The sequence below is a fragment of the Esox lucius genome, chromosome 7 (genome assembly GCF_011004845.1).
Source record: "Esox lucius isolate fEsoLuc1 chromosome 7, fEsoLuc1.pri, whole genome shotgun sequence".
NCBI classification, from domain to species: Eukaryota; Metazoa; Chordata; class Actinopteri; order Esociformes; family Esocidae; genus Esox; species Esox lucius.
The window spans coordinates 50,316,602-50,460,780 of NC_047575.1; the positions used below are offsets into that span (position 1 = coordinate 50,316,602).

A 144,179-nucleotide genomic window follows, 5' to 3' on the forward strand; every position below is an offset into this window, starting at 1 on the left:
GATATATTATTGTAGAACTACACAGAGAGGGATATTATAGTAGAACTACACAGAGAGGGATATTATAGTAGAACTACATAGAGAGATATATTATAGTAGAACTACACACAGGGATATTATAGTAGAGTTTCAGTGCATAAATCCCTTATTATAAAGATTTTCCCTTTCAATTTGTCACCCGTCTGTAAATACATTATAATGGAAAATGTAATGACACTAACAGCTTAACTGCATGATTGATTGGTTTTACTATTATTAGTGTCATACTGTCCCACCCACTGTCCCGCCCACATGCATTGCTGTATCTCCGTAGAAAAGCATCCAGACATTTATTCACACATACATCATTTTACTAGAGAAAGCAAAAATCCTTTATTCATACAACTAGTCTTAGAGATAAAATTGCTATGTGGGCAACAATCTCACAGACAGACAAACAGGCATAAACAAACACACACACAGTCAGACACTACCTGACAATCAGATGCATGCATGTTGAAAGCAAGCTTTGCAGCTGTGTGTGGAGTTTCAGTGCGTGTGTGTGTGAAAGTGCGTGTGTGTGTGAGCGGTAGGTGAGTCTATAACAGTAGCTGATTTTTCTCAGGTCAGTGTGTGTGTTGGGTATGTAGGTGTCTATCAGGGTCATGTCTTCCACAGTCTCTCCACTGGCCTTTCTGACCAAGGCATGAAACTCTGCCTCATGCCAGTCTGGCCCCGCCCAGAAACTGATGTCATACACAAAGCTTAGTGGAAACAGGGAGAAAGGACGGAATGGTTGCCCAGGAAACGGGCGGTGCAGGAATTGACTGAGGAAGCGGTGGTCAGGTGACCAGAGTAGGCGCCAGTCTGGGATAGAGTAAAGCAGTGATGCCAGGAGGTCAAGGTTAAGACACACAGTGATGTCATCCGTGACATCATCAGCCCACAGCCAGCCCAGTCGTCCCATTGGTTTAGCTGTCAGCCACACCAACCCCTGCTCATCGGCCTGGCAGACCCCGTAGGGGGCCAGTAGGCGCTTCAAGCTTTGCCCCAGGGCTGGGATTGGCTGAGAGGCCTTGGGACCTGGGCCACGGAGGAGGAGCTGATGGAAAGCAGGCAGGGCCCAGGGACCAATGGGAACTCTCTGAAGGACCAGGCCACTTGCACCAAGCAGAACCTCCTTCCTCTCCTCCCTCTGTTTTGCCTTTTCTCTCAGAATCTCCTCCATTTGAGGCAGAAGAGAAGGACGCAGCACGTATCCATCACCTTCACCATCTTCTTCACCTTCACCATCCTCTTCACCTTCACCATCCTCTTCACCTTCACCATCCTCTTCACCTTCACCACCAGTTGGACACCCAATGTGTGTGTCTGTCAACAAGTCATCCAGGGTGTGTGTGTGTTTGAGCGCTTCTGAGGGTGTGTGAGTGGGGTGTAACCAGTAGCAGTGTGCGCTTGTGTCTAGCATATCAGGGCAACAGGCTTTTAGTCTCTGGGGGGAGGAGCGTATGAGCAGGGGGAGGGGCTCTGCAACTATGGAGACAAGCCACTCCACTTCCAGGGCCTGAACCAGGAAGTCCTGAACCAACCTGACTGGATGGACAGAACTAGTGGAGAGAAACCCCCTGGAGAGAGAGAAGTAATTGGATTATAGTGTCTGCTATATTTACATACAATTTACATTCAATTTCATACAATTACATTTTCATAAGTTATTTGCCACACGCTAATCCAAATCAAATTCAATTACCACAATGTGAGTGTGTAAACAGCCTGCGGTGCACACTGGGAATTAGCATTAGCCTTGTTTTATGGCAGAGCTCATTTAAATAGTATTTAAATAGTATTTAAATACCTCCAATAAGTAACACTAACAGTAATACTAATACCTCCAAAAAGTAACACTAAAAGTAGTTTTAATACCACCAATAAGTAACAATAACAGTAATACTAATACTTCCAATACGTAACACTAACAGTAGTACTAATACCTCCAATAAGTAACACTAACAGTAATACTAATACCTCCAATAAGTAACACTAACAGTAGTACTAATACCTCCAATAAGTAACACTAAAAGTAGTTTTAATACCACCAATAAGTAACAATAACAGTAATACTAATACATCCAATAAGTAACACTAACAGTAGTACTAATACCTCCAATATGTAACACTAACAGTAGTACTAATAACTCTAATGAGTAATACTAATAATTCTACAACCATGTTGTAGAATGCAAAAATTTGATTATTTATCCATATATTTAACTGTAAATAGTACAAACACAACATATCAATCAATTAATCAATCAAATAAATTATAAAGCTCTTTTTACATCAGCAGTTTTTTTACAAACCCCCAGCTTGAAAACCGAAGGAGCAAACAACAACAGTGTTGATGCACAGTGGCTAGGAAAAACTCCCTAAAAGGAGCAGAAATCTTGGAAGAAACCTAGAGAGGAACCATGCTCGGAGGGGTGACCAGTACTCTCCTGGCTGTGCTGGGTGAACATTTTGTGTACAAGTTGTAATATTTAGTAAATGCATGTGGGCTGTGTCCAGAGTCTATAAAACCTATTCCAGGTCAGAAGCATGTCCAGATGGACAAGGACAGGGACAACTGTATAAATTGTTGGTTTTGTTTTTGGAAAAATACATGGCCATTTTGAATTTAATGCCAGAAACACCAGCAATAGTAGTTTACTGCCAGCAATAGTAGTTTACTGCTAATGAAATTGGCAATATTGCATACAGGACCACATGGGTCCTGACATGGCCAAGATGAGTAAAGTCAGAAAAACAAGTGATCCTAGTTTTCTTTTGCACCCAAGCATGTCAAAATATTTCATTAAAACGTAATAACCTTACGTTATTAACAAACTACATCCAATCCGCATATTTTTTTTTTTTAAAGTTTCAGGTGAAACAGATTCATTTAAAGAGAGATTGCAAGACATACGAAGATGACTGGTGAAAATACCATCAGATTAGGGTATGTACTTTCACCAAAAACATTAGACTTCATATGCAATATACAGTGTAAAAAATATATAATTAACATTTTTAAGTCATTAACAATAAAAATGTATGAACGTGAAGACGCTGTAGCACATCATAGTCAACTTTAATCAAATGAAACAAAAAATGGCTGGTGAGCAAAAAAGTTAATGTCAAGCGCTGGAAACAAGGCTGTAATAAGTAACAAGAGGGGCCACAAAACTGGGTATAGAAAAAGCCAAAACAGCAGTATACAGTAGTTATTGTATTATTTTGGAACTACTTATGTTGTACCTTAGTACACTAAATAGTATTCAAATACAATTTAAATATGATTGCGTATACTTCAGTATGTGTGTACCTGTCAATGTAGTTCGACAGTTCAGCTGGAATGTGGTATGTCAGCGCGAGTTCTCCCAGCGAATGTTGTGTCATCTCCTTCCTCTGGGGGGTGCTGCTAAGCACATTACGACTGAACACGTGAGTCAGACCCAGCTCCACGAGAAAACCCTTATCCTGGCTCCTGACACACAACACATCAGAAACATATCAGAAACATATCAGAAACACATCAGAAACACATCAGAAACAATTATCCTGGCTCCTGACACACAACACATCAGAAACACATCAAGAAAACACTTATCCTGGCTCCTGACACACAACACATCAGAAACACATCAAGAAAACACTTATCCTGGCTCATGACACACAACACATTAGAAACACATCAAGAAAACACTTATCCTGGCTCCTGACACACAACACATTAGAAACACATCAAGAAAACACTTATCCTGGCTCCTGACACACAACACATTAGAAACACATCAGAAACAATTCTCCTGGCCCCTGACACACAACACATTAGAAACACATCGGAAACAATTCTCCTGGCCCCTGACACACAACACATCAGAAACACATCATGAAAACACTTATCCTGGCTCCTGACACACAGCAGGCACATAAGAAAAACAAACTATAACATCTTATTGGTGATACATCAAATTCATAGTAAACTTAACACCATGACTGGGGTGTGTTCTGCTTTAATGTCAATCTATATGTTATCTGCTGTAGGCTCAGTCTGTATGTCATCTGCTGTAGAGTCAGTCTATATGTTATCTGCTTTAGGGTCAGTCTATATGTTATATGCTGTAGGGACAGTCTGTATGTCATATGGTGTAGGGTCAGTCTATATGTTATATGCTGTAGGGTCAGTCTATATGTTATCTGCTATAGTGTCAGTCTATATGTTATGTGCTGTAGGGACAGTCTGTATGTCATCTGGTGTAGGGTAAGTCTATATTTTATGTGCGGTAGGGACAGTCTGTATGTCATCTGGTGTAGGGTCAGTCTATATGTTATATGCTGTAGGGTCAGTCTATATGTTATCTGCTATAGTGTCAGTCAATATTTTATGTGCTATAGGGACAATCTGTATGTTATCTGGTGTAGGGTCAGTCTATATGTTATCTACTTTAGGGTCAGTCTATATGTCATCTGCTGTAGGGTCAGTATGTATGTTATCTGCTGTAGGGACAGTCTGTATGTTATCTGCTGTAGTGTCAGTCTATATGTCATCTGGTTTAGGGTCAGTCTATATGAGATCTGCTGTAGGGTCAGTCAATATTTTATGTGCTATAGGGACAGTCTGTATGTTATCTGCTGTATGGTCAGTCTATATGTTATGTGCTATAGTGTCAGTCTATATGTCATCTGGTTTAGGGTCAGTCTATATGTTATCTGCTGTAGAATCAGTCAATATTTTATGTGCTATAGGGACAATCTGTATGTTATCTGGTGTAGGATCAGTCTATATGTTATGTGCTGTAGGGACAGTCTGTATGTCATCTAGTGTAGGCTCAGTCTATATGTTATGTGCTGTAGTGTCAGTCTATATGTCATCTGGTGTAGGGTCAGTCTATATGTTATATGCTGTAGGGTCAGTCTATATGTTATCTGCTATAGTGTCAGTCTATATGTCATCTGGTTTAGGGTCAGTCTATATGTTATCTGCTGTAGAATCAGTCAATATTTTATGTGCTATAGGGACAATCTGTATGTTATCTGGTGTAGGATCAGTCTATATGTTATGTGCTGTAGGGACAGTCTGTATGTCATCTGGTTTAGGGTCAGTCTATATGTTATCTGCTGTAGGGTCAGTCTATATGTTATCTACTTTAGGGTCAGTCTATATGTCATCTGCTGTAGGGTCAGTCTGTATGTTATCTGCTGTAGGGTCAGTCTATATGTTATCTGCTGTAGTGTCAGTCTATATGTCATCTGGTTTAGGGTCAGTCTATATGTGATCTGCTGTAGGGTCAGTCAATATTTTATGTGCTATAGGGACAGTCTGTATGTTATCTGCTGTTGGGTCAGTCTATATGTTATGTGCTATAGTGTCAGTCTATATGTCATCTGGTTTAGGGTCAGTCTATATGTGATCTGCTGTAGGATCATTCAATATTTTATGTGCTATAGGGACAATCTGTATGTTATCTGGTGTAGGATCAGTCTATATGTTATGTGCTGTAGGGACAGTCTGTATGTCATCTGGTGTAGGGTCAGTCTATATGTTATGTGCTGTAGTGTCAGTCAATATGTCATCTGGTGTAGGGTCAGTCTATATGACATCTGGTGTAGGGTCAGTCTATATGTCATCTGGTGTAGGGTCAGTCTATATGTCATCTGGTATAGTGTCAGTCTATATGTCATCTGGTGTAGTGTCAGTCTATATGTCATCTGGTGTAGGGTCAGTCTCACCTGTAGCCAGTGGATTGGTAGCCTTCAAGTTTCACCCAGTCGAAGGGCCGGACCTCGTTTAGAATAAGCCCTGCCTCGGCTGCCATGGCGATCACCTGCCAGCTGTTGTGCCACTCTCTCATTGGCCGGTCTGCTGGAGTTCCACCCTGCCCGTTGCACAATGACACAAGCACTTCCCCCTCACCTTTCAGAACCTCCACACAGCTACACACACACACTGAATTAGTCAATGAGTCACTCAGTCAATGACTGTGTGTTTGTGTGTGTCCTTGTGTATTTCTATGTCTCACCTGAGAAAAAAGTGTTTGAGCAGTAGTCTGTTCTTTTTGACACCACTCTTCCGACCGCAGTGAGGGAAGTTGAAGATCACACAGTCAAACTGTCGACCAGGCAGACAATCCAAAAGACGTGTACAGTCCACCTCAAACAGCACCTCCCCACCTGGCACAGACAAGTTAGTTGAGACCAGCAGCCTTTCTTATTTAAGTGCTCTTTAATCTGAGGACTTACATTTGTTGAAAAAGTGATCAGAAACCAGAAATATTCTGCAGTAGTAGTGAGAAACTACTTGAATGACTATTCAGATTTTAAAAACTATTCCTGGTTAAAGACTGAGTTTCCATTTTGGAAAGTACAGCAACATAAGTAGTTTAACTGAAAGTTTTTGTTTGTTTTAACTGTTTTCATTTCAACAGATATGCAAATGTGCATCTATCAACAGTACATCTACAGTCTAATTACAGTATATTTACAGTATATCTACAGTCTAATTACAGTATATCTACCATCAGCGCTTGACATAACATTTTTGGCTCACCAGCCACTGTGGATAGTGGTTTTCCAAAGTTGCTAGCCACTCAGCATTTTCACTAGCCACCATTTTGTGGTTGGGAAATGTTGTTTCATTTGATTAAAGCTATGGTGTGCTATATCGTAGCCTGTCTTGTTCACGCCATCGGTCACTGGCGTGCAAGGCAATAGGCCTAACACAAATGGACCAGAATCAAACACTGTATGCAGATAGTGCTCATGGGAGTTGTAGGGTAACCCTAACCCTTTGTTTATGGGGAGAACAAGTATTTGATACACTGCAGATTTTCCCACTTACAAAGCATGTAGAAGTCTGTAATTTTTTATAATAGGTACACTTCAACTGTGAGTGACGGAATCTAAAACAAAAATCCAGAAAATCATATTGTGTGATTTTTAAGTAATTCATTTGCATTTTATTGCATGACATAAGTATTTGATACATCAGAAAAGCAGAACTTAATATTTGGTACAGAAACCTTTGTTTGCAATTACAGAGATCATACGTTTCCTGTAGTTCTTGAACAGGTTTGCACACACTGCAGCAGGGATTTTGGCCCACTCCTCCATACAGACCTTCTCCAGATCCTTCAGGTTTCTGAGATGTTGCTGGGCAATAAAGACATTCAGCTCCCTCCAAAGATTTTCTATTGGGTTCAGGTCTGGAGACTGGCTAGGCCACTCCAGGACCTTGAGATGCTTCTTACGGAGCCACTCCTTAGTTGCCCTGGCTGTGTGTTTCGAGTCGTTGTCATGCTGGAAGACCCAGCCACGATCCATCTTCAATGCTCTTACTGAGAAAAGGAGGTTGTCCCATCCATCCTTCCCTCAATACGGTGCAGTCGTTCTGTCCCCTTTGCAGAAAAGCATCCTCAAAGAATGACGTTTCCACCTCCATGCTTCAAGGTTGGGATGGTGTTCTTGGGGGTTGTACTCATCCATCTTCTTCCTCCAAACACGGCGAGTGGAGTTTAGACCAAAAAGCTCTATTTTTGTCTCATCAGACCACATGACCTTCTCCCATTCCTCCTCTGGATCATCCAGATGGTCATTGGCAAAGTTCAGACGGGCCTGGACATGCGCTGGCTTGAGCAGGGGGACCTTGCATGCCCTGCAGGATTTTAATCTATGATGGCATAGTGTGTTACTAATGGTTTTCTTTGAGACTGTGGTCCCAGCTCTCTTCAGGTCATTGACCAGGTCCTGCTGTGTAGTTCTGGGCTAATCTCTCACCTTCCTCATGATCATTGATGCCCCACGAGGTGAGATCTTGCATGGAGCCCCAGACCGAGGGAGATTGACCGTCATCTTGAACTTCTCCCATTTTCTAATAATTGCGCCAACAGTTGTTGCCTTCTCACCAAGCTGCTTGCCTATTCTCCTGTAGCCCATCCCAGCCTTGTGCAGGTCTACAATTTTATCCCTGATGTCCTTACACAGCTCTCTGGTATTGGCCATTGTGGAGAGGTTGGAGTCTTTGGGCAATGTTCTGCTGGGAAACCTTGGGTCCTGCCATTCATGTGGATGTTACATTGACAGGAACCACCTACCTGAGCATTGTTGCAGACCATGTGCACCCTTTCATGGCAACGGAATTTGGCATTGGCTTCTTTCAGCAAGATATTGCACCCTGCCTCAAAGCAAAATGTTTCAGGAATGGATGAGGAACACAACAATGAGTTCCAGGCGTTGACTTGGCCTCCAAATTCCCCAGATCTCATTCCAATCGAACCGTGACGGCATATCATTAATCTCCCTCTCTCGACTTCCTTCAGTTGTACTAGGCTGATCCAGCGTCTTCAAGTTCATATCTTTTTATTGTTATTGACTTAAATATGTTAATTGTTTATTTTTTTTCCCCTGTATATTGCATATATAGTCTAATGTTTTTGGTGATAGTACATACCCTAATCTGATGTTCTTTTCACCAGTCATTTTCATTTGTCTCAATCTCTCTTTAAATAAATCTGTAATTTTAGACTACTAGAAGTCACCTGAAACATTAAAAATGTTATGCGGATTGGATGTAGTTTGAAGTTAGGTTTTATTGAATTTGACATGCTTGGGGCAAAACAAAAACTACGAACCCCTTGTTTTTCCGACGTTACTCATATTGGCAATGTCATGACCTGTGTAGTCCTGTATGCAAGGTTGCCAGATTACATTGTCAGTAAACAGAGATTCTCCCGCAGACTCCAGAGAAAATCGACTTGCCCAAGCCCATTAAAAATAGCCAATTGTGTTTAGAAAAACCACACCTGAAACACTGCCAATATGAAAAAAGATTCCTGCTACTGTCATATAAGCTGCAATGTTTCACTGGTATTTTCTTTATGAGCACAAATTGATGTTTTACCATGATTTTGGGAAGGCTGACGTCTTTATATACAACAGCAAAAACCCTGTGTATAGATATATACAACAGCAAAAAGCCTGTGTACAGATACATACAACAGCAAAAACCCTGTGTATAGATATACACAACAGCAAAAAACCTGTGTATAGATATATACAACAGAAAAAACCCTGTGTATTGATATATACAACAGCAAAAAACCTGTGTATAGATATATACAACAGCAAAAACCCTGTGTACAGATATATACAACAGCAAAAAGCCTGTGTATAGATATATACAACAGCAAAAACCCTGTGTACAGATATATACAACAGCAAAAAGCCTGTGTATAGATATATACAACAGCAAAAAGCCTGTGTATAGACATATACAACAGCAAAAAGCCTGTGTATAGACATATACAACAGCAAAAAGCCTGTATATAGATTTATACAACAGCAAAAGCCCTGTGTAGAGATTTATAGAATTCCACCCACCAAAGTGGCTAGTAAGAATGACTGCCACAGCCAAATTCTACCCGGGTGCTAATGTCAAGCCCTGTTTACCATATATATTTCATGCAACTTAAGGAAATTCCTCTGTAATGAAAAGCACTTTACAAATGAGATATAATAATAATAATTTATCTACCATATAATAACAATACAACTACAGTATAACTAGCTAAAATATGTGTACCTAGTTTGAGTATTTGATTGGATACTGAAAATACAATGTCTTATACAGTAAGTGAATGTCTCTCATCTCATCTTCATCCGCTTATCTGGTATCGGGTCGCGGTGAATGTGGGTATCATAATAAAATAAATGTTTAATCATAACACCCACACACACACACACAGACGCGCACACACACCCCAGACCTTTTCTGACCTGTGTGTATAATGGTGTGTATGTTGCGGGCGCAGCCATTGTGCCGTAGTGCTTCCTCTCTGGTCTGTAGACACGTGGCTGTGATCCTTGAATACGTCCTCCTGGTGATGTCAACATTCCCCTTGGTAATGTCATCATTCCCCTTGGTAATGTCATCAGACACCCTGATGATGTCATCAGTTCCCAAGGCGATGACACAGCTCATAGCAGCAGAATAGGAGAAGTTTCCCTCTCCTACCAGAAGCACCACCTTCCCACCTGCTGATGTTGTCATCTCTGTACCTCTGTAGGGACAGGAAGCAGTCACAAGAATGCAAGTTCAAATCCCATCAATACAGATTCAATACTCTGTTGAAACGTCAGGACAGGTGGACATGGCAGGTAAAGGGAGGAGTGGTAAATCTGCTTTCCACTTTCAGTAGGCTCCCTCTAATTTATCTGATGAGCTCTTGATTCCTAGTATTTGGCTGTATGTGTAATGTTTATTATGTACGGAATCTACAAGAATCTATTCACAATAGTATTGTAGATAAGTGAATATGCGATAATTAGTAAAGAAACAATCCCGGTCAAAGCCAACCATGTGTCTGTCAACAGAACACTGACCTAGTTACAGTAGATCGCAGTGACTTTATGTTGTAATATAGAAGTGGTAATCATTTAATCAAATAGCCTTCGTTAACGTTCCCAAAGTAACTCACGTTTCCTCCCGGTAGATTAGAGCGGTGACTAGTCCACACGTGTCTGCGCCTCACCACGGCTCATCAAAACGCATTTGTTTATAATTAGTAATAATCATAAAGGGAGACATTGAGGTGGTTTAATAATGTTGATAATTAAAACTATGTTATTTTATCACCCACAGTTAAGTAAAGATTAGCATCGCCAAAAACGGTAAACACAAACAGATCCGTGTCACCAGGACAGTGGTCCGGGCGGAAACAAAACCACGCTTACATACGATGTTGAGATATCTAGAAGCCAATAATTTATTTTAGAGAATTTCTTAATGCAAGACCAATGTTACCTAATAACAGTGTAACAGTGTAGAGATATATTAACTTAGAGACCAATGTTACCTAATAACAGTGTAGAGATATATTAACTTAGTGAGCTGTGTCAGAATAACTGAAAGTTCCAGAATGGGGAAGAGAAAGGCAGCCGTAGAGGAAAACCAAAACGAACTAATTGGAATAGGTCCATGTAATTCCCGGATTTAATGTAGAAAAATCGGTTATGTGATAAGCGAAATTATTTTATATATATATATATATATATGCTCCCCAACATATATAAATATAAAGGTTTATTTATAAAAAATGTTCATAAAAAATAATGTCTTTCCAAAGTCTCTGTTGTAACACGCAAGTATATTTGTAATGGAAACATAAGAAAATGTAAGTTAATTGCTATTATGCTACAGACAGGATGTAGACTACCTTATATTCACCAATGCAGGTTCATTCAAAATGGAACAGTTTTGTCCAATAAGTTGTTCATATTAAAAACAGATGCAAAAAGGATCACTAGTAGTTCTCTAAAGTTTTTGCCTCTGGATTCAAATTGAACCCAGGTGTCTGAGTCACAATCTAATATTCACGTTAACATGTTATGTGCTATGTGTTAGGTTATACTGGTAACTGATGCATCTATTCGACAACACTCATGCCCATTCCATTGTCGGTAATTCCCTATTGTTCATATTCTAGATGAAAACGTTAAATAGCTCTGCCATGGCTACATGGTGTTTGGATGTCAGAACCCAGGGAGGACGGCTGACCTTTAATTACATGTTTGTCTATTCTAATTCCTGATTCTATGTATAAAACACACTTAACAGATATCAGACAGGTTTATTACATGACACAGTAGCAACATGTCACAACCGGTCTCTCTCAGTCCTGACTAAACAGAAGACAGACTGTTTTAAAGCCACATAGTTGACTAATGGGATTGAACAGAATTGAACCTACAAACACCAACATAATGTACTACTTTAAGATATTGAAGTGTGGCAAAAAAGGTGTGGCAAAAGTACAGACGATGGTGGTTAAATCAGATTTGCAAGTGCCTGACTGGTGCCGGCTTTTGCTCCAGCCAAGCAGTTTGGTACAGCCAGAGGGCAGTGATTAATAAGCAATACACTCACTCCACAGATACTGATAAAGACTTCATGCTGCTGCCTACAGATCCCCCCCTTCCCCCATTGAGAGTCTCACATGATGCCAAACACACATGACCATCATACAGAAGGTATATTCACACCATTTAGCATCTTATGGAGCCACTAACAGTGTATAGTGTGTGTGTGTGTGTGTGTGTGTCTATGGCCTCAGCTCCCCTGTTGTTCTCTGTGTGTGATCAGTCCTTTGGAGATCAGGTCAGGAATCTCAACAGCCAACCAGGGACCCAGCTAAGACAGGAAGACGTGCAGGAAGGGCAGAACAGGTTTTAACTAGTTATTATATTACATCAGAAAGAACTGTTTTAATCAATTCTGCCAAAGGGGCAGCTTTTTATTGGTTACAAAAATAGACAACCCACCCCCAGGGCCATGAGGTGAGCCAGACCAAACTTGGGGACGTTCCGCGCCCAAAGGGGTTTGAAGTGGTCCGTCAGACAAATCTTTCCTCCCCTGCAACAATACAAGAATTACTAGCGTAACATTTCACCCTGAATCAGTCACAACATTGGCCCTCATTCATGAAATGTGCGTACGATCACATTTAATCTTAAAATGATCATATAATCTTTTCATCAACAGAGCTGGTATTCATCAATATTATAATTGTCGTTTACTTACGACCAAACAACTGTAAACCAGCGTAAAAAAATTTGATTGTGATATTGCGAATCAAGCATTATCATTAGCACAAAAAACAACAATCATGACAGGCTCAGTAATTACAACCACAATTATAGTAATAATAATATCACATAAAATAAGGAATATAGCACATACGTTATTTAACATTTTGGTATGTTTGTATCTCTAGCTTATTGTATGATTTATTCCTTTCACTTTATGCTGCATTTTCTCTCTTATTCTTTTGTTCATGCGTTTGTAAGGTTTGAAATTCCTTTGTTTATGTAATGCGCTAGAAAAACTGGGGATCATAAATGGTTGTTATAATTTCGGTGGCTGGCATCTTGATTAGATAACAGGTCCTGAGTTGACTAGTGAGGATGAATAAACAAGTGGTTCTGGGTCGAGCAGTTACCCTAATGATGGCAGAACTTGTTCTTCTAAAGGACATGGGCTCTGGGCTGAAACGCGAGAGTATTCCGTGACCACGCTGATATTGTCATGGAGAATGTCTAATTGTTATTAGCTGTTTAAGGCTATAATTTATGCTGAAAGCTGTCAATTCATAGGTTGATGATCGCCAAACCCACATAATTTAGGAGTGTGTCATATGTAATAAAGGACAGGTCCAGCACATTCGTGTCCACGGCATTATCAGATTCATTAATCTGCAATGACATCTACGCTCATTTCCAAGAGGTGTGACAGTTTTGTAACTCACACTTGGAGATGATTGTCTCTCCCCACGCCTGAATCTGAGATGTTTTCTGAGGTTTAATGAATGAGGGCCACTGTCTCTGTGTGTTTCTCACCTGTACATTTTGGCAGTTTTTCCATCTAATTCAGGAATTGCAACCTCGGGGGCAGTGGTCGGGTATGTGACAGGAATCTGACCAATCAGGAGAAAGCAGTGATTGACAGGGTTATAGGAAATGTGTACTTGTGAGAGTGTGTCCAAGTGTGTGTGACAGAGAAAGAGTTCAGTGTGTCTGTGTGCTCACATCAAACTCGATGTCGAACTCATACTTCAGGAGATCATGAATATACCAGCACTTCCCAAACCACCTGGCAACAAGAGCACACAGAATTGGTCAGTTGACAACAACAGCACACAGGATTGGTCAGCTGAAAACAACAGCACAGTTTGACTAGAGTTCAACTGAACGTTTGCTATGTTGCATAACATTAGGAACCAAATTACTTGTCTCTCCAAAACGTTCTTGAACAGGCTTGTATTGTGACTCAAAGGAATGACTGGTGTATTTAAAGATCAGCAGTGGTCGTTCTGGACAGGGACAGGGTTTCTGTGTAAGAGCAGTTTGAAAATAATGCCTGGTATTTTACCCTCTTCAGGTGGTAGTTACCTGTTAACTGTTCTAATGTTCTTAGCCAGCTTAAAACTGAGCGGTTGACAGAACCCAAATCAGCATGGCACATAGTGCAAAATATATACTCTATAACAGCCACCACTCTTTCTGGGAAGGCTGTCCACAAGATTTGAGTGTCTCTGTGGGAATTTGTGCTCAATCTGTCAAAAGAGCATTTGTGAGGTCAGGCACTGATGTTGGATGAGAAGGCCTGGCTCCCAATCACCGTTCCAATTCATCCCACAGGTGTTCAGTGGGGTTGAGGTCAGGCACTGATGTTGGATGTGAAGGCCTGGCTCCCAATCACTGTTCCAATTCATCCCACAGGTGTTCAGTGGGGTTGAGGTCAGGCACTGATGTTGGATGTGAAGGCCTGGCTCCCAATCACCGTTCCAATTCATCCCAAAGGTGTTCAGTGGGGTTGAGGTCAGGGCTCTGTGGAGGCCACTGGAGTTCCTCCACACCAACCTCGTCTAACCATGTCTTTATGGACCCCGCTTTGTGCACAGGGGCATAGTCACACTGGAACAGGAAAGGGCCTTCCCCAAACTGTTGCCACAAAGTCGGAAGGACTCAATTATCTAAAATGTCTTTGTATCCTGTAGAATTAAGATGACCCTGAAGCCCCAGACCATTACCCCTCCACCAAACTTTACAGTACTATGCACTCCAGGAGGTAGTGTTCTCCTGGCATCCAACACACCCAGAATCATCCATCTGACTGACAATTAGTGAAGCATGATTCTTCAGTCAGGGGAACGTTTCCACTGCTCCGGGGTCCAGTGGCGGCATGCTTTACAACATTACAGCCAACGTTTGCATTTCGCATGTTGATGTGAGGCTTGTGTACAGCTGCTCGGCCATGGAAACCCACTTTGTGAAGCTCCCGAAACACAGTTCTAGTGCTTACGTTGCTTCCAGAGGCAGTTTGGAACTCTGTGGGGAGTGAGGCAACAGATGATAGGCGATTTGTATGCGCCACGCACTCGGCGGCCTTGCCCTGTGAGTCTGCGTGGTCTACCACTTCGCAGTTGGGCTGTTGTTGCTCCTAGACACTTCCACTTCACAATTATAACACTTACAGCTAACCTGGGGGCAGATGTAGTAGGACAGACATTTCCTATGGCAGTACCACGTTTAAAGTCACTGAGCTCTTCAGTACGATCCATTGTACTGCCAGTGTTGGTCTATGGAGAGTTCATGGCCATGTGCTGGACTTTATGCACGTGTGTCCTCACTGAAAACTCTGAATGTCCTTTACTACTGTGTGTATGTGGTCTGACCTGGTTCCCTCTTTGTTGGACTCCAGACGGAACCAGTCATTATCTGCTGCCTTGTTGTTCTCCACATACTGTCAACAAAAAATAACATAATTCATATAGTGTTAAACATAATCCTTAACAGTAGCCAAATTAACAAACTGTTGGCCACTCCGTCTGTAAAACAGTTATCTAACAGTAAGCTACCTACCTGCTACTCAGCCCACCCTGGTCAACATTTCTTCCAAAAACTACCTGGTGGCAATATCTATCTTTTTCAGTCTGTCACAGTTACTGTAAGAGACGTTTCGACGAGTCTGTATCTCTGTAGATATCTAGGTAACATGGTTCATCCAGCTGGTGTCATGACCTGTCTGTTTGTGACACGTCGTTAACGTTTGAAGGCTAGCTATTGTAGATAGTTAGCTCTACTGTCCAGCTCAATTCTGTTTAAAGGCTCCTGTTGGTCTTCTGTCCCGGTCTCACCTTGATGAGGGCCAGGTACTCCTCTCGGAGCCGCTGCACCCAGAGTTCCTTATCCCGGGGACCTGAGTTGGTCTTTAGCAACGGGATCTCCGACACAGCCTTTCGAGTCGCGTCGTCCGCCATCACTCTAGTAATGAAAGTACCGTTGACGTCACGAATAGAAACAAATAAAATGCAATTACAACAAACCCTTGCTATTAAATAAATAATATAAAATAACTAAAATGACACAATAACTTAATCATCACTGTTCAACACCTCAAACTGTTCGTTTTGAGACAATATTAGTAACGAAAAAACATGTGGGTAACAAATGTCTTGTTCCGTGTTTTAGTGGGAAGAATTTGTCTGCGGACATTCGGAGGAATTAATTTGCGGTTGCACGTCTGTCGGAGGTGGTCCTTGGTTCTCAGCATCTCCATCCTCCAAAAAAAACCTTCACCTGTTTCGGCATCTCTACTCTGCCTTCCGCCAGCCGCTAACTGTTCCAGTAGGACGTAAGTATAGAGATATATAAAGTGAAAATAGATGTGATTTTTTTGTCTGAAGAAGTAGCCTCGCTATGACAGCCTAGCTAATAGATACAGTAGGTCAAATTTAGCCTACTTCTCTACAGATGAAGCCGTCTGAGGAGATCAGAGGAGAGAGAGGTTTAAAGCTACTCTTAAGCTACCCTAGGAGGTCCAGACTACTGCTGTTTTTTTCGTTAATGATAATGAATCATCCCCATCTGGTGTCCCTGGTCTAAATTGATCCCCTACCAGAGTGGACGAAGGAGGGGAAAAGCAGTGTAACTGGCTTCTAGGTTCAGTGTTTACTTTTTACTCTAATACGTGTTTACATTGCTATTAGGTCATTTAGCAGACATTCGTTTCAAGAGTGACTGATAGTAGGGAGTGCATTCCCCAATGGGAATTAAACCCACGACCTTGGGTTTGCAGAAACTATGCTCTACTGGACCAACATAGGTTGAATGGTATTTGTCTGGGTCATTAGCTGTTGATGTATCTATGTCCTGTTGCTGTTATTTACCTGGTTCTTCCTTTCTGCACTGACTCGTAGCAGCTTCTCTGAGTAGCTATCAGCCACTGCTTTCCCACGTGATTGTGCCACCTACATAACGTGGGATTAATTAAACTTAACAGTTAGTTGCTCTGCAAGCAGGCACGTTTATTTATATAGCACAATTCATACATAGAAGCAATTCAATGTGCTTTGCAAAGAAAAAATATAAAAGTACAATAGCATAAAAACAAATACTCAGATGAAAACATCAAAACAACATCATAATAATAAAACATAAGAAAATAGAAATAAAACAAAAACAGGATAAAACATAAGAAGATATAAAAGCTGTAAGGCTAAACAGTGTGGTTAATTTCAAGCGCTCAGTCATAGACGCGTGAAAAGAGAAGTGTTTTTAACCTGGTTTTAAAAATGGATATGTTCGGGGCAGGTCTAAGATCTTCTGGTAGTTTATTTCAGTTGTGTGCAACATAACTGCTAAACACAGCTTGACTATGTTTAGTTTGGTCTCTGGGCTCTACTAGCTGACCTGAGTTCATGGATCTAAGAGCCCTGCTCGGTTTTCGTTCTCTGCAGGGGGAAAAGGGAGGTTAGTTGTCATTATTGACTGTTTTTGTATTTGTAGGCATCCAGCTCTCAAAGGCAGTGTTATGGTTAGGTTTGGACCTTGAGATCTGATATTATCATAGACAGTGTTCTGGTTAGGTTTGGACCTTGAGATCTGATATTATCATAGACAGTGTTCTGGTTAGGTTTGGACCTTGAGATCTGATATTATCATAGACAGTGTTCTGGTTAGGTTTGGACCTTGAGATCTGATATTATCATAGACAGTGTTCTGGTTAGGTTTGGACCTTGAGATCTGATATTATCATAGACAGTGTTCTGGTTAGGTTTGGACCTTGAGATCTGATATTATCATAGACAGTGTTCTGGTTAGGTTTGGACCTTGAGATCTGATATTATCATAGACAGTGTTCTGGTTAGGTTTGGACCTGGAGATCTGATATTATCATAGACAGTGTTCTGGTTAGGTTTGGACCTTGAGATCTGATATTATCATAGACAGTGTTCTGGTTAGGTTTGGACCTGGAGATCTGATATTATCATAGACAGTGTTCTGGTTAGGTTTGGACCTGGAGGTACAAAACTATCATGGCCAGTGTTTTGAGAAGCCCCTGATTGCAGTGTGCAGTTCGGGGCCGGGCTCAATGTGGGCAAAGTCAAACACGTTTAATACGAACCGTCTCCTTCATGGTTCACATGGAAAGTTTCATCGTCGATAAAATCAAAACTTAATCAAACCTAACCTAGACAGATAAAAATATAAACCATGCTAGTACCTTCGGGCATAAAACAAAAATACCCTATGAAATTATAAGTAGACAAATGAAAATAAAATTAACTAAACATTTTTATCCTTTGCTACTATGTAGCTACCCACTTCATTCCTATCTGACAGCATGTGCACGTACAGTGGGGAGAACAAGTATTTGATACACTGCCGATTTTGCAGGTGATCCTACTTACAAAGCATGTAGAGGTCTGTAATTTTTATCACAGATACGCTTCAACTGTGAGTGACGGAATCTAAAACAGAAATCCAGAAAATCACATTGTATGATTTTTAAATAATTAATTTGCATTTTATTGCATGACATAAGTATTTGATCACCTACCAACCAGTAAGAATTCCGTCTCTCACAGACTTGTTCGTTTTTCTTTAAGAAGCCCTCCTGTTCTCCACTCATTACCTGTATTAACTGCACCTGTTTGAACTCGTTACCTGTATAAAAGACACCTGTCCACACACTCAATCAAACAGACTCCAACCTCTCCACAATGGCCAAGACCAGAGAGCTGTGTAAGGACATCAGGGATAAAATTGTAGACCTGCACAAGGCTGGGATGGGCTACAGGACAATAGGCTAGCAGCTTGGTGAGAAGGCAACAACTGTTGGCGCAATTATTAGAAAATGGAAGAAGTTCAAGATGACAGTCAATATCCCTCGATCTGGGGCTCCATGCAAGATCTCACCTCGTGGGGCATCAATGATCATTAGGAAGGTGAGGGATCAGCCCAGAACTCCAAATTTTGAGTTTTTTTTTTCTTCCTGTGAGCTAAGATTGGTTTTGAGCGATGGGAAAAACGTGGAGCAGAGCATAACCTTTGCTCGGTAAGCGATGATTGGGATTTCCATCATCTCTACTCCACTCACATACTCTGGCTGGTACCACTTTATATAATATTTTTTACTCTTCAAAAATTAAATATGTTTGTATTCAACGGGTGGCTTGCACAAATCTGTTTTTGTGTTCTATGTGTGACAAACCCAGAGTTGGGCAACAAACTATTAATCCATTAATTAACAAAGTTACAATTTTTGTGAACAATTTAATGTTTAAGTTAAAGCTGAAGGACGTAACTTTCAAAACAAATTTCCCCTGAAATCTCAGCTGTTGCTGGTGTGACGTCAGTTCACTCTTAAAACACCACACAGTATCTGTGCACACAGCTGTGTGTTCGGCTGATCCCAAAAAAATCTTCATCGACCAGGTGAATTGACATACGATTTATTTAAATATATCCTAAAATGTATGAAACAAAATTTATCTGATGTAACATACATGGGAAACGTGAAAATTGCCAGCTACTAGTCTAAACTCGTGTTGGTAATGTTTTCCGATTACATTAGTACTAGCTGGGCTAGTAAACAAAGCAAACAGCATGTACAGATGGCAGCTTGCCTGTACTTTATCCACAGAAAGTTAGCTAGTTAACCAAATTGGCCAGTCGTTTTTGCCTGGTACTTAGTTACAGCCAATTACTAACAACAGTATGAGGTTATTCTAGGCAACTAACATTGTGCTTGCTGGCAAGCTGATGTTATTAGAAGCTGGTAGTAGCAGCAAAACTTGCATACAATGTCTTCTGGATAGATGTACAGCCAGTAAATATAGCCATGTCTGGTCTGTCTGTATAGCTGGCCACATTGACACCAATAGGGCAATTACTAACAACAGTGTGAGGTTAGCTAGCGTTTTAGCTAACTTCACTTATTAAACAGAATCAAAACCATGTTTTCTCAGGTACTGTTACATTCTGAAATTCTTCAATTCATTTAAAATAAAATTGTCTAGCTTCTCTTGCTGCTTCATACACAAAATAAGAGTAGCCACTTCCTTATTTAGTTCAGCCTCAGCTCTTTGTTGGATACGTCAAATGCATCTCTTCCTGTGCGCAGGACAACATTTCCCGCCACTGCGAGAGCCAACTACTTTTTTCCTTAAGAGCAGTACATGGTATACAGAGCGGGCCTGGGACCATCTGATATGGTAGGAATTCATTCACAATGTAGATTAATAGAATAGCAATGTGTTACTGAATTTTTTTTTATGATTTTAAATGTTAAAATCATTATTGGACTGATTAACATCGGTTACATTTAACTTCTGTTAACTGAAGTCTGATAACCCAAAAACTTCATTAAATATAGGCTACTTTTAAAACCTTTGACAGTTTAAGCCAATTTGTGCTACAGTCCGGAGTGGGGAATGTGCACAAATGAAATGCTTGCTGTGCAGAATATCTAGATGCTAAGTCAAAAACACCCGGTAAACTATGACTCATGGTCTGTGTTTTTCACCATTGTCAGTCTCTCAACAGCCCAATTAGGTTGAGTACCATCTGCTTGGGGTTTTTGAAAACCCCTTAATGAAGAAGAAAATTGTGTGTCCTGTGACGTCGCCCGGCATGGCGCAGCCGGGGCCCCACCCTGGAGCCAGGCCCGGGGTTGGGGCTCGTTCGCGAGCGCCTGGTGGCCGGGCCTTTCCCCATGGGGCCCGGCCGGGCCAAGCCCGAACGAGCGACATGGGGCCGCCCTCCCGTGGGCTCACCACCCACAGGAGGGACCATAAGGGGCCGGTGCAGAGAGGATCGGGCGGCAGTCGAAGGCGGGGGCCTAGACAACCCGATCCCCGGACACGGAAACTAGCTCTAGGGACGTGGAATGTCACCTCGCTGGCGGGGAAGGAGCCTGAGATGGTGCGTGAGGTTGAGAGGTTCCGACTAGAGGTAGTCGGGATCACCTCTACGCACGGCTTGGGCTCTGGAACCACACTCCTTGAGAGAGGATGGACTCTTCACCACTCTGGAGTTGCCCATGGTGAGAGGCGGCGGGCTGGTGTGGGTTTGCTTATAGCTCCCCAGCTCTGCCGCCATGTGTTGGAGTTTACCCCGGTGAACGAGAGGGTCGTTTCCCTGCGCCTACGGGTCGGGGATAGGTCTCTCACTGTTGTTTGTGCCTACGGGCCGAACGGCAGTGCAGAGTACCCGACCTTCTTGGAGTCTCTGGGAGGGGTGCTGGAAAGTGCTCCGACTGGGGACTCTATCGTTCTACTGGGGGACTTCAACACCCACGTGGGCAACGACAGTGATACCTGGAGGGGCGTGATTGGGAGGAACGGCCCCCCTGATCTGAACCCGAGCGGTGTTCAGTTATTGGACTTCTGTGCTAGTCACAGTTTGTCCATAACGAACACCATGTTCAAGCATAAGGGTGTCCATCAGTGCACGTGGCACCAGGACACCCTAGGCCGCAGGTCGATGATCGACTTTGTTGTCGTTTCATCTGACCTGCGGCCATATGTCTTGGACACTCGGGTGAAGAGAGGGGCGGAGCTGTCAACTGATCACCACCTGGTTGTGAGTTGGATCCGATGGCGGGGGAGGAAGCTGGACAGACTCGGCAGGCCCAAGCGTACTGTAAGGGTCTGCTGGGAACGTCTGGCCGAGTCTCCTGTCAGAGAGATCTTTAACTCCCACCTCCGGCAGAGCTTTGACTGGATCCCGAGGGAGGCTGGAGATATTGAGTCCGAGTGGACCATGTTCTCCACCGCCATTGTCGAAGCGGCCACTCGGAGCTGTGGCCGTAAGGTCTCCGGTGCCTGTCGAGGCGGCAATCCCCGAACCCGGTGGTGGACACCGGAAGTAAGGGATGCTGTCAAGCTGAAGAAGGAGTCCTATCAGGCCTGGTTGGCTTGTGGGACTTCAGAGGCAGCTGACGGGTACCGACAGGCCACGCGGACTGCAGCCCGGGTGGTTGTGGAGGCAAAAACTCGGGCCTGGGAGGAGTTCGGTGAGGCCATGGAGAAGGACTATCGGCTGGCCTCGAAGAGATTCTGGCAAACCATCCGGCGCCTCAGGAGAGGGAAACAGTGCCCTACCAACGCTGTTTACAGTAGAGGTGGGCAGCTGTTGACCTCAACTGGGGATGTCGTCGGGCGGTGGAAGGAGTACTTCGAGGATCTCCTCAATCCCGCCGTCACGTCTTCCATTGAGGAAGCAGAGGATGAAGGCTCAGAGGTGGACTCGTCCATCACCCGGGCTGAAGTCACCGAGGTGGTTAAGAAACTCCTCGGTGGCAAGGCACCGGGGGTGGATGAGATCCGCCCTGAGTACCTCAAGTCTCTGGATGTTGTGGGGCTGTCTTGGCTGACACGCCTGTGCAACATCGCGTGGCAGTCGGGGACAGTGCCTCTGGGATGGCAGACCGGGGTGGTGGTCCCTCTTTATAAGAAGGGGGACCGGAGGGTGTGTTCCAACTATAGGGGGATCACACTTCTCAGCCTCCCCGGGAAAGTCTATGCCAGGGTTCTGGAGAGGAGAATACGGCCGATAGTAGAACCTCGGATTCAGGAGGAACAGTGTGGTTTTCGTCCAGGCCGTGGAACACTGGACCAGCTCTATACCCTCTACAGGGTGATGGAGGGTTCATGGGAGTTTGCCCAACCAGTCCACATGTGTTTTGTGGATTTGGAGAAGGCATTCGACTGTGTCCCTCGCGGCATCCTGTGGAGAGTGCTTCGGGAATATGGGGTCCTGGGTCCTTTGCTAAGGGCTGTCAGGTCCCTGTACGACCGAAGCAGGAGCTTGGTCCGCATTGCCGGCAGTAAGTCAGACTTGTTCCCTGTGCATGTTGGACTCCGGCAGGGCTGCCCTTTGTCACCGGTTCTGTTCGTAATTTTTATGGACAGAATTTCTAGACGCAGCCAGGGGCCGGAGGGTGTCAGGTTTGGGGACCACACGATTTCGTCTCTGCTCTTTGCGGATGATGTTGTCGTGTTGGCCCCTTCAAGCCAGGACCTTCAGCATGCACTTGGACGGTTTGCAGCCGAGTGTGAAGCGGTGGGGATGAAAATCAGTACCTCCAAATCCGAGGCCATGGTCCTCAGTCGGAAAAGGGTGGCTTGCCCACTTCAGGTTGGTGGAGAGTGCCTGCCTCAAGTGGAGGAGTTTAAGTATCTAGGGGTCCTGTTCACGAGTGAGGGAAGGATGGAACGGGAGATTGACAGACGGATCGGTGCAGCTTCTGCAGTAATGCGGTCGATGTATCGGTCTGTCGTGGTGAAGAAAGAGCTGAGCCGCAAGGCGAAGCTCTCGATTTACCGGTCAATCTACGTTCCTACTCTCACCTATGGTCATGAGCTTTGGGTCATGACCGAAAGGACAAGATCCCGGATACAGGCGGCCGAAATGAGCTTTCTCCGCAGGGTGGCTGGGCGATCCCTTAGAGATAGGGTGAGAAGCTAGGTCACCCGGGAGGAGCTCAGAGTAGAGCCGCTGCTCCTCCACATCGAGAGGGGTCAGCTGAGGTGGCTTGGGCATCTGTTTCGGATGCCTCCGGAACGCCTTCCTGGGAAGGTGTTCCGGTCCCGTCCCACCGGGAAGAGACCCCGGGGAAGACCTAGGACACGCTGGAGGGACTATGTCTCCCGGCTGGCCTGGGAACGACTCGGTGTCCCCCCGGAAGAGCTGGAGGAAGTGTCTGGGGAGAGGGAAGTCTGGGCATCCCTGCTTAGACTGCTGCCCCCGCGACCCGGCCCCGGATAAGCGGAAGATGATGCAATGCAAAAAAAAAAAAAAAAAAAAAAACCATCTGCTTGGTGAGCAAATGAGGTACTTCTTTTCAGGTGAAGAGGAGGGGGCCTTGTAGATCACGGACATTAGCCAAAATGCTTCTGTTATCAAAAGATGAACTTCGTAGAAAAAAACTGTAAGTCTTTTAGTTATACCATTCGGGTAATATTATGCTTGCTCATATTGCCTAATGAATGGCCAGGTCAGAGGCGTCCGCCCTGCCAGAGAAGTTGCTGGAACGCGGCGGAACAAGGAAATCCCCTACGCCGATTACCTCCCCCAGGTGATGCCAGCCCAATATGCGCTGCCCTATCAGACCCCCCGCCCACAATCGGCATTGGCATGACCAGGGCTCAAACCCATTTTGCGATGCTGTAATGTACTGAAATTTTATATTGCAATTTTCAGATTTTTTATTAGACCATGCCTAAACATTTCAATTAAACTTACACAAGACAATAACTGTGCCGCGCATCAAAAATGGGCATAGCGTAGGCCAGTCAACAACATGAAAATACTCAGCGTAAGATGGGTTTTTTACTTCTGTGCCCCTGAGAGTACAGTCCCACATTGTATTTAGAATGTTCAGTGACGTCGCTTAACATCCAGATTCAAACTGTGCTTTCGTACGTGGGCTGGCCAGAGTCGGACACATTCAGCACTGTCATATATCACAACTATGCAGTGTTTTCAACCTCATAATGTTTATTTTAGGTTTCAGACATTTCAATACGCATAAGCACAAGTAAAATAATACATTTGGAGTTTGTCAAATACACACTGATGGCTGTGGAAGCAGCAATAACAATCTATTCAAATATAATTTGCCGAAGTGTTATTCATATCAGACAAACATAGGTGGAAGTAACTATTATGTTTACTCTGTTCTTCTCACAGTTCACCGGCCACTTTCTTGTATGTTTTTGGACAATGTACATTGTTTCTTTCTGTATCTAAACTGCATTGCATGTTTTATTTTGTGCAAATAAACCTTTAACATTTATCGGTTCGCTTGATTTTTCAGAACATTTTAACCAAATGCTTTCAAAAAGTGGTGGGGACAAAATCAGCCATTTTAAAAAGTCGTGGGGACATTTCCCCAGCGTAAATGACACCTATGGTTGACAGTAAATAATATTTTGCCCAAATCATTGGATGCTTTAATATAATCATGTCAGTCATTTGTTTAAAACTTTTATAATAATACGTTTTATTTTTAGGCGCCTTTCTAAGCACTCAAGTTCACCATACAAGACACAAATCTCAATAAAGATAAAAACAAACAGAACAATGCTAAAAGCAGATAAATCGTGATGATGTACGTTGCTATAAGCAAATGAAAAGTGATCATGTTGAATATGCCAGTGTGAAAAGAGGAGTTTTCATACTGGTTTTGAAAATGGAAAGCGAGTTGATGTTACGAATGTCTGCTGGAACAGAATTCCAGGGGCGAGGGGCAGAGCAGCTGAAGGCTCTAAACCCCATAGTGGTCAAACAGGCAGGAGGTACAGTGAGGTGAATAGAAGAAGACCTGAGAGTACGGGTGGATATGTTGATATGAAGGAGGTCAGTGAGGTACAGAGGAGTGAGGTTGTGAATGGTCTTAAAGGTGAGGAGTAGAATCTTAAAATCAATGAGGTACTTTACAGGGATCCCATGTAGCTGCTGAAGAACAGGAGTGATGTGATTAATAGATGTTCTGGTGATGATACGAGCAGCAGAGTTCTGAACCAGTTGAAGTTTTTATATAAGTTTGAGAGAAAGACCAAAGAGAAGGGAGTTACAGTAATCGATACGGGAAGTAACCAGGGTGTGAGCGAGAATGGCTGTACTAGTGGTTGTGAGAGACGGACGGGGAGGCTTGATGTTATGTAAATGGAAGTATGCAGACCGAGTCACATTATTAATGTGAGCTTGAAATTAAAGTGTGCTGTTGAGGATGACACCCAGACTCTTAACCTGAGGGGAGGGAGAAACTGAGGAGTTATCAATGGAAAGCAAGAAACTATCATGTTTTGTCAGAGTGGATTTGGTGCCAATGAGGAGAACCTCAGTTTAAGGAAGTTGCAGGAAAACCAGGATTTGATTTCCGTTAAGCAGAGGGGGAGGTAGGTGGGAGGGTAGAGTTAGGTTTAGTTGACATGTATAGCTGGGTGTCATTCAAATGGATATTGAATTTACAAAATATATGACCAAGAGGAAGTAGATAGATGATAAACAGTAAGGGACAGAGCCCTGGGGAACACCGGTAATGACAGGAGAAGGATGCGATTTGAATGTTCTGAGTTGGATGAATTGAGTGCAACCAAAGAGAGGATTTAAACCAGTCCAAAGGTGTGTCAGTTATACCAATAGAGACTAGTCTGTCAGGGAGGATGTTATGAGAGATGGTATCAAAGGCCGCACTCAGATCAAGGAGGATGAGAATGGTTAATAGTCCAGAGTCAGCTGCCATGAGAAGATCATTAGTGACTTTTACTAGTGCTGTTTCAGTGCAATGGCAGGGGCTGAAGCCAGATTGGAATTCTTCATATAGGTTATTGTCAGACGTGTGCATGAACCTGAGATGCAACAGTTTTTTCTAGGATTTTAGATAGAAAAGGTTAGAAATAGGACGGAGGTTATAAATGGCATTTATTCGGGAGGAGAGGGTAAGCAGGCTTTTATCAGGGTGGTAGGTAGAGGGTCTAGCTGACAGGTAGTTGGCTTTGACTTTTCAATAAGGTCAGATATTTCAGCAGCAGAAAAAAGGAACCGTGAAACTCGAAAATGCATGAGAAAGAGGGGCTGAGAGACCTGAGAGAGACAGACTGTGAGAGGTAGTAGTTGTCAGTTGCTGGTGGATCTTATGAACCTTGGCGTTAAAACATGACATTAGAGAGTTGCAATAGGCATTTGAGTACAGATGAGGTGCAAGAAGTCCGGTGTGCGTAAAATGTTGTTGACCATGGAGAACAGGGCTCTGGTGTGTCCTTCACCTGAACTAATTAAACCTGCATAATAAGTGGATTTGGCTGGAGAAAGAGCGTCCTTGTAATTTAGAATGTGGTCCTTATACATTTCTTGGTGCACAATTAGTCCCATTTTCTTGTTCTAAGCGACAACCTTTTACTTTGATCTGGCGTAGTTCAGATGTAAACTATGGGGCAGAATGGGTAAAGAAAACAGTCCGGGTTTTTAAAGGGTCCAGAGAATAAAAAATATTATGTAGTCTATCATTGTAATGAGAAACCAGTTCATCAGGGGTGGATAAACAGTTTATACTGGGGAGGCAGTCGTTATGACGAGAGAGGACGTTTAAGTTAATGTCCTTAATGTTACGGAATGAGATGACATGTAGCAGTTTTATTTTGTCCAGTGTTAAGTTAATATTAAAAGATATTAACATGTGATCAGAGATGGGAAGATCATCTGCAGTATAACCAGTTGGAGTAACACCAGAGCAGCATATCAAGTCCAAAACATGACTGTTGCAGTGTTGTAGAAATTGACAGACGCATTAATGTGATAATGGTTTCTATAACCCAACTCAAAGCACATCAAAAAACTGACAGGGCAAGCCCAAAGTAAAGTGAAAAGCCTCCAAAACAGAACACGCAGACAAAGCTGGAACGATACAATACACATACGCATAGAATAGTCATACTCACAGCACAGTGACATGGAAATAATAACCAACACAGCACTGAGGAAACGGCCATATATACAGGCATGAAAATCAGTGAGAATGGGAAACAGGTGGGCGACAATATGGGGACAGTCCGGGGTGAAGGTGATTAGCTGGATCAGTGGTGCCTAGCAGGCTGGTGACGTAGACCTCTGGAACAGTGGTGCCTAGCAGGCTGGTGACGTAGACCTCTGGAACAGTGGTGCCTAGCAGGCTGGTGACGTAGACCTCTGGAACAGTGGTGCCTAGCAGGCTGGTGACGTAGACCTCCGGATCAGTGGTGCCTAGCAGGCTGGTGACGTAGACCTCTGGAACAGTGGTGCCTAGCAGGCTGGTGACGTAGACCTCCAGAACAGTGGTGCCTAGCAGGCTGTTGTTTGCTCCTTGGGGTTTAAGGCCGGGTGTCTCTGTAAAGCACTTTGTGACAACTGCTGCTGTAAAAAGGGCTTTATAAATAAATTTGATTGATTGATGTAGACCTCCGGAACAGTGGTGCCTAGAAGGCTGGTGACGTAGACCTCCGTGGTGCCTAGAAGGCTGGTGACGTAGACCTCCGGATCAGTGGTGCATAGAAGGCTGGTGACGTAGACCTCCGTGGTGCCTAGAAGGCTGGTGACGTAGACCTCCGGATCAGTGGTGCCTAGAAGGCTGGTGACGTAGACCTCCGGATCAGTGGTGCCTAGAAGGCTGGTGACGTAGACCTCCGGATCAGTGGTGCCTAGAAGGCTGGTGACGTAGACCTCCGGATCAGTGCTGCCTAGAAGGCTGGTGACGTAGACCTCCGTGGTGCCTAGAAGGCTGGTGACGTAGACCTCCGGATCAGTGGTGCCTAGAAGGCTGGAGACGTAGACCTCCGGATCAGTGGTGCCTAGAAGGCTGGTGACGTAGACCTCCAGATCAGTGGTGCCTAGAAGGCTGGTGACGTAGACCTCCGGATCAGTGGTGCCTAGAAGGCTTGTGACGTAGACCTCCGGATCAGTGGTGCCTAGAAGGCTGGTGACGTAGACCTCCGGATCAGTGGTGTCTAGAAGGCTGGTGATGTAGACCTCCGGATCAGTGGTGTCTAGAAGGCTGGTGACGTAGACCTCCGTGGTGCCTAGAAGGCTGGTGACGTAGACCTCCGGAGTTGGTGCAGTGGAGGAGCACCTGGGCCGGAGGGATTCGTGACAATGACCTTTGGAGTGAGTGGGAAAGTTAATATGTTGCTCCAATCCAAAACTGTCCAGGTAAAATCCCTTGTATAAGATTTAATGACATTATCCATATGTATATTAAAATCCCCCAACAATATTATGTTAGGGGAAAGTGAGCAGATATGGGTAAGAAAAGCGCTGAATTCGTTTATAAAATCCTTATTGGGTTTGGGTGGACGATAGACAGTGGCTACGATTGTAGGAGTAGGCCCATTCAGCTGTAGGGCGATGGATTCAAATGAAGCATGAACAGGCACAGAGACAGGAGTAACTTTCCAGTTATCACAATATAACATGGCGAGACCTCCCCCTCAGTCTGAGTCACGGGGTTGACAGATGTAAACAAACCCAGGAGTACATTCATCTGTAGGAAGTCGTTAGGTTGTTGCCATGTTAAAGTCAAGACGGCCAGTAGGCTGTGGCCGAGTGGCCTGGCTCTCACAGGGTTTGCTGGTTGACCCATTATGTGCTGTGAAAACATGGCATGTTGTGCTATTCTAATAGCAATGTGTATCATTTGCTTAGGCATCACGTAATGGTTTCGTCCGATCAACCCAACAGATCCCTGATAAAATAAAACAACAGTCCAGGGAAGCAAATACTCACAACTGAAAGAATTGAAGTTGGTACGATGCCATTGACTTACTATAAATACGGGGCGGTAAGACTCCGTATTGTAAACAAACTGAGCATGGCATTATTGTTATTTTTAACAATACCAGAATAATGTTGCCTTTTATTTTTCATAACTGGAAACACATCTTGTTGATAGTTTACTCCTCCCTCCGCACCTGAGCCCCTCCTTAAGTCCTTGGTTCCAAATGTATAGTTGAAACAGGAAAGTCCAGAGCCAACATTACTAGAAATCGCCTGTGTAGCCCTGGTACCGGGGTAAATCACCAGCAGAAATGCGTCATTTGTGTGTTTGTTTCTAGGCGTGAGCCCTAATGGGCAGTGTTCTGGCCTTGTCTGGTGCTGGCCGTCAGAACTGGCCTTTCTCCTCGGAAACACCCCCTCCCCAGTGGGACACACCCCCTGCTTACTGGGACACACCCCCTCGCTGGGAGAGACGGGACGGACGCCTTCCCAACCCAGGGAGCTTCCACGCTCTGCATCGCAGCTGCAAGGGTAATACTACCACTGATGAACTACTGGATCTACCCATGTGTTTTTTCAGGGCCGATACCGATTATTAGTGATCAAGGAGTCCAGTGACCGATGTTTGGGGCCGATATACAGTGGGGAGGACAAGTATTTGAAACACTGCCGATTTTACAGGTTTTCCTACTTACAAGGCATGTAGTGGTCTGTAATTTTTATCATAGGTACACTTCAACTGTGAGAGACAGAATCTAAAAAAAAAAAATCCAGAAAATCACATTGTATTATTTTTAAATAATGAATTTGCATTTTATTGCACCCCCTGCTCAGCACATTGCAGCACAAAAGCATTGGAAAGCCTTGTTGTGTAAGTTGGTTCCAATTCTATGAACATAATTGCGTTATGCTTAGTATATGACCAGTCTTGGTATAGGTGACGAGCAAGAATTAACGTTATGTCAAGTTTTTTGCTAGTCCGCTGACTAAATTAATGTTAAAAAACAAACTTTTTAAAGTTACAGTAGCTATTGCATTCAAACAACGTTAGCTAATTAATTCAAGACTCAGCATAAGCTACTGGTGTAAAACTCACAATCATGTACAGATGTGCTCATAAGTTTGCATACCCTGGCAGAAATTGTGAAATTCTGGCATTGATTTTGAAAATGAGATCATCCAAAAAAAAACGGTATTTTTTTTAAGGACAGTGATGATATGAAGCCATTTATTATCACATAGTTGTTTGGCTCCTTTTTAAATCATAATAACAGAAATCACCCAAATGGTCCTGATCAAAAGTTTACAAACCCTTGAATGTTTGGCCTTGTTACAGACACACAAGGTGACACACACAGGTGAAATGGCAATTAAAGGTGCATTTCCCACACTTGTGGCTTTTCAAATTGCAATTTGTGTCTGTGTATAAATAGTCAATAAGTTTATCTCTTACATGGATGCACTGAGCAGGCTAGATACTGAGCCATGGGGAGCAGAGAAGAACTGTCAAAAGACCTGCATATCAAGGTAATAGAACTTGATAAAGATGGAAAAGTATCTAAAAAGATATCCAAAACCTTGCAAATACCAGTCAGTACTGTTCAATCACTTACAAAGAAGTGGAACATTTTGGGATCTCTTGATACCAAGCCAAGGTCAGCTAGAAAGATTTCTGCCACAACTGCCAGAAGAATTGTTAGGGAAAAGAAAAAAAAACACAGGTAACCTCAGGAGAAATTCAGCCTGCTCTGGAAAAAGATGGTGTGGTTGTTTCAAGGAGCACAATACGACGATACTTGAACAAAAATGAGCTGCATGCTTGAGTTGCCAGAAAGAATCCTTTTCTGTGTCAATGCAACAGAAAAGCCTGGTTACAATATGCCCGACAACACCTTGACACACCTCATAGCTTCTGACACACTGTAATTTGGAGTGACGAGACCAAAATAGAGCTTTATGGTCACAACCATAAGCACTATGTTTGGAGAGGGGTCAACAAGGCCTATAGAGAACAAAATACCATCCCCACTGTGAAGCAAGGTGGTGGCTCATTGATGTTTTAGGGGTGTGTGAGCTCTAAAGGCACAGGAAATTTTGTGAAAGTTGATGGCAAAATGAATGCAGCATGTTATCCGAAAATACTGGCAGACAATTTGCATTCTTCTGCACAAAAGATGCACATGAGACGCTCTTGGACTTTCCAGTACGACAATGATCCTAAGCACAAGGCCAAGTTGACCCTCCAGTGGTTTCAGCAGAAAATGGTAAAGGTTCTGTCTACACGTACAGTTTAGGTTAATTGATTAAAAGAAACAGGGGGAAAAAAACGCAGAGTGCAGACAAAAACACAGACAACAGACAAAACAAGACACTCACAGATCAAACAAGACAAAGTACATTTCCTTAAACATCAACATACATTTCCTGGTTGATGTTGGGCTTGGTGAGGTTTGTGCTGTCCCCTAGGTGTAAAGCAAACCTAGGGGACAGCACAGGTGTACTGCTAATATGCTATTAATGCTGCTACTACCACCAATAGATGACGACTACTACTACAGTACTACTACAGTACTACTGCTACTACTATTGTTATGCTACTATTCCAACCCAGGGAGCTGCAGGGGTAATAATACCACTACAGTACTACTACCATTAATATACTACTGCTATACTACTAATATACTACAGCTATACTACTAATTTACTATTAATGCTGCTACTACAACCACTACAAGACTACAGTACTATTACTGCTACAACTACTATGAGACGACTAATCCCCGTTCCGGGAGCTTCCACACCCTGCATCACCGCTGAAGAGTAATATTACTACTACTAAACTACTTCTACTAAACTGCTACTACTATACTACTACTTTTGACTGGAACACAGCATGGGATTGAACCTGGGATGTTGCTGACACTGGATTGACTGTCAACATTAAAAACTCAAGGGTTTCAAAAGAGAGAGACATTTCTAACCTCAGTAGAGACAGTTATCCTCCTGATAAGCGGATATGGATGAATTCCACCTCATTTTGTTCTCTGTTTCCTAGATGTGTTTCCACAGCAGATTGAGGGAGTCAAGATGACTGTCAACAAAACGCTCAGCAGCTTCTTCAAGGTTAATAAGAGTTTATATCGTACTTGGGTTTTAATGGTGCTCACACATCCACGAACACAGGCATCCACATATGCAAACACATCCAGAAAGATATAAACTGCTTATGATGATGCCTTTCTGTTTAATGAAATCTGTATTGTGTGTCCATTCAGGCCAGTCATACCCTTCACCTCAGTGCAGTGAGTCCATCCCAGTATCGCTTCCACGTGGAGCATCGGCATGTAGACAGCCACGGCAAAGACTCGGTCAGTCCTCCACCCAGCCGTTTTATGTGTGAACTAGTGGTTGCCTGGAAAGACTCGGTCAGTCCTCCACCCAGCCGTTTTATGTGTGAACTAGTGGTTGCCTGGAAAGACTCGGTCAGTCCTCCACCCAGCCGTTTTATATGTGAACCAGTGGTTGCATGGAAAGACCCGGTCAGTCCTCCACCCAGCCGTTTTATGTGTGAACTAGTGGTTGCCTGGAAAGACTCGGTCAGTCCTCCACCCAGCCGTTTTATATGTGAACCAGTGGTTGCATGGAAAGACCCGGTCAGTCCTCCACCCAGCCGTTTTATATGTGAACCAGTGGTTGCCTGGAAAGACTTGGTCAGTCCTCCACCCAGCCGTTTTATATGTGAACCAGTGGTTGCCTGGAAAGACTCGGTCAGTCCTCCACCCAGCCGTTTTATATGTGAACCAGTGGTTGCATGGAAAGACTCGGTCAGTCCTCCACCCAGCCGTTTTATATGTGAACCAGTGGTTGCATGGAAAGTTTCGGTCAGTCCTCCACCCAGCCGTTTTATATGTGAACCAGTGGTTGCATGGAAAGACTCGGTCAGTCCTCCACCCAGCTGTTTTATATGTGAACCAGTGGTTGCATGGAAAGACTCGGTCAGTCCTCCACCCAGCCGTTTTATATGTGAACCAGTGGTTGCCTGGAAAGACTTGGTCAGTCCTCCACCCAGCCGTTTTATATGTGAACCAGTGGTTGCATGGAAAGACTCGGTCAGTCCTCCACCCAGCCGTTTTATATGTGAACCAGTGGTTGCATGGAAAGGCTCGGTCAGTCCTCCACCCAGCCGTTTTATATGTGAACCAGTGGTTGCATGGAAAGACCCGGTCAGTCCTCCACCCAGCCGTTTTATTTGTGAACTAGTGGTTGCATGGAAAGACCCGGTCAGTCCTCCACCCAGCCGTTTTACGTGTGAACTAGTGGTTGCATGGAAAGACTCGGTCAGTCCTCCACCCAGCCGTTTTACGTGTGAACTAGTGGTTGCATGGAAAGACTCGGTCAGTCCTCCACCCAGCCGTTTTACGTGTGAACTAGTGGTTGCATGGAAAGACTCGGTCAGTCCTCCACCCAGCCGTTTTACGTGTGTGTGTGGACACACAGATCAGCCACAACATTATGACCACCTAAAACCTTCCTTTCCAAAAAAGTCGAAAAGGAAGGTTTTGAGTGAGGAACACAAGGGTTAAAATTAAGAGACCACTTTTTTCTTTCCTTTCCAAAAAAGTTGAAAAGGAAAGTTTTGCTTTAGGAACAGAAGCGTTCAATATGCAGTGGTTTCTTAATGTCTCTTAATGTCCACACACACACATACACACACACACGCATGTTAAACTGCTTTTCGACTTTTTAATTTTGAAGTGGTCTCTTAATTTGGGTTAGGATTAGCTGTATATAAAATTAAGAGACCACTGCAAAATTATCAGTTTCTCTGGTTTTGCTATTCATGTATATGTATTTGAGTACAATTCACAGTTTTGTTTTATTCTATAAACTACTGACAACATTACTCCCAAATTCCAAATAAAATATTGCAATTTAGAGTATTTATTTGTAAATAAAATAACAATTGGTCAAAATAACCAAAAAAATATGAATTGTTTTCAGACCTCAAATATTGCAAAGAAAACAAATTCTTATTGATTTTTCAAAAACAAAGTACTAATGTTTTAACTTATCAATATTTGGTGGAATAACCCTGATTGTTAATCACAGCTTTCATGCGTCTTGGCATGCTCTCCACCAGTCTGTCACATTGCTGTTGAGTGACTTTATGCCACTCCTGGCACAAAAATTCAAGTAGCTCGGCTTTGTTTGATGGCTTGTGATGGCTTGAAAAATTCCAGAGGTTTCCAATGGGTTCAGGTATAGAGATTGGGCTGGCCATTACAGGGTCTTGATCTGGTGGTCCTCCATCCACACCTTGATTGACCTGGTTTTGTGGTATGGAGCATTGTCTTTCTGGAAAAAAATATTCTCAGAGGGAACATGTGTCAGAGCAAATGGAAGCAGGTGTTTTTCCAGGATAACATTGTACTTGGCTTGATTCATGAGTCCTTCACAAAGACAAATCTGCCCGATTCCAGCCTTGCTGAAGCATCCCCAGATCATTACTGATCATCCACCAGTGGGTGCGAGACACTGGATTGTAACCATTAGACGCCAAGGTGTTGGGAACATTTTACTTGTCAGAGAAAATGACCTTACTCCATTCCTCTACGGTCCAATTCTTATGGTCTTTCAACCTGGCTCTTCTTTTTGCTTCTCATTGATGAAGGTCTTTTTTCTAGTTTTGCAAGACTTCAGCCCTGGCCCTAGGAGCCTGTTTCGAACCGTCCTTGCCGTGCACTTCACCCCAGCTGCTGTTTGACATTCTTTTTGTAGGTCACTGGATGTCATCCTACGGTTGTTGAGTGACATTTGAATGAATTAACGGTCATCTCGGTCAGAGGACAGTCGTTTTCACCCTCTGCCAGTCTGTAGCTTTGTTGTCCCCAATATCTGTTGCTTGACCTTGTTCTTATGAAGCGCCGTCTTTGACATTTTCAGGATGGAAGCAACCTGAAGCTCACTGTCTTACTCTGACAGTAAAGCCAGAATTGAACCCTTCTTTTACTCACCTTTCTTTTCAAATCTTTTTGCCATGCTGAATAGTTTTTTTTTTTAACTCAAATTACCTTTGAGGTACTACTTGCACTGTTTTTGCCATCCAGCTGGTCCTATTGCAAGAGGGTAGTGATGACCACAGCAGTGGTTTTATACTTTTCAGGTGATCACCTAATCAGTACCTCATTAAGCAAAATGAGGTGTGCCTGTGTTGGAATTTAACAGACACTGGAATGGAATAGCTACCATACATGTAGAGATGCTGATTTAAGAACAATTAGGAGTGGTCTCTTAATATTTTCCAGAGCTGTATATATATATATATATGCATTATAGGTTGGTAGTACATGTAAAGGCAGGTCTGTATATATGGGTTATAGGTTGGTAGTACTTGTAAAGGCAGGTCTGTATATATGGGTTATAGGTTGGTAGTACTTGTAAAGCCTCTCAAAAATCTTAGAAAAATGTGTTTCCCAACAACTGAATGCCTTCCTAAAGACAAAAACATTTATGAAATATTCCAGTCCGGTTTTAGATCCCATCATAGTACTGAGACTGCACTCGTGAAGGTAACAAATGACCTTCTAATGGCCTCAGACAAAGGTTCCGCATCCGTCCTGTTGCTTCTTGATCTTAGTGCTGCTTTTGACACTATTGATCACTCCCTTCTCTTAGAGAGACTGGAAACCAATATTGGGCTACGTGGACATGTTCTAGCCTGGTTTAAATCTTATTTATCTGAAAGATATCAGTTCGTTAGTGTGGATGGCATATCCTCTGACAAGTCAAAGGTATGCTTTGGAGTTCCTCAAGGCTCGGTTCTGGGCCCATTATTGTTCTCACTATACATGCTCCCTCTGGGCGATGTAATCCGAAATCACAATATTAACTTCCACTGTTATGCTGATGACACACAGTTGTATATTTCAATGAAGCATGGAGAAGCCCCTAAATTAGCTATTTTGGAAGCATGCGTTTCAGATATTAGGAAGTGGATGACAGAGAATTTCTTGCTCTTAAACTCAAATAACAAAGAGGACCCAAAAAACAAAGAGCGTTGCTAGCAGATCTCACTGTGAACCTCGACGGCTGCATGGTCGTATCCCAAAAAACTGTAAAAAACCTTGGCGTTACCCTTGACCTTGACCTCTCCTTTGAGGAACATATAAAATATGTCTCAAGAGTTGCTTATTTTCACCTTCGAAACATTGCAAAAATTAGAAACTTTCTATCAAAAACTGATGCAGAAAAATTAATTCATGCTTTCGTTACTTCTAGATTAGATTACTGCAATGCTCTTCTCTCTGGTTATCCAGACAAATTAATAAATAAACTTCAATTAGTGCTGCACACGGCTGCTAGAATCCTAACTAGAACAAAAAAATGTGAACACATTACTCCTGTCCTGGCGTCCTTACATTGGCTGCCTGTTAGGGTTAGGGCTGATTTTAAGGTTTTACTCTTAACCTATAAATCAATACATGGACTTGCTCCTACTTACCTGGCTGAAATGATCCAGCCATACATACCTACACGTAACCTTAGATCGCAAGATGCAGGCCTTTTAATTGTACCTAGAATTTCTAAACAAACAGTTGGCGGCAGGGCCTTTTCTCATAGAGCTCCACTCCTGTGGAATGATCTGCCAATTAAGGTTAGAAATGCAAACTCAGTGCAAACTTTCAAGTGTCTACTAAAAACTCATCTCTACAGCACGGTTTATAATTAGGTCTAGCCTGGCCCGGGGGCGTGAAGGTGACCAGTAGGCTTGATACTGTCCACCCTTGCTGTCTTGCCAGGTGGGCTCTCGTCGCCACTGGGATGCCCTCCCTCCAATGCCTTTCGGGGGAAGAGTCACTGGCTTGTTGTTGACTCTCTGTTGCGCACTTGTGCAATTGGGCTGTACGCCGCTAGCAATACTCGGCCCTCATTCAGGGGGGTTGCGGTTGGTGGGTGTCCCTTTGGTTGATGCCTGGCAATGTGGTTGGATTGATTTCCTGCCTGTTGGGCCCTGTCCGGGGCCTCCCCCGGGTAGGGCCACAGTGTCACCGGACCCCCCCGTCTCAGTTCCAAGGTGTTACGCTGCTATATTATTGTGCTGGGGGATATGAGGGATGTACTACTAACTTTTCTCAGTTTCCTCCAGTTTTAAATTTTAGAAGGAGATGAGGTCCTGGTCCACACCTGCGGATTACCTGGTTCGGGGGGCCCGTTGCTGTCCCTGTCCTTGTCCACCTGGTCATACTTCTGACCTAGTCTAAATTCAAATAGACTCTGGATTTAGCCCAGAGAAATGTATTTATTATTCCAATTGGACTCTTAATATCTCACCCGGCACAGCCAGAAGAGGACTGGTCACCCCTCTGAGCCTGGGTCCTCTCTAGGTTTCTTCCTAAAATTCGACCTTAGGGAGTTTTTCCTAGCCACTGAAATTCAACACTACTTTTGTTTGATCCTTGGGGTTTAAGGCCGGGTGTCTCTGTAAAGCACTTTGTGACAACTGCTGTTGTAAAAAGGGCTTTATAAATAAATTTGATTGATTGATTGGTCTGTATATATGGCTTATAGGTTGGTAGTACTTGTAAAGGCAGGTCTTGTAGTTGACATACCCATATACTGCGTAAATAACATCAAAATCAAAACATCAAATCTGAAATACATTGTAGACATTGTTAATGTTGTAAATGACTGTTGTAACTGAAAACAGCAGATTTCTATGGAGTATCTACATAGGCTTACAAAGACCCATTATCAGCAATCATCAGTCCTGTGTTCCAATGGCACGTTGTGTTTGCTAATCCAAGTTTATCATTTTAAAAGGCTGATTGATCATTAGAAAACACTTTTGCCATCATGTTAGCACCTCTGAAAGCAATAAAACTTTTCTCCATTAGACTAGTTCAGTATTTTCAGCATCAACAATTGTGGGTTTTATTACAGGCTCAAAATGGCCAGAAACAAAGAACTTCCCTCTGAAAGTCATCAGTCTATTCCTGTTCTGAGAAATTAATGCTATTCCATGTGAGTAATTGGCATGAATCTGAAGGTCTCGTACAACAATGTGTAGTTCTCTCTTCACAGAAGAGCGCAAACTGGTTCTAACCAGAATAGAAAGAGGAGTGGGAGGTGCCAGTGCACGACTGAGCAAGGGGACAAATATGTTAGTGTCTAGTTTGGAAACAGGCACCTCACAGGTCCTCAACTTGCATCTTTGTTAAATAGTGCCTGTAAAACACCAGTCTCAACATCAACAGTGAAGAGGCAACTCTGGGATGCTGGCCTTCTAGGCAGAGTTGCAAAAAAAAGGCATATCTCTGACAGGCTAATAAAAAGAGAAGATTAAGATGGGCAAAGGAACACAGACACTCGACAGAGGAAAAACTCTGCCTAGAAGGCCCCTAATATAGGCACCCTTGGTAAATATGAAACAACAGGCTGTAAAAAAAAACAATAAATTATATTTATTGTTTACCCTCTTAATCTTTAATTCACAATATAAGAAATCTAAACTTTAATTGTTTAAAACTATTTAATTTGTATATTCTCTGGCCTTTAGCATGTTGATTTGATGACTGTGGGAATGTAGCCTGTCACCACATATTTCTACCCCAGTGAAATTACTGAAATTAACTTAGTATTCGAGTACCTGTGTGTGTATTCATTTATGCCCCTCAAACATTATTATCTAGGTTTTTGTTTACAATCGTCAATCAGCGTTGTCTACTGTTGGCAAGTTGATGAATGTGAACTAAATAAAGGGCAGATGTAATATATTTTCGGAATTATTTGGTACCTATAAAAATTCTTTGGCTACAAAATGTCAAGTTAAGCGGTATAATTTAAAGGTGAAAATGGTGAGTTATAGCTGGCTAGCTTAATTGCTTATAGCTGGCTAGCTAACCTAACTAGCTAGTTTTCTCCATTCAATATACTCAAGTTCAAGTTCAAAAGTTTTATTTGTCATTTGCAATAAAAGGTTACGGCAATGAAATGCTTGTTTTTCCTACTCCCGACAGTGCAGTTAAAAGTTAAAAAGTAACAGTAATTATAATTTACTGCTTTTCCTCCTACACCTCTCTGTGTAGAGATCTTGCAGGGATGGCAGGTCAGACCTTGTGATGCTCTCTGCTGTTTTAATCATCCTCTGAGGTGCTTTACGGTCGAGGGCAGTGCAGCTTCCATACCAGGCTGTGACACAGCCGGTCAGGATACTCTCAATAGTGCATCTGTAGAAGTTGGAGAGTATTCTGGAATCCATGCCATGACTCAGTCAGTCCTCCACCCAGCCATTTAACATGTGAACCGGTGGTTGCATGGAAATACTTTATCAGACCATGATGTTAGAGTGATGAGACCAGGTCAAGTCATCACTGATGTTGACACCAAGGAACCAGATGTTGTGAACTCTCTCTTCTGCAGACCCATTGATGTGTATGGGGGCGTGGTCTCCCCGCCGCTGTTTCCTGTTACTAACAATCATCTCCTTCGTTTTGCTGATATTGAGCTGGAGGTTGTTTTCCTGACACCACGAAGTCAGTGACCTTACTTCGTCTCTATAGGCTGACTCATCGTTGTCAGAGATCAGGCCTATGATGGTGGTGTCGTCTGCAAACTTAACGATTGTGTTGGAGACGTGAGTTGCCAGGCAGTCGTGGGTAAAGAGAGAGTACAGGAGCGGGCTCAGCACACATCCCTGGGGGGAACCAGTACTGAGAATCAGTGAGGGTCTGCCCGTCAGCAAGTTCAGGATCCATCTGCACATAGTGGGGTCAAGACCCAGATCCTCGAGGTTAACCGCCGGCTTGTGGTGCACAGTGCTGTTGGAGGCTGAGCTATAGTCAATGAACAGCATTCTCACATATGTGTTCCTGTTGTCCAGATGAGATGGTCAGAGCGATGGTGTCCTCTGTGGATCTGTTTTGTCTGTAGGCAAACTGTAGTGGGTCAAGTGTTGCATGCATGGAGTCTGTGCAGTGCACTCCATGGTATGTGTTGATAAATATTGTGTTCAGTAGTTCAGTAGCCGAGCTTTGCAACTGTACAATACTTCCTCTGTACGCTCTTTCTTCACACAAACAGCCATTGAGCCGACATTAGATTAGAACAGGGGAGGGCAACGTTTTGGCTCGGGGGCCACATCAGGATTTAGAAATTAAATGGAGGGCCACATTTATTTTGTAATTGGAACAATTCCAGCCAAACGGGATTGTTCCAGTCCGGGTTTTGTTTTGTAATATCCTTATTTGGTCCTCCCTTCCTGTCTTCCCTCAGCTCGTTAGCCACATCAGTCCCACTTGGGTTGCGGGCTCCTGTGTCTTGTCCCATCGTTAACATGTGTATTTAGGTTGCTGTTTGTCATCCTGAGGGGATCGGTTATTATTTGTCCATAGAACACTGTATGTTTGTGTGCTGTTCCCTTTTGTTTTTGACTGTTAGCTCAATAAATCTGCCTTTTGGCCTTTTGAACGACAACCCTGCCTGTGCTTACTTCTGCCACCTACCAAACCATGACAGTAATCTATTAATCAAATGATTTGCAGGTCAGAAAAGGGCAGTAATTTCTCCATAACTCAATTCAGGACATTAAACTGTGGCTTTCTCAGAATTTCCTTCACTTGAATGAAGGTAAGACTGAATACATTCTGTTTAGCCCGGATTCACCCTGCAGTTCTCCAAGTTTTGGCCCTCTCACACCCCAGTTTGCACCCACTGTGCGTAACCTGGGTGTTATTTTTGACAAAAGTATGCAATTTGATAAACAGATTAGTGCGGTTGTTAAGGCGAGCTTTTACCAGCTAAGGCTTCTTAGTAAGGTCAAAACATTCTTGTCCCAAGCTGACCTTGAAAAAGCCATTCATGCCTTCATCAGCTCGAGGATTGACTACTGCAATGCCCTCTACACTGGATTTAATAAATCACTCCTCAATCGGCTTCAACTGGTACAAAATGCAGCAGCACGTCTCCTCTCTAACACCTCCAAACGCTCACACATCACCCCAGTCCTCTGCTCGCTCCATTGGCTTCCGGTGCGGTTTAGGGTGGAGTACAAGGTCCTGCTGTTTGCATTCAAGGCCATCAATGGTCTGGCCCCGGCCTACCTCGCCGAATTAGTAACGGTCTACCAACCTGCTAGAGCTCTCCGCTCCTCTGAACACACCTCTCTGGTCGTTCCCAAATTCAAATACAAAAAGTTTGGAGGCCGATCATTTGCAGTTCAGGGCCCAACTCTGTGGAACGCTTTACCACCATCCCTGCGTAACATTACCGTGTTCAGTGTTTTTAAAGCGCAGTTGAAAACACATCTGTTCAGACAGGCTTTTAACACGTAATCTCTGACTCGACTGCTCATTTTATATATTTTATGTGTATGTGTGTGTATGTGTGTGTATGTGTGTCTATATGCGTATGCGGGTGTATGTGTATATATATGTACATATACATTTTTCTTTATTTATCTTATATTTTTATATGTTTTAATATTTTTTTTATATTCTGTTGTCTACTGAAGCTTTTAATGGAAAGCGCTTTGTGCACCTTTTGGCTGCTGTAAGGCGCTTTACAAATAAAATTTGATTGATTGAAACCATGACAGTAATCTATTAATCAAATGATTTGCAGGTCAGAAAAGGGCAGTAATTAAAACATTTACATTGAATTTACAGATTCAATTGTATGAGAATGGGCTGGTGAGTTATGTGTTACTTCCCCTGAAAGCTATTTTATAACCTACCACTGGCTGGATGGAATTGCCTTCGTTTGCCCCCTCTGGAACACCCCTAGGTGAAACAGGATGTCATAGATAACCACATAAAGGGATAGTTCATCTAAAAATTATGTTCATGCAAAAATTCACTTACCTTAAGTTAATCCGGAATGGACAGAGTCATTTTTTCCAACCTTCCATTATTCAGCTCTGTCCCCGGCTGTAATTAGCATTCTTAGCATCGTCCAAATTCATGCATGGAAACTGTTTGTCCCACCACAGGAAAGCTGGGAGATAAATATGATTTTTATACAAACTATTTTCCCAAACTTTCTGAACTGATAAAATAAAAATTATTATTATTATCATCAATTACAATTACATTTTGTTCATAAGATTTTGTAGGAGTGCCAATAATAATGGCATACATGTTTTTGAATATATATATATTTGTTTGACCAATTGTTGCCCAATGAAAGTAAAATCAAGTTGAAAAAAGATTTTTTTGTTCATATTTACCTAGTTTGCCAATAAAGGGCAGTGTGTATACAATATAACACAATCAACAAGACACCTCACTGTCTAAATATATACTATATAAACCTCTTTCCAGTAAGGCCTAACTACTTTGTGGAAGCTGTTGTTTTCTTTCTAGTAAACTTCACTGGCCCAGAACCCACGTTTTAGAACTGATAAAGGTTGTTTATGAAGGGATGTTTATAAAGGTTGTTTATGACGGATGTTTATGAAGCATGTTTATTGTGTGTGTATGAAAGATGCTCATGAAGGATGTGAGTGATGTTTTGTATGAAGGATATTTATGAAGAATGTGTGTATGAATGATGTATATGAAGGATTTCTTTATGATGGATGTGTGTATGAATAATGTTTATGTTAAGTATTTTTGTGAGGGATGTGTGTACTTTTCTATTTTCAGGACTCCCCTGTGCTGATCGGTGAGATGGACTCATCTGGTAGTCTAAATGCTCATTCACTGCTGCATCTGAGTGAACGAGTTAGGGCCAAGGCTGTGTTTCAGGTAGGCAGAGCCTGAGAGACAGGATGTGTTCATACTGGTTGCCAAGGTAGTCTGCCCCCGGGCTCCAGCCAGAAACACTAAACCTCCGCAAAGTCTACACTGTAGTCTATAACATCTAAAACATTGCCAACACTAGAGTCTACAACCCCATTCGTAAAAAAGTTGGGATGCTGTGTAAAATGGAAATTAAAATAGAATGCAATGATGTGCAAATAATTTTAACCCTATATTCAATTGAAAATAGTACAAAGAGAACATATCAAATGTTGAAACTGAGAATTGTTATTGTTTCTTGAAAAATATATGCCCACTTTGAATTTCATGCCAGCAACATGTTTAAAAAAAGCTGGGACGGGCAACAAAAGACTGGAAAAGTTGTGTAATGCAAAAAAGAAGAACTGGTGGAAAATCTCTCAGCTAATTAGGTCAATTGGCAACAAGTCAGTAACATGATTGGGTATGAAAAGAGCATCCCAGAGAGGATGAGTCCGTCAGAAGTAAAGATGGGGAGGGGTTCACCACTCTGTGAAAGACTGCACGGGCAAATAGTGCAACAATTTAAGAATCACATTTCTCAACATAAAATTGCAAAGAGTTTGGAGATATCATCTACGGTACATAATATAATTAAAAGATTCAGAGATTCCGGAGAAATCTCTGTACGCAAGGGACAAGGCCGAAAACCAATATCAGATGGCCTTGGTCTTGGGGCCCTCAGGTGGCACTGCATTTAAAAACAGACATGATTCTTTAGTTGAAATTGCTGCATGGGCTCAGGAACACTTCTAAAAACCATTGTCTATGAACTCAGTATGTCGCTGTATCCACAAATGCAAGTTAAAACTCCACCATGCAAAGATGAAACCAGATATAAACAACATCCATAAACACCGCCGCCTTCTCTGGGCCCAAGCTCATTTAAGATGGACTAAGGCGAAGTGGAAAACTGTCCTGTTGTCCGGTGAATCAAAATATGCAATTATTTTTGGGAATCATCATCAATCATGGACGCCACATCCTCCAGGCTATAGAACAGAGGGACCATTTGGCTTGTTATCAGCGCACAGTTCAAAAGCCAGTATCCATGATTGTATGGGGGTGCATTAGTGCAAAGTTTTAAACTTTAGGAGGACATGAGGTCCTGGTCCACACCTGCGGAGTACCTGGTTTGGGGGGCCCATTGCTGTCCCTGTCCTTGTCCATTTGGTCATACTTCTGACCTAGTCTAAATTTAAATAGACTCTGGATTTAGCCCAGATAAATGTATTAATTATTCCAATTGGACTCTTAATATCTCACCCAGCACAGCCAGAAGAGCCTGGGTCCTCTCTAGGTTTCTTCCTAAAATTCGGCCTTCATAGGGAGTTTTTCCTAGCCACTGAAATCCAACACTACTGTTGTTTGCTCAATGGGGTTTAAGGCCGGGTGTCTCTGTAAAGGCACTTTGTGACAACTGCTGTTGTAAAAAGGGCTTTATAAATACATTTGATTGATTGATTAATTGAAACTGTTGAGCAGTTGAAATCCCATATCAAACTAGAATGGGAAAGCATTTAACTTTCAAAACCATAGCAACTGGTCTCCTCAGCACTCCTCAGTGTGTTGATAAAAGAAAAGGTAATGCAACACAGTGGTTAACATGCCCCTATCTCATCATCATTTCATCATCTTCTTCCGCTTATCCGGGGCCGGGTCGCGGGGGCAGCAGTCTAAGCAGAGATGCCCAGACTTCCCTCTCCCCAGACACTTCCTCTAGCTCTTCCGGGGGGACACCGAGGCGTTCCCAGGCCAGCCGGGAGACATAGTCCCTCCAGCATGCCCCTATCTCAACTTTTTTTAAATGTGTTGCTGGCATCAAATTCAAAATGGGCATGTATTTTTTACATTTAAAAAATACAATTTCTGTTGTCTTTATACTTTTTTCAATTAAATATAGGAATACATTATTTGCACATAATAGCATGCTGTGGTATTTGCTTATTACGGAGCGCCACAACTTATTATGGAAATGGGGTTGTACATCCTTCAAATCTACATAATTTAAATCAGAGTCACACTGTTGAATCTACATAATTTAAATCAGAGTCACACTGTAGAATCTACATCATTTAAATCAGAGTCACACTGTAGAATCTACATCATTTAAATCTGTCTGCACTGTAGAATCTACACCATTTAAATCAGTCTACACTGTAGAATCTACATCATTTAAATCAGAGTCACACTGTAGAATCTACATAATTTAAATCAGTCTACACTGTAGAATCTACATCATTTAAATCAGTCTACACTGTAGAATCTACATCATTTATATCAGTCTACACTGTAGAATCTACATCATTTAAATCAGAGTCACACTGTAGAATCTACATAATTTAAATCAGTCTACACTGTAGAATATACATCATTTTATTCTGTCTACACTGTAGAATCTATATCATTTAAATCAGAGTCACACTGTAGATTCTACATCATTTAAATCAGAGTCACACTGTAGAATCTACATCATTTAAATCAGAGTCACACTGTAGAATCTACATCATTTAAATCAGTCTACACTGTAGAATCTACATCATTTAAATCAGTCTACACTGTAGAATCTACATCATTTAAATAAGAGTCACACTGTAGAATCTACATCATTTAAATCAAGAGTCACACTGTAGAATATAGGTGTGTGTCCTGATTCCAAGGCCAATCAACTAAGCCTGGCAGGTTCCTTAAAGTCTTTATAATGTAGACCCAGCAGGCCCAGTTTGTGACCTGGCAGTTTGAGGCGGAGTACAGAGGAAGTGACTTCACTGCTGCTGTAACCATGGCGAACCCTGATATCCTGCGGGAGTCAGGTAGGTATGTGTTTGTGGGTGTGAAAGTTTTTATACCTTTTAACATGTTGTCCAATGAGAATGCGTGTCTGACCGTGGGGTCGCTGTCTGACCGTGGGGTCGCTGTCTGACCGTGGGGTCGCTGACTGACCATGGGGTCGCTGACTGACCGTGGGATTGCTGTCTGACCGTGGGGTCTCTGACTGACCGTGGGATTGCTGTCTGACCGTGGGATTGCTGTCTGACCGTGGGGTCTCTGACTGACCGTGGGGTCTCTGACTGACCGTGGGGTCTCTGACCGACCGTGGGGTCGCTGACTGACCGTGGGGTCGCTGACTGACCGTGGGATTGCTGTCTGACCGTGGGGTCTCTGACTGACCGTGGGATTGCTGTCTGACCGTGGGATTGCTGTCTGACCGTGGGGTCTCTGACTGACCGTGGGGTCTCTGACCGACCGTGGTGTCACTGTCTGACTATGGGGTCACTATTTGTGGTGTGTGTGTTCAGTTATCCTGGTAGCCCACGTCCTGCAGAGTGTGTGTTCAGGGCTGGTGTTGGGGGGAGAGCTGGTCTACCACAGAGGAAGACATGATGAAGGAGGAATACTGACGCTGGCCGGACAGTACACAGGTATAAAGACTCCTTACCAAAACACACACACACATCTTACCAAAACACACACATCTTACCAAAACACACACATCTTACCAAAACACACACACACTTTACCAAAACACACACACACCTTACCAAAACACACACACACCTTACCAAAACACGCACACACATCTTACGAAAACACACACACACCTTACCAAAACACACACACATACACCTTACCAACACACAGACACACACCTTACCAACACATACACTTCACCAAAACACACACATATCTTACCAAAACACACACCTTACCAACACACACACACACACCTTACCAAAACACACACACACACCTTACCAAAACACACACCCTACCAACACACACACACACCTTACCAAAACACACACACACACCTTACCAAAACACAAATGTTATTCAGCTGTTTCCTGAACTGGAGTTGCAACCCGATGTGACGTTGCCTGGTTTCAATGTTTATTTAAAGTAACTATGATTAATTTATTTTGTCTGATTCCACATCAGGTCCTAACTGGGTGGCAACGCTGAATGCAGGGAAAGGAGGAGCACATGCCAGCTACTACCACCGAGCTAACAAACAGGTACATTCACACACACACACACACCAGCTACTACCACCAAGCTAACAAACAGGTACACACACACACACACACACACACCAGCTACTACCACCAAGCTAACAAACAGGTACATACACACACATACACACACCAGCTACTACCACCAAGCTAACAAACAGGTACACACACACACACACACACACCAGCTACTACCACCGAGTTAACAAACAGGTACACAAACACCAGTTACAACCACCGAGCTAACAAACAGGTACACACACACACACACACGCACGCAACACCAGCTACTACAACCGAGCTAAAATACAGGTACACACACACACACACACACCAGTTACTACCACTGAGCTAACAAACAAGTACACACACATCTTAAACAAACACACTCACCACACACACACCACACACACACCAACACACACAATCAACACACAGGTACTACATCTCAGCCAACAAACAGGTAGACACACACCAGGGATTCAGGTTGGGGAAACAGGTGTGTTACATAGATACATGTAGATGTGTCGTGCATGTAAATTCAGGTGGGGGTGGAGTTTGAGGTCAGTACTGTCATGTGTGTGTAGATTCAGGTGGGAGTGGAGTTTGAGGTCAGTACTGTCATGTGTGTGTAGATTCAGGTGGGGGTGGAGTTTGAGGTCAGTACTGTCATGTGTGTGTAGATTCAGGTGGGGGTGGAGTTTGAGGTCAGTACTGTCATGTGTGTGTAGATTCAGGTGGGGGTGGAGTTTGAGGTCAGTACTGTCATGTGTGTGTAGATTCAGGTGGGGGTGGAGTTTGAGGTCAGTACTGTCATGTGTGTGTAGATTCAGGTGGGGGTGGAGTTTGAGGTCAGTACTGTCATGTGTGTGTAGATTCAGGTGTGGGGGGGGGGGGGGGTTTGAGGTCAGTACTGTCATGTGTGTGTAGATTCAGGTGGGAGTGGAGTTTGAGGTCAGTACTGTCATGTGTGTGTAGATTCAGGTGGGGGTGGAGTTTGAGGCCAGTACTGTCATGTGTGTGTAGATTCAGGTGGGGGTGGAGTTTGAGGTCAGTACTGTCATGTGTGTGTAGATTCAGGTGTGGGGGGGGGGGGGGGGGGTTTGAGGTCAGTACTGTCATGTGTGTGTAGATTCAGGTGGGAGTGGAGTTTGAGGTCAGTACTGTCATGTGTGTGTGTAGATTCAGGTGGGGGTGGAGTTTGAGGCCAGTACTGTCATGTGTGTGTAGATTCAGGTGGGGGTGGAGTTTGAGGCCAGTACTGTCATGTGTGTGTAGATTCAGGTGGGGGTGGAGTTTGAGGCCAGTACTGTCATGTGTGTGTAGATTCAGGTGGGAGTGGAGTTTGAGGCCAGTACTGTCATGTGTGTGTAGATTCAGGTGGGAGTGGAGTTTGAGGCCAGTACGAGGACCCAGGAAACAACAGCCTCTTTTGGCTACCAGATGGAACTCCCAGAAGCTAACATGGTTTTTAGAGGTACATTGAACTGATGTGCGAAGGGCTGCAAATGTGTGTGTGTGTGCCTGCCTGTGTGTAAATGTGTGTGTCTGTGTCTATAGCTGTGTGTGTCTGTGTGTGTGTATCTATCTATATATGTGTGTGTTCAGGTATCTGTGTTTGTGTCTGTCGTGCATGTGAATTCTGTTTTACATGACAGAATATTACAAAAAGTTTATTTCCTCTTGCAAAACTATTGGCTGCAGCCTAATGAAGTTGTATGTTGGCGTGTTGAACAGCAGGTGTATAATTGGAATGTGTGTGTGTTGGCGTGTTGAACAGCAGGTGAATAATAGGAATGTGTGTGTCCAGGCATGTTGAACAGCAGGTGTATAATAGGAACGTGTGTGTCCAGGCATGTTGAACAGCAGGTGTATAATAGGAGGAGTCCTGGAGAAGCGATTGTCTCCTCTTCCTGCTACATTACTGATGGGAGCCTTTGTGAATCACCGTGGAGACAAGCTGCAGGTACTGCATGATGTTTAAGTGTGTGGTGAGTTTGTACTTGTTTTCTTACCAGAGTGTCTGTATGCAGGTCGGGCTGGGAGTCAGCGTGGGCTAAACAACATTACCCAGAGCCCTTTACATCAGGGAGTCTGTCATATGCACCTCCACCAGCTCAGTGGCCTCATGGGAAACAGAGTTCCTGTCTCAGGACTAGGCAAATGGTGCAGCAAGAAGTTCCCTCCTGTTCACTTCCTGTTGATGAAGCTAAACTGGGCAGAATCCTCCCTCTACCCACATTGTACTGTATTCTCACTGTATTTTAAAGAATGTTTTCTGTGTATCATAATAATTATCAGATTATGTTGGGGTTCTTTTTTACTAATGAGAATCCAAGTTCAGCACTAAACAAAATCCTTATTATTTTCTGATTAATCGCATTGTCTGTAAACAAAGAAATATCTTGAAAACCTCTGAAATACATGTCTGATACAGCTAATGTCTAAAATGCCTTGTTAAAACCATGTAAATTTTGAAGTAGCATTAAATTGGGGTTTCTAAGGATAAGTATCTCAAATAATACTTTTTTAATGTAATATTTACTAATATTTGAATTAAAATATATTTTATCTAACAAAGATAAATTGGCTAACCTCATGAGCAGATAATCATAATGCATGTAATTTTGAAAACCGCATAATATTTTTTTTTTTTTAAAAGGTATTGAAGATTAAATTAATAATATAGAATGAGAAGACAAATGCTATTCTCCATTAAGCTAGCTATAATAAATCCCTTAAAACAACACTTGTTTACAGTGATCCCAATTTAGCAGCATTGCTAAAGTGGTGAGTGATAGTGTTTGTTATTGAGTACATTTTTTCAGCAGCTACACTTTTCCTAGCTAACAAGCTAATATTTGGTTCATTGTAAAATTTGCAGAAAAGATCTGGCTAGCTGTGGTAACCCTAACTAAATTATTGTCATGATGTTGCTGGCAAACCACTGTTTGGTTAGCTAACATATGTTTTGCTTAATGATACTCACAAGTTATACAAAAGTAGTTAGAACTTACATATTAGATTTTTGGAGATCTGAGGACATATGGTACCTAGCTTACAGACACTGCTTCAAAATGTTAAGGGAACACTTAAATCACACATCAGGTCACGATGAAGGAAATATTAAAGATGAAAATCTGACTGTACATTGTGTAATTCATTGGAATCTGGGCATCAGTGAGCTCCTGGACAGTCTGTGGTGCTACTTGGTGGTGTTGGATGCACCGATACATAAAGTCCCAGAGGTTCTCAGTTTGATTCAGGTCTGGGGAACATGAGGGTTGGTTAATGGCATCAATTCCTTCATCATCCAGGAACTGCCTACACACTCTGGTCACATGAGGCCAGGCATTGTCCTGCACCAGGAGGAACACAGGGCCTACTGCACCAGCATAAAGTCTGACGATGGGTCTGAGGATTTCATCCAAGTACCTAACCACAGTCAGGGTACCGTTGGCTAGCATATCGAGGTCTGTGCGACCATAAAAGGATATGCCTCCCCAGACCATCACTGACCCACCGCCAAACCGGTCATGCTGGATGATGTTGCAGGCACCATAACGATCTCCACAGCGTTTCCAGACTATTTCACATCTGTCACTTGTGCTCAGTGTGAACCTGCTTATTTTTTGAGAGAACTGGGAGCTAATGGCGGACCTGCCAGTTCTGATGTTCTCTGGCAAATGCCAATGAAGCTGCATGGTGCTGGGCTGTGAGCACTGGTCCCACTAGAGGACATGGGGCCCTCATGCCATCCTCATGGAGTCTGTCTCTGACAGTTTGGTCAGAAACATGCACACCAGTAGCCCACTGGAGGTCATTTTGTAGGGCTCTGGCAGTGCTCCTCCCGTACCTCCTTGCACAAAGGAGCAGATACCGGTCCTGCTACTGGGTTGATGCCCTTCTACGGTCCTGTCCAGCTCTCCTCGTGTAACGGCCCGTCCCCTGGTATCTCCTCCATGCTCTTGAGACTGGATTGGGAGACACAGCAAACCTTCTTGTGACGGCACATTTGGATGTACCATCCTGGAGGAGCTGGACTGCCTGTGCAACCTGAATGGGCTGCAGGTACTGCCTCACGCTACCAGTAGTGACAAGGGCACTAGCAAAAACTAGAGAAGAATCAGTCAGGAAGGATAATTAGAGAGCAATTGTCTGTGGCCATCACCTGCAAAACCATTCCCTTTTTGGGGGTTGTCTTGTTGTTGCCTCTCCAGTGCACCTGTTGTCACTTTTATTTGCACCAAAACAAGTGACATTGTTTCACAATCGCTTATGCTTCCTAACTGGACAGATTGATATCCCTGAAGTTCAATTGATTGGGGTTATATTGTTATGATTACGTGTAAAAAAAAAATTGAGCAGTGTAGTTGCGTTCACAAACCCCCTTTGTTTAAACTAAACATTGTCACCCTGGCAATCAAATCAATCAATCAAAATTTATTTATAAAGCGCTTTTTACAACAGCAGTTGTCACAAAGTGCTTTACAGAGACACCCGGCCTTAAACCCCAAGGAGCGAACAACAGTAGTGTTGAATTTCAGTGGCTAGGAAAAACTCCCTAAGAAGGTCGAATTTTAGGAAGAAACCTAGAGAGGACCCAGGCTCAGAGGGGTGACCAGTCCTCTTCTGGCTGTGCCGGTGAGATATTAAGAGTTCAATTGGAATATTAAATAAATTTCTCTTGGCTAAATCCAGAGTATATTCGATTTTAGACTAGGTCAGAAGTATGACCAGGTGGACAAGGACAGGAACAGCAACGGTCCCCCCAAACCAGGTAATCCGCAGGTGTGGACCAGGACCTCATCTCCTTCTAAAATTTAAAATTGGAGGAAACTGAGAAAAGTTAGTAGTACATCCCTCATGTCCCCCAGCACAATAATATAGCAGCGTAACACCTTGGAAACTGAGACGGGGGGGGTCCGGTGACACTGTGGCCCTACCCGGGGGAGGCCCCGGACAGGGCCCAACAGGCAGGAAATCAATCCAACCACATTGCCAGGCATCAACCAAAGGGACACCCACCAACCGCAACCCCCCTGAATGAGGGCCGAGTATTGCTAGCAGCGTACAGCCCAACTGCACAAGTGCGCAATAGAGAGTCAACAACTAGCCAGTGACTCTTCCCCCGAAGGGCATTGGAGGGAGGGCATCCCAGTGGCGACGAGAGCCCACCTGACTAATATGCTGTTCCACTAACCAATAACACAAAAACATGTGCTAGTAAGTTTCACAGCTTACCTAAGCTGTGAATATGAAATGTTTTAATATTTGTAATATATTAAAAAAAAAAATTATCATCATCATCAACATCTTCTTCCGCTTATCCGGGGCCGGGTCGCGGGGGCAGCAGTCTAAGCAGGGATGCCCAGACTTCCCTCTCCCCAGACACTTCCACCAGCTCTTCCGGGGGGACACCGAGGCGTTCCCAGGCCAGCCGGGAGACATAGTCCCTCCAGCGTGTCCTAGGTCTTCCCCGGGGTCTCCTCCCGGTGGGACGGGACCGGAACACCTTCCCAGGAAGGCGTTCCGGAGGCATCCGAAAAAGATGCCCAAGCCACCTCAGCTGACCCCTCTCGATGTGGAGGAGCAGCGGCTCTACTCTGAGCTCCTCCCGGGTGACCGAGCTTCTCACCCTATCTCTAAGGGATCGCCCGGCCACCCTGGGGAGAAAGCTAATTTCGGCCGCCTGTATCCGGGATCTTGTCCTTTCGGTCATGACCCAAAGCTCATGATCATAGGTGAGAGTAGGAACGTAGATTGACCGGTAAATCGAGAGCTTCGCCTTGCGGCTCAGCTCTTTCTTCACCACGACGGACCGATACATCGACCGCATTACTGCAGAAGCTGCACCGATCCATCTGTCAATCGTTTCATCCTTCCCTCACTCGTGAACAGGACCCCTAGATACTTAAACTCCTCCACTTGAGGCAGGCACTCTCCACCAACCGGAAGTGGGCAAGCCACCCTTTTCTGACTGAGGACCATGGCCTCGGATTTGGAGGTACTGATTTTCATCCCCACCGCTTCACACTCGGCTGCAAACCGTCCAAGTGCATGCTAAAGGTCTTGGCTTGAAGGGGCCAACACGACAACATCATCCGCAAAGAGCAGAGACAAAATCGTGTGGTCCCCAAACCTGACACCCTCCGGCCCCTGGCTGCGCCTAGAAATTCTATCTGGCATAGACTTTCCCTGGGAGGCTGAGAAGTGTGATCCCCCTATAGTTGGAACACACCCTCCGGTCACCCTTCTTAAAAAGAGGGACCACCACCCCGGTCTGCCATCCCAGAGGCACTGTCCCCGACTGCCACGCGATGTTGCACAGGCGTGTCAGCCAAGACAGCCCCACAACATCCAGAGACTTGAGGTACTCAGGGCGGATCTCATCCACCCCCGGTGCCTTGCCACCGAGGAGTTTCTTAACCACCTCTGTGACTTCAGCCCGGGTGATGGACGAGTCCACCTCTGAGCCCTCATCCTCTGCTTCCTCAATGGAAGACGTGACGGCGGGATTGAAGTACTCCTTCCACCGCCCGACGACATCCCCAGTTGAGGTCAACAGCTGCCCACCTCTACTGTAAACAGCGTTGGTAGGGCACTGTTTCCCTCTCCTGAGGCGCCGGATGGTTTGCCAGAATCTCTTCGAGGCTAACCGATAGTCCTTCTCCATGGCCTCACCGAACTCCTCCCAGGCCAGAGTTTTTGCCTCCACAACCACCCGGGCTGCAGTCCGCTTGGCCTGTCGGTACCCGTCAGCTGCCTTAGGAGTCCCACAAGCCAACCAGGCCTGATAGGACTCCTTCTTCAGCTTGACAGCATCCCTTACTTCCGGTGTCCACCACCGGGTTCGGGGATTGCCGCCTCGACAGGCACCGGAGACCTTACGGCCACAGCTCCGAGCGGCCGCTTCGACAATGGCGGTGGAGAACATGGTCCACTCGGACTCAATATCTCCAGCCTCCCTCGGGATCCAGTCAAAGCTCTGCCGGAGGTGGGAGTTAAAGATCTCTCTGACAGGAGACTCGGCCAGACGTTCCCAGCAGACCCTTTCAGTACGCTTGGGCCTGCCGAGTCTGTCCAGCTTCCACCCCCGCCATCGGATCCAACTCACAACCAGGTGGTGATCAGTTGACAGCTCCGCCCTTCTCTTCACCCGAGTGTCCAAGACATACGGCCGCAGGTCAGATGAAACGACAACAAAGTCGATCATCGACCTGGGGCCTATGGTGTCCTGGTGCCACATGCACTGATGGACACCCTTATGCTTGAACATGGTGTTCATTATGGACAAACTGTGAATAGCACAGAAGTCCAATAACTGAACACCGCTCGGGTTCAGATCAGGGGGTCCGTTCCTCCCAATCACGCCCCTCCAGGTGTCACTGTCGTTGCCCACGTGGGCGTTGAAGTCCCCCAGTAGAACGATAGAGTCCCCAGTCGGAGCACTTTCCAGCACCCCTCCCAGAGACTCCAAGAAGGTCGGGTACTCTGCACTGCCGTTCGGCCCGTAGGCACAAACAACAGTGAGAGACCTATCCCCGACCCGTAGGCGCAGGGAAACGACCCTCTCGTTCACCGGGGTAAACTCCAACAAATGGCGGCAGAGCTGTGGAGCTATAAGCAAACCCACACCAGCCCGCCGCCTCTCACCATGGGCAACTCCAGAGTGGTGAAGAGTCCATCCTCTCTCAAGGAGTGTGGTTCCAGAGCCCAAGCCGTGCGTAGAGGTGATCCCAACTACCTCTAGTCGGAACCTCTCAACCTCACGCACAATCTCAGGCTCCTTCCCCGCCAGCGAGATGACGTTCCACGTCCCTAGAGCTAGTTTCCGTGTCCAGGGATCGGGTTGTCTAGGCCCCCGCCTTCGACTGCCGCCCGATCCTCTCTGCACCGGCCCCTTATGATCCCTCCTGTGGGTGGTGAGCCCACGGGAGGGCGGCCCCATGCTGCTCGTTCGGGCTGGGCCCGGCCAGGCCCCATGGGGAAAGGCCCGGCCACCAGGCGCTCGCAAACGAGCCCCAACCCCGGGCCTGGCTCCAGGGTGGGGCCCCGGCTGTGCCATGCCGGGCGACGTCACAGAACACAAGTTAGTTTTCATCATTAAGGGGTTTTTGAACCGCTCTTAGTCTGACCCGTCGCCTAGGACCTGTTTGCCTTGGGAGACCCTACCAGGGGCATATAGCCCCAGACAACATAGCTCCTAGGGTCACTCGGGTACTCAAACCCCTCCACCACGTTAAGGTGGCAGTTCAAGGAGGGGCTTATTGTACTAAATATAAAAAATATATATATTTAGCACAATAATTTACTACTCTGTTTAATGCTTGTTTTCTTACTTGAACAGTAATTGGGTGTAGAATTGGCCAAGTCATTGACACCTTCTCTGTCTGACGTTGAAACATTTTATTTAAAGCATTAATGCGAACATTTTGCATATGACCCCTTCATTCTTCTTAATTTTTTTATCAGATGTGTACTTCGCATAATGTTTTTATTGACACTTGTCAACCAAACAAATGTAACTGTTTATGTCAAATGGTTTATTGATCTACTTAGCTCCCCTGAAATGATGATATAAAACTTCAACTTGGGGCTAAATAAGAGGATAAGTTTACGTGTTGAAAATACCAAGATTTTACCTGGGATCCTCAAATGATTTAGAACCTGGATTAGTATTTCAAACATACATTTTTCCTTATGTGTATAGTGAGAGTGAATATAGTCATAATAAAGGGTTACACTTCTATTGAGAGTCCCAATATCCATTAGCAGATGTTCTATAGATGTTAGTTTGTTCAATGTTCGTCTGTGTCGTCTGTCTCTGAATAGGAAACCTATTGCTAAGGTTAAAGTTAGGTGTTACAAGAAGAGGTTTTTGGGTAAATATTAAGGTTAGGGTTAGGATATAGGTTAAGGTTTGGGCTTAGTACATAGTTAAAATGTTATTGATAGTCAGTAGATAGTCAAGCATCTACAGACAGCCTTTTATGACTCTCAAATGTCCCTAATCATCCACTTTTAAGAGTTAAGTAATACAATAACATAATACATTTATATTATAATAATTGAATACATTGTGCAGATGATAACAGTGTCTAGAGTTGGTTTGTGTGACATCAATGTATTATATACAGTATCTCACAAAAGTGAGTACACCCCTCACATTTTTGTAAATATTTGTTTATATATTTTCATGTGACAACACTGAAGAAATGACACTGCTACAATGTAAAGTAGTGAGTGTACAGCTTGTATAACAGTGTAAATTTGCTCAAAATAACTCAACACACAGTAATTAATATCTATACCGCTGGCAACAAAAGTGAGTAAACCCCTAAGTGAAAATGTCCAAATTGGGCCCAAAGTGTCAATATTTTGTGTGGCCGACATTATTTTCCAGCACTGCCTTGGGCATGGAGTTCACCAGAACTTCACAGGTTGCCACTGGTGTCGTCTTCCACTCCTCCATGACGACATCACAGAGCTGGTGGATGTGAGAGACCTTGCGCTCCTCCTCCTTCCATTTGAGGATGCCCCACAGATGCTCAATAGGGTTTGGGTCTGGAGACATGCTTGGCCTGTCCATCAAACAGCTGTGGTTTATATGGATTAATTCATTCTTCATGTCAACTGCGTTTGTGTTCTGTAAAAAGTAATTGTTCAGTTTCCCCAGTTAAGGGGAGCGTGAGGCTAATGCATCTTGGGTTTCTCTTTGGTGTCTGTGTGAAAAACGGGATGGAGTTGAGGCTGTTGTCTGCCTCCTCTGAGACTGACCAGATACATACAACATCAATCCAGCAAAATAATATTCTTCTGCTTACTCAGCTGTTCCTCACAAGTAATAAAACAACAGTCTGTCTAAAACCAGTGTCATCATGTACCTCAAAACAACACTGTCTATAACCAGTGTCATCATGTACCCTAATACAACACACTGTCTATAACCAGTCATCATGTACCTTAATACAACACACTGTCTATAACCAGTCATTATGTACCTTAATACAACACACTGTCTATAACCAGTGTCATCATGTACCTTAATACATCACACTGTCTATAACAAGTCATCATGTACCTTAATACATCACACTGTCTATAACCAGTCATCATGTACCTTAATACAACACACTGTCTATAACCAGTGTCATCATGTACCTTAATACATCACACTGTCTATAACCAGTCATCATGTACCTCAATACAACACACTGTCTATAACCAGTGTCATCATGTACCTTAATACATCACACTGTCTATAACCAGTGTCATCATGTACCTTAATACATCACACTGTATATAACCAGTGTCATCATGTACCTCAATACATCACTCTGTCTATAACCAGTGTCATCATGTACCTTAATACATCACACTGTCTATAACCAGTGTCATCATGTACCTTAATACATCACACTGTCTATAACCAGTGTCATCATGTACCTTAATACATCACACTGTCTATAACCAGTGTCATTATGTACCTCAATACAACACACTGTCTATAACCAGTGTCATTATGTACCTCAATACATCACACTGTCTATAACCAGTGTCATCATGTACCTCAATACATCACACTGTCTATAACCAGTGTCATCATGTACCTCATTAAATCATACTGTTTATTACCAATGTAATCATGAAATCATATTATTATTGATTTGACCTTCTGCCTGCCTGAGATTTGGAGACCGGCCCAGGCCTTTTGTACCTCAGTGTGTATCTGTGCCTTCCTGTGTATGACCCCAGCCTGTACTTCTGACCACACTTCAGCTGTCCTCTGTTATTTCACCATAACTGGAAACACAACACCTGCCTCCATCTGGTATCGTTACACCAATGTAGAAAGAAAGGACTTACATTGCTATATTATATATGTCATAATATTTATATAAAAATATGATGACAAAATGTAGCCTATGAAAAATGCATATACTGTAGCATGCCAACCCATGTACCCCTGGAAGACCTCAATACATTTATAAACAACAGGCCACTAGAAATTCAGTTTGGGGAGATAACAGTTAAATTGGATCCCTGGGTGTTAGTTTTATATATTAACTTTGAGTTGAAAACATTTCCACATATAAACAAGATATACTATAAAAAGAACTTGCACAGGAACACTTCCGCCTTGATGGAATGTAGCAGAACCAGGAAGAAAAATGGCTTCTGGTAAAATATAAAAGAGGTACCAGATTTAGAGCAACGCCCACAGACAGTAATATTTCTTTGGAATTATGTGAATAGTTACCTTGTGATACAACTTTAAACTCAGTAGTTGGAATAAGCACATTAATATTTATTTTATAACAGCAAAAAATTATGCAACTGTGTCTGTGCACACTCTAATACACTATATAACACACTTTCTAAATCACTCTTTTGCATACTATATAACACACTTTAAAACACTCTTTTGCATCCTATATAACACATTTTCTAAAACACTCTTTTGCATCCTATATAACACACTTTAAAACATCCAGTTTTTAAGGTGAATGGTAGTGATTGACACATTCAAGCAACCTCCTAGAGGGTCTTTAGTATCTACCCCACGGTTCTTTGTTGGTGAATTCTTCGTTATGTTTAGCCTTCTTTGGTTTTTGTTTTGCAAGACTCTGTTATGCATTAATGATGCAAACACACCTGCTTAAGAATGAGCAAATAGTCCAAATACTTGTTGTCCCCTAAATGGGGGGACTGAACAAAATATGCTGTTATTTCTAAATGATACTTCTGAAATTTATGAAAAAACACTGACAGTCTGTAACCCTGTTTGTTATAATATAATTTCAATTCCAAAGCGCCAGAGTAGAGAACAAAAATAACAACAACTGTGTGACTGACTAAATACTTACAGCATTGCACAGCTATGATGTGTAACTACAAAAAAATGTGATTTCACAGATGGACCACTTAGAAGCTAAAACATGGTGAGAAAGTAATTTTTCCCCCTGAATATATAGAATATAGCTTCACCAAACTGACAAAAGTTCGATTATTTGTATTTTTGGTTGATCCTTTAAAGCTGGGTTCCAGGTTTACTGGTTCTCTGTGAAAATGAAGAGTGGCCGCAGGAATTCTGATTCATTTTAATGTGTGTGTGCGTGTGTGTGTGGAACGAGAGCAGCAGGTAAAACTAGATGTCTGAAGTGTTTGTTTTGAAGACATACGCGTCTTCAGCCTTACACACATCTTCAGACACCAGAGAGAATAAGTCACACAGTTGTAATATGAAGGTTTACTTTCTGGGCAGTAAAAACAATTAAACTTTATTAACCTTTTGATCTGAGTGATATTACAATGGAAAATTTGTCATCACCGTTACAGGGTCAGAAGTGACCAATCGGATGCTGCACTGCTCACAAATACTCCAAAACCGGTGAGTTTCAAACTGACAAGAGAACAGAGAGAGTTTAAAATATGTTGACGACTAACATAATTACTAAGGTTTGCCATGATTTCATGTTAAGAGAAAACAAAATGATTCAAGTTTAAAGTCTATTAATAGATTAACAAAATGCACTTGAACTGGTTAACATAATGACAGAGTCAAATGGAATGTGTTAGCGAATCAAACTATTTTATTTGTTAAACACACTCATACCACCACCATTTTTATGCAGATGCTTTAGTGGTATATGAAACATTTAACAAAGCCATGCATACAATATGAGACAATAACAAAAGGTGAAATTTAAAAAAGATTCAGAATTTCTAGTCCCAGATAGCAATGAGTCGGCGGACCGGAGGCGGTCCTCCAAAGACAGTAGAAGCGTCAGAATGTCTAAATCGCAAACACGTTTGCCAGCTTTCCGCCGGCGGCAGACGCTTTTTAAAAGCGGCAGTCGCACTCCTACCGCCTGTGTTCTGCGTCCGGCCCGTGGTCCAACCGCCTTTCCACCGCCGTTATACAAAAGGTTTTCGAGCGATCTGCCGCTTTTATATATATATATTTAATATTTATAGCATGCAGTTTATCGAGAATGATTGATCAAACCAGACAAATTTCCATTTTGTATTTTAATTCCACATTTCAAAGTACATTAACTGTCATTCAAACAAGATGTGTCAGATCACTGAAATAAATAATAGGCAGAAAAAAATAAACATAAATACACACAGAACATGCAGGTTTCCAATAAAATGTTGGTTAAAAAAAAAAAGAACAGCCATACAAGCAAATTATAACACAAACACAATCATTGTTAATAATATAGAGGTCAGCTCTGGGATGAAAATAATTACCAGTAAACATAACAAGTAATGAGGATATTTGGTACCAAAGAATGTGCAGGATACCAAATAAAACAAGGTAGAACATCACATTTTCAAGCCATTGAGTAAAGCTCTAGAGTAGAATATTCCATTATAATGGCATTGCTGACCTGGAGCACAATATTTACACCATGCTGCATTAAGATGTGTCTCTTGTATCTGTGATAAACAAAACTTGATATACATATATAAAAATACAGAGGTAAAAACCGTAGTAGAACAGACCATTATAACTGCAATGCTGACCTGTGGCACAAGGATTTACAAGCTATATTTAACAATAGAATAACAGTTAAGCACTGTGATGGAATGAAAAATGCTGATGTTAAAAACAGAGTAAGTAGAATATTTGGTACCAGGTACTGTGCAATATCAAGTATCAGAGGTACGAAATAGTATTTCCAAGCTATTATTAATTGAATAACAGTTAAGCATAGTGATGAAATGAAACTAGAATGTTGGTACTAGTTAATGCGCAATATCAAGTAACAGGTATGAAATAGGATTTACAAACTATAATAGAATCGTTAAGATGGAATGAAATAAGCCAATACTAAAGTTAATACAAAAAAAACAGGGTGGGTTTGGTGAGTGTAGTCTGGCACTTCTGGCTTCTTGATGTTACTGACTGCAGGATAAAGAAAGTGTTCCAGTTCAGGGATGCTGGGGTGTCAGTAGTCAGCCTAGGTTTAAGGGGTTGGCTGTGGGTCCTTCTCAGCTGGGCGGCTTTTTCCTCCTTCACAGTCTGATGCTCCTTTCAGGTAACGTGTAACGTTAACCTGGACCGCCTCATCAGTGGCATCCTGGGTTGCCGGGTTCTTCCGGAGGGCCCCTGTAGAAAATACAGATCTGTCATTACATTTGAATGGCATAAGGCATAATGGCATCTACTTAAAAAAATTACTTTGAACAATGGTCTTCAGGAACAGGTCTCTAAAACAGGTTTTATCCCCTATACCAGTCCAGGTTGTATTAACGGCAAGGTTATTAGAGAAAATACTCTGAAGCATTCTCCACACTGTTGTCTTCAGGTCCCTCCCACATTTGATAGCCAAAAACCGAAGCTGAAAATCCAAAAATTTGTTAAATTACATTTCTCGCAAGCTTCTCATACATAAATATAAAATGTGACAGGCTGTGGATTTAGACTGTAGAATATACAGTGTACAAACTTAATTTGACTTTTTAGATTACCCTACGGCCTTATAAACGAAAGCAACACACTTACAAATCGTTCCTGGAGCTCTTTATCCTCCCTCAAAATGCTGTCAAGAAACACCAAATCTTCCTGGGTGTCTAGGGGGAGTAACATCCCCTGGCAGGGATAGCTCTCCAACAGACACATTGGCACTGAAATGTTGCAGCATAGTGTCCATTTTGTTTTCCATGCTACGCACAACATCGCCAAACTCTCCAAGACGTCGCAGCACTAGGGTCTGATCTGCACCTACAGGGGTTCCCAGAATAAAAGAATAAAGTAGTCAGTCCTGGTCCCTCAATTACTAAACAATGACATTTATACCTAGGTCTAATACACGTACATGTGGACCCAGTGGGAATTAAATCAACAACCACAGGTGTTGTTTGCAAGTTGTACCCGATTGCCCAGTGCGAGCAAACATCTTCAGCATTGTCCCAAATAGCTTCACCTGCTCTTGAAGCGAGCCGCTGTCACCCGAAGCTACAAAATGAAAGGCATATGGTCATTCTGAACCTACATTACACACATGCTCGTGCATGGCTCCCCCTCCCTCAGGGCATGGCTCCCCTCCCTCAGGGCTTGGTTCTCCTCCCTCAGGGCTTGGTTCTCCTCCCTCAGGGCTTGGTTCTCGTTCTGGAAAACTAAAGGCACTATTTTCAAAACTGTTAAAAAACTGGACATTAGGACATAGGCCTAGAATATACCTTCATTGCTGAAAACTTCATGCTGTACATGCGATGCCAGGGGAGTCCAAGGGCCAATAACGGAGCGATGACTTTCTCCTATTGATAATCATTGACGTAAAAATATGTTTGAAGTTATTGCATACATGTAATGAATTGGACTTAAATGTAACAGTTTAGCGCAACGTATTACATACCTCCAGCCTTTTCACCCATTTGCTGCCAGGGTACATTTTCTGCTGGGGGCGTAAAGTTTAGTACTCGACGAACTGGGGGAAAAAACATAACAGCTTTAATTTCACTGCAGATATTGCATATTCAGTAATGAAACAATAATTGAACTGTGCAAAGCTAATGATATGTACAACACACCTCCACACCTTTTATCCAGAAAGTCAAGTACCCTAAAGAAAAACAGATTATGGATAAAAGGATTCCTAATCTTAAATAGAAGCAATAGTTTCCAAGACAAAAAACATCACAAATAACATCACTTACTTGTACTCAAACTCTTGGCTCTGAAGTGGAGTCTGGATTACTGGGGAGAAACCTGGTTCTGAGAAAGAGGGAACAGAAATTTGAAAATCTAACAAAGTGTACAGTTTAGTTACAGGATCACAAATTAAGCATCACAGCAATACATTTTACATACCAACTCTGAAGTCTACAGATGGCTCAACATTTTCCTGGTTTTCTGGAATCAATGCAACTTCTGTAGAATGTAGTGATTCAAGTGAATGTCCTGTTTGTCCCTCTCAACTCTTTTCATTATTATTTTCCTTTTGGCCCAGTAACTAAACATTGTGACTAACAATGTATTTACCTTTAAAACCAAAACGATTGACCAACAGTAGGTCTCTTGGGTGAAGATAATCGGTTATGCTCTGGCCAAGGTATCTGCAACAAAACCGGATTGTTAACGTTAGGAATATACAGTAGCTATGCTGTGGGGGGGAAACATTATCAGCCAAATGTGGAACAGTGAAATTGTTAAAAATAAAATGTATTCATTGGGTGTTGTGATTCAAGTGAACACAGAATGTTCCTCAAACATAAAACGTACAGCAGTTCAGAGAATTAGAAATCACAATCGCCTTAAATCCAGTACAGTAGCAACACAGCACAAAACATGCTAGCCACAGTGTGTACTGTAACAAAGACAAAACAGCATGTGCTAGCTAACACTTACTCTAGCTACTGGACTAGCAGCATACTTGTTCAGGCAAACAAAATAATTTAAACAACATATATACATCGTTATTTTTGTAAGAAAGACTAAGTTTAAATTTTAGTGTTTTCTAGATGTAAAGCTTTTGCTACCTATTATAGCTCGTTAAAATTCAACATGTACTAACAACATTGCGTTAACAAGGCTACTTTAGCTAGTTAGGCCAGAACAAAGATGACTACACATTTTAAATATATAAACTAAAAACAATGTCAACATAATATTGCGTTACACAAAAAGGAAACATGTACTTACTTAAACGATGGTAGTCGATGACTTTGCTAGCTAGCAAGCTGCAACTCGCGATTGAGCGACGAACTGATGCGAATGTGTCCAAACCAACATGGCCGGTCGATTTTGAGAGTAGCCTTGTATTTAAAAGCGTCTTGCCGCCGAAGGACCGCGGTCCTTGAGACCCAGGCAACCGCCAGAGAAAATGAAGCAGTCAAAAAATCTCGCAAGAAATGGGAGTGACGTATTCGGCGGCAAACGTTTCATCCCCGCCAGCAGGACGCACCTATAGCCGACAGCTAAGGGCCGGCGGCAAAAAGAAGCCTTGCAGATATTTTTTGCTATCTGGGGTGTTGCGTTAGTAAACGCGTTACTCGATTCCTCGTAGCATTACTTTTCTCTAGTAGCAAGCAGCAACTAAGGATGCAAAGCTACATTTCAAAACGATGTCGACTAATGATTTGTGCAGCGGAAAGGCTGAGTTCGGCTGAGCTTCGCGATTCTGGCTTGGGAAGCAGTTCACTATATTTCCACTACATCGTTATTACCCTTGCATAAAACCAATCACCGCGGTTGCTGTTATGTTTTGCTGGAAACAACTTGCCTGTTGGAGTTGATCCCAAAACATCCTCCATTATTTCCAGGCAACGATTGTTTAATCCGAATGAACACGTTTCTGCCACTTCAGAGCTATAACAAATGGTTAAGGAGGACACTTAAATAAAGGTATTAGAGCTGCGGGGCTTGTTTGGGATTCGCAAGAGTCCTTTAATAAACGTTAGGCAGCCAACATTGTATTTGTATATGGGAGGTGTTATTAGGGGTTTAATAGTTATCGTTTTTCTGAATAATTTCAATAACAGATTTAGTAATTATTCATCTCTGAATAAAGTCATGAAACATTAATGGATTATGCACATTATTGCAGAGATTTTAAATTGCTGTTTTTGTTTTTAGAAGGTATGTTTATCAGTGTACAATGCTACTACAGCTGTTATATATGTTCCTCAGTTCACCAGATGGATCTATCTAGTATTGAAATCTGCAGATACAGGCTGTATAATCAGCCTGGCCTGAAAATGAGGAGGCACTTGCCATACAAAATAATTTATTGATTTAAGAGTTTCTTGATCAAAGAACTAAATGCAATAATATTATTTGGCATTATGGTATATGATAATTTGAGATAATAGGATTGGTTACTCTTGCTGTATAATAAATGACAGGCTAATGTTATATGCTGTTGAGTGACGCTGACTATACTCCACCCGACTACGCAACGTCCCATTACATCTGTGCCTTCTGGGCATAAGTGACCAACACGTGAATATAGACTCAAAGGATTTATCTTAAAGTAACTAAGTAACTTAACACCTTACTTTCTAAAGCAAGTAACTAAGTAACGTAACTCGTTACTTTATGGGAACTGTAACTAGTAACTGTAATTAGTTCCCAACACTGGTTGGCATTACACATACAAGTTTCAAATGGGTAATCTGCTTCTATGTAATTTATTTTTAATGTGTAATACAAATCAATATTTCTACTATCCGTTAATACAGTAGCAAGTATCTATTAATTTAGTAACTACCATCCATTGATACAGTAACAGGTATTTAATAATATGGTAACTAAACACCGATTTATACAGTAACAAGTATCCATTAATACGATGACTAACCACCCATTAATACAGTAACAAGTATCCATTAATACGGTAACTAACCACCCGTTAATACAGAAACAAGTCTCCATTAATACGGTAACTAACCACCCATTAATAATATATAAAAATGTTATGCGGATTAGATGTAGTTTGAGGTTATTAAGTTTTAATGGAATGCTTGGGTGTTAAAGAAAACTAGGATCCACTAGTTTTTCCGACATTACTCATCTCTGCGATGTCTGGACCCGTGTGGTCCTGCATGCAAGGTTGCCAGATTTCAATGACCGTAAACCATATTCTGCCACAGACTCCAGAAGAAAATCAACATGCCCAAGCCCATAAAGAATTGGCAAAATGTTAGGAAACACACCTCATCTGGCAACAGTCAATATAGAAAAAGTTTCCTTCTACCATCATTTTAGCTGCAGCGATTTTATATATGAGCGCAAAATCATGTTTTACCATGCCAAGATTTTGAGCTTTGAATGCAGGAAAAACCCTGTGTATAGATATAAAATGCCACCCACCAAAGTGGCTAGTAGGAGTGATTGCGTTACCTGCCACAGCCAAATTCTACCTGCATTTGGCAGGTGGGCAGGTGCCAATGTCAAGCCCTGGTGGCAAAATAACCCCACTGGAAGCCTGAGGTAGGGGGGGTAATTGATATCATGTCACCATGTGGGAAGGTTCCCACTCAGAAGTACGAGATGGGTAGGTCTCCCCACTGGAAGCCTGAGGTAGGGGGAGATGGGTAGGTCTCCCCACTGGAAGCCTGAGGTAGGGGGAGATGGGTAGGTCTCCCCACTGGAAGCCTGAGGTAGGGGGAGATGGGTAGGTCTCCCCACTGGAAGCCTGAGGTAGGGGGAGATGGGTAGGTCTCCCCACTGGAAGCCTGAGGTAGGGGGAGATGGGTAGGTCTCCCCACTGGAAGCCTGAGGTAGGGGGAGATGGGTAGGTCTCCCCACTGGAAGCCTGAGGTAGGGGGAGATGGGTAGGTCTCCCCACTGGAAGCCTGAGGTAGGGGGAGATGGGTTGGTCTCCCCACTGGAAGCCTGAGGTAGGGGGAGATGGGTAGGTCTCCCCACTGGAAGCCTGAGGTAGGGGGAGATGGGTAGGTCTCCCCACTGGAAGCCTGAGGTAGGGGGAGATGGGTAGGTCTCCCCACTGGAAGCCTGAGGTAGGGGGAGATGGGTAGGTCTCCCCACTGGAAGCCTGAGGTAGGGGGAGATGGGTAGGTCTCCCCACTGGAAGCCTGAGGTAGGGGGAGCGGGGGAATCTATCAAACATTAATGCAATTAGTACCTGTCATCCTAAATGGTCATTGACTAACCAGTCATCTCTCATGCCAACAGCCCACTGACAGATCACTCATCTGTGATACCAAATGGATATACATTTTTTTGTGAGTGAGTCGTCTCCATGGTGATGTGGCTTCAGTGTTCCATCTGTCTCTGGATCCTCTGGCCTTCAGCAGGTTGGAAACACACACATACACACACACACACACACAGGTAGATCCTGACTACGCACAAACACACACACAATTAGAGGCCTGGGCAGAAGGAGGAAAGATATTCTGTACCCATCAGTGTTACATTTTCGTGATCTGTACATTGTTTGAAAACACTAAACATACATGTTTTCTGCATTCTTAGTAACTAATGTGTCTTTGTCTCAGGATGTCTCCTCCCTCCTCAGAATGTGACAATAGAGTTCCTAGACTTCAAAGGCAGAGTCCACTGGATGGCCTCAGCTGACCATAGGAACAACACACACTACTATGTTGAGATGCAACAACTTGGGTCAGTGAGTGTGTGTCTGAGTGTGTAAATGTGTGTCTGAGTGTGTATTATAGTGTGAGAGTTATGTTTTCAACTGGATAGTAGTTTAGGTTTAGAGTTCTATCTGGATAGTAGTTTAGGGTTAGAGTTCTATCTGGATAGTAGTTTAGGGTTAGAGTTCTATCTGGATAGTAGTTTAGGGTTAGAGTTCTATCTGGATAGTAGTTTAGGGTTAGAGTTCTATCTGGATAGTAGTTTAGGGTTAGAGTTCTATCTGGATAGTAGTTTAGGGTTAGAGTTCTATCTGGATAGTAGTTTAGGGTTAGAGTTCTATCTGGATAGTAGTTTAGGGTTAGAGTTCTATCTGGATAGTAGTTTAGGGTTAGAGTTCTATCTGGATAGTAGTTTAGGGTTAGAGTTCTATCTGGATAGTAGTTTAGGGTTAGAGTTCTATCTGGATAGTAGTTTAGGGTTAGAGTTCTATCTGGATAGTAGTTTAGGGTTAGAGTTCTATCTGGATAGTAGTTTAGGGTTAGGGTTTTACCAGGATATTAGCTGAGGTTTAGGGTTTTACCTGGATATTAGCTGAGGTTTAGGGTTTTACCTGGATATTAGCTGAGGTTTAGGGTTTTACCTGGATATTAGTTGAGGGTTAGGGTTTTACCTGGATATTAGCTGAGGTTTAGGGTTTTACCTGGATATTAGCTGAGGTTTAGGGTTTTACCTGGATATTAGTTGAGGGTTAGGGTTTTACCTGGATATTAGCTGAGGTTTAGGGTTTTACCTGGATATTAGCTGAGGTTTAGGGTTTTACCTGTTTAGTAGTTGAGGAGGAGTAATGATGAGGAGGAGGAGTGATGATGTGTGTTATTGTGATGTAGTGAGAGAGAACGATTAGGAGGAGGGTTAATGATGATGATGAGGGTTAATGATGAGGAGGAGGAGTAATGATGACGAAGAGGAGTAATGATGTGTCTCATTGTGATGTAGTGAGAGAGAAAGATGATGAGGTGGAGTAATGATGAGGAGGAGGAGTAATAATTATGAGGAGGAGGAGTAATGATGAGGAGGAGGAGTAATGATGTGTCTCATTGTGATGTAGTGAGAGAGAAAGATGATGAGGAGGAGTAATGATGAGGTGTAGTAATGATGAGGAGGAGGAGTAATAATTATGAGGAGGAGGAGTAATGATGAGGAGGAGGAGTAATGATGTGTCTCATTGTGATGTAGTGAGAGAGAAAGATGATGAGGAGGAGTAATGAGGAGGTGTAGTAATGATGAGGAGGAGGAGTAATGATGAGGTGTAGTAATGATGAGGAGGAGGAGTAATAATTATGAGGAGGAGGAGTAATGATGAGGAGGAGGAGTAATGATGTGTCTCATTGTGATGTAGTGAGAGAGAAAGATGATGAGGAGGAGTAATGATGTGTCTTATTGTGAAGTAGTGAGCAGTGGCAATCCGTCAACTGCAACGCCATAACCATGACGTCCTGTCTGGACATTCCACTGGAAGACCATATTAAGAGCTATGATGTCAGAGTCAGGGCGGAGAATAGAGGGCAGAGGTCAAACTGGACACATCTAAAACAGACAGTATCCTCCTATGCAAACAGTAAGACACACACACACACTGCAAACACAATAAGACACACGCACACACAAACAATATATGACAGATAAAAATAATAAATTACAGACAAAATGTGTTTGTCTGTAGCAGAACTGAGCGCCCCTGATCTGAGGTTATGGGTGTGTTTGTCTGCAGCAGTACTGAGCGCCCCTGATCTGAGGTTATGGGTGTGTTTGTCGGCAGCAGTACTGAGCGCCCCTGATCTGAGGTTATGGGTGTGTTTGTCTGCAGCAGTACTGAGCGCCCCTGATCTGAGGTTATGGGTGTGTTTGTCTGCAGCAGTACTGAGCGCCCCTGATCTGAGGTTATGGGTGTGTTTGTCTGCAGCAGTACTGAGCGCCCCTGATCTGAGGTTATGGGTGTGTTTGTCGGCAGCAGTACTGAGCGCCCCTGATCTGAGTTTATGGGTGTGTTTGTCTGCAGCAGTACTGAGCGCCCCTGATCTGAGGTTATGGGTGTGTTTGTCTGCAGCAGTACTGAGCGCCCCTGATCTGAGGTTATGGGTGTGTTTGTCTGCAGCAGTACTGAGCGCCCCTGATCTGAGGTTATGGGTGGAGGACCAAAGTGTGTTTGTGCAGCTCCATCATCCCGCAGAGGAACATTTCGACAAATTGTACAACATCACTCTGCTGCAGAGCACACGGCAACACAACAACACAGTAAGAAAATTCACGGCTACACAACTACACATCAAGAACACGTGTGTGTCTGTGTGTGTTTGTGTGTGTGAATGTATGTAAAATATAGCTTTGATCAGACGAGGACGAAGTGGTTGGCTTCAGAATGTGTTTTCTCTGTCTCTCTTCCTGTGTGTGTGTCTGTGTGTGTGTCTGTATGTGTGTGTGTGTGTGTGTGTGTAGCTTCAATCAGAGGTGTAGTCAGCTTCAGAGCGTGTTTTCTCTGTCTCTCCCTGTGTGAGTGTCTGTGTGTGTGTGTGTGTGTGTGTGTGTAGCTTCGATCAGAGGTGTAGTCAGCTTCAGAGCGTGTTTTCTCTGTCTCTCCCTGTGTGAGTGTCTGTGTGTGTGTGTGTGTGTGTGTAGCTTCGATCAGAGGTGTAGTCAGCTTCAGAGCGTGTTTTCTCTGTCTCTCCCTATGTGAGTGTCTGTGTGTGTGTGTGTGTGTGTGTGTGTAGCTTCGATCAGAGGTGTAGTCAGCTTCAGAGCGTGTTTTCTCTGTCTCTCCCTGTGTGAGTGTCTGTGTGTGTGTGTGTGTGTGTGTAGCTTCGATCAGAGGTGTAGTCAGCTTCAGAGCGTGTTTTCTCTGTCTCTCCCTGTGTGTGTGTCTGTATGTGTGTGTGTGTGTGTAGCTTCAATCAGAGTTGTGGTCGGCTTCAGAGCGTGTGTTCCCTCTCCCCCCGGGCTGGAATTACTGCGTCATCGCTTCGGCCTGTCACCAGAGCAGAAACCCTCACATGACCACTCAGAAATGTATCTACCTGCCTAGACACACCCTAGATACCTCAGGTATGCACACACACACACTCACACACAAACACTCACACTATGGCAGGTGAAAAGGGACTTTATTAAGCTATTGAAACGACCTAATGTGCATACCACCGCGTATGCGACCGTGTATACGTCTATACGCGTATGCAACCGTGTATACGTGTATACGTGTATGCACCCATGTATAAGCGTTCCTATACCCGTATACACGACGCGTCAGTATACGCGCTCAGACGACTGCTTCAGTCGACTGACAAAAACGACTGAACGCACGTGTGTACGCGTGTAGATATTATCCCGTACAGTAGAGGGCGCAGAAACCCGGGGATCACTAGTCTGTACGAGCAGGAAGTTGTGAAACACCACCGACGAAGAGAGGCATAGGTTCGTTTTTCTACAGGTGAGTTACGGTAGTCATTCATCTAGCGAAAACCACCAGGCATGTTGAGTTATGCAATATATGCAATATATTGCTTGGTTATGCAATATAGCTAGTTAGAGTGAGTTTTGTTGCCTCTGTTTGCTAGCGACATTGTAAATAATTTTTCACTCTCGAACATTTCATCAATGTGGCCGTAAACCATCGGCTATAGCCTGTAGCCTCCTTCCTTCCCAAACCGAAGTTCATGTCCATTGCTCAATCTATATAACCGCAACATCTTTTTTAGGCTACATTTTTGGTTGACCTTATTTTTGGGCTATGTCTATGCTGTTTTCTCTGTATGAGTTTTAACACAAGCGATACTGGGTGGCTAGTTAAAACCACAGACAACGAGTTGAAATCGCAAACATTAACATTTTTTTTATTAGTATATTTACGATTTTGCATCTCTCTTACAGGTTTCCCATGAATAATCTATTTTATTTCACCCTTGTCTGTAAACGGGACTTATTTCTCTTACATTTTTCTTCACAGAAAACGGACCGGCCTGCCTGTAATTTGTAGCCTATATACTTTCTTTTTCAGTATTGTAGATATAATTTAAATGTACATTCTAAATATGGAAATAAATGCTTTAACGACTACTGCTTATTATTCAATAAATGTACTCTATACATATTTTAATATTTCAGTTTTGCCGTGTCTTCAGAATTTTCTTTTTTTTTAAAGAATATTTAAGATTACTTTATAGGTCAAATTAACTTAAAATAGTCTAAATAATTTGTGCTCCGTTTGTGCCGATAAAGGTTTGTATTTGCGACTGCCTTTCTTACCGATAATAACAGAGCTATTGTGGAAAGTGAGTAAAGCAAGTGCGCTATCCAGTATAAATGTAGGTTATATACCAAAAACTGTTGCAGCACAAACAGAAGCAGCTGGGCAAAATGCTTCCATAACCAATTACACAATTACATGTCGACAAACATGGAGGAAAGAACAAGTTAACTCACTGACACTCATTTTCACTGACGAGTTTTTTTGAATCAGCGGTCTATTTTCTTGTTCAAAGATAAATAGGCTAGAATGAGTGCATATTATGCATGTAATAATATATGCATAATATGACCATACAGAAAGATTTTTTTTTTTTAAATAAGTGCTCCCTAAAGTCCAAGTTGACTCTCAAAAATATCTATCCTTTCTATGGAGCACCAGCGATCACACTGTTCACCGGTCCCAAAGCAGTCGTTTAATCTCTTGTTCGATGCTCGTTAATTGCAAACTATCTACCACTGGTTTTTCTTCTCACCTCTAAACATTTTGATATGTTTAGCTATGTAGAAAGTAACGTGGTCACAAACACACACATTCAAACACTCCAAACGTGCAATACTGATAAGCTATGTACATTAAATAATCGTACTGCATGCACATGTGAGAAAACGATGAGTATGAGGAAACGATGAGCCCATCAATATTTGCAAACAATTTAAAGGCAATAGAAGTTATATTCGTTTCTCATTTTTATTTAAGAAAAAAAACAGATTCAAAGTATGGCAGCTGCACTACCTTGCCATACCCAATTGACGGATGTATTGTACATCAATATTAAAAGAGCTGTCATAGGGGCTACCAAGATTAATTTGTGGAAGAATAAAATATGTTTTTGAAAACCCTGTAACCCCAATTGTATCATATTTGCTACATGAGTTTCTGAGACCTCTACGTACAAGCAATCGTCTGTGAAAAGGTTCCCTGGTGGAAAGTGTTTCAAAAATGTAGGCTAAGCCATGTATTTACTGCTGTGATTGAAAATGCAAAATCTGTGTATAAGCCTCAGTTTATAAACGGCGGTATTTGGCAAATCTCAGTCCTACCATAAGAAACACACATATTACAGAATATATTTTAAAACATTCAATAATAAAATAAGATATTCTTTACAAATAGCGATCGATTGTATTCATTGAGCTAATTGGCTTGCCAGGTAATATTCATTATGTAAATAAATGCTTTAACGACTTCTGATAATTATTCAATAAATGTACTACATACATGTTCAAATATTTTACTTCTCTCTTGTCTTTTCAGTCTTTTCATGGAATCCCTAACATGTGCATTGCAGTTTTACATTGTGATTACACAGTACAGATCGGGAGTATCATATTTCCCTAGAGAGTAGTACAATTTTCCATTTTCAGTTTCATTAAATCAATAACTTTATTTAAATACCAAAAGTAGAATTCTATTCAGCTATGACCATGTAGTCTTACCAACACCCGCGTCAATCTAATTACTCATGTATAGGCTACTACGTTTAAGAAGGTACTGAAAAAAACATCATAAATATGCCATAGCGCAAACTTGGCAAGAAGCGCTAATAAATAAAATGCAAAGCATGTTGTTAGTGTAAAATCAGACATATAGCAAGTTGTAATTTTTTCATGGCCTGGCTAAAGAAATTTCATTTATTTATTGGGGATTGTGACTGGCTGTATTAAATAAGTCTCAAAATTGTGCTGATATAGGCCTACTGTCAAAATGAATCGCGGCTCCAGTCATCCTTCATGTCAGTATAGGTTTCTGGCCGAGCTATCTCAAATCGATTTAATAGATTAACAGTACATAGGATACTCTGTCAAACATTACTCTGAATTGCTTAGGTCTGGGTTTCAAAATCTAGCCTAACTTTGTGCTAGAATAATCACGGCTCCACAAATAGTAATTCCATAACCATTTGGTAACTATTAACACCCTCCATATTCTTTCATTTTCCATTCAATTCTAACTGTTAAATGTGCATTGACTCTGGTATGGTGAAAACAAGTTTTGAACAATAAACGAAATAAGAAATATATGCTAGCCTATACAACAAACGTTTGAAATATATTTCCTTCAAATAAAATCATGTTTTAGTTTAGCTTCTATCAAATATCCTGCTCAACCAAATTCAGCAACATATTTTACTGTCAGAATTTGTCTAGAAAGGGAAACTACTTTTAGCCATCAAGTGGCTATTTGATCTAGAGTTCTTGTAGCAAGCGAATCGCTGAGCGATTTTTGACAAGACATCAGGCATCACATGCATATATTTCTCTGCCCTTGTCAACACAGGGTTGTTCACTTGAAGTATATTAAAACAGAAAAAAACTGATTCGATTTCAATGATTTAAAACACAGATTTTCCTTAACTGTTGGCTACACTGAATAAAATACTGTATAAACACGCACTAAACTTGCAAAAAGCACCTTCCGGTATACGGTTCAGCCTTCTTTAGAATAAAAATCCACGAGAGACCAGCGCCCTCGCCAGGATTAGTGAATAAATACATACATGTATACACGTGCGTTCAGTCGTTTATGTCAGTCGACTGAAGCAGTCGTCTGAGCGCGTATACTGACGCTACGCGTATAGGTGACTGAACAGTGCGACTGTGTTGGACGACTGAACGTGTATACCACCGCGTATGCGACCGCGTATACGTATATACGCGTATACAACCGTGTATACATGTATACGTCTATGTATACGTGTATGTAGTGTATACGCGTATGCATACAAAAAAAACTCAGCACTCCTTGGAATTGTTTGGACACCCCGGTTTAAGCCAATTCGCGTTTTGTAATAAAAAAAAAAGCAATTTTGAAAGCTAAACCCTCCTCCTTCCATAACTTGTCATAAATATGTGTATATTAGGCTACATTCGTCCTTTGTCAGAATTCTAAATGAACAAACTGAAAACTATTTAACCTGCTGTTTGTTGTTATCCTGTAATCCTAATCAGCCAAAAGCACACAAGTTGTAGTTGGTACCCAGGCAGGCGCTAATCACCCCGAAATGAATGACTGACTTCAATGGATGAGTGGGCGTTACGATAAAAAAAATCAGAGCCTAGATATGCTACATATAGGGAGAGATGTGTCAACCCTTCTTCCTAAACAAACACGGCTATATAGGTACTGTTTTCATGATAAAGTCATTGAGAATCTCCTTTGTTGTACAATTAATTGGCAAGCCTCTTATATAGACTGCAATTATGCATAGAATAAAAATGTAACAGGAAAAGTAAAATACATTATATATAATGAATATTACCTGGCTAGCCAATTAGCGACAATGAATACAATCGATCACTATTTATAAAGAAAATCTTATTTTATTATTTAATGTTTTAAAATATTTTGTAATATGTGTGTTTCTTATGGTAGGACAGAGATTTGCCAAATACCGCCGTTTATAAACGGTGGCTTATACACAGATTTGGCAAACATTTTCAATCACAGCAGTAAATACTTGGCTTACATTTTTCCACCAGCGAACATTTTCACAGATGATTGCTTGGACGTAGTGGTCTCAGAGATTAATGTAGCAAATATGTTACAATTGGCGTTAGTGTTTTCAAAAACGTATTTTATTCTTCAACAAATTAATCTTGGTAGCCCCTATGACAGATGTTTAACATTAATGTACAGTGCATGCCCAGGCATCAACTGGGTTTGGCAAGGTAGGGCAGCTGTCATACTTTGAATCTGTTTTTTATAAAATAAAAAATAAAAAATAATTTAACTTCAAATTGATTTGCAAAAATGGATGGGCTCATCGTTTCCTCATGCTCATCGTTTTCTCACATGTGCATGCAATATGATGATATAATGTATATAGCCTATTCATGTTGCACGTTTGGAGTGTTTGCATGTGTGTGTTTGTGACCACGTTACGTTCTACATAGCTAACTTATCAAAATGAATAGAGGCGGAAAGAAAAACCAGTGGTTGCTAGTTTGCAATTAACGAGCATGAACAAGAGATGAAACTACTGCTTTGGGACCTGTGAACTGTGTGACCGCGGGTGCTCCATAGAAAGGATCGATCTTTTTGAGAGTCAACTTGGACTTTGGGGAGCACTTATTGAAATTGAAAGTTTTTTTACTGTATGGTCATATTATGCTTATATTATTACAACCATAATATGCACTCATTCAGGCATTTTGTTCAGCTGCTTTTGTTTGTGCTGCTACAGTTTTTGATAAGCTAGATTTCTATTGGATAGCCAGGTTGGGATAGCGCACTGGCTTTACTCCCTTTCCACAATATCTCTGTCATTATCGTTAAGAAAGGCAGTCGCAAAAACAAACCTTTATCAGCACTAACGGAGCACAAACAATTTAGCCTATTTTGAGTGAATTTGATCTATAAAGTATTCTTAAATATTCTAAAAAATGAAAGCAGCACAAACGAAAATGTTAACAGCACAAACCAGCACAAACGATTGAGCCTATTTTGGGTTGGGGGCTAACTTCACGCAGGTCTTGAACACCTGGCATGTAAGTCAATGCATTTCTTTATTTTCTGTTAAGTTTAAACAAATGACTAATGATTATTAGACCTCCACTCTCTGTCCTAGATGTCATGTCACATTCCCATGCCTCCGCTTTTGCTGAAATGAGACCCCTGAATTATGTATTAGCCATAATTCTACAGGCAAATGCGGTTTATGTAGGCTATAGATGCAGTTAATACTGGGGTTTGTATACAAAGATATACAATTAATGGTGCGGTTTATACACGGTGCAGCTTATAAACGGGGAATTATTACGGTATGGAAGTGGTGTCTGGGATATAAGAACATTAGTCTACTCGCTCAGAATTGATTAAATTGTCGGCATTTCAAATAAGACCTTTTGCTAGAACTGTGGATCCAAAAGCCATTTGGTAGATACGTAGTTTTCCGTTCTGTTAATTTAGATATATTCTGACTGTCAAATATTTTGCTGAATTTGGTGGAGCGGGGCATGTGATATCAGCTAGATAAAAACATGATTTCATGTGTCATAGCAAACTGGCTACGAAGTAGGCTATAGCCTATACATACAATGTAAAACATAGTATTCGTGGTCGTTTAAAATCAAATAGTATGTTGTCATGCTTTCATTCCCCTGATATACAATAATTAAGGTAGCCTATCGATTTGTGATGGTAACGGCTTTATAAAATGTCTACAAACTTGTACGCTTAAAATAATTGGCGGCTCCAACTTTTGTCTTGTCAGTATGAAAGTGCTGGTAAATAAGTTCGTTGCATTACCATGACACACAACGACAAACTAAAGGAATATTACAACTAGGCCCATATTTAAATAGTCTTAGCAAGCTATTAGCTTTGTTTTTATTACGTTCTTTAACGAATGTCACGTTGTTTAATTGTGTTTACAGCTAGGCCTATATTAAATCGATTTAGTAGACTAGCACGATAGAATACTGTCAAACATTAGGCTTGCAGTGGTCTCTGTTCCAAATTATAGCCTACATTTGTGATAGAATAGTCACGACTCCACAAAAAATAATCCAACTATAAACACCCTCCCTATGCTTTTATATTGCATTTACTTTTAACGGTTAAATATGCATTCACTTTGGTTACGAATGGGAAAATATAATTTGAAGTCAGCGTATACACTCCCTACTAAGCACAGTATAACTGAAATAAAATGTGCTATGTAATACTCTGTTGAAATACAATTTCTTAATATAATGTTTTTTTTAGTACCTTTTTTAGTACCTAACAACCTTATTATATGGCGGGTGTTATAAGACTACCCGTCCATGGCTGGCTGTTATTATTTAAATAAAGCTATTGATTTTATAACTGAAAATGGCCAAAATAAGAAAAATGAAAATAAGGTAGGGAGTACATTTTCTTTATACTACTCTCTAGAGAAATATGACACTCCCGATCTGCATTGTGTAATCACAATGTAAAACTGCAATTCACATGTTAGGAATTCCATGAAAATTCAAAAGACAAAACTGAAACATTTGAATATGTATATAGTACATTTATTGAATAATTACCAGATGTCGTTAAAGCATTTATTTCCATATTTACAATGCACATTTAAATGATATCTACAATACTGAAAAATAAATTATATAGGCTACACATTACAGGTAAATCAGTTTTCTGTGAAGAAAAATATAAGAGAAAGAAGTCCTGTTTACAGAAAAGGGTCCAATAAAATAGATTCTTCATGGGAAACCTGTAGGAGAGATGCAAACTTGTAAATATACTAATGAAAAACATGTTAATGTCTGCGATTTGAATTCGTTGTCTGTGGTTTTAACTAGCCACCCAGTCTCGCTTATTAAAACTCATACAGAGAAAGCAGCATAGCTAAGACAGTAATAAACATGGTCAAATAAAAATTATAAGCCTAAAAGATGTTGCAATTATAGGGCTACAATGGTTTGATTGAGCAATGGACATGAACTTCGATTTGGGAAGGGAGGACGTATAGGCTAAAGCCAATGGCCGACACAGTTTACATTGATGAAATGTTCGAGAGTGAAAACAATTATTACAATGTCGCTAGCAAACCGAGGCAACAAAACTCACTGGTAACTAGCTGTATTGCATAACCAAGCACCTCCACATGCCTGGTGGTTTTAGCTAGATGAAAATAATATCTGAACTCACCTGTATTTAGCCGAAAAACGAACCCGTTCCTCCTCTCTTCGTCGAAGGTGTTTAACAACTCCCTGTTCGTACAGACTAGTGATCCCCGGGTTTCTGCGCCCTCTACTGTACGGGATAATATCTACACGCGTACACACGTGCGTTCAGTCGTTTTTGTCAGTCGACTGAAGCAGTCGTCTGAGCGCGTATACTGACGCGTCGTGTATACGGGTATAGGAACGCTTATACATGGGTGCATACACGTATACACGTATACACGGTTGCATACGCGTATAGACGTATACACGGTCGCATACGCGGTGGTATGCACATTAGGTCGTTTCAATAGCTTAATAAAGTCCCTTTTCACCTGCCATACTCACACAAACACACACGCACACACATACATGCACACACACACGCATACACAGACACACACGCACACACACAATATTTTTGCTATATTTTTTAACTGGTACTACGTAGATGTTAGAACTTGAACCACACTAGTGGAAAAACGTATAATAACCCAGAGGAATATCTGACTAGTAGTATTTGCGAGATTGCCAGGTTAACAGATACAGATATTGATGGTGTTTTAGACAATATTTGCAGAGACATAACCTTGGATGACAAGATATGAAATACTAGTCAATTGCAACTCAATATTATGCCACGAAGAACATGACTGATCGTTTTTCTCCGTAAAACATGCAAGGCATTTATCCAAAATCACAAAACACATCTACACTCACCTAAAGGATTATTAGGAACACCTGTTCAATTTCTCATTAATGCAATTATCTAATCAACCAATCACATGGCAGTTGCTTCAATGCATTTAGGGGTGAGGTCCTGGTCAAGACAATCTTCTGAACTCCAAACTGAATGTCAGAATGGGAAAGAAAGGTGATTTAAGCAATTTTGAGCGTGGCATGGTTGTTGGTGCCAGACGGGCCAGTCTGAGTATTTCACAATCTGCTCAGTTACTGGTATTTTCACGCACAACCATTTCTAGGGTTTACAAAGAATGGTGTGAAAAGGGAAAAACATCCAGTATGTGGCAGTCCTGTGGGCGAAAATGCCTTGTTGATGCTAGAGGTCAGAGGTGAATGGGCCGACTGATTCAAGCTGATAGAAGAGCAACTTTGACTGAAATAGCCACTCGTTACAACCGAGGTATGCAGAAAAGCATTTGTGAAGCCACAACCAGCACAACCTTGAGGCGGATGGGCTACAACAGCAGAAGACCCCACCGGGTACCACTCATCTCCACTACAAATAGGAAAAGAGGTTACAATTTGCACGAGCTCACCAAAATTGGACAGTTGAAGACTGGAAGAATGTTGCCTGGTCTGATGAGTCTCGATTTCTGTTGAGACATTCAGATGGTAGAGTCAGAATTTGGCAGAATGAGAACATGGATCCATCATGCCTTGTTACCATTGTGCAGACTGGTGGTGGTGGTGTAATGGTGTGGGGGATGTTTTCTTGGCACACTTTAGGCCCCTTAGTGCCAATTGGGCTTCATTTAAATGCCACGGCCTACCTAAGCATTGTTTCTGACCATGTCCATCCCTTTATGACCACCATGTACCCATCCTCTGATGGCTACTTCAAGCAGGATAATGCACCATGTCACAAAGCTCAAATAATTTCAAATTGGTTTCTTGAACATGACAATGAGTTCACTGTACTGAAATGGCCCCCACAGTCACCAGATCTCAACCCAATAGAGCATCTTTGGGATGTGGTGGAACTGGAGCGTCGTGCCCTGGATGTGCATCCCCACAAATCTCCATCAACTGCAAGATGCTATCCTATCAATATGGGCCAACATTTCTAAAGAATGCTATCAGCACCTTGTTGAATCAATGCCACGTAGAATTAAGGCAGTTCTGAAGGCGAAAGTGGGTCAAACACAGTATTAGAATGGTGTTCCTAATAATCCTTTAGGTGAGTGTAGCTCTCTTTGTTAACACACTATCTTAAATATATTGGGCTAGTTTTTGGAGTTGATGGAGAACATTTGCAGTATTAAGCCCATTCAAATGTGTAGTTTCTAGGAGGCACCACAATTAGAGAAGAGGTGCATATGAACATAATACAGTAGGTTCAAGCAGGCCTGTTCAGTTAGGTATCTTGCCTTGTCTTCTAACATTGACCACTGACCAACAGTAGCAACCGGTCAATAAATTATAACAATATTTCAGTTGCAAAACGCGACCCTGCACTCTTGTTTTGCCTACATAATTGGTGACTAAAATGCAGTAATCTCGTAGCCCAACTCACAGAGAATAGAAGGGAAAAGGCCATTTCAGTAGGCTCTCGTCAGTGGATGCTCTGAATACAGCATGTCAGATTGCGTAGGCCAGTGTCTACTTGTATTCTGCCTGCTACATTAAGGCCTATTTCATTTTTTGGAGGGGATGTCGGGAGTAATGTGTTATTATGAATGTCAAATCCAATTATAACGGCAAGTGTAGAATGCGACTTGAGTTGTGTGTGTTTTGTCCAGCCTGCGCAACCTGGCCCATGTTAAGAATTTGCGTGTATCAGAATCTCTGAAGAAGGACGAGGCTTCGATCTGAATGAAGATTTAACCAAGTAGATTTATTAATAGAAAATTATGAGTCAAAATACATGAAATACTCTGCAACGGTCAAATACTTGTTTTAACCCTCAAGCTTCCACAAATAATCGCGCCGAATCAAGATTAACCATTGGTTTTGTTTCTCCCGCCTCAGGGGTGGTTACTTTTCACTCTTGTGAGTAAAACCCATCCTTATTGGCTCTTTGTTGGCATGGTGACATGTTGGACGAATTTCTTTGTTTTCGCTGTCCAGTGAAGAAGGACATGCTGTAAACTCTTCCCCCTTGGGGTTATTTTCAGTCACAGATCAACAGATTCTCGAATACAGATGTGAAATCCTTTACCAAGTTACAGTCATTTACATTCTTTTGACCAAACCTACGCCAGAACATCAGGGGTGGGAGACAGAAGGTCTCTTCCTGCTGTTATAGGAGGCGGCCTCCCCTGCATGTTAATTGTTGGGTTTTAATCCTGTCTCTCTAAACAAGACAGGTGAAAAGTCAGAGTGAGTGTGAGTTAATGTAAGACAAAAGGCTGTCTCGACCTATTCTACAGAGAGAGAGATAATGTGTGAGAATTACAACAGAATGTATGGAGTTTTAAACATAGAAAGTTATTATATTCAATATTTTTCCTAACCTGACTGCAGCATACAATTTAATACAACAAAAACATAGAAATACATGGTTATTAAATCAGCATTATTTAAAATGTATCTCAACACCCAACTCCTTGTTTAACACATTGCGTCTGTATTTTATCGGCAATGAAAAAACTTGGCTACGGTGAAATCTTTATCTTTGTTGACGTTTACAAACGACTCTAACTTGTCAAGGTTTAGGCCTACTATTGAGCTGTAGAACGGTGCTGGCAGCACGGCACAACCAAGACACAAACACGTCTCCGGTCCTCCACTTGATCATGTGGTTGATTCTCTGGTTAATGAGTTCTCAAAGCGACACAAATGTGTATCCATGACGGACAAGGAAACAATGGGACTTGTTCGGTTGCTACTTGATTGACAGCGCTCATGTGATAGTTGGCACTCAAGTGTCCAATCACAGTGTTTCAAGCATAAACCACTGCAGTCCAATGAGGACAGCTCTATCAAATGGGTTAGGTCCCGCCCCATTGCATTTGGACGACGTACAACTTCACACCATCCAAATGAAATGTTTGGGTTATTTGGATGATGCACGACTGTACACAATGCAAGTGCAATGTGTTTATATTTATTTATATTTTTAATAATGTCATTATAAAAAATATATATATATATATATATTGTTTGCTTGTCTGCGCAATCCAAATGAAATATAGGAGTGGGACATTCAGTATGATTGAGGGGTTCCCATTCCATTACGTCTTTGCACACTGAAAACACTGTTACTGGAAACCTGACACTCCACTCCTTGAACAACCTGTTTTAACCCAGAAGAATCTAGCAAGTATTGGCTGGTTAACAGATACGGGTCGTCTAAATGTTTTTAGGTAGAATTTGTAGGCACCATAAACTGGTATGAAAATATATTAAACACTGTTCAATTACATCCTAATCGATATTAATACATTTGATTGATATTAAATTCCAATAAAAAGTGTAAAGCAGTTTTCCAAAATCACAAAGCACATCATGCTCTTTTTCTAAACAAATTAATGTTCTAATTTGGACAAGTTTTGGTATTGAAAAAAAAACATTTGCAGTATTAAGTCCATTCAAATGTATAGTTTCTAGGACGTTACACAATTAGAGAAAGATATTGAGACAACACTGACCAACAGTAGCAACCAGGCAATAGATGCTAACGAACTTCAGTTGCACAACGCACTAATTTTGGCAGCCCAGCATGCTTGTGTTCCCTGCATAAATGGTGATACAAACACATCATCCCAGTAGCCCAACTCACGGAGAATAGAAATTAAAAAGCTATTTCAGTATCTCATCAGGGCCGCTCTGGATTAGACATGTCAGATTGATTATGTCTATGTGTAGTCTGCCTGATACATTCAGGCCTATTCAGTTTTTGAATGGGTGTTGGGAGTAACGTTTTGTTATGATTGTTAAACCTGATTATAACAGGGAAGTGGAAAACATTACTTGAGTTGTGTCTGTTTTGTCCAGCCTGCCTGGACCTGGTCCCTATGTATCACACCTTGCGTCTATTTATTCTATCGGCAACTAAATAACATTGCTACAGTGAAATCTGTATTTTTCCTATCTTCTAAAGGCTTATGCCTACTATTGAGCTATACATCGGTGCTGGCAGCCTGGTATAAACAAAACACACCCACTTTTCCAGTCCTCCACCTGATTACGCACTTGCCACAATGAAAGTAGCCTAACTGAAAACAGGCCACATGCCTCTGAGTAAATAGTTCTCAAAGCGACCCAATTGTGTATCTATAACGACAAGGGCGCACTGAAACTTGTTCAAGTGCTACATGATTGACAGCCTCATCTGATGGATGCTTCTCAAGTGTCCAATTACAGTGTTCCAAGCATAAAACACACAGTCCAATGAGGACAGCTCTATCAATTGGGTGAGGTCCCGCCCCATTGCATTTGGATGACGCACAACATCACACCATCCAAATGAAATGTCTATTTGATTTGAACGATGCATAAGTGTACACAATGCAAATGTAATGTGTATTTATTTATTTATATATTTAAATATTTCATTATTTATATATTTATTTCATATTATGGCACATTTAGTTCTCCATATGTGAAAACACTTTGGGCGATGTATTTGTTTTGTATTTAGGCATAGTTGCAGGGTAAGTTTGACTATGTTTTATAAAGTGAGTGCCTTTTGTTGCTCAAGAGGTAGAGTAAAACGTTTGCCGGAATAAGGGGAACGAGTAGGAAGTACTGCAATACCTGTGATGGTTGAGTAGCGCGCATATCAAAGCCATAATTCATATCGAGTTGGAGAACTGCCTTTCATCACTCATGGATCACTATGACAGTTAAACATTTTAACTTTCAAAGTAATCATTGGGTTTATTTGTGACCAAGTGTTTATTGGTCACAGTCACCCTCATTCTGAGCACCTGTGCCTCCACCTGTGTCTGGTTTATGCCCCTATTTAGTTTGGTTCAGTTCTCCCTGCCCTTTGTGAGGTATGTTTGTCATGCCGTCATTCATTACTGAGCCTTCTGTTTTCGCCGTTGCCTAGTGTTATCCCGATATCGATTCTCGTGTTTTGACCATTGCCTGATCTGCTCCTCGACTTCGTCTCTAGCCCTGTGATTCTGACCCTAGCCTGTACGACCGTCCTTCGCCTTGCCCTACTGGGAGTTCGTCTCCCTTATAAACCGCCTGCTCCGCGATTGGAACCAGCCTCCCTTTCCCCATTCATTACACACCAGTGTTCCCCACACTTTGGATCCATTGACCCTGAACCCCCCAATATACAGTACAAACCTATTCCATTGAGTAATACACATTGAAGAAATCATTCTATTTATTACTAGTCTGGACTATATTAGCTGAGTAATGTGTTCCTACTGGGCAGGAAATAACCTGCACAGTAAGTTTGAGGTCTCGGGCCTACATATTGTTAACATTTGACAGCTGATGACCAGAAGTAGAAAAAAAGAGATTAAACTTGGCATGGAAGACTTCACATCTTGGCATTACCAAGGATGGAAATGTATTATGAGCTTTGCTGATTAAAGAGCATATTGTGCATCCTTTTTGCTTCTATGATACTGCTAGTAATGTGAACTTAAGACAGTTTTACATAGTTTAATATGTCTGAATGCCTATAAATAGTCTCCAAGTCTGAATGTCGGGGTTCTAATATATTTCATGCAGTGTCTTTGGACCATAAGTTAACTATTGCAATCCCAAAATATTCGTTGTGGCTATGCAGGCATCAGAGTGCAAGGCAATAAAATGATAGGCCTACATTTGATATATACAATAATATATTGTAGTAATAGTAACTATTTCATTAAAGGTGGGATAACCCAAGGGAGACTTTAACAACATCGTAACCCTCAATAAACAGTAGGTGATCTACCTATGACACTGCAACCCTGAGTGTGTTGTTTAGGTGATTCGATATTTGTGAATATATCTCTAATATCTGCGCTTGAGGAGCAGAAAGCATTATTGTGTTAATGATAATTCGCCTATAGATGTCTCACCTTCAAAACTACTAAAACAGTAGCATATCGACTCAATTCAAGTTCCATCACCAATAAAGCCATCAAAATAATTTGACAGTGTAGTAACCGATACAGACCATTTGTCATCAGAATTAATGAGAATTAAATACAAAAAAAGAAACGATTCCGCAACTTTTTCCATTTGCATGCTCCGAATATGAAAACCTCCACGCAGTCCTATGAGAACATCTCTTCTCTAGTAGAATTTATGACGGAAAATAGAGCAGTCGACCGGAGGAAATTGTTCACTTATGTGCAGCGCAGTCAATAGCAGGTGCAAAAAAATAGTTTTGTAGTTTATTGTCGCCAGAAACATATACTGACTTGAAAACGCGATTGGAGACTGGAGATGCGATTCATTTTGACAGTAGGCCTATATCAGCACAATTTTGAGACTTATTTAATACAGCCAATCACAATCCCAAATAACTTAATATTTCTTCAGCCAGGGCATGAAAAAATGACAACCTGATGTCTGATTTTACACGAACAACATGCTTTACATTTTATTTATCCGCGCTTCTTGCCAAGTTTGAGCGATGGCATATTTGTGTTTTTTTCAGTACCTTCTTAAACGAAGTAGCCTATACATGATTAATTCGGGTGTTGGTAAGACTACGGGGTTATAGCTTGCTAGAAATCTACTGTTGTTATTTAAATAAAGTTATTGATTTTATAAAACAGAAAAGAGCGAGAATAAAACTTATGAAAACAATGTAGAGAGTACCAAATTATTTATACTAATCTCTAGAGAAATATGACACTCACCGATCTGCACTGTGTAATCACAATGTAAAACTGCAATGCTCATGTTAGGAATTCCATGAAAACTCAAAAGACAAATGAAATATTTGAATATGTATATATTACATTTAGTGAATAATAACCAGAAGTCGTTAAAGCATTTATTTCCATATTTACAATGTACATTCAAATGATATCTAAAATACTGAAAAATAAAGTATATGGGCTACACATTACAGGTAGGCCTATCAGATTCCTGTGAAGAAAAATGTATGAGAAAGAAGTCCTGTTTATAGAAAAGGTTGAAATAAAATAGATTCTTCATGGGAAACCTGTAAGAGAGATGCAAAATCGTAAATATACTAATAAAAAACATGTTAATATCTGCAATTTGAATTCGTGGTCTGTGGTTTTAACTAGCCATCCAGTCTCGCTTGTGTTAAAACGTATACAGAGAAAACCGCATAGCAAAGACAATAATATTTAAAAATGGACCAAAAATTTAGAATAAAAAAGATGCGGTTATAGGGCTACACAACATTAAGCAACAACAGGCTTGACTGAGCAATGTACATTAACTTTGGTTTAGGAAGGGAGGCTGTAGGCTATAGCCAATGGACGACAGTTTATGGCCACAATGTTGAAATGTTCGAGAGTGAAAAAAAATATTACAATGTCGCTAACAAACAGAGGCAACATAACCCAATGGTAACTAGCTATATTACATATAACCAAGCAACTCCAGTCAACATGCCTGGTGGTTTTAGCTAGATGAATGACTACCTTCACTCACCTGTATTTAGCAGAAAAACGAACCTTCGTCTCTTTGTCGAAGGTGTTTTTCCTGTTCGTACAGACTAGAGATCCCGGGTTACTGCGCCCTCTACTGTACGGGATAATATCTACACGCGTACACACCTGCGTTCAGTCGTCTGGGTAGGTCGTCTATGACAGTGGACTGAACGTGTATACTGACGCGTCTTATATACGGTGTGACGTCATGAGAGGCTACACAGCTCTTAGCGGGACTGCTCAATTAGTGCGAGGACACAAAGCTCAAGGATGAACAAGGATTTTATTATAGTTCTAAGGAATTAACAGAAACAGCATGTCAAATTCAAAAAGGTAACTCAGGGTCAGGTCTACCTTCAACAGAAAACTTAAATGACGCTTCTTCTTGGCGGTAATCCTGATTTCCTCAGGTAAGTAAACAGTCTTTCAATCTTACTTTACTGGGTGTCATAGCCCGAGGCTATTCCAGTTGTAAGTCCTTCTAATGTCTGGTGGTGTTTCCAGCCTTCCGTTTTCCTCACTGGATACGATACTGGAGCGGTCTGGTCCTTCCCAGAACACACAACCCGCAGCTTGTCTCCCAAAAACCCCCTCTCCCCCTAACAGTGTCTCCAGTCCTTAAAACCCTTCAGGTCATCAAACCCTGATCAGTCTCAGGTGTGCGGGAATGCCATGTTTTGACGGGTTGAGTTCCCGACTCCACCAGCAGATAGAGCCATAGCTGCTCATGGTTGCAGCCATCTCAAGGGGATGTAGCACCCTTCCAGGACACAGCCTCTCGCGACAACACAACGGGTATAGGAACGGGTATCCATGGGTGCATGCATGTATACACGTATACACGGTCGCATACGCGGTGGTATGCACAATAGGTCGTTTATATAGCTTATTAAAGTCCCTTTTCACCTGCCATACACACACACACACACATACACCCATGTACACACAGACAAACACACACACACCGACAAACACACACACACACATACACCCACACACCCCTGTACACACATACACACCCACACATGTACACATACACACACACATGCACACACAGAGAGACTGACACACACATGTAATTTTGTTTTCTTAAAGCATAAAGAACAGGCTGAACCTGTGTTTTTATTGTTCCTGTTATTTAATGGTTTCTCTCAGATGAAAATGTGTTAAACAATTATGTTTGTGTGTTTGTATGTGTGTGGGTTTGTGTGTTCGTGTGTGTGTCTGTGTGCGCGTGTGTGTGTGTGTGTGTGTGTTTTTCTCCAGTTTGGCTGAGTCTGCTTGTGGGCGTGTTCCTGCTGCTGACTGTTCCGATTGCTCCGATCTGCTGCTACTTGAAGACCACCGAACAAACTCCAGATGTGCTGGTAGCCTAACCAATCAGAAATCTCTAAATATTTACTGAGTGTGTGTGTGTGTGTGTGGGTGTAAACTGTCTGTATTTCTGTACAGGGAGGTGCTGTGTTGTCAACAAAGTGTATTCTGACTCAGGAGGAGGTGTGTCCCTCGAAGGTGTGGGAGAATGATGAGAATGATGCAGAGTCAAAGAGCTGTGGATCCGCCCCTTCTAGTTACCAGGGTTACCAGCTGAAAGTCTCCATTGCCTTTTTTCATGACAACAACCAGGAGACAGACACCATCCCAACCTTTCACCATGATGACAGCCTGGAGACCCTGCTGACTGTCTCCATACCAGACAGAAGATCTGATTCCCCCTTAACCATGAACATCCTGACCCAAGATCAGTGGCTGGGATCAGAAACTTCAGTCTTCACCCCTCTCCCCCTGTCTCAATTCCCCTCTCTGTCCCATTCCCCTGCTCCCTCTCTCTCCTCCCCTCCTTCTACACCCCTTCATCCCACCGTCCCTCTATCTGGATACTGTCTGGCCTGGGACAAGGAGTTCCGCCTTACAGACAGCAGGTCTCTGGTTGACAGTGATGTGCATTCTCCAGGGTTGGAGGTTAGATGTCAAGAGTCAAACTTAGAGGGGAGAGTTCAGTGGTCAGGGTTAGAGGTGAGAGATCAGTGGTCAGGGTTAGAGTTGAGAGATCATGGCTCAGGGTTAGAGGTGAGAGATCAGGGGTCAGGGTTAGAGTTGAGAGATCAGGGGTCAGGGTTAGAGGTGAGAGATCAGGGGTCAGGGTTAGAGGTGAGAGATCAGTGGTCAGGGTTAGAGTTGAGAGATCAGTGGTCAGGGTTAGAGTTGAGAGATCAGTGGTCAGGGTTAAAGGTGAGAGATCAGGGGTCAGTGTTAGAGGTGAGAGATCAGGGCTCAAGGTTAGAGGTGAGAGATCAGGGCTCAGGGTTAGAGGTGAGAGATCAGGGCTCAAGGTTAGAGGTGAGAGATCAGGGCTCAGGGTTAGAGCTGTATTCCTCTCAAGCCAGACTCTGCTCCTTCAGTGGATATGAAAGTCGTCCTGATCCCACCCTGATTAACCCCTAAACACAGTGATCTATTCCTGTCTATATTTCCAAAAAGGACCATATAAAAATTGAATGCATTTATATTTATTATTCTTTAAGGAATATGTATAGAAAATGTTTATGTTTGAAGAATATTTTTGTTGTCCTTTTTCCACAAATCCTTGTGACATAGTTTTAAATATGCCAAATAAATCCAATATGACATATTCACAAGGAATGCTAATGCACTGATTTTGCTGGTAAAAATGTCCCGGTTGACTTTACACCTGTTTCCGCTTAAGGCGTGATTTAATTAGTATTCAGGTTGTGCGTTTGAGCGTGTCCCCTAGACATGTTCTACCAAGTGACAGACCCAAATGGAAGATAATTTGTGAAATGTTAATATCTACTTATAATGCTTATATCTACTTACCTAACATTCCTGTGACGTAACGTTGATGTGTCTACTTACCTAACCTTCCTGATGTAACGTTGATGTGTCTACTTACCTAACCTTCCTGACGTAACGTTGATGTGTCTACTTACCTAACCTTCCTGACGTAACGTTGATGTGTCTACTTACCTAACATTCTTGTGACGTAGCGTTGATGTGTCTACTTACCTAACATTCTTGTGACGTAGCGTTGATGTGTCTACTTACCTAACATTCTTGTGACGTAGCGTTGATGTGTCTACTTACCTAACATTCCTGTGACGTAACGTTGATGTGTCTACTTACCTAACCTTCCTGACGTAACGTTGATGTGTCTACTTACCTAACCTTCCTGACGTAACGTTGATGTGTCTACTTACCTAACCTTCCTGACGTAACGTTGATGTGTCTACTTACCTAACATTCTTGTGACGTAGCGTTGATGTGTCTACTTACCTAACATTCTTGTGACGTAGCGTTGATGTGTCTACTTACCTAACATTCCTGTGACGTAGCGTTGACGTGTCTACTTACCTAACATTCCTGTGACGTAACGTTGACGTGTCTACTTACCTAACCTTCTTGACGTAACGTTGATGTGTCTACTTACCTAACATTCTTGTGACGTAGCGTTGATGTGTCTACTTACCTAACATTCCTTTGATGTGATGGGAGAGAAAAGTGGGGAGGGGGTTAATGCCTGGCTGCGGATTATTTGTTTTACTAATGTTCTTATCATTTTTAAATTATTCTATTTATTTATTGTTAAATAAATCCTGTACTGCCTTTTTGTTTCTTTATTTAATATAGGATATTCATATTAAAGATCTACATTGCAATTTTTCATAGATGAAAAACTATTTAGAATATTTTTCATTATAGAACTATTCAACATTTTCTTGGGTTATAGCACTCTATAACAAACTAACAGTTTTACATGAACCATGGAACTAAATAATTATTTTACTTGAACAATAGAACTGAATAACTGTTTTACATGAACAGTGGAACTAAATAACAGTTTTACATGGACACAAGCACTACTTACAAAGCATGTAGACGTCTGTAATTTTTATCATAGGTACACTTCAACTGTGAGAGACGGAATCTAAAACAAAAATCCAGAAAATCACATTGTATGATTTTTTTAATAATTAATTTGCATTTTATTGCATGACATAAGTATTTGATCACCTACCAACCAGTAAGAATTCCGGCTCTCATAGACCTGTTAGTTTTTCTTTAAGAAGCCCTCCTGTTCTCCACTCATTACCTGTATTAACTGCACCTGTTTGAACTTGTTACCTGTATGAAAGACACCTGTCCACACACTCCTCTCCACAATGACCAAGATCAGAGAGCTGTGTAAGGACATCAGGGATAAAATTGTAGACCTGCACAAGGCTGGGATGGACTACAGGACAATAGGCAAGCAGCTTGGTGACAAGGCAACAACTGTTGGCGCAATTATTAGAAAATGGAAGAAGTTCAAGATGACGGTCAATCTCCCTCGGTCTGGGGCTCCATGCAAGATCTCACCTTGTGGGTCATCAATGATCATGAGGAAGGTGAGGGATAAGCCCAGAACTACACGGCTGGACCTGGTCAATGACCTGAAGAGAGATGGGACCACAGTCTCAAAGAAAACCATAAGTAACACACGCAAGGTCCCCTACTCAAGCCAGCACATGTCCAGGCCCGTCTGAAGTTTGCCAATGACCATCTGGATGATCTAGAGGAGGAATGGGTGAAGGTCATGTGGTCTGATTAGACAAAATAGAGGTTTTTGGTTGTGGAAATTTCTTTATACAATGTATTCTCACTGAGTAAAGGACTGAGTCCCACGGTTAAGATAGGTAGAGGAATGTGGGGGATCTGGTATTTGCATAGGGGGCATCTATTGTCTGTCCAGATGCAGATGAATGGGTTTTAGGACAGGATAGGAGAAGATACAACAGGGGTCAGTAAGGTCAGTTGGCCCCTTCGGGTAAACACTACAGTAAACATTATGGCAGGAAGGATAAGGTGGGGGAAGATAGCATTTGACTTGTGTGATAGAACAAAGGGAATGTGTTTGATTGACATAAGACAGATGGCAGCATCTTACCACACCCCTTTTCCTATGTAATAAATACTGTCGTTTGACGTTTTTATTTAGAGACTATCCACTGTTACCTTGTAACAGTTGGCGCTGTTCTATGGTGACACGCAGCAGCAGTTGTGCACGTCGTGTTTGTTTTGGTCATGTTTGTTTGTTTGTTTCTAACGATTGTGTGTGATTACTAATATAGTTCATTATTATTTAACTGCCTCGTTTGGAAAACAGAAAACAATGACTTACTTAAGACTGACCGGTTTTCTGCTTATTCTGACCCTCTTTGGTCACTTTATGCGGGTGCCCTGTTTGGAGTACCACCTCCGTTACAATCGGGAGTTCCTACTGTTACTCCAGGAAACAGGAGGAGGAATCGTGGACCCAGCTGGAACCTTCCCGGCGGAGATCATCGGGCATGGTCCTTCCAATGGAGACCAGGGAATGAAGCCAACAAGGACACGGAAAAGAGGCAGTCGTGGCGGGGTCCGTCAGAGGCTCAAAAGACAGGGTCATCGGAGGATCCCTCTGCCCTCAATAATCCTCGCCAATGTACAATCCCTCCGGAGTAAGGTAGATGAACTCCAAGCAAATGCCAGATTTGTATCAGACTACAGGGATGCATGTCTTATTGCACTGACTGAGACGTGGCTTAAAGAGCAGGATCTACAACCCGACTTGGAAATCAATGGTTTTGGAGTACCGCTGCGACTTGATAGGGACCCGGCAGCAACAGGAAAATCACTTGGTGGTGGTCTGTGTTTGTATGTTAATAAGAGCTGGTGCAACACCGTTACGGTCAGAGAAACTGTATGCGCCCCTGACATTGAACTCATGTCTGTCTCTCTCCGTCCTTACTATTTGCAGAGAGAGTTTCCACAGATATTTGTCACACTCGTATACATCCATCCGAGGGCGAATGCTGATATTGCATCAAAGACAATTGTAAAAACTGTGCAACAGTTGCAAAGTATCGCCCCTGACGCGCCAAACTTTATAATGGGCGACTTTAATCATTGTAAGCTTGGTAAATCGTTGGGTAACTTTTCCCAATATGTCACCTGCCCTACAAGACATATGAAATGTTTAGATCTCTGTTATGGTACCGTTAAAGGAGCCTACAGATCATTTAGTAGAGCTCCCCTTGGTCTGTCTGACCATAACGTTGTTTATTTGGTTCCGGTCTACAAATCTGTCCTAAGGAGAACAAAACCCGAACGACGTTTGGTTCCGGTTTGGTCTGACGACGCTACACAGGAGCTAATAGACTGTTACTCATGCACAGATTGGGACTTATTTAAGGAAGAGTGTTCAGATTTGGATGAACTTGTTGAGACTGTCGGCATCAAGTAATTGTCTCTGGCCCCCTCCCAGCTAGGGGTGGTGACGAGCTCTACAGCAGACTTGCGCAGCTAAATCGCTGGCTGAAAATGGAGTTCTGCCTGTCGCAGGAGGTAGAGTTTGTAGATAACTGGCCTTCTTTTTGGGACTCTCCCAGAAATAGGGCCAGGCCTGATCTGCTGAGGAGCGACGGACTCCATCCTAGCTGGAGTGGTGCTCTTCTTTTGTCTAGGAACATTGACAGGAGTCTCACTCCTATAGCTTTAACATGAGATAGGGTGCAGGTCAGGCTGCAGGCTGTTAGCCAGCCTGCTAGCATAGTGGAGTCTGTCAATAGCATAGCCAGAGTAGTTAGTACAGCTTTACCTATTGTCACTGTGACTTGTTCCAGGCTGAGAAAAGTTAAACAAGGTAATGCTAACAAAAACAACCTTATTAAGATAAAGCCTTCCTCCACCTCGGTCAAAAATAAAAATAATTGTATCACTTCGCATCTCAAAATGGGACTCCTAAATATTAGATCTCTTGCTCCAAAGGCAGTTGCGGTAAATGAATTAATCTCTGATCATAAACTAGATGCTATTGGTTTATGTGAAACGTGGCTAAAGCCTAATGAATTCACTGCCTTAAATGAGGCCTCTCCTCCTGGCTATACTAGTGATCATATCCCTCGTGCGTCCAGAAAAGGAGGGGGTGTCGCTAATATCTATGACAGTAAATATAAACTTACTCTCAAACATATCACAGAGTTTCATTCTTTCGAAGCTTTACTCATGAAAGTTAACCAGGCCGAAAAATCATTTTACATAGCTACTATTTATAGGCCCCCCGGGCCAAACACAATGTTCCTCAATGAGTTTCCAGAATTCTTGTCTAACCTTGTAGTCATGGCAGATAGTATTCTAATTTTTGGCGATTTCAATATCCATATGGAAAACCCCAATGATCCTCTTCAAAAAGCCTTTCAAGCCATAATCGACTCAATGGGTTTCATCCAACATGTCTCAGGTCCAACACATTGCCACAATCATACCTTAGATTTAGTCCTGTCACGAGAAATAGATATTGTAGATCTAATAATTTACCCCCAAAATCCTGGATTATCGGATCACTGTCTTATTACATTTACCGTTAAAACAAGAAATCCACTTGCCCCCCAAACAATGAGTTTCAAAAGCCGTACTATAAATTCTCGGATTACAAATAAATTCCTTGATATTCTTACTAGTTCGCTCATAAAAGACAGAGTAAATAAATCTGTAAACGATCAAATCGAGGATCTAAACTCAATACTGCGAAATACATTAGACATAGTTGCACCACTAAAAACTAAAGAAATACGCAATAAGAAACTTGCTCCTTGGTACACCGACAATACTAGAGCACTTAAGCAAGCCTCCAGAAAATTGGAGCGAAAGTGGCGCTCCACCAAGTTGGAAGTATTTAGACTAGCCTGGATAGACAGTACAGTACAATACCGAAAATCACTCACGTCTGCTCGATCAGCTTATTTCTCCAACCTGATTGAGGCGAACAAAAACAATCCAAAATTTCTCTTTGATACAGTTTCAAAGTTAACAAAAAAGCAAAGCTTAGCAAGTGAAGTGGGTCTTCACTTTAGTTGTAATGAATACATGAACTACTTTGATGAAAAGATCGTCACCATTAGAAAACAAATAACTGAATCCTTAAATAGTTATGGTCCTAAAAATCTCAGTTGTCCAAAAAATTTCCGGAACCTCCCTGATCAGGTGTCTATGGGAACACTTGAGTTTTTTGATACTGTATCGCTCGACACATTTACAAAATTTGTAATGAGTTCTAAACCCACAAACTCTCAGCTAGACCCGATTCCTACAAAATTACTTAAGGAGTTATTTCCTGTGCTAGGTCAGCCAATGCTGAACATAATAAATTGCTCCCTTTCCTCCGGATGCGTACCAAACTCATTAAAAATTGCGGAAATTAAGCCTCTTCTAAAAAAATCTAATCTAGATCCCGACATATTAAACAATTATAGGCCAATATCGAACCTCCCGTTCCTCTCAAAAATCTTAGAAAAATGTGTTTCCCAACAACTGAATGCCTTCCTAAAGACAAAAAACATTTATGAAATATTCCAGTCTGGTTTTAGATCTCATCATAGTACTGAGACTGCACTCGTGAAGGTAACAAATGACCTTTTAATGGCCTCAGACAAAGGTTCCGCATCCGTCCTGTTGCTTCTTGATCTTAGTGCTGCTTTTGACACTATTGATCACTCCCTTCTCTTAGAGAGACTGGAAACCAATATTGGGCTACGTGGACATGTTCTAGCCTGGTTTAAATCTTATTTATCTGAAAGATATCAGTTCGTTAGTGTGGATGGCATATCCTCTGACAAGTCAAAGGTATGCTTTGGAGTTCCTCAAGGCTCGGTTCTGGGCCCATTACTTTTCTCACTATACATGCTCCCTCTGGGCGATGTAATCCGAAATCACAATATTAACTTTCACTGTTATGCTGATGACACACAGTTATATATTTCAATGAAGCATGGAGAAGCCCCTAAATTAGCTATTTTGGAAGCATGCGTTTCAGATATTAGGAAGTGGATGACAGAGAATTTCTTGCTCTTAAACTCAAATAAAACAGAAATGCTCCTTTTAGGACCCAAAAAACAAAGAGCGTTGTTAGCAGATCTCACTGTGAACCTCGACGGCTGCATGGTCGTATCCCAAAAAACTGTAAAAAACCTTGGCGTTACCCTTGACCCTGACCTCTCTTTTGAAGAACATATAAAATATGTCTCAAGAGTTGCTTATTTTCATCTTCGAAACATCGCAAAAATTAGAAACTTTCTATCAAAAACTGATGCAGAAAAATTTATTCATGCTTTCGTTACTTCTAGATTAGATTACTGCAATGCTCTTCTCTCTGGTTATCCAGACAAATTAATAAATAAACTTCAATTAGTGCTGCACACAGCTGCTAGAATCCTAACTAGAACAAAAAAATTTGAACACATTACTCCTGTCCTGGCGTCCTTACATTGGCTGCCTGTTAGGGTTAGGGCTGATTTTAAGGTTTTACTCTTAACCTATAAATCAATACATGGACTTGCTCCTACTTACCTTGCTGAAATGATCCAGCCATACATACCTACACGTAACCTTAGATCGCAAGATGCAGGCCTTTTAATTGTACCTAGAATTTCTAAACAAATAGTTGGCGGCAGGGCCTTTTCTCATAGAGCTCCACTCCTGTGGAATGATCTGCCAATTAAGGTTAGAAATGCAAACTCAGTGCAAACTTTCAAGTGTCTACTAAAAACTCATCTCTACAGCACGGTTTATAATTAGGTGTAGCCTGGCCCGGGGGCGTGAAGGTGACCAGTAGGCTTGATACTGTCCACCCTTGCTGTCTTGCCAGGTGGGCTCTCGTCGCCACTGTGATGCCCTCCCTCCAATGCCCTTCGGGGGAAGAGTCACTGGCTTGTTGTTGACTCTCTATTGCGCACTTGTGCAGTTGGGCTGTACGCTGCTAGCAATACTCGGCCCTCATTCAGGGGGGTTGCGGTTGGTGGGTGTCCCTTTGGTTGATGCCTGGCAATGTGGTTGGATTGATTTCCTGCCTGTTGGGCCCTGTCCGGGGCCTCCCCCGGGTAGGGCCACAGTGTCACCGGACCCCCCCGTCTCAGTTTCCAAGGTGTTATGCTGCTATATTATTGTGCTGAGACATGAGGGATGTACTACTAACTTTTCTCAGTTTCCTCCAATTTTAAATTTTAGAAGGAGATGAGGTCCTGGTCCACACCGGCGGATTACCTGGTTTGGGGGGACCGTTGCTGTTCCTGTCCTTGTCCACCTGGTCATACTTCTGACCTAGTCTAAAATCAAATATACTCTGGATTTAGCCAAGAGAAATTTATTTATTATTCCAATTGGACACTTAATATCTCACCCGGCACAGCCAGAAGAGGACTGGTCACCCCTCTGAGCCTGGGTCCTCTCTAGGTTTCTTCCTAAAATTCGACCTTCTTAGGGAGTTTTTCCTAGCCACTGAAATTCAACACTGCTGTTGTTTGCTCCTTGGGGTTTAAGGCCGGGTGTCTCTGTAAAGCACTTTGTGACAACTGCTGTTGTAAAAAGCGCTTTATAAATAAATTTTGATTGATTGATTGATTGACTGTTTCTGCTTACATAAGTTTCTGTGAAAATGAAATAATTCCTAAAAAGGCCATATCTATTTTTCCTAATAACAAACCATGGGTGTCAAAATCTGTTAAAAACATTATTAACCTGTGACGACTGCGACCTCTGCTGGTTCACCTCCCCCTGCAGCGGGCGGGCCCCGGCGGTCGACGTCACCGGCTTTCTAACACCACCGTCTCATCATGCATTTCACCTGTGTCTCGTTTAGTGCACCTGTTCATCATCATCGCTGTTTCCCCCGGTATATATGTTCCCTCTGCTCCCCCTGTCTTTGTGTGTGATTGTTCTCTGCATCATGTCAGAGCTGTGTGCGCTTTGTAAACGCTCGTTCTGTTTATTTGTTCCATTGAAATATATAAAAATCTTCATCCGCCACGCCTTCTCCGGTTCCTCCTTTGCTCCCTCAACCAAAGCCGTGACATAACCAGAGAAATATTAGCTTTATGCAGGGGGATGCCTTATTGTATAATGACCTGCAGAAGCAAGTTAAGAGGGAGCTTAAATTAGCTAAACTTAAATATAAGGACAAAGTCGAATCTCTTTTGAGCAGTGGCCAGTCTCGCCTCGCATGGAACGGTGTGAAATCTATGATGGGTTTACAAACTAATCATAGAAAAAACCTTTCCTTTGATGGCAAGAGCTCGCTGATGTATTAAATATTTTTTATAACCGTTTTAATGTTTACGATTTTACTAAAGAATTATCTGTGTTTAGGGAACCATGCCCAGAACAAAACGTGTCTATCACTATAGGTAAGGACAGGGTTCACAAAATTCTTAGGGGGGTGAAGGAAAGGAAGAGCCCTGGACCAGACAATATTGGTGGCCGTCTTATTAAAAGCTGCGCGGAGCCATTATCGGATATACTTGCCTTTATATTCAATAAGTCACTGCAATTACATCGGGTCCCTCATCTCTGGAAAGAGTCAGTGATTGTGCCTGTGCCGAAAACCAAAGGACCCAAATCAATTGACGATTTTAGACCAGTGGCTCTTACATCGCTTATTATGAAATCTTTCGAAAAGATTATTAAACAGGAGATTGTAGCACTAACACAGTCTCAACTTGACCCTTTACAATTCGCCTATAGGGCAGGTAGGGGAGTCGAGGATGCGACGGGCAGCCTGCTCAATAGAGATTTTAACCATTTGGAAGGGTCAAAGCAATTTGTGCGATTATTATTTATTGATTTCTCATCAGCTTTTAACTGTATTCAACCCCACATTTTAGCTGATAGACTTTTAAAGAATCACAACATCAACCCAGGGCTAATAGCCTGGTTAGTAGATTTTTTAACCTCAAGATCTCAAAGGGTTAAAGTTAATGGTGCCTTTTCTGGCAATCTTCTATCTTCTACCGGCTCCCCCCAAGGATGTGTCCTCTCTCCTCTTCTTTTTGTTTTATACACTAATGAATGCCGCTCACAATATGATGGTAGACAGATCCTAAAATTTGCAGACGACTCGGTCATTGTGTCTCTTTTAAATGGAAGTGCGACTGACCATGGACCAATTGTGAACGATTTTAACGATTGGTGTAAGCGTTCCTTTTTAAACATTAATGTCTCTAAAACAAAATAATTAATTATTGATTTTAGGAAACAGAGCCCCCCTCTACCCCTCACTATCATTGATGGTAAACCGATTGAGATAGTTAAAGAATACAAGTATCTTGGCACAATAATTGACAGCAAGCTATGCTTTGAGTCACACACTGATGCTGTTTGCGCCAAAGCCCAGCAGCGTATGCATTTCTATCGTAGATTGAGGAATTTTAACATTGATCATACTTTGATGAGAATGTTTTACTCTTGTTTTATCGAGTCTGTCTTAACCTTTTGTTTTATCTGCTGGTTTGGTTCCTTGTCCACAAAAAACGACTAGAGAGTATTGTGAGGACGTTTAGTAAAATTGCAGGCATTAACTTCTCCCCCCTTTCTCACACTTATTCCAACCGAGTAGCGAAGAAGGCCCAAGCTATTGCAGCTGACCCTAGTCATCCTTTGTGCTGCCAGTTTAAGCTACTTCCCTCAGGCCGTAGGTACTCCATGCCCAGATGCAGGTCAAATAGATTTAGAAACTCTCTTATCCCGACTTCTATCTCGATTTTAAACAAATTGTCAGAACTGTTTTAAGATGTTTTTTATTGTATTGTTTTCTAAATAGTGTGTTTTAGAGGCTTAGAGATTGTGTGCTTCTATACTATGGTGTATGTGTGTTGTGTTTTTGTGTTTTTTTCTGCTGGCTGTACAAATAATTGCCCCTCGGGGACAATAAAGTATCCTTGACCTTGACCTTGACTTGATCTGTATACTTTCTCCTTGCAAGTAAAATTAAAACCGTTTATTGCGCAATTGATTTCTCCTGTCTTACCTACCATTTTCATAGAACTATTTGGACTTTAGAAATTGCCATCACATGGTCTAAACTCCACTTCCTCCGTGTTTGGAGGAAGAAGATGGATGAGTACAACCCCAAGAACACCATCCCAACTGTGAAGCATGGAGGTGGAAACATCATTCTTTGGGTATGCTTTTTTGCAAAGGGGACAGGACGACTGCACCGTATTGAGGGGAGGATGGATGGGGCCATGTATCGCAAGATCTTGGCCAACAACCTCCTCCTCTCAGTAAGAGAACTGAAGATGGATCGTGGCTGGGTCTTCCAGCATGACAACAACCTGAAACACACAGCCAGGGCAACTAAGGAGTGGCTCCATAAGAAGCATCTCAAGGTCCTGGAGTGGCCTAGCCAGTCTCCAGACCTGAACCCAATAGAAAATATTTGAAGGGAACTGAAAGTCTGTATTGCCCAACGAAACCTGAAGGATCTGGAGAAGGTCTGTAGGTTTTTGTTTTAGATTCCGTCACTCACAGTTGAAGAGTACCTATGATAAAAATTACAGACTTCTACATGATTTGTAAGTGGGAAAATCTGCAAAATTGGCAGTGTATCAAATACATGTTCTCCCCACTGTAAATAACTGTTTTACATAAACAGTGGAACTAATTAACTGTTTTACATAAACCGTGAAACTAAACTGTTTTACATGGACAATAGAATTAAATTGTCACGACTCCTGGGACTCAGGACAGAGGTAGGATCCAGAAGCAGATACAGACACCGGGGTAAAAGGACAATGATGATGTTTATTTTAGTAGTCTGAGATGACAGTGGAAATACGTAAGAAATAAGTAGACGGGTATGAGTGTATTGTTGGAGGGTGGATAGAGGTTATGAGTGTATTGTTGGAGGGTGGATAGTGGGTATGAGTGTATTGTTGGAGGGTGGATAGTGGGTATGAGTGTATTGTTGGAGGGTGGATAGTGGGTATGAGTGTATTGTTGGAGGGTGGATAGTGGGTATGAGTGTATTGTCGGAGGGTGGGTAGTGGGTAGCAGTGATATGAAGTCCGGGAGGCAAGAATGGTCAGAGGGTCAGGCAGGGTTCGGTCAACAGAGCGGGGAGTCAGTCCAGGCGAAGGTCGATAACGGGAAGGCAGATAGGTGATCCAGATAGTTGAGAGGAAGTGGTGATTTTGGGTGCTCTGGTGCAGGGGTGCCTTCAGGGAGTGCCGGGAACAAGGAGACTGGTACTCGGGGAGATGTAATGACAGACAAACATAGAAACGAACAAAACACACACACACACAAGGAACCAGAGGCAGGGAGAGACAAAAGGAAAGGGAAAAACACCCCAAAGGGCTCAGGAGGGCCCAGGAGAGAATCAGATATTCTCAAAAATGTATTTTTAAATAATTTTTATTACACATTACACAAATAAAAAAACAATAGAATCATTTTATATTCAGCAGATACTCTTATTAAGAGTATCATTTTGTACCAAGCATGTGAATCAGACTCATTCGCAACATTCTCTCATCACCTGGGCTACAGCAGACTCCTATCATAAATAAATATTTATAAACTGGGTTATCTAGGTACACAGTAAGACTATCGAACTTGGTAAATGGGTGATGTCTGGTGATTTACATAAAACATTTTACTGATTGCATCCTTTAGTTTCTCTATTTCTATCGATGAATCACCTTCCATCTCTGCATCCCTCTATCTCCTTATCCATCCCCTTTAAAGAGAGAGGAAAAAAATCCCCCTTTCCCTCTCTCTCCTCTGACTTTCATGGAGCGGCTTCTCTGAAACCCCATCTTCCTCTCTCTGTCTTTCTCTTGTTCTCGTTCCCTCTCTCTGTCCTCAGTCTGCTGCTGCACCTGATGGCTAATTATCAGCCTCATGTCCTCCTGAAAGAGAGAGAGAGAGGGATGGATGTAAAGAGAGAGAGGGGGGATGGATGTAAAGAGAGAGGGGGGGATGGATGTAAAGAGAGATGTATGGATGTAAAGAGAGATGTATGGATGTAAAGAGAGAGGGGGGATGGATGTAAAGAGAGAGGGGGGATGGATGTAAAGAGAGAGGGGGGATGGATGTAAAGAGAGAGGGGGGATGGATGTAAAGAGAGAGGGGGGATGGATGTAAAGAGAGAGATGTATGAATGTAAAGAGAGAGGGATGGATGTAAAGAGAAAGGGATGGATGTAAAGATGTTCTCATCTGGTTTCAGACAGACCACCAATGAAAATGAGGTTCAGGTTGCAGCAGGTTGCTGGGGGAGGGGAGGCACTGCTCTCTCTGTTTTAACTGGTTGAAAGAAGTTGTCAACTATTTCATCTTTTAGACCAATGATTGGTTTGAAATGTGATATTTTCTACATGAAAAGAGATATTAGACGGATGATCATGTGATGGAGAGAATCTCTCATATAAAGTATGGTTTTGTTAGGGAGTCATGGCTGGAGATGGTGGAGAGGGTCAATGCCACCAACTCAGATTTCAATGCTTTCAAGTTCGAATCAAAAGTTTGTTTTACTAACCTTAGCCACAAGGGAGTGTAACTAACCTTACCCCCTAGCCATTGGGAGTGTAACTAACCTTACCCCCTAGCCATTGGGAGTGTTACTAACCTAACCCCCTAGCCATTGGGAGTGTAACTAACCTTACCCCCTAGCCATTGGGAGTGTTACTAACCTTACCCCCTAGCCATTGGGAGTGTAACTAACCTTACCCCCTAGCCATTGGGAGTGTTACTAACCTTACCCCCTAGCCATTGGGAGTGTTACTAACCTTACCCCCTAGCCATTGGGAGTGTTACTAACCTAACCTCCTAACCATTGGGAGTGTTACTAACCTAACCTCCTAACCATTGGGAGTGTTACTAACCTAACCTCCTAACCATTGGGAGTGTTACTTACCTTACCCCCTAGCCATTGGGAGTGTTACTTACCTTACCCCCTAGCCATTGGGAGTAATACTAACCTTACCCCCTAACCATTGGGAGTGTTACTACCCTTACCCCCTAGCCATTGGGAGTGTTACTTACCTTACCCCCTAGCCATTGGGAGTGTTACTACCCTTACCCCCTAGCCATTGGGAGTGTTACTTACCTTACCCCCTAGCCATTGGGAGTGTTACTAACCTTACCCCCTAGCCATTGTTTGTGGCATAGCACTTCTCTCTATGTAGAAATACATTTGGGAGGCAACCGTCTATTTCCTGTAGTGTGTACTGTGGACACCCAGAAGGTGATTTAAGCTTGTGGATTTCATGCTTTTCAACATTTATTTCTGTGTGGGACACACGCCAGATGAGCCACCCAGTTGGGGTGAGAGAGGGAGAAACACGCCAGATGAGCCACCCAGTTGGGGTGAGAGAGGGAGAAACACGCCAGATGAGCCACCCAGTTGGGGTGAGAGAGGGAGAAACACACACCTGCCATGCGTCAACCTCCTGAGACAGCGCCACCTTGTGTTGGATTGTGTTCAGCAGCTGTTGGGTTAGACAGTCTCTCTCCTGACGCACGAGACACATCTCACTCTCCAGGGAGCTACACACACACACACACACACACTATAATTACTCGTGTTACATTTACATTAAAGTATGATTATAATGTTTGAAATTTCTTCACATGCATCAACACTCAAGGAAACAAATAGCAGTTCATATCACTAGAATACCCATGACCTCTGACACTGTCCTGTAGTAATGAGAGATAGTACCTAGACACTCCTGTCCTGTAGTAATGAGAGATATCCTGCTATCCTGCTCCTGGATAGCTACTGTCCAGCTGTGTGTGTGTGTGTGTGTGTTTGTGAGAAAGAAAGAAAGACTTTGCATGTGTGTGTGCGCGTGTGTGGGAGAGACTGTGAATGTGTGAATGTTTGTACCTATAGGTGGGTTTTCCTGGATTGCTTCTGAATGGCAGTAACTCTTCCTGCAGGCATTCAATCTCCATGTCTCTGGAGCACATCTGGACAGAATGAGAGGTTGGTTTGTGTGTCTGTGCATGTTGAAGTTGGTGAATGTGGCAAAAATTGGTCTCAGATCTGTTAAACTATATATGTCTGTCCATCTATTTATACCGTATGTCTATCTAGTTTTACTGTATATATCTGTCCACCTACTTAAACTGTACATGTCTGTCCACCTACTTAAACTGTACATGTCTGTCCACCTACTTAGACTGTACATGTCTGTCCATCTACTTAGACTGTACATGTCTGTCCACCTACTTAGACTGTATATGTCTGTCCATCTACTTACACTGTATATGTCTGTCCATCTACTTATGCTGTACATGTCTATCCATCTACTTACACTGTATATGTCTGCCATGCTTTGAACAGTGTACATTTTGTTATAGTGACATAGACATATTTGTGTAACAATGTTTGTAACTATTTCAAAACTGGGTATCTGATGTATGTAAACCTCCAGAGTGGTACATCAGACATGCTCTGATTGTACATGACCTGTATGTAAACCTTGAGAGTATTATATAACTTGTATTTGTGAGAGGTATATGCATGCTCCGTGTCCTGTTTCCGCTATGTGACGACAAGGGCGCTGCATTTGTTTAGAAAATCCGGTCCTATTATTGGGTGTAATTTCAATAGTGATTTCAGCAAAGACCAGGTCCCTGGGTTACACCTAAGGACCCACAGTCCTTGTCAAGCCCAATATCCAATAAAATCTGAGGCCTCTAAGGGAATAACACCTGTGTTTAAAGCATTGTATTTTGTCATCTAACAGTGATAATCTTGTTTGGTTTTAATTATTGACCCTGAACTGTATGTGTAAACATGTATACCCAGGGCCCTGCTGTAAAAGAAACCTTGGTCTCAGTCTGTGAGCCTTGTTGAAATAAAGGTATTATAATAATAATAATAATAATCAATAATAATAATAACTTACCTCTTTTCTCAGCCTGTCTATCTCCTGGTCTCTGTCCTGTAGGATGGTAGAGTGGGCCAACAGTGTCTCTGTGGCCTGGACAAACATGGACAAATACACATATACAGTGGATATAAAAAGTCACCCATGTTAAAATGCCAGGTTCTTGTGATGTAAAAGACACTACAAGAACAAAGATAAAGCATGTCAGAACTTTTTCCACCTTTAATGTGACCTATAACGTGAACAATTCAATTGAAAAACAAACTGAAGTCTTTGAGAAAAAAAAGAAAAAAGAAAAGAAATCACAATAACCTGGTTGCTTAAGTGTGCACACCCTTAAACTAATACTTTGTTGAAGCACCTTTTGATTTGATTACAGCACTCAGTCTATTTGGGTAGGAGTCTATTAGCATGGCACATCTTAACATGGTCGACGTCCGCGATCCCGCGGACAGTGCTAATTTGCATAAATATTTCGAAAAATAGATTCTCCATAATCGTCCGATTCCAATGGTATATTATTTGTAGCCACTTTCCTGAAGAGTTCCGTGTATAATTGGGGTTTTCCGTGTATAATATGGGTTGTATAGTTGTATAGTTTGGGTTGCTATGAGAACTTTTCACCAGGCAACGACATTGCCTATTCATCTTAGAAAGGCTCATTTGTACATCAGTATAAATATAACAAGCGTGTACATCACTATATATGATGTTTTGAACCATAATACATCGTTTGTATTATATATAAGATATAAAAATTAATATTTAGTCAAAATAGTATGGGGATGTTCTTGAGTTTTTGGGAAGAAGTTGGTAATTTTTCTGAGTTTATAAAATATATAAGTCCAAACGTAACTAGCGATCTAGTGCTGCCATCTGCTGGCCGTTTTGAGTCATTACACCTATTACATGGGATTTTACATTCAATGTTATTTATTTCATAATGTTTTATTTCTAGGTAGAAGAACCAAATTTTTTGGGGGTGCCTATATTTTTTACCTTCTATTATATAATTATTTCATTATTTTCAACCCAATTACAGTGTAATTTGATAGTAAAGGCATGAAAGTATGAGGAAATACCATTGACACAAAATCTCATAATGCTTTCAAAAAAAAATCTTGATGCTGAATGGCAGAAATGTTTTCCGAAAACAATTTTTTTGCCTGTCAAACAGATGAGTTTTATAAATAGTGACCCAGAAGTCTGTTTTTATGTGTTTTTATTGTTGCCAGAGGGGTTGCTATTAAAATGATACATCATAATAGGTTGTATCTGTTACAGAAATGAATCTAGGACCCAAAATGTCCCACTAGTGAAATCCGGCCGAAAGCCCCATAGGCTACCAAGGGTTAACGTGGCAATATTTGCCCCCTCTTCTTTGTAAAAGCGCTCCAAATCTGTCAGATTGCGAGGACATCTCCTGTGCACAGCCCTCTTCAGATCATCCTACAGATGTTCAATTGAATTCAGGTCTGGGATCTGGCTGGGCCATTCCAAAACGGTTATCTTCTTCTGGTGAAGCCATGCTTTTGATGGATTTGGATGTGTGCTTTGGGTCGTTGTCGTGCTGAAAGGTGAACTTCATCTTCAGCTTTCTAACGGACGACTGAAGGTTTTGTGGCAAAATATGGAACTGTGCATAATTCCCTCCACCCTGACTAAGGCCCTGGTCCCAGCTGAAGAAAAACAGCCCCAAAGCATGATACTGCCACCACCATGCTTCACTGTAGGTATGGTGTTCTTTGGGTGATGTGCAGTGTTGTTTTTGCGCCAAACACACCTTTTGGAATTATGGCCAAAAGGTTCAACCTTGGTTTCATCAGACCATAACACATTTTCCCATGTGTTTTTGGGGGACTTGATGTTTGTTTTTGCAAACTTCAGCCGGGCTTGGATGTTTTTCTTTATAAGAAAAGGCTTCCGTCTTGCCATCCTACCCCATAGCCCATTCATATGAAGAATACGGGAGATTGTTGTCACATGTAGCACACAGCCAGTACTTGCCAGAAATTCCTGCAGTTCATTTAATATTGCTGTAGGCCCCTTGGAAGCCTCCCTGACCAGTTTTCTTCTCGTCTTTTCATCAATTTTGAAAGGGACATACAGTTTTGGTAATGTATCTGTTGTGCCATATTTTCTCCACTTGATGATGACTGTCTTCACTGTGTTCTATGATACATCTAATGCTTTGGAAATTATTTTGTACCCTTCTCCTGACTGATATCTTTCAACAATGAGATCCCTGCTTTGGAAGCTCTCTGCGGACCATGGCTTTTGCACTGAGATGCAACTAAGAAATTAATCAGAGTAACTTTAAATGATGGCAGATGTGTAATGACTTCTATTTAACACCAGTATTAATGTGATTGGTTAATTCTGAACACAGCCACATCCCCAGTTATAAGAGGGTGTGCAGACTTATGCAACCAGGTTATTGTAAGGTTTTTATTATTTTTCCTTTTTCCCCCTCGAAGATTTCATTTTGTTTTTCAATTGAATTGTTCACATTATAGGTCACATTAAAAGTAGAAAACGTTCTGACATAATTTATCTTTGTCTCATTCTTTTACATCACAAAAACCTGGCATTTTCACAGGGGTGTGTAGACTTTTTAAATCCACTGTACAAACACCCCTACTATAAAACCACAGTACACTGTTGGCACTACTAAGAAATTACTTTGTCATAACTACAGTATAAGGGTAACCGTTAATATCACATCTTAATATCTACTATGAAGCCAGTTGTACCTGTTATGACTGTAAATATAATTAAACGCCTGGCACAATCCTAAATAATATATTTAATCATAGGTAGCTGCTGCTTAATATTGTGTTTGTGTTTTGTTTTTAGGGTTTGAGTTTAAGGTAAAACATACAATTGGGATATTAGAAACCTACAATTAGTATTTAGACTGGTTAGGTCTTAGGATTGGGTTTATGCAGGGTTAGGTTGTGGCAACCTGGTCTCAGTAGGATGACAGACTATTTAACCTACATTTTAGGCAGGGGATATCGTAAGATACACTCACCTAAAGGATAATTAGGAACACCTGTTCAATTTCTCATTCATGCAATTAACTAATCAACCAATCACATGGCAGTTGCTTCAATGCATTTAGGGGTGTGGTCCTGGTCAAGACAATCTCCTGAACTCCAAACTGAATGTCAGAATGGGAAAGAAAGGTGATTTAAGCAATTTTGAGAGTGGCATGGTAGTTGGTACCAGATGGGCCGGTCTGAGTATTTAAAAATCCGCTCAGTTACTGGGATTTTCACGCACAACCATTTCTAGGGTTTACAAAGAATGGTGTGAAAAGGGATAAACATCCAGTACGCGGCAGTCCTGGGGGCGAAAATGCCTTGTTGATGCTAGAGGTCAGAGGAGAATGGGCCGACTGATTCAAGCTGATAGAAGAGCAACTTTGACTGCAATAACCACTTGTTACAACCGAGGTATGCAGAAAAGCATTTGTGAAGCCACAACACGCACAACCTTGAGGCGAATGGCTTACAACAGCAGAAGAACCCACCGGGTACCACTCATCTCCACTACAAATAGGAAAAAGAGGCTATAATTTGCACGAGCTAACCAAAATTGGACAGTTGAAGACTGGAAGAACGTTGCCTGGTCTGATGAGTCTCGATTTCTGTTTAGACATTCAGATGGTAGAGTCAGAATTTGGCGTAAACAGAATGAGAACATGGATCCATCATGCCTTGTTACCACTGTGCAGGCTGGTGGTGGTGGTGTAATGGTGTGGGGGATGTTTTCTTGGCACTCTTTAGGCCCCTTAGTGCCAATTGGGCATTGTTTAAATGCCACGGCCTACCTGAGCATTGTTTCTGACCATGTCCATCCCTTTATGACCACCATGTACCCATCCTCTGATGGCTACTTCCAGCAGGATAATGCACCATGTCACGAAGCTTGAATCATTTCAAATTGGTTTCTTGAACATGACAATGAGTTCACTGTACTGAAATGGCCCCCACAGTCACCAGATCTCAACCCAATAGAGCATCTTTGGGATGTGGTGGAACTGGAGCTTCGTGCACTGGATGCGCATCCCACAAATCTCCATCAACTGCAAGATGCTATCCTACCAATATGGGCCAACATTTCTAAAGAATGCTTACAGTACCTTGTTGAATCAATGTCACGTACAATTAAGGCAGTTCTGAAGGCGAAAGGGGGTCAAACACAGTATTAGTATGGTGTTCCTAATAATCCTTTAGGTGAGTGTAAATTACGTGCAGTAAAATAACGTTAGAGTCAGAATGGAGGGGGAAAAAAGTAGTAACCATGTTTCAAACCAGCAACCTTCCACATCATAGACAAGGGTGTTACCCGCTCCTCCAGTGAGGAACAGTCTTGGCGAGTGGTGTTCTCACAACATAAATGTTTGAAGTGTTTTTCTTTGTAATCTCAAACCATAACCCTAACCTTAACCCCAGTGATGTGACACCTAACCTTAACCCAAACCCTAACCTGAACCCCAGAGCTGTGAGACGTTACCCTAACTTTATTTCCTAACCATAGCCCAAACCTTAACCCTAAGCTTAACCCCGGTGCTGTGAGATCTAACCTTAACCCTAACCCCAGCGCTGTGATTCCTAACGTGAACGTAACGTTAACGATATAATTGCTTTTATAACATATTCTAGCAACCTTGCTATTGCTGTTACTCATCCAAAATCCCCATGTCTAATGTGGGGCAGTGGGTAAGGTGACTGCCTTCTAATCTAAATGTTGCCGTTTTGAAACACAGGTCTAGCATTTTGTAAAAAAATCGTCTTTCATAGCATTCGTAAATATCATTTACGTTTGTCTGGCGTTCGTATGTCATTTTAGGTTTTAATAGCACTCATAACATTTGATACATTGTAATAGCGTTCGTAAGATATGTTACGTTGGAATAATTTCGTAATGTATCATAGGTTATGGTGGCACATTGTAATGTGACCTAACGTAACGTCACATATCATACAAAATCGGGTGCCATAGTCTACGTAGGTTCCTGAGACCAGGTTGGTTGTGGAAGTTAGGGTTAGGTTTATGCAAGGTTAGTTTGTGGAGGTTAGGGTTAGGTTTATGCAAGGTTAGTTTGTGGAGGTTAGGGTTAGGTTTATGCAGGGTTAGGTTGTGGAGGTTAGGGTTAGATGTATGTGGGGTTTGGTTGTGGAGGTTAGGGTTAGATGTATGGAGGGTTTGGTTGTGGAGGTTAGGGTTAGGTTTATACAGGGTTTGGTTGTGGAGTTTAGGGTTAGAAAAATTATTTTTCTGGTCCCTACAAGGCTCATGAATTTCAAGAACGGATGGAGAGTGTATGTGTGTGGGCGTGTGTGTGTACCTGTGTCTGCTGTATCTCGTTGAGTAGGGAAAGAGGGTGTGTGTATGTATGTGTATGTGTGCCATCCAGAAGGCTCTCCTCTCCCAACCTCTCCTCCAGAGAACGACTCAGTGTCCGCAACTCAAATATCAAGCTCTGTTCGTGCTCCAACTACAGACACACACATTAATTCACACACACACAACCACACAAAAATTCCTGGGTTAGCAGGGTTAGTGATTGCATTTCACTCCCTCCCAACCAACAAACTCAATCCATCCAAGTCCCTTGTGTTCTCACCTGAGCTTCTTTCTCTCTCAGATTGGTCTGTAGATCTGTCAGTCTGTCTCTCAGCCCCTCCTTCTCTCCTCTCAGCCTATCGCAGTCCGCCTGCCAGGACCTCAATTGCTCCTCCATATTTCTCAGCTTCTCCTTCAATACCCGGTTCTAAAGAGATGTGTGGTAGTGTAGATGATGGTTCTACTGAGGAAAGAGAATAATGTGTATGTGTGTGTGTGTGTACCTCTGCTTGGGTGTTGTCCAGTTGTGTAGCACTGATGGTTCTGTTGAGCGACAGGTCTTCCAACTCTTCTTTAATGGAACGAAGTTCAATACGCAACTGGTGTTCTGCGGACACTGCCTATTTAAAAGGCTTTGGGGTTAATGTTCTACCAAGCTAGCATTTAGAATATTTTCTTTAGGTAGTCATAACATGTATTATTTATCAATTTGGAGTTGTAGGGCATGTGTGTGGCATATGTGCGTCGTATGTGTGGTGTGTGGCATGTGTGTGCCATGTGTGTGCCATGTGTGTGGGGAGTGGATTTGAGTGAGAGAGGCTCCAACCCCATGTTTCTTCGCCACAGTGGCTGATGAGCCAAAAAGTTAATGTCAAGCGCTGACTGTAAATAAAGGGGTCCTACAGGGCTTGATTCCCTGACCCTTAATGTTTGCACTGTAAATAAAGGGGTCCCACAGGGCTTGATTCTCCGACCCTTAATGTTTGCACTGTAAATAAAGGGGTCCCACAGGGCTTGATTCTCCGACCCTTAATGTTTGCACTGTAAATAAAGGGGTCCCACAGGGCTTGATTCTCTGACCCTTACTGCATTGTACATAGGCGATATTGGTAGTACTGTGGAGCAATGCTCTATTAATTTCTATTTACTCTAGTTACTCTGTTAATTCAGGGAGTCCCTGCATAAAAATACAGATCTTGGTATTTGGAATGATGATACGTTTTAATTTAGAACAACAGCTTGTTACGGAACTATTGAGATAAAATATTTGGTTCATCTATAGAAATAAGCAATGTTATGTTTATACAGTAGACAGTGTCCCGGTGACTTTTATGTCTGTTCTGAATTCAAGTCATTCTGCCATTCAGAGATATGTTTTATCACAGGAAGCAGTTATAGAACTCATCATCGTGTGCTGTGCAAAAACATGGGTTGGGCCTCTTTGTATATAAGAAGAGGGCAGCTTTCACATTCATTTATTTATAATGTTATTCTGCAGAAACATTGTTTACATGACATTATTAGTATATTGGAAATCCAATCATTATAAGACATTATCGCGAGTTGTTGGATCTGCCCATATAGTTTAAACAAACCATGAAATCTGCAACTCCCTTTTTTGGGGACCTGGACAAGGCCATTTATTCCATGTCCAGGTGTTGGTCCAGCAGGCTTCTGCAATGTAGTCAGCCTAGAAAAGGGAGTATGCTTGTGTATTCACCTCTGCCAGCTGTCCCACTAGACGATGGTTGTGATTGGCCAGCTCAGTCAGCTGTGTATTCTCATCTCGCCTCTTGTCCCGCCCCCGGCTATGATGTTGCTCCAACTCAGCCCGTAAGGAAGAGATGTCAGATGCTAGCTCTGCCTCTCTCTGTCCTGATGACAGCTCAAACACCTCCAGCCTCCTCTGGAGAACATGATTCTCCTGATGCAGGACCTGATACACACACCACACACAACCACCCACACCAAACACAACCACAAACACCACACACAACCACAAACACCCACACACAACAACAAATACCGCACACAACCAGAAATACCGCACACAACCACAAACACCACATTTTAAATGCATAAAATGCTAAATCTCTACATACAGTAGGGAGAACAAGTATTTGATACACTGCCAATTTTGCAGGTTTTCCTACAAAGCATGTAAGAGGTTTGTAATTTTTATCCTAGGTACACTTCAACTGTGAGAGACGGAATCTAAAACAAAAATCCAGAAAATCACATTGTATGATTATTAAATAATGAATTTGCATTTTATTGCATGACATAAGTATTTGATCACCAACCAACCAGTAAGAATTCCGGCTCTCACAGACCTGTTAGTTTTTCTTTAAGAAGCCCTCCTGTTCTCCACTCATTACCTGTATTAACTGCACCTGTTTGAACTCGTTACCTGTATAAAAGACACATGTCCACACACTCAATCAAACAGACTCCAACCTCTCCACAATGGCCAAGACCAGAGAGCTGTGTAAGGACATCAGGGATAATATTGTAGACCTGCACAAGGCTGGGATGGGCTACAGGACAATAGGCAAGCAGCTTGGTGACAAGGCAACAACTGTTGGCGCAATTATTAGAAAATGGAAGAAGTTCAAGATGACGGTCAAAATCCCTGCTGCAGTGTGTGCAAACCTGGTCAAGAACTACAGGAAACGTATGATCTCTGTAATTGCAAACAAAGGTTTCTGTACCAAATATTAAGTTTTGCTATTTCTGATGTATCAAATACTTATGTCATGCAATAAAACAAATTAATTACTTAAAAATCATACAATGTGATTTTCTGGATTTTTGTTTTAGATTCCGTCACTCACAGTTGAAGAGTACCTATGACTTCTACATGCTTTGTAAGTGGGAAAACCTGCAAAATCGGCAGTGTATCAAATACTTGTTCTCCCCACTGTATATAAATCTCGACATATCTAAAACTCCACATATCTAAATTTTAACATATCTACACTACCGTTCAAAGGTTTGGGGTCACTTATAGATGTCCTTGTTTTTTAAAGAAAAGCAAACAGAGGCCCATGCAGAGGCCCATTATCAGCAACCATCAGTCCTGTGTTCCAATGGCACGTTGTGTTTGCTAATCCAAATTGATCATTAGAAAACCCTGTTGCGATTTTGTTATCATAGCTGAAAACTGTTGTGCTGATTAAAAAAGAAATAAAGCTGGCCTTATTTACACTAGTTGAGTATCTGGAGCATCATCAATTGTGGATTCGATTACAGGCTCCAAATGTTCAGAAACAAAGAACTTTCTTCTGAAACTAATCAGTCTATTTTTGTTCTAAGAAATGAAGGCAATTCCATGTGAGAAATAGCCAAGAAACTGAAGATCTTATACAATGTTGTGTACTACTCCCTTCAGATAACAATGCAAATTTGCTCTAACCAGAAAAGAAAGAGCGGGAGGGTTATGCACAACTGAGCAAGAGGACAAATACATTAGTGTGTTGTTTGAAAAACAGACACCTCACAGGTCATAAACTGGCAGATTCTTTAAATAGTAACTGCAGAACACCTGTATAAGTGTGTATATCTGTAGACATATAAACTTTAACTTATTTATATCTCTAGACATCTAAATCTCAACATATCAATATCTTTGCATCTCTAAATCTCTAGATAAATAAATCTTTGCATCTCTACATAAATAAATCTTTGTGTCTCTAAATCACTACATATCTAAATCTCTACACATCTAAATCTCTAGACATTTAAATCTCAACATTTCTAAATCTTTGCATCTCTAAATCTCTACACATCTAAATTTCTACACCTATAAATCATGACAGGGTCCCATGTGGCTCCCTTGGTAGTGGATGGGGCTTGTAACACCAGCGGTTTGGTGTTCGATTCAACCAATACATTTTATTTTATAAAGTCCATTAACCTCCATCCAGGAGGTGTACTTGGAAACTCAGGTGCATTACCTCTATCTGCCTGTCTGTCTGTTTGTCTGCTTCATTACCTCTGTCTGTCTCTCTGCTTTATTACCTCCATCTGTCTGTTTCCCAACTGTCTCATCTCCAAAGGTCTGTCCGTCAGATATTTTACCTCTATAGGTCTGTCTGCCAGCTGTCTCACCTTTATTTGTCTGTCTGCCAGCTGTCTCACCTCTATAGGTCTGTGTGCCCACTGTTTCACCTCTATAAGTCTGTCTGCCAGCTGTCTCACCTCTATTTGTCTGTCTGCCAGCTGTCTCACCTCTATTTGTCTGTGTGCCAGCTGTCTCACCTCTATTTGTCTGTCTGCCAGCTGTCTCACCTCTATAGGTCTGTCTGCCAGCTGTCTCACCTCTATAGGTCTGTCTGCCCACTGTTTCACCTGTATAGGTGTGTCCGTCAGCTGTCTCACCTCTATCTCTCTGTCTCGTTGCATTAGTGCCTCAGCCAGCTCTTCATTCCTCTCCAGCAGCGCTTGGCCCAGTTCTGCAGCCAGGATCAGATCTGTCTCTAGCCCTGCCTCCAGCCCCACCTCTGACCCCGCCCTCCCCATGGGGCCACTCCCACCCTGGCAGTAGGAAGAGGGAGAGTTAGCGGGATGAGCCAAGGAAAGAGATAGGGAGGAGGGGGAGGGGGAGGAGGAGGAGAGGGGAAAAAAGGAGTCTTCCAAGCTGGGGGAGGACAGGCTGTCCTTCCTGGAGAACATTGGATGGGGTGGAGCCAAACTGGGTAGATGTTTCTTGTTAGTGTCAGGGGTCAGAGGGCACGACCTTCCATATTTCAGTCTGTTACTCGTCTTCTTTACCCCGTTTCATAAATAACTTGAAGTGGACTGGTCTGGACTGGTTGAGCATGGGCCTAGACTAGACTGGGTCTGGACTGGACTTGGGTCTGGACTGGACTTGGATCATGGGTATGGGTGGGGCTGTAGAGGTGAAGCCCCCACTGGATTGGTTGGCTCTCTGAAAAAAGAACAAGAATTATTTTAAAGGGGCTGAATGGTGAAATTTGAACTCTCATTGGATACGTGGGGATGGTGTGAATGCTAATTGGCTTAAAGGTGATTGTGTGAAAGCGCAACGGCTGAATGGTTATGGCATGAAAGCTGACTATATGATAAATAAATTATGTTAGTATTTTTGCCACTTGGTTTTACCAGTACCCAAAATACCTGAATTAATTGGCATAATAAAATTGTGTAGTGGGATTTGTTAGGCTCAGGTCATGTAATTCATTAAATATTGTAATGAATTTGAAGTGTAGTTATTGTAATGTAATTAAGGCTGGTTATTCTTACTGGGCCATCAGGGTAAGGCTATTGTGAAACTCAAACCTGAAATAGTAGCTTGACTGGTTTCCTGTATTTATCCTACCACACATTCCACAGCCATTCTAAACTGATTTGCCACCCCTAAAATCTAAACACGCCTAAAGTTTGTCCAACAGTACATTTAAAAGGAATAACCCCAACCCATGGTTCAGTCTGTCCAACAGTACATCTAAAAGGGATAACCGTAACCCCATGGTTCAGTCTGTCCAACAGTATATTTAAAAGGGATAACCCTAACCCCATGGTTCAGTCTGTCCAACAGTATATTTAAAAGGGATAACCCTAATCCCATGGTTCAGTCTGTCCAACAGTATATTTAAAAGGGATAACCCTAACCCCATGGTTCAGTCTGTCCAACAGTATAATTAAAAGGGATAACCCTAACCCCATGGTTCAACGCCTCAGGACTACCTGACTTGGCAACTCCTGGATGTCCCTGTGAGTTGCAGATCTACCTTTTGCTTGTCGTTTCTTTCTGTCACTGGCCAGTAATGTGTTTAGCCCTACATTTATACAGCCCGACGGACTCAGAACTATTCAAAAATAGCATTAACTGCTGTGCCCAATCCACCTACATTCCCTGGTCACAACAATACACACCCTCTGAACAGACAGTATGGTTGAGAACACACACACCTGCCTGTAACAAAGGCTGTCGGTGGGACTAAAAAAACCATCACTCCAGCATTCTCACCTGTCTCACCTCTCTCTCTGTCTCACCTCTTTCACCTGTCTCCTAGCTGTCTCACCTCTCCCTCCTGTCTCACCTCTCTCTCCTGTCTCCTAGCTGTCTCACCTCTCTCTCCTGTCTCCTAGATCTAATATAAACACCTTGTATATATTAGCATGATCTGTGTGAAACATTAAACTCCTAGTATATATTAGCATGATCTGTGTGAAACATTAAACTCCTAGTATATATTAACATGATCTTTCTGTGAAAAATGTAACACTTGTGTATATTAGCCTGATCTCTCTGTGAAAAATCTAACACTTCTGTGTATATTAGCCTGATCTGTGTGTGTTCTGTCTCCTACCTGTTCCTGCTACCGTTGCTGCCAAACAACTCCTACAGCTCTTCCTGTTTCCTTCCTCAGGTGTGTCTGTGTGTGTGTGTCAGTGTGTGTGTCTTGTGGCTCTTCTGGTTTCCCTGGAGTGGCCCCTCCCTGTCGTGGTGTGGGCAAAGAGCTGGTCGATGATAAGGTGTTATTCTATAAATGCTGTGTTTATGGATGTATTTACATTAAAGCAGCAACATGTTTCAAGTTACATTTCCCCTGGAGGACAATATAGTACATTATATCAAATCTCCATCTCTGGTTTGCAAATTAGGCTGCAGTGTCCTCCTCCAAGTGACACAGAACAGTCAGGGAATGACTCTGTTCCTTTTCTCTCTATATCTGTATTATTCTGTCTTTCCTTCTTTTTGTCTCCATCCCTCTCTCTCTCTCTGTCTTTCCTTATTTTTGTCTCCATCCCTCTTTCTCTCTCTGTCTGTCCTTCTTTTTGTCACATCTCTCTCTGTCTTTCTTAAATCCATCCACCTCTCCCTTCCTGACTCTTATCACACCATTAAACAACAACAGAGTAACAGAGTCATGTTTTTCATGTTATGTAAAGGTAAAGAATCACAGGAAACAGCCAAAATAATGACATATAGACATAGACCGAGGATTTATCATGTCATAAAAATAACCCTTTATTCTGCGTCAGCCTCCTGTATCTGGCCTGGCCCAGTGATGTTCACTTACACTGCAGGCTATGTATTCTGAATTTCTCTATACCTTGAAAAAGACAATTGTCTGGAGTAATTCTTGACTGGATTTCTCTAAACAGATTTCTCTGTAACCTCAAAATCAATGAAACAAGCTCAATGGTCCAAAAATAATAATTTGTGGTTAAGGCCTAAATTATCCAAACTAAATTAGGATAAAAAGATAAAAGGAGGAAAAAGAATGAATGAGATCAAGGTTAGGGTCCAATTGAATAGAATTTCTGTTCAATAAGAACTAACCCAAGTAAAAAAAAACTTGGATTAGGGTTAAACCAAGTCCCTATAGGTTAGGGTTGGAAATCAAAAGTAAGACCCACTGATTAAGGTTAGAGTTTGTATCGGGATCAGGCTTACAGTGGGGAGAACAAGTATTTGATAACCTGCAAAATCGGCAGTGTTTCCTACTTACAAAGCATGTAGAAGAGGTGAGACAGCTGGCAGACAGACAAATAGAGGTGAGACAGCTGGCAGACAGACAAATAGAGGTGAGACAGCTGGCACACAGACAAATAGAGGTGAGACAGCTGGCACACAGACAAATAGAGGTGAGACAGCTGGCAGACAGAGAAATAGAGGTGAAACAGTGGGCACACAGACCTATAGAGGTGAGAAGGCTGGCAGACAGAGAAATAGAGGTGAGACAGCTGGCACACAGACAAATAGAGGTGAGACAGCTGGCAGACATACATACAGAGGTGAGACAGCTGGCAGACATACATACAGAGGTGAGACAGCTGGCAGACAGACCTGTAGAGGTAAGACAGCTGGCAGACAGACCTGTAGAGATGAGACAGTTGGCAAACAGGCAGATAGAGTTAATGCAGCTGACAGATAAGTAAGAGGTAACAAAGCTGAGAGAAGACTGATGATGCATGACCCTCTCGGTCATGACCACCTGGGTAGTGATCTAAAAGGGTCATGACCATCTGGGTAGTGATCTAAAAGGGTCATGACCATCTGGGTAGTGGTCTAAAAGGGTCATGACCATCTGGGTAGTGGTCTAAAAGGGTCATGACCATCTGGGTAGTGGTCTAAAAGGGTCATGACCATCTGTGTAGTGGTCTAAAAGGGTCATGACCATCTGGGTAGTGGTCTAAAAGGGTCATGACCATCTGGGTAGTGGTCTAAAAGGGTCATGACCATCTGGGTAGTGGTCTAAAAGGGTCATGACCATCTGGGTAGTGATCTAAAAGGGTCATGACCATCTGGGTAGTGATCTAAAAGGGTCATGACCATCTGGGTAGTGATCTAAAAGGGTCATGACCATCTGGGTAGTGATCTAAAAGGGTCATGACCATCTGGGTAGTGGTCTAAAAGGGTCATGACCATCTGGGTAGTGATCTAAAAGGGTCATGACCATCTGGGTAGTGATCTAAAAGGGTCATGACCATTGTTCGGTTCTTTAAAAATCTCCCCACCGAACGGGGCATCAGGGAGAGGACACGTTGTTATGACACGTTGTGGTTTTTTATTTAAACTGATTGATTTTCCACAAACAGCTAATTAGTCCACAAATAGCAGGTTATAAACCTGTAGAAATACAAAGGCTATAGTATAAACAACAATATTAGCCACATACATAATATACCAAATTCTGAACATACTAATATGAATAGAATATACATTTCAATATAGTCAGTATTTAGTATTATAAATATTATAATATACTTAGTGTTTAAAAATGACTAAACAAAGCACATTTCTCTAAACACAGAAATACACATCAATGTAAAACACATCAAATGTACAGCAATGTCAATGTTACATATTGAACTAATAGCCCAAAACCACAAAGGTGTATATTGGTCTGAAGTGAATACAGTGGCCCTCATTTATCAAAAGTGCGTACACCAAATTTCCAGCGTACACCTGGCGTACACCCAAAACCACGGTGACTTTGAGATTTATCAATATGGACGTTGGCGTACGGCACTCTCAAATCCTACGCCAGCTCAGGAGGTGGTGTACGCACGTTTTGAGTTAGTGCCGGAAATGCGCATGTTGAGTTATATGTTCTCATCATTTATGTTATATTATGTTGTTTAATTATGATACTTACTGTTGTATACCCAAAATTGTGCAAGAGTTAATTGTGAATAGACGGGACTTTTATTTTGACCTGTCTCAAGTAAAAAATGTGTAGCCGTATACTCAGCCCCTGCTGCAGTTCCCTCGTGCACTGATGTTATGCCAGTGCAGAGATGTAAACTGAAAATAAAACAGTATTAATAGTTATATTTGGAGTGATCTTTGGTGGATGGATGACAACAAAATATTGCACATGGACATGGCGGAGAGAAATGAAACCTTAACAGCGCAGAAAAGAAAATCCTAACGCACTGACAAACTAAAAGATGTGATATATTATGACCTACTGTAAAAAACAACAACAACATAATTACAAACTTCAGTGTTTATTTTTGTGCAACATGGACTTCAAGGTTTCATTTGTGTGACTTTACCAAAGCATTTGACTTATATGTATTCCTTCAGATGCGAGTCTGTGCGCTTTACATGACGTTTCAGGGTTAGGCCCGGCAGTTGCGCATGGACTGGGTTCAGTAATAAAAGGCTTTGAATTACCAAAATATAATTCAGACTGACAAAATAATAAAAATGACATTCTTCTTCTTTTAGACAATAATAGAAATAATAATAATAACGACATTCTTCTTCTAAATAACAATAAACGTCATTGATAAATATCATGAAATAATAAGACGAATATTACAAATTGTCATGCAGTTATTAATGTGAATGAATGGTACTCCACATCACATCATCATCATCTTTTATTCCGCTTTTTAAACTGCCAAATGAAACAATTGTATTTCTTTCTACCTCCCTGGTGTACGTCTCAATCTCCACGTCAGAGAAGTTTCTCTTTTTTGCCGTCTTCCGTGTGTCCATGGCGTAAAATGAGGGCGTGGGGGAAGCGGAGACTTGAATATATAGGGGCGTGTTATTCTAATGACGATCGTTTTCATAGATATGTACAGATTTAGATATGTATAGATTTAGAGACGCAAATATTTAGATATGTAGATATTGAGATATGTAGAGATTTAGAGAGGCAAAGATTTATTTATGTAGAGATTTAGAGATTCAAATATTTGGATATGTTGAGATTTAGATGTCAAGAGATATAAATAAGTTAAAGATTTAGATTTATAGATATTTATATAATAATAATAATAATACATTTTATTTTTATAGCGCTTTTCTTGGACTCAAAGTCACTTTACAATGCAAGATATATGTTTAGAGATGTATATGTCTACAGATATACACACCATTCAAAAGTTTGGGGTCACTTATACAGGTGTTCTGAAGTTACTATTTAAAGAATCTGCCAGTTTATGACCTGTGAGGTGTCTGTTTTTCAAACAAGACACTAATGTATTTGTCCTCTTGCTCAGTTGTGTATAACCCTCCTGCTCTTTCTTTTCTGGTTAGAGCAATTTTGCATTGTTATCTGAAGGGAGTTGTACACAACATTGTATAAGATCTTCAGTTTCTATTTCTCACATGGAATTGCCTTCATTTCTCAGAACAAAAATAGACTCATGAGTTTCAGAAGAAAGTTCTTTGTTTCTGAACATTTGGAGCCTGTAATTGAATCCACAATTGATAATGCTCCAGATACTCAAGTATACTAAATAAGGCCAGCTTTATTTCTTTTTTAATCAGCACAACAGTTTTCAGCTGTGATAACAGAATTGCAACAGGGTTTTCTAATGATCAATTATCCTTTTAAAATGATCAACTTGGATTAGCAAACACAACATGCCATTGGAACACAGGATTGATGGTTGCTGATAATGGGCCTTTGCATGGGCCTCTGTTTGCTTTTCTTTAAAAAACAAGGACATCTATAAGTGATCCCAAACTTTTGAACGGTAGTGTAGATATGTTAAAATTTAGATATGTTAAGATTTAGATATAAGATTTAGATATGTAGAGATTTAGATACATCGAAATGTATATACAGTGGGGAGAACAAGTATTTGATACACTGCCGATTTTGCAGGTTTTCCCACTTACAAAGCATGTAGAAGTCATAGGTACTCTTCAACTGTGAGTGACGGAATCTAAAACAAAAATCCAGAAAATCACATTGTATGATTTTTAAGTAATTAATTTGTTTTATTGCATGACATAAGTATATGATACATCAGAAATAGCAAAACTTAATATTTGGTACAGAAACCTTTGTTTGCAATTACAGAGATCATACGTTTCCTGTAGTTCTTGACCAGGTTTGCACACACTGCAGCAGTCAATGACCTCTCTTCAGGTCATTGACCAGGTCCTGCCGTGTAGTTCTGGGCTGATCTCTCTCCTTCCTCATGATCATTGATGCCCCACGAAATGAGATCTTGCATGGAGCCCCAGACCGAGGGAGATTGACCGTCATCTTGAACTTCTTCCATTTTCTAATAATAACAGTTGTTGCCTTGTCACCAAGCTGCTTGCCTATTGTCCTGTAGCCCATCCCAGCCTTGTGCAGGTCTACAATTTTATCCCTGATGTCCTTACACAGCTCTCTGGTATTGGCCATTGTGGAGAGGTTGGAGTCTGTTTGATTGAGTGTGTGGACAGGTGTCTTTTATACAGGTAACGAGTTTAAACAGGTGCAGTTAATACAGGTAATGAGTGGAGAACAGGAGGGCTTCTTAAAGAAAAACTAACAGGTCTGTGAGAGACGGATTTCTTACTGGTTGGTAGGTGATCAAATGCACATGTCATGCAATAAAATGCAAATTAATTATAAAAAAAATCATACAATGTGATTTTCTGAATTTGAAGTTTAGGCGAAGTCCCAACTGGTTTAGGTTAGAAATTTAATCTGGGTCCCGAATATCTGTTCCATAAAGACTAAAGTTGAACCCCCGATTTCAAAAGGTTATAGTAGACAATAGTCAGATTCCAAAGGCAAGTAAGCAAATGCACTATATCTATAATTAATTCATGCTCCAAAAATATCACAGGGACAGACCAACACTCCACTTGTTACACAATAAATAAATATAAGTGCTTTAGGAAAGTGCTTTCCAGGAAAAAGGGCAGAATAATCAGAATAATCACAAGTGCTTTAATCCATAAAAGAGGGAAGGAAATAAGTAAAATTATAATAACTAAACAATAACACATTTCAAACCAGTGACGGTAAGTCTGTCTCCTGTAGAATATGGAAAATACCAGTCCCAGTGTCATACTCAAAAACACCACTAGATAGAGCCATAGTAATTGTAAATTTTAAATCTTTCATTCAATCCCAATGAAACAATAGTACAAAATGTATGCATCCAGCGCCTTTCCACCTTCTGTCTTTGAATCTTAGACCACCCAGCCTTGCTTTCCAAGCCAAAAAGTACCAAATTCTCTACCTTATGTTCCCTAAAGTGCATATATAATAATACTTTGGGCCTATCCCCTTTCTCAATATGGTACAAGTGTTGTTTCAATCGATCAAGCAATTTATTTTGGGTTTCTCCCACATAAAGCTTCTGACAGACTGTACACTTGATTGCATACACCACATCCATAGTATCTAGTTGGATCCTGTCTGTGGTGGGAGCCCCCAGACCCGAATGCAAATTGGATATACAGTCATGGCCAAAAGTGTTGGCACCCCTGAAATGTTTCCAGAAAATCAAGTATTTCTCACAGAAAAGTATTGCATTAACACATGTTTTGTTATACACATGTATATTCCCTTTGTGTGAACTGGAACAAAACAAAAATAAGAAGGAAAAAAAGCAAATTGGACATAATTGCTCACAAAACCCCAGAAATGGTCTGGACGAAATTCTTAGCACCCTTAACTTAATATTTGGTTGCACACCCTTAGAAAAAAATAACTGAAATCAATCGCTTCCTATAACCATCAATAAGCTTCTTACACCTCTCACCTGGAATTTTGGACCACTCTTCCTTTGCAAACTGCTCCAGGTCTCTCATATTGGAAGGGTGCCTTTTCCCAACAGCAATTTTAAGATTGCAATGGGATTTAGATCTGGACTCATTGCTGGCCCCTTCAGAACTCTCCAGTGCTTTGTTGCCATCCATTTCTGTGTGCTTTTTGAAGTATGTTTGGTGTCATTGTCCTGCTGGAAGACCCACGATCTCGGACGCAAACCCAGCTTTTTGACATTACAAAATCCTTTGGTAATCCTCAGATTTCATGATGCCTTTCACACAGGCAAGGCACCCAGTGCCAGAGGCAACAAATCAACCCCAAAACATATTTGAACCTCCACCATATTTGACTGTAGGTACTGTGTTCTTTTCTTTGTAGGCCTCATTCTGTTTTCGGTAAACAGTAGAATGATGTGCTTTACCAAAAAGCTCAATTTTGGTCTCATCTGTCCGCAAGACGTTTTCCCAGAAGGATTTTGGCTTACTCAAGTACATTTTGGCAAACTGTAGTCTTGCATTTTTATGTCTCTGTGTCAGTAGTGGGGTCCTCCTGGGTCTCCTGCCATAGCATCTCATTTCATTCAAATGTCGACGGATAGTTCGTGCTGACACTGATGCACCCTGAGCCTGCAGGACAGCTTGAATTTCTTTGGAACTTGTTTGGGGCTGCTTATCCACCATCCGGACTATCCTGCGTTGCAACCTTTCCTCAGTGTTTCTCTTCCGTCCACGTCCAGGGAGATTAGCTACAGTGCCATGGGTTGCAAACTTCTTGATAATGCTGCGCACTGTGGACAAAGGAACATCTAGATCTGTGGAGATGGACTTGTAACCTTGATATTTTTCCACAATTTTGGTTCTCAAGTCCTCAGACATTTCTTTTCTCCTCTTTCTGTTGTCCATGCTTAGTGTGATACACCCAGACACACAATGCACAGACTAAGTCAACTTCTCTCCTTTTTATCTGCTTTCAGGTGTGATTTTCATATTGCCCACACCTGTTACTTGCCCCAGGTGAGTTTAAAGGAGCATCACATGCTTGAAACAATCTTTTTTATCCACAATTTTGAAAGGGTGACAAGAATTTTGTCCAGACCATTTTTGGGGTTTGTGTGCAATTATGTCCAATTTGCTTTTTTTCCTTCTTTTTTTTTTGTTCCAATAAACATGTGTATAGCAAAACATGTGTTAAAGTTTTTCTCAATCGATTTGGTATATTTCTCCAAACTCAGGTTACTGCTCTCAAAACATTTAACACAGTGATCTGTACACTTTGTAATTGTCCTAAACAGATAGTAAATTCTCCTTAATTTCATGCAAATTGCAAATCAAAAGCATAATTTTCTCAAAACACTGCACAAAATTCCCTAATGTTATCACAGCAATTCATACAGCCAACCAAATCTTTAATATAGGAACAATATTTGCAGCAAGAGGTGCTGAGGATGTAGGAGAAAGAGAATATAGAGGATTAGAGGTAGAAGAGATGGATAGATTGGAGGGCAATGGTACAGTGGAAAGAGAAAGAGTAGAAAATATAAGAAGAGATGGATAGAGGGGAAGAGGAGGGCAAGGTGTAAGAGGAGGTAGGAGAGGTAAAAGGATAGAGTACACACATGTTTCAAATGAAATCAGAGCCACACTTATTGACCATGTCCTAAATCATGGTGTCTCACTGAGAGAAGCTGGGCAGAGAGTTCAGCCCAATATAAACAGATCCACTGTGGCTTTAATTATCTGCACATTTTAGAGGGAAAACCGGTAAGTAACTAAATCATTCTACTTCTACAATGAGAGTCCATGTAGTCTTGTTTGACATAGGTCTAGATTTCTACAGTAAATGTTCCTGCTCATCCAAAGAAAATTCAGAATTGAAGTTAGAGAACATTCAGGTGGACGAACAAGACTTCTTTCAATTGATCAAGAGCATGCCATTGTTGACATGGTGGTCCAGAACAACACCCTCCCCCTCAAAGAAATTCAGCAAAGAATAACACAGGACAATTAACAGTTCCACAATATCCACCAATGCAGTCTCTCCACAATTGATCGTGTTCGATGCCATTACTGTAAAAAACTTACTTACTGTATTGTACCTAGTGTTCTTTTTTCTCTGGAGAATCTTGGAGTTGGATAGCAGTGCAACTTATTATGAAAAGCAGGCTTCAATCTTCACAAAAAAAGGAGAAGAGGGAGAAATGTGATTGGCCATCGTGCTACAGTCAATGTCCCTGGACAACGAGGAGGCAACATCACTCGCTGTGCCACAATTTCTGCAACTGCTGTTGTGGCACACAATGCTGTCTTGGGACTATACAACACAGCAAGGCTCCTATATTAAACCTCCTCAATGAAATCCTCTTTCCCCAGGGTGATCAGGAGCAAATGTTGAGGAATTATGTAGTTGTTTGGGACAATGTCCAATTCCACCATTAAGCATTAGTGCAAGAGTGGTTTGAGAATCACCCACATTTCAGGATGGTGTTCCTTCCACCATATTCTCCTTTCCTGAATCCAACTGAGGAATTCTTCTCCTCTTGGAGATGGAAAGTACATGATCACAACCCTTACAACCAAGTAAGTCTTCTTCAAGCGATGGAAGAGGCCTGTGGAGATATTGGGGCACAAGCATGTCAAGGATGGATACAGCATTCAAGGAGTTTTTTCCCACAATGCATGACTCGTGAAAATATTTGCTGTGATGTTGATGAAATTCTCTGCCCAGATGTAATTGAGAGGAATGATCAATAAATTAATTGATTCAATGAATGCAGTAAATGTTTTATTTTATTTTTTATTTACTTTTTTGCATAATGTTTTTTGTGGGGTGACAGCTCATTTTTATACACCTGAATTCCTCATTAAAGAACTTAAAGAAAAACATGTATTTTTTTATTTATTTCTTTGTGTATCTTCAACTGAATTTGTTATCAAATCAACAGAGAACACACTTTTAGTTTTGATGTTAATATTGAATTTTAATAAATGCATTACTAGAAAAAAATGCTGTGTTTCATTTTGCAGTGAACACTTAACTGTTTCGCCAACATAAGAGTGTTTAGTTTGCTGTGTTAACTGTTATGGAGCATTTACCTGAGTTTGGAGAAATTTACCAAATCGATTGAGAAAAACTGTAATGCAATACTTTTCTGTGAGAAATACTTGATTTTTTGGAAACATTTCAGGGGTGCCAACATTTTTGGCCATGACTGTAAATGGTCTTTGAGAGAAATGCTTATTACGAATTGGATTTATTTTGGTAAGGCTGGAATGAACTAAAATATATTTTATGTTTTTATTCCGCCTGTAGGCTGAAATAACACGAAAATTATTAAGTTCTCCCACCTTACTCTGGGCTTGTTGGAAATTAGATTTAATTTTAGAACCAAACTTAACCAGTCCTTGTGCATAAAATCTAACAAGGAGGACAAGATGGACTTTCCCTCTCCACCCTATATGCACCACACTCCTGAAAGACCTGCCTTGCCTCCTCCTTTACTTCCCTCAGAAACCTCCTGGAGTATCCCCTGGGTCTTAAAGCAGAGAAAAGTATAGCGCCCATAAATATAGTGTTATCATTAAAATATAGAATATTGATTAAAAGACCTTATACATATACAGTGGGGAGAACAAGTATTTGATACTTTGCCAATTTTTCAGGTTTTCCTACTTACAAAGCATGTAGGGGTCTGTCATTTTTATCATAGGTACACTTCAACTGTGAGAGATTGAATCTAAAACAAAAATCCAGAAAATCACATTGTATGATTTTTAAATAATTAATTTGCATTTTATTGCATGACATAAGTATTTGATCACCTACCAACCAGTAAGAATTCTGGCTTTCACAGACATGTTAGTTTTTCTTTAAGAAGCCCTCCTGTTTTCCACTCATTACCTGTATTAACTGCACCTATTTGAACTCGTTACCTGTATAAAAGACACCTGTCCACACACTCAATCAAACAGACTCCAACCTCTCCACAATGGCCAATACCAGAGAGCTGTGTAAGGACATCAGGGATAAAATTGTAGACCTGCACAAGGCTGGGAATAAATATACTTGATAAATATTGTACTGGAACAGAGCATAAAACTATACCGATCACTGAGACATTCGTTTCAAATGTCAAAGGATAAGGACTGTTTCAACAAATGGGCAATCAGCTTGCTTTAATTGGATCCGCCTTCTTTTACTGGTAGCCTTGCAGTCAGGTGGAACGTAACGAGCGTCGGAGAAAACGAGCAGGTGCAGGATGTGAAATAGAGACAAACTCAAATAAGTTATAAAAGACAGGTGAAGTGATTCAGTGACGATAACTAGGAAGAACATTGGTTTTAGAACAAGTATTAAACAACATTTTAGATAATACTGAACAATAAATCTGGATTTTCTCTGCCCAATATTGCTAATAGGCCCTACTTGTGGCTTTCCTTTCTGGTGCCTACTCCATCTTTATCTTGACGAGAGAAGAAGTAGCGTGGCTGTACTGGATGTTGCCATTTTGGGTGTTCAGTCTTCTAAACAATACAGAATCTGTTGTTTTGTTTTGGGTTTTCGTATTGTTGTAGTTTTTCTCAAGACCAGATGTTTCAAGACGACGAGCTTCCCACTGGAGTCTCGAAGACTATGGCCTAGTCCACACGGACACGGGTATTTTTATAACCAGAGTTTTTTCTCCTCCGTTTAAAAAAAAAAACCTGTCCACACATGCTCGGTTTAAAATAAATCTCCGTCCACATGAAAACACAAAAACGCGCTGTCAAGAGCATGCCACACCAGCAGGCGGCGATATAACCCAAATCGTAAAGTCACCTTGGCCAATCAGAAGCCTAGAAAAAAGTTATTACCGGTTCCGCTAGACTAACAACATGACGAACAGAGGAAAGGGAGAGTCGTATGTTTGGACTGATGGCGAAGTTGAGATTTTACTTAATGTCACACGTGAATATAAAGTTAACAAAACACATGAAAATGTGGACTGGGAGTGTTGTCATTAGCAGTGCCCTGCGTAGAATTGCATTCTGACGCCTTTGTTCCTCAATATAGTGATATAATTGAGCATGTATCTGTATACATGTTAGAAGCCCTGTTAGCAGCACAGTTGTTATAAGCACGATTTGGGCTACATCCGCCATTGCAAAGAATCGTCAACAAACATCAACAAAGCAGTTAGCGGCGCACAATATGACGTCAAACACAGCGGATAACGGCGCACACTCTGACGTCGCAAGGCAAAAAACCCGGTTATACTGTCCACATGACAACACTGTAACCGGCGTTTCTGAAAATGCTCACCCTGGCCGGAGTTTTCAAAAATGTTCGGTTACAGTGCCCTGAAACTGCGTTTTCGTGTGGACGGAAGGCCGAACCGCGTAAAAAAAGTCACGGTTATAAAAATACCCGTGTTTGTGTGGACTAGGCCTATATTTGATCAACCCCGTTACACTCAGCGGTGTGGTAGGACAGATATGGGAAGCAGTAACGTGCATTCAGACATTTACGTAGATGTTACCGATTTCTTAGGGTCAACTTCCAAGTGGATTTGACGAACTATTGGAATTTTATTGAGTGTTTTGTTTTTATTTGAGAACCGATACTTGAATTTGTTGAGCTTGTTAGCTTAAGTATTATAGGGTGCACCAGTATTATAGGGTAAGCAGAATACTAGTTCTAGGTATTGAATTGTATGTGGTGGATTACTCGACTATACACTGTGACATGTTTCATTACAATCTAACCATATAAAGCCGGCAATATATTAAAAAGTATAAATTGTGTCCATGTCTGATTGAACATTCCACTCGTCTCCAGAAGCCGAACCTACTAGCCCATAAGGTATTGTAGTTCTAAATCCAAATCATTCAAATTAGTTAAAAAAGTGTCTGAGTGGCTTTCTCTACATCTTCTGGAAAACTACAGATCTTATGGAAGCGTATCAACTGCGATCAACCCCCTAAATGTATGTTTGGGATGGAAACTCAATCAATCAATCAATCAAAATGTATTTATAAAGCGCTTTTTACAACAGCAGTTGTCACAAAGTGCTTTACAGAGACACCCGGCCTTAAACCCCAAGGAGCAAACAACAGCAGTGTTGAATTTCAGTGGCTAGGAAAAACTCCCTAAGAAGGTCGAATTTTAGGAAGAAACCTAGAGAGGACCCAGGCTCAGAGGGGTGACCAGTCCTCTTCTGGCTGTGCCGGGTGAGATATTAAGAGTCCAATTGGAATAATAAATAAATTTCTCTTGGCTAAATCCAGAGTATATTCGATTTTAGACTAGGTCAGAAGTATGACCAGGTGGACAAGGACAGGAACAGCAACGGTCCCCCCAAACCAGGTAATCCGCCGGTGTGGACCAGGACCTCATCTCCTTCTAAAATTTAAAATTGGAGGAAACTGAGAAAAGTTAGTAGTACATCCCTCATGTCCCCCAGCACAATAATATAGCAGCGTAACACCTTGGAAACTGAGACGGGGGGGTCCGGTGACACTGTGGCCCTACCCGGGGGAGGCCCCGGACAGGGCCCAACAGGCAGGAAATCAATCCAACCACATTGCCAGGCATCAACCAAAGGGACACCCACCAACCGCAACCCCCCTGAATGAGGGCCGAGTATTGCTAGCAGCGTACAGCCCAACTGCACAAGTGCGCAATAGAGAGTCAACAACAAGCCAGTGACTCTTCCCCCGAAGGGCATTGGAGGGAGGGCATCCCAGTGGCGACGAGAGCCCACCTGGCAAGACAGCAAGGGTGGACAGTATCAAGCCTACTGGTCACCTTCACGCCCCCGGGCCAGGCTAGACCTAATTATAAACCGTGCTGTAGAGATGAGTTTTTAGTAGACACTTGAAAGTTTGCACTGAGTTTGCATTTCTAACCTTAATTGGCAGATCATTCCACAGGAGTGGAGCTCTATGAGAAAAGGCCCTGCCGCCAACTGTTTGTTTAGAAATTCTAGGTACAATTAAAAGGCCTGCATCTTGCGATCTAAGGTTACGTGTAGGTATGTATGGCTGGATCATTTCAGCAAGGTAAGTAGGAGCAAGTCCATGTATTGATTTATAGGTTAAGAGTAAAACCTTAAAATCAGCCCTAACCCTAACAGGCAGCCAATGTAAGGATGCCAGGACAGGAGTAATGTGTTCAAATTTTTTTGTTCTAGTTAGGATTCTAGCAGCTGTGTGCAGCACTAATTGAAGTTTATTTATTAATTTGTCTGGATAACCAGAGAGAAGAGCATTGCAGTAATCTAATCTAGAAGTAACGAAAGCATGAATACATTTTTCTGCATCAGTTTTTGATAGAAAGTTTCTAATTTTTGCGATGTTTCGAAGATGAAAATAAGCAACTCTTGAGACATATTTTATATGTTCTTCAAAAGAGAGGTCAGGGTCAAGGGTAACGCCAAGGTTTTTTACCGTTTTTTGGGATACGACCATGCAGCCGTCGAGGTTCACAGTGAGATCTGCTAACAACGCTCTTTGTTTTTTGGGTCCTAAAAGGAGCATTTCTGTTTTATTTGAGTTTAAGAGCAAGAAATTCTCTGTCATCCACTTCCTAATATCTGAAACGCATGCTTCCAAAATAGCTAATTTAGGGGCTTCTCCATGCTTCATTGAAATATATAACTGTGTGTCATCAGCATAAAAGTGAAAGTTAATATTGTGATTTCGGATTACATCGCCCAGAGGGAGCATGTATAGTGAGAAAAGTAATGGGCCCAGAACCGAGCCTTGAGGAACTCCAAAGCATACCTTTGACTTGTCAGAGGATATGCCATCCACACTAACGAACTGATATCTTTCAGATAAATAAGATTTAAACCAGGCTAGAACATGTCCACGTAGCCCAATATTGGTTTCCAGTCTCTCTAAGAGAAGGGAGTGATCAATAGTGTCAAAAGCAGCACTAAGATCAAGAAGCAACAGGACGGATGCGGAACCTTTGTCTGAGGCCATTAGAAGGTCATTTGTTACCTTCACGAGTGCAGTCTCAGTACTATGATGAGATCTAAAACCAGACTGGAATATTTCATAAATGTTTTTTGTCTTTAGGAAGGCATTCAGTTGTTGGGAAACACATTTTTCTAAGATTTTTGAGAGGAACGGGAGGTTCGATATTGGCCTATAATTGTTTAATATGTCGGGATCTAGATTAGATTTTTTTAGAAGAGGCTTAATTTCCGCAATTTTTAATGAGTTTGGTACGCATCCGGAGGAAAGGGAGCAATTTATTATGTTCAGCATTGGCTGACCTAGCACAGGAAATAACTCCTTAAGTAATTTTGTAGGAATCGGGTCTAGCTGAGAGTTTGTGGGTTTAGAACTCATTACAAATTTTGTAAATGTGTCGAGCGATACAGTATCAAAAAACTCAAGTGTCCCCATAGACACCTGATCAGGGAGGTTCCGGAAATTTTTTGGACAACTGAGATTTTTAGGACCATAACTATTTAAGGATTCAGTTATTTGTTTTCTAATGGTGACGATCTTTTCATCAAAGTAGTTCATGTATTCATTACATTTTTATTTATGGAGAAGTGCATGTCTATAGGTTTCCTTAAAGTAAACCTTTGTAGCTAATTGGTGTTTTCTTCCTTACAGGTAAAAAAGACACATGTCCAAGAATTCCAATCTTTCATATTGTATATTATCTGTATATATTATTGTATATTATCTTAATAGCTGAATGATGTGTGTTTTAAGATTTCCAGAAATTCCCTGAACTTATCCATTGACTCTACCCACAGGCCAAAAATATCATCCCAAGTACCTAAGATACAACAAAGGTAAGGTCCTGCACTTAAGGAAAGCAGATTCCTCCCAATCATTCATGTATAAGTTTGCAAAACACGGGGCAAATTTCTAACCCATTGCTGTGCCATGTTCCTGCAGATAATACTGTCCATCAAATTCTAAATAGTTTCTAGTAAGACTCAGCTCCAGCAAATCTAGAATGGCCTTATCTGGTCGTCTACAGACGGGATACTTGTGAAAAGCCTTTGTTACTGCTTGTAAACCCAATTTAGAATCAATATTGTTGTACAAGGAGTTAATGTCAGTCGAGAAGAGGAAGGCATCACCTGGTATGGTAAGCCCCCTTAGCTTATTGACAAAATCATCAGTATCCTTAACATAGTTTAGATTTTTTTGCGAATACGGATGAATATAGAAATCTATATCTTCAGCAATCCAATATGACTCAGATCCACAATCACTAACTATGGGGCGGCTATTAGGAACTCTAGAAGGAACTGTCCAGGACTCCAAGGGCTTATGTATCTTAAGCAATAGATAAAATTGTCTCAGCCTAGGGGATTCCGGTCCAAAGAGAATACATCTGTATCCGAATCATGATTTGTGTGTTTGGTTGTATTGTCTATGGCAAGGTCGTATAATGTTTCACGTTACTTAATTGTCGTCAGGCTTCAAAAACATACTGTGACTTATCCATTATGACAATTTGAGAGCCCTTATCTGCTGGTTTGATTACAATATCAGAGTTGCTTTTAAAGCTTTAAAGCTTGAAATTATAAACCGGTCAGATATGATTTAGATCTAATATCAAATTGGAGAACCCCAAAGTGTTGAATATCTTTGCCAATAAGTTCCTGTATGGGCTCTGATACTGTACTGAATTTGGTTTCCCAATGCGAGGGATCAGTAAATGGAGTATATGGAAAATCGGTTTCATACCCGAAGTAGTCTAATAGTTTAAGTCTCTTGTTTAAGTCCGGAAATGACTTTCCGGACCTCAGAAAGATCCACCAATCTAGGGGTAGGCATAAAGGGCAGTCCTCTTTCCAAAACTTCAACTTGCTGGATTAAGTTGAAAAGAAGAAGAAAGATTCATAACATTTGACAACTTGAGTAGTGCTAGATGAAACCTCATCCCCATTTAACAGTTTAACTGTTCCAACCAGAAATTCAGAATAGCTAAAGCACTTTCAGGAGTCCAATGCACTGGGTCCCTAACATTGACTACAAATCTGAGCCTATTCATATCATTCAGAACATGACACCTCTCACTACTTCAGCCTCCTGTATCAGACCCTGCTGATCCGCCGCCAGCCTTTCTGAATAATGAATCATGGGAACATAGACAACAATGAACCATGGGAACATAGACAATAATGAACCATGGGAACATAGACAACAATGAACCATGGGAACATAGACAATAATGAACCATGGGAACATAGACAATAATGAACCATGGGAACATAGACAACAATGAACCATGGGAACATAGACAATAATGAACCATGGGAACATAGACAATAATGAACCATGGGAACATAGACAATAATGAACCAAAAACTCTCTGGATTGTTCTCAATAATTGCTGCAACTTTTTCCAAGAGGTGCTGGGGGTCTGTCTACCCAGACAATTGTTTAAACCAGCTGCCAGGACCACTCTTTCCACCATTGGAATGGGGTCAGGTTTAATCAATATCCCATTCAAATGATGGAAGGTGGCCCTCGGGTAACTACCAATTTGTATTTGGGGGTCTGTAAAATCTATAATACGTGCCAGATTAGAGTCTCCCATGAAGATTGTAGGTTTGACTGCTTTCAATTCCCATTCCTGAATCTTTCTATCGGATCTAGCATGTCTAGTTGGTAAAACCGGGAAGAAGGAGCGCCCCCCCGTGGTGGATCATCTACTGGATCACCTACTGGATCATCTACTGGATCATCTACTGGATCATCTACTGTATCATCTACTGGAGCGCCCCCCCGTGTTGGATCACCTACTGACTGTGTTTTAGTTCTCCTAACTCTGAGGGCGAATTCCCTCCACCCAACTGACCGTTGTCTCCATGTAAGGTAAGTATTTGTTTTTTAATTAATATTTATCATTTAGTCCCATAGCATCAATGGTATTTAATGTTCTAATTTATTATTCCCCTATAGGTATGCTTTGGATGTAAAACTGGATTTATGTAAGAGAGCATGTCTATCTGTCTCTTTAAAGAAGACCCTAGTGGTCTCTTTAAAGGGCTCCCTCTCCTGGTATGAAGAATACTTGTGTATCCAAGAACTCTATTTTCTCCTGTTGAATATTATGTGGCTGGTTCTCTGAATCGGGTGCCTTTAAGTCCCCCAGACTTAGTTCTAAGATTTTCATTGAAGGAAACCACAAAATGCATTTTAAAGTAATCAATTAATAAAACTTGAACATGGTGTTCGTTATGGACAAACTGTGACTAGCACAGAAGTCCAATAACTGAACACCGCTCGGGTTCAGATCAGGGGGTTAGGGTTAGGGTTGTTGTCGTTTCATCTGACCTGCGGCCATATGTCTTGGACACTCGGGTGAAGAGAGGGGCGGAGCTGTCAACTGATCACCACCTGGTTGTGAGTTGGATCCGATGGCGGGGGAGGAAGCTGGACAGACTCGGCAGGCCCAAGCGTACTGTAAGGGTCTGCTGGGAACGTCTGGCCGAGTCTCCTGTCAGAGAGATCTTTAACTCCCACCTCCGGCAGAGCTTTGACTGGATCCCGAGGGAGGTTGGAGATATTGAGTCCGAGTGGACCATGTTCTCCACCGCCATTGTTGAAGCGGCCGCTCGGAGCTGTGGCCGTAAGGTCTCCGGTGCCTGTCGAGGCGGCAATCCCCGAACCCGGTGGTGGACACCGGAAGTAAGGGATGCCGTCAAGCTGAAGAAGGAGTCCTATCAGGCCTGGTTGGCTTGTGGGACTCCAGAGGCAGCTGACGGGTACCGACAGGCCAAGCGGACTGCAGCCCGGGTGGTTGTGGAGGCAAAAACTCGGGCCTGGGAGGAGTTCGGTGAGGCCATGGAGAAGGACTATCGGCTGGCCTCGAAGAGATTCTGGCAAACCATCCGGCGCCTCAGGAGAGGGAAACAGTGCCCTACCAACGCTGTTTACAGTAGAGGTGGGCAGCTGTTGACCTCAACTGGGGATGTCGTCGGGCGGTGGAAGGAGTACTTCGAGGATCTCCTCAATCCCGCCGTCACGTCTTCCATTGAGGAAGCAGAGGATGAAGGCTCAGAGGTGGACTCGTCCATCACCCGGGCTGAAGTCACCGAGGTGGTTAAGAAACTCCTCGGTGGCAAGGCACCGGGGGTGGATGAGATCCGCCCTGAGTACCTCAAGTCTCTGGATGTTGTGGGGCTGTCTTGGCTGACACGCCTGTGCAACATCGCGTGGCAGTCGGGGACAGTGCCTCTGGGATGGCAGACCGGGGTGGTGGTCCCTCTTTATAAGAAGGGGGACCGGAGGGTGTGTTCCAACTATAGGGGGATCACACTTCTCAGCCTCCCCGGGAAAGTCTATGCCAGGGTTCTGGAGAGGAGAATACGGCCGATAGTAGAACCTCGGATTCAGGAGGAACAGTGTGGTTTTCGTCCAGGCCGTGGAACACTGGACCAGCTCTATACCCTCTACAGGGTGATGGAGGGTTCATGGGAGTTTGCCCAACCAGTCCACATGTGTTTTGTGGATTTGGAGAAGGCATTCGACTGTGTCCCTCGCGGCATCCTGTGGAGAGTGCTTCGGGAATATGGGGTCCTGGGTCCTTTGCTAAGGGCTGTCAGGTCCCTGTACGACCGAAGCAGGAGCTTGGTCCGCATTGCCGGCAGTAAGTCAGACTTGTTCCCTGGGCATGTTGGACTCCGGCAGGGCTGCCCTTTGTCACCGGTTCTGTTCGTAATTTTTATGGACAGAATTTCTAGGCGCAGCCAGGGGCCGGAGGGTGTCAGGTTTGGGGACCACACGATTTCGTCTCTGCTCTTTGCGGATGATGTTGTCGTGTTGGCCCCTTCAAGCCAGGACCTTCAGCATGCACTTGGACGGTTTGCAGCCGAGTGTGAAGCGGTGGGGATGAAAATCAGTACCTCCAAATCCGAGGCCATGGTCCTCAGTCGGAAAAGGGTGGCTTGCCCACTTCAGGTTGGTGGAGAGTGCCTGCCTCAAGTGGAGGAGTTTAAGTATCTAGGGGTCCTGTTCACGAGTGAGGGAAGGATGGAACGGGAGATTGACAGACGGATCGGTGCAGCTTCTGCAGTAATGCGGTCGATGTATCGGTCTGTCGTGGTGAAGAAAGAGCTGAGCCGCAAGGCGAAGCTCTCGATTTACCGGTCAATCTACGTTCCTACTCTCACCTATGGTCATGAGCTTTGGGTCATGACCGAAAGGACAAGATCCCGGATACAGGCGGCCGAAATGAGCTTTCTCCGCAGGGTGGCTGGGCGATCCCTTAGAGATAGGGTGAGAAGCTCGGTCACCCGGGAGGAGCTCAGAGTAGAGCCGCTGCTCCTCCACATCGAGAGGGGTCAGCTGAGGTGGCTTGGGCATCTGTTTCGGATGCCTCCGGAACGCCTTCCTGGGAAGGTGTTCCGGTCCCGTCCCACCGGGAAGAGACCCCGGGGAAGACCTAGGACACGCTGGAGGGACTATGTCTCCCGGCTGGCCTGGGAACGCCTCGGTGTCCCCCCGGAAGAGCTGGAGGAAGTGTCTGGGGAGAGGGAAGTCTGGGCATCCCTGCTTAGACTGCTGCCCCCGAGACCCACCCCGGATAAGCGGAAGATGATGCAATGCAATGCAATGCAATGCAATTAATAAAACCAGGTGTCTTTGTTTTATAATGCAAAATAAAATAACATATTTTTTATTCTATTTAAAAAAAAATGGGTTGTCTAATTAGTAGAAACGTACACATTTTCGTGTCCTCAGATACTATAATTACATTTTCATTGAATATTAAACAAATAGAAATAGCTATTAATACCAATGTTTTGCTGCTAATATAATCATGTTTTTCTACTTTAACTACAAACATTTATTTTTTAAAATACATGAATTATCTATGAAATTCCAATATTGATGCACGTCCCCCAGTTTGTTTCAACCCCGTCACGCCCTTCCACTTAGCCCCCCCCATACAAATAATGGATCAGTCCATCAATAATGGATCAGTCCATGTGACTTCAACTTTGATGAAGTTACATCACACAAGTCTTTTGAAGAACATGCTGCAAAGAAAGGCAAGTGTCAGTATCTTTTCTTACCTATATTTCATTGTTTTTATGGTCAGATTGAGATTTTCAGGCTTAACATTTCAACTCTGTTTTATGAATAATTGATTGTAAACAATTGTTGAAGAAAAATTTAACAGCAGTGTTGCAAAATATTCAAATTTTATGATGTCCTAAATGCAATGTGGTGCAACTGCCCTGGCTAAATTAGGAGCTATGACTCCATTTTGCCAAAAACATCAACCTTGTCACATTCAACCCTGTCGCATTTTTTATTGCAACAGGGTTGAATCGTTGTGACAGGGTTGAATGTTTGACACCTCTTAGTAAATGAATTAATTGTAGACTTTGATTTGAACTGTCTGAAATAATACTTAATGCTATTTTATTTTCAAAATTTCCAGACATCACAATGGCAAAAACAGCAGCAGAGAGGCAAAGAGAGTACAGGGCAAGAAGGAATGCAGACCCAGAGAGGAGGGAAAAATATCTCAGGAGTGTTAGATTCTGTCCAAGTTTGATCCATGAACAAAATAAATGCAACCAGAAGTCAGGGGAGATTCTTTATTCAGCATGAGGTTTACGATGATAACCTTCCATAGTTCTTTCATTTTTCTCTCCAAATGCTTACAACGTAAACACAGTCATTTATACCAGGACACATAGGAGGTGGTCAGTGTTCATAGCCAACCATTACACAGACTATTATAAGTCCTACAAAATACCCTTGTATGGCGTATTCCAACCTATGACCCAAGGGTCTATTCAGAGAGTCCTATGACAGTCACATACACAGTTCCTAACAGGTGGTATGGACAGGGTGTTTGGGACCCATCAGTAATGGGACATCACATTTCCTACCTATTGTCCTCCCTACAGAGATAGTTAGTACTCTCATACATTGTGTCAAGCTTAATTCAATTACTTTCATGCTCAATATCTATCAGGAGTGAGCGTGAGAGGTGTAAAAGGGACACTGAGGCAGGGAAAAAGAAAAACATCAGGGATCTGAGTGATAGAGCAAAACATAATAAGCGCAAGAGTTGGATAAATGCTAAAAAGAGACAGAAGTTAAGGGATGCTTTGAGGAATATCAACACCCCTCCACAAAGTCTTTATAATCAACCCAGATCTGGCTCCTCAAGGTCGCTTGTTAGAAGTTACTTCAGATAAATTTGAAAGTATAACAAGCCATTTTATTAAGTGTACATACAGCATAGTGTATATGTAGGTGTATAGGTGTTTGTCCATGTGAGATTCTTATAAGTTGTTTGCCGTTTTGGTGTTTATTTATTGCCTGGTTTTGTTGTAGGCAACATTTGGAGGGCAAAAAATTATCCCAAAGAGCAAGACACAAACTGTACAAAGAAATAACAAAACTCAAACATGAACTCAAAAAGGAGAGAACTTCCACACAATCCTCAGCAAGTTCAAGAAGCATTTCTTTAATATTAGGCAGCAGTATGCCTACTAGCGTGAGCTGAGGAAGAGCATGACCACTGATGAGTGCTTAATTCACATAGGTTGTTCAGAAAACTTTACCTGCAAGTAGAGTTCTGAGATCCAAGCAGTGCACTTTGGATCTTGAAAACACTTCATACAGGGGTTGTTTATGTAGGTGGTAACCAAGAACCGACCTGCTTCAGCACAATATCTCCATTAAAGCATAAAAGCCCAGCAGCTACAGTGGGGAGAACAAGTATTTGATACACTGACGATTTTGCAGGTTTTCCGACTTACAAAGCATGTAGAAGTCTGTCATTTTTATCATAGGTACTCTTCAACTGTGAGTGACAGAATCTAAAACAAAAATCCAGAAAATCTCATTGTATGATTTTTAAGTAATTAATTAGCATTTTATTGCCGTCACGTTTTTTTAGTTAGATGTTATGTAGCCTGCTGAATACTAGTTTTAATTAAAATGAGATTCCAGCAAGTTAGTTTTCTTCAAAGTAGCCTGTGGTCTACATTTTATAAGGTATTTTTTAACTGCCGACCATATGGACAGATCCATTCCTTTGATATTTGTGATTAATTTATGCATGATGTTTTTAATTTAATGTTAAGTACGTTTTGATTGTTTCATGTTTTTTCATATGACAGTAGAAAAATCTGATTGTTGCCCTCTGTCAACTGTTAACAAAATTCTATTAACATTTTATTGCATGTTATATCATTAATTTCACAGGTAAATAAATCATACCATATTGAAAAATGGATTGTCAATGCAACCCTGTTATAATTTTCAACCCTGTCATGCTGAGTTTAACCCTGTTATTTGATCTGTTTTTATAAATATTTTTATGATAAGAAGAAATATGAGGTTAATGTATGTTGAAGTGTGTGTACAATTTACAGGATGATCAGAAAAAAATATGAAAGCCTAATCAAATCCTTATGTTAATGCAAATTTCTGATAAAATATGAAGGTCGATATCAGATAAAGTTCTATATATAACGAAGGCAAGGATTTACATTGAAAAAAAGCTGTTTCCTCCCATTAACACATATGCAGGTGCTGATCATAAAATTTGAATATCATCAAAATGTTGATTTATATCTGTAATTCCATTCAAAAAGTGAAACTTCATTGCACATAGACTGATATATTTCAAATGTTTATTTCTTTTAATTGTGATGATTATAACTGACAACTAATGAAAATCCCAAATTCAGTATCTCAGAAAATTTGAATATTACTTAAGACCAATACAAAAAAAGTGTTATTGGGTCTGGCATAACGCATCTTCCTCTTCACAATACCCCATAGATTTTCTATGGGGTTAAGGTCAGGCGAGTTTGCTGGCCAATTAAGAACTGGGATACTATGGTCCTTAAACCAGGTACTGGTAGCTTTGGCACTGTGTGCAGGTGCCCAGTCCTGTTGGAAAATGAAATCTGCCTCTCCATAAAGTTGGTCAGCAGCAGGAAGCATGAAGTGCTCTAAAACTTTCTGGTAGATGGCTGCGTTGACCTTGGACCTCAGAAAACACAGTGGACCAACACCAGCAGATGACATGGGACCCCAAACCATCACTGACTGTGGAAACCTTACACTGGACTTCAAGCAACGTGGATTCTGTGCCTCTCCTCTCTTCCTCCAGACTCTGGGACCTTGATTTCCAAAGGAAATGCAAAATTGACTTTCATCAGAGAACATAACTCAGTAGCAATCCAGTCCTTTTTGTCTTTAGCGCAGGCGAGATGCTTCTGACGCTGTGTCTTGTTCAAGAGTGGCTTGACACAAGGAATGCGACAGCTGAAACCCATGTCTTGCATACGTTTGTGCATGGTGGTTCTTGAAGCACTGACTCCAGCTGCAGTCCACTCTTTGTGAATCTCCCCCACATTTTTGAATGGGTTTTGTTGCACAATCCTCTCCAGGGTGCGGTAATCCCTATTGCTTGTACACTTTTTCTACCACATCTTTGCCTTCCCTTTGCCTTTCTATTAATGTGCTTGGACACAGAACTAAATTTGGGGTTTTCATTAGTTGTCAGTTATAATCATCAAAATTAAAAGAAATAAACATTAGAAATATATCAGTCTGTGTGGAATGAATGTACACATTATACACGTTTCACTCTCTGAATGGAATTACTGATATAAATCAACTTTTTTATGGTATTAAAATTTTATGACCAGCACCTGTATTGTAACCAAGGTTTCTTGTGGCATTGGCGCAGTAAGGTCTTCCTTCTGGCAACTCGACCATGCAGCAAATTTTTGTTCAAGTATTGTCGTATTGTGCTCCTTAAAACAACCACACCATCTTTTTCCCGAGCAGCCTGTATTTCTCCTGAGGTTACTTGTGGGTTTTTCTTTGTAACCAAAACAATTCTTCTGGCAGTTTTGGCTGAAATTTTGGCTGACCTTGGCTTGGTATCAAGCGATCCCTGAATTTTCCACTTCTTATTAAGTGATTTAATATCTTTTTATATTATTTTCCATCTTTATAAAGTTCCATTACCTTGTTACACAGGTCTTGTGACAGTTCTTTTCTGCTTCCTATTGCTCAATCTCTAGCCTTGTCAAAGGTGTGTCAAGGTGCGTGAAATAAGGGAGCCAAACGCAGGGAGGTAGTTACTCTTCTTTCTATTTGGAATATAGGCACGCGTAAAACAAACAAGCGTGCAACTGCTACGCAATACAAACACCAAACATAGAACAATACCACACAAAGACAGCCAGAAACACAGGAACTTATATAAGCGATCTAATGAGGGAATGGACACCAGGTGTGTGCAATAACAAGACAGGACAGTGCCGTGGGAGGAGGAGCGGCGTGGCTAGAAGGCCGGCGATGACGCGCGCCGAACACCACGTTGGGAGGGGTGATGCGCGTCCTCCATGCGCGTCCTCGTTACAGTACCCCCCCCTCGACGCGCGGCTCCGGCAGTGCGCCCCCGCCGGCCCCGGGGCCGACCCGGAGGACGCCGTGCAGGACGATCAGGGCGCCGACGATGGAAGTCGGCGAGGAGCTCCGGATCAAGAACATCCACCGCCGGCACCCAGCAACGCTCCTCCGGGCCGTACCCCTCCCATTCCACCAGGTACTGCAGGCCCCCCCCCCGGCGCCTCGAGTCGAGGATGGAACGGACCGAATACGCCGGGCCCCCCTCAATGTCCAGAGGGGGCGGAGGGACCTCCCGCACCTCAGACTGCTGGAGGGGACCAGCCACCACCGGCCTGAGGAGAGACACATGGAACGAGGCATTAATCCTGTAATCAGGGGGTAGTTGTAACTTATAGGTTACCTCGTTCACTCTCCTCAGGACTTTGAACGGCCCCACAAACCGCGGGCCCAGCTTCCGGCAGGGCAGGCGGAGAGGGAGGTTCCGGGTCGAGAGCCAGACCCGGTCGCCCACTGTGTAGACCGGGGCGTCGCTACGCCGGCGGTCGGCAGCGGACTTCTGGCGAGCCCCGGCGCGCCGGATGTGCTGATGAGCTACTGACCAGGTGTCCTCGGCGCGCCGGAACCAGTCGTCCACCGCCGGAGCCCCGGTCTCGGGCTGGCTCTGCCAGGGTGCCAAGACCGGCTGGTACCCTAGGACGCACTGGAAAGGGGTCAAGGAAGTGGAGGAGTGGCGGAGCGAATTCTGGGCATACTCTGCCCAGGGCAGGAACTCCGACCACTCCCCCGGCCGGTCCTGGCAATAGGACCGCAGGAACCTCCCCAGGTCTTGGTTCACACGCTCCACCTGCCCATTGGCTTCGGGGTGGAACCCGGAGGTGAGGCTGACCGAGACCCCCAACCGGCCCATAAAGGCCTTCCAAACCCGAGACGTGAACTGAGGGCCCCGGTCAGAAACAATGTCCTCCAGCACCCCGTAGTGCCGGAAGACATGGGCGAAAAGAGCCTCCGCGGTCTGCAGGGCCGTCGGGAGACCGGGAAGAGGAAGGAACCGGCAGGCCTTTGAAAACCGGTCCACAACAACCAGGATCGTGGTGTTGCCTAGTGAGGGGGGAAGATCGGTCAGAAAATCAATGGACAGGTGAGACCATGGTCGTTGTGGAACGGGCAAAGGATGTAACTTACCTGCCGGAAGGTGTCTAGGTGCCTTGCACTGAGCGCACACCGAACAGGAGGACACGTACACTCTCACATCCTTAGCCAGACCAGGCCACCAGTACTTATCGGTAAGGCAGCGCACAGTACGGTCTATGCCCGGGTGACCCGTGGAAGGGGACGTGTGGGCCCAGTATATGAGACGGTCACGAACATCCAGCGGGACGTACTGACGATCCGCAGGACACTGAGGTGGCCCAGGATCGCTGCGTAACGCTCGCTGAATGTCCGCGTCCACGTCCCACACAACCGGCGCCACAATGCACGAGGCGGGCAGAATCGGTGTATCATCTACCCGCCTCACACCCGCGTCGCACAACCGAGACAGTGCGTCTGCCTTGGCGTTTTTCGTACCCGGCACGTATGACAGCGTGAAATCAAACCGGGCAAAAAACAACGCCCACCTGGCCTGACGAGGGTTCAGTCTCCTCGCCGCCCGGATATACTCCAGGTTTCGGTGGTCAGTCCAGACTACAAACGGGTGTTTCGCTCCTTCGAGCCAATGTCTCCAAACAGTCAAGGCGCTAAACACAGCCAACAGCTCCCTATCACCGACGCCATAGTTGCGTTCTGCCTCGCTGAGCTTCCGCGAGTAAAAAGCGCAGGGGCGACGCTTAGGAGGGGTACCTGATAGTTGGGATAACACAGCACCTATCCCTACCTCAGATGCATCCACCTCCACTATGAACGGCAGTGACGGGTCGGGGTGAGCCAAAACCGGGGCAGAGGTGAACATTCTCTTAAGGGTGCGAAATGCCTCGTCTGCCTCGGCCGTCCAGGTGATCTGGCTCGGCCCACCCTTCAATAAGGAAGTGATAGGAGCTGCTACCTTGCCGAAGCCCCGTATAAACCTCCGGTAGAAATTGGCAAACCCAATGAACCGCTGTACCGCCTTAACCGTGGTAGGAACGGGCCAATTACGCACGGCTGACACGCGATCAACTTCCATTTCCACCCCATCGGCGGTAATTCGAAACCCGAGGAAGGAGACGGCTCGCTGGAAGAATGTGCACTTCTCTGCTTTAGCGTACAGGCCATGCTCCAACAGTCGCCTCAGCACCCTGCGAACGAGAGACACATGCTCAGCACGCGTAGCGGAATACACGAGGATGTCGTCGATGTAAACCACAACTCCGCGCCCCAGCATGTCCCTAAACACATCGTTCACAAAGGACTGAAACACTGCCGGGGCATTCATCAACCCATACGGCATCACCAGGTATTCGTAGTGCCCCGTGGTGGTGCTGAAGGCCGTCAACCACTCGTCTCCCTCTCGGATTCTCACCAAGTTATACGCGCTCCTGAGGTCCAGTTTCGTGAAGAAGCGCGCCCCATGCATTGACTCGATGTACTGGGAAATAAGGGGGATGGGATATGAATAACGGACCGTCAGTTTATTCAGCGCCCTGTAGTCAATGCATGGACGCAAACCCCCATCCTTCTTCTTCACGAAAAAGAAACTCGAGGAGGCGGGCGAGGTGGAACGGCGGATCTGCCCCTGCCGCAGGGACTCGGCCACGTAGGTCTCCATCGCTGCCGTCTCAGCCTGCGACAGGGGATACACATGACAATAAGGAGGCACAGCGTCCCCCTTGAGATTTATAGCACAATCCCCGGGCCGATGTGGTGGCAAACGACTTGCCATGGCCTTAGAAAAAACCAGCGCTAAATCGGCATATTCCGGGGGAATGCGCACTGCGGAGACACTGTCTGGACTTTCCACCGAGGTCGCACCTACGGAAACACCTAGACACCTCTCCTGACACCCCTGAGACCACCCTGTCAATACTCTCTGCGACCAGGAAATAGTCGGGTTGTGTCCCGACAACCAGGGAAGACCCAGCACCACAGGGAAAGCAGGTGAGTGGATAACGTGGAATTCAATTTGTTCAGTATGGGTGTGCTGTACGATCATCGTGATGGGCACCGTGACGTGCTCAACGAGACCAGTGCCTAGTGGTTTGCTGTCTAAGCCCGTAATGGACCTAGGTTGAGACAATGGCACCAGCGGAATGCGCAGTCTCTGTGCGTAACCGCTGTCCATAAAATTCCCAGCTGCGCCTGAGTCTACGAGCGCCTTACACTGGGAGTTAGTAGGAAAATCAGGGAAGGCCACCAAAAGTGTCATGTGCTTCGCAGAGAGCCCTGACAGTGTGTGTGGTCTACTCACCTGACTCGGTGTAGGGGTGTCAGGCTTCCTCCGCTCGACCCTTTCACGCTGGAAACAGTGGGAGGCAGAGTGTCCCTTCCTCCCACAAAAGGAACACTCCCTAGACCGCACCGTCTCCCTAGGTGCGGCACCTCCCACTTCCATGGATTCAGGTCTGGCGACGGGGGGTACCGGA

The 144,179-nt window shown here is 42.4% G+C and overlaps 5 protein-coding genes and 2 long non-coding RNA genes across 14 annotated transcripts; 2 read left to right on the plus strand and 5 right to left on the minus strand.

Annotated features, from left to right (window-relative positions):
- Window positions 1-350: 350 nt before the first annotated feature.
- On the minus strand, window positions 351-10,967 carry fdxacb1 (ferredoxin-fold anticodon binding domain containing 1). Its single transcript, XM_010863702.5, has 6 exons — window positions 10,491-10,967; window positions 9,790-10,073; window positions 6,039-6,189; window positions 5,749-5,952; window positions 3,341-3,502; window positions 351-1,604 (listed from the first exon to the last, which is right to left on the minus strand). Exons 2-6 carry the CDS (start codon window positions 10,061-10,063, stop codon window positions 470-472), a joined length of 1,926 nt encoding a protein of 641 aa, XP_010862004.2. The 5' UTR covers window positions 10,064-10,073; window positions 10,491-10,967; the 3' UTR covers window positions 351-469.
- A 659-nt stretch (window positions 10,968-11,626) lies between these two features.
- ufc1 (ubiquitin-fold modifier conjugating enzyme 1) lies at window positions 11,627-15,842 on the minus strand. The gene is given in 6 exon segments (NM_001303802.1): window positions 11,627-12,202; window positions 12,334-12,424; window positions 13,408-13,484; window positions 13,597-13,660; window positions 15,246-15,313; window positions 15,708-15,842. Coding segments are annotated over 6 exon segments (504 nt in total). The 5' UTR covers window positions 15,831-15,842; the 3' UTR covers window positions 11,627-12,121.
- A 252-nt stretch (window positions 15,843-16,094) lies between these two features.
- On the plus strand, window positions 16,095-49,403 carry si:dkey-71l1.1 (Porin3_Tom40 domain-containing protein). The gene is made up of 11 exons (XM_013132502.4): window positions 16,095-16,204; window positions 29,448-29,640; window positions 32,165-32,232; window positions 32,385-32,477; window positions 42,750-42,851; window positions 45,592-45,697; window positions 46,184-46,306; window positions 46,824-46,900; window positions 48,272-48,374; window positions 48,751-48,863; window positions 48,931-49,403. The coding sequence occupies exons 2-11, from the start codon at window positions 29,460-29,462 to the stop codon at window positions 48,955-48,957; spliced, it is 993 nt and encodes a 330-aa protein (XP_012987956.2). The 5' UTR covers window positions 16,095-16,204; window positions 29,448-29,459; the 3' UTR covers window positions 48,958-49,403.
- A 9,643-nt stretch (window positions 49,404-59,046) lies between these two features.
- On the plus strand, window positions 59,047-89,815 carry crfb12 (cytokine receptor family member B12). 3 transcript variants are annotated; one of them, XM_034293546.1, is made up of 9 exons: window positions 59,047-59,291; window positions 66,549-66,670; window positions 66,875-66,998; window positions 68,420-68,589; window positions 68,791-69,103; window positions 69,152-69,266; window positions 69,914-70,070; window positions 87,464-87,564; window positions 87,650-89,815. In XM_034293546.1, exons 2-9 carry the CDS (start codon window positions 66,616-66,618, stop codon window positions 88,640-88,642), a joined length of 2,028 nt encoding a protein of 675 aa, XP_034149437.1. In that variant the 5' UTR covers window positions 59,047-59,291; window positions 66,549-66,615; the 3' UTR covers window positions 88,643-89,815. The 3 variants fall into 3 exon arrangements, with proteins under 3 accessions (XP_034149437.1, XP_034149438.1, XP_028977103.2); XM_034293547.1 differs by having other exon boundaries at window positions 59,048-59,291; window positions 68,423-68,589; XM_029121270.2 differs by lacking the exon at window positions 68,791-69,103 and having other exon boundaries at window positions 59,052-59,291; window positions 69,127-69,266.
- Window positions 60,909-61,939, minus strand: LOC114839560. 4 transcript variants are annotated; one of them, XR_004576005.1, is made up of 3 exons: window positions 61,906-61,939; window positions 61,416-61,634; window positions 60,909-61,019 (listed from the first exon to the last, which is right to left on the minus strand). It is a non-coding gene; the product is annotated as an uncharacterized LOC114839560 (long non-coding RNA). The 4 variants fall into 4 exon arrangements; XR_004576003.1 differs by lacking the exon at window positions 61,906-61,939 and adding an exon at window positions 61,785-61,899; XR_004576004.1 differs by lacking the exon at window positions 61,906-61,939 and adding an exon at window positions 61,729-61,899.
- LOC114839561 lies at window positions 62,138-62,475 on the minus strand. Its single transcript, XR_003781967.2, has 3 exons — window positions 62,444-62,475; window positions 62,269-62,340; window positions 62,138-62,170 (listed from the first exon to the last, which is right to left on the minus strand). It is a non-coding gene; the product is annotated as an uncharacterized LOC114839561 (long non-coding RNA).
- A 10,589-nt stretch (window positions 89,816-100,404) lies between the features above and the next one.
- bicdl2 (BICD family like cargo adaptor 2) lies at window positions 100,405-115,686 on the minus strand. 3 transcript variants are annotated; one of them, XM_029120713.1, is made up of 10 exons: window positions 115,598-115,686; window positions 113,643-114,192; window positions 110,983-111,198; window positions 109,766-109,882; window positions 109,543-109,689; window positions 109,264-109,413; window positions 103,926-104,000; window positions 102,899-102,981; window positions 102,441-102,555; window positions 100,405-100,917 (listed from the first exon to the last, which is right to left on the minus strand). In XM_029120713.1, the coding sequence occupies exons 2-10, from the start codon at window positions 113,934-113,936 to the stop codon at window positions 100,735-100,737; spliced, it is 1,380 nt and encodes a 459-aa protein (XP_028976546.1). In that variant the 5' UTR covers window positions 113,937-114,192; window positions 115,598-115,686; the 3' UTR covers window positions 100,405-100,734. The 3 variants fall into 3 exon arrangements, with proteins under 3 accessions (XP_028976546.1, XP_034148954.1, XP_034148955.1); XM_034293063.1 differs by lacking the exon at window positions 100,405-100,917 and adding an exon at window positions 101,144-102,366 and having other exon boundaries at window positions 102,409-102,555; XM_034293064.1 differs by lacking the exons at window positions 100,405-100,917; window positions 109,264-109,413 and adding an exon at window positions 101,144-102,366 and having other exon boundaries at window positions 102,409-102,555.
- Window positions 115,687-144,179: the final 28,493 nt, after the last annotated feature.

What these genes read in the sequence shown, in the direction of transcription:
- si:dkey-71l1.1 (XM_013132502.4), top strand. Translation starts at nt 29,460, where the DNA reads ATGGGCAGTGTTCTGGCCTTGTCTGGTGCTGGCCGTCAGAACTGGCCT. An exon ending in GGGCCAAGGCTGTGTTTCAG is followed by an intron (nt 42,852 to 45,591) that starts GTAGGCAGAGCC and finishes TTTATAATGTAG; the next exon opens with ACCCAGCAGGCCCAGTTTGT. An exon ending in AGCTAACATGGTTTTTAGAG is followed by an intron (nt 48,375 to 48,750) that starts GTACATTGAACT and finishes GTGTGTGTCCAG; the next exon opens with GCATGTTGAACAGCAGGTGT.
- bicdl2 (XM_034293063.1), bottom strand. Translation starts at nt 113,936, where the DNA reads ATGTTCTCCAGGAAGGACAGCCTGTCCTCCCCCAGCTTGGAAGACTCC. An exon ending in AACGAGACAGAGAGATAGAG is followed by an intron (nt 111,199 to 113,642) that starts GTGAGACAGCTG and finishes TGTGTGTATCAG; the next exon opens with GTCCTGCATCAGGAGAATCA. An exon ending in TGAGAGAGAAAGAAGCTCAG is followed by an intron (nt 109,414 to 109,542) that starts GTGAGAACACAA and finishes GTGTGTCTGTAG; the next exon opens with TTGGAGCACGAACAGAGCTT.
- fdxacb1 (XM_010863702.5), bottom strand. Translation starts at nt 10,063, where the DNA reads ATGACAACATCAGCAGGTGGGAAGGTGGTGCTTCTGGTAGGAGAGGGA. An exon ending in TACCAATCCACTGGCTACAG is followed by an intron (nt 3,503 to 5,748) that starts GTGAGACTGACC and finishes GTTGTGTGTCAG; the next exon opens with GAGCCAGGATAAGGGTTTTC. An exon ending in CTGTCGAACTACATTGACAG is followed by an intron (nt 1,605 to 3,340) that starts GTACACACATAC and finishes CTCTCTCTCCAG; the next exon opens with GGGGTTTCTCTCCACTAGTT.
- crfb12 (XM_034293546.1), top strand. Translation starts at nt 66,616, where the DNA reads ATGGTGATGTGGCTTCAGTGTTCCATCTGTCTCTGGATCCTCTGGCCT. An exon ending in GTTGAGATGCAACAACTTGG is followed by an intron (nt 66,999 to 68,419) that starts GTCAGTGAGTGT and finishes CTTATTGTGAAG; the next exon opens with TAGTGAGCAGTGGCAATCCG. An exon ending in CACGGCAACACAACAACACA is followed by an intron (nt 69,267 to 69,913) that starts GTAAGAAAATTC and finishes GTGTGTGTGTAG; the next exon opens with CTTCAATCAGAGTTGTGGTC.